We start from the raw sequence: 134,050 nt of genomic DNA, 5'->3' as shown, positions 1-134,050 counted from the left end.
TCATATGTTGAGCAGTTATTAAACTCATTGTTTGTCCACTTTAAAAAAAATATTTTAGATGGGTTAGAGATAAAAGAAAAAAAAAACATACAGGTTAATATATTTGTATACACAAAGCGTCCCCATCTTTAGATATCATTGTAGTCCGATGTCCTGGCAGCTTCAATTGCAGCTTGTTTCCTATGTTGGCACACCATCAGTTCTGGATGTGAAAGGGACTGGATGACTGCCTTACCGTCATATCTCAGCAAGTCCTCTTCTCGATCACAGCCAATGCATAAACAGAAGGGGTCAGGATTAGCTATTGAACTGTAGTAACTTGTGCATATTTATATTTCTAACACATCAAAGATATACACAGTACTTGTGAGTACTGTTACTTTGCAGAACGCTGCAAAGTAAGAATGCTTTGAAATATAGAAGTGTTAATGAACAAAAGAGAAATCTAAATCAAATTAATAATTTGTGTGACCACCCTTTGCTTTCTAAACAGAATCAATTCTTCTAGGTAATCTTGCGCAAAGTCAGGAAGTTTGTAGGATTATTGTCAGGTGTATGAGTAACTAAAGAATTATACCAAACAGGTGTTCATCATTTTCATATCTAGGGTGAAACAGTCATTAACTGAAATAGAAGTTTAGAAAACTTAAAACAGGGTGACGAACAGCCAAACTCTGCTTCAAAGGTAAGGTTGTGGAAGACAGTTTCATGTCACAGGTCATACAGCATGACAAAATTGAGCAGAACAACAAGACACAAGGCAGCTATGCTGTAACAGGAAGATCTCTCCTAGGCTAACATTTCAAAGCAGACTGGGGTTTCAAGATGTGCTGTTCAATCTCTTTTGAAGAAGCACAAAGAAACGGGCAATGTTGAAGACTAAGATTAAGTTTAAGGCTGTTGATTAAAAACACGGGGCCCATATAAAGCATGAACATGCTCAGGAGATTGCCTGTCTGCTGGGTGAGATTGACTGCCTGGAAAGATCACATACATTTTCCCCAACAGATGAGGTCAGAACGTTGTTGTTGGTTAAGCACGAGTCGCATGGATTCCTACTGCTACATAAAGCAAAAGATGTTCTTTCTAAATGTCGTCATCATTATTATGAACATGGTAATTCATTAGCTAGAGTCCATAAGTCATTAGCTAGAGCCCTTCGGGTACAGAGATCTAACAACTATGTTCCTTCTATTATGGATCAGTCGCGTCGACACAAACCTCTTTTATTCGACATAGCCGATAAGTTTTTAAAAGCTTTTACTCCTCCCTGTTTTCTGTGGATTCAGACAATCCGGCAACACAAAAAGAGGACTTCAAGTCCCATATTCAAACATACACAAGAGTCTGGCTTCTCAACTTTGCCCTACTACAAACAGTTTTTGTAATCTCTCATCTAATTTCCAGCTTCAGTGCAATATCCAGTGGTTCCTCTTTCCCAGGAGACTCTTTATGAGCTCAAATATCAGTCATTCATAAGGAAGAAAAAGACCCCTTTCAGTGTGCAAATTATAGTTCCATTTCACTCCTCAATGTGGATATTTAAATTATTTGCGAAAATGCGTGTGATCAGATTGTCCCTGCTTCTATCCACCCAGGCTAGGCTGGTTTCATGAGAGGTAGAGATGCTAGACAATACAACTAAGGCATAGAGCCAAAGTGAATTCTCAACCCCGTAAGCTTCTATCTACTGATGCAGTAAAAGGCCTTTGATAGGGTAAACTGGACCTTCATGAATAAGACAGTCTGTAGTATAGGCCTGAAGTGAAACTTCCTTCGATGGATTTCTGCCCTGTACACAAAGACGACTGCCAGGGTTAAGGTAAATTGGGTTTTGTCGCTGGACTTAGCTATCTGTAATGACACATCAGGGATGCCCACTTTCTCCTTTCATTTTAATACTTACATTAGAGCCATTCCGCAGAAGGATATGATCCAACTTGAATATTATGGGCCCTTGTATTCGCCGATCTCCTTACAAGGTTGCGCCCTATGCGAATAATTTGCTTTTCTTAATTATTAATCTGACTACCTCACTCCCAAACTTGATGGCAGAATCCCGTACATACAATGGGCTATCCAATTTTAAAATGAACTTCTCCAAATCAGACACTCTAAACATTAACACTTCTCCCTCTATTTTAGTACCTCTGAAAATGGCTTTTAGCTTTAAATGGGCTATATCAGCTTTAAAATATTTAGGGATATTATAACCAAAAGACATAAGCTTGACATATTCCCTTAATTTACCTAAACTACTTCAATCGGTACAGAGGGACTGCTCAAGATGGACGAGGAATGCTTTTACATGGTTCGGTAGAAGTGCAGTCTTTAAGATGAATATCCTTCCGAGCAGGACCGTATTAGCTACTAGGCACTGGAGGGCGGGTGCCTAGGGGGCAGGTTGCTAGGGTTGGCACCATCATGAGGGAAAACATTTTTTTTTTTTTTTTTTTTAAAAAACCCTACCCCTTTGCTGGGCCAAGTCTCAAAACTGGCTTTTTTTTTTTTTAAGGGGGAGGAGGAATTCAATATGCAAGCGCGCAGCAGGGGCAGATGAGACTAATCCGATTCCTGCCCAAATGGAAAAAATACATCTGAGTGGTACAGGACCTGCGATGACATCCTGATCATTTGACTCCAGGGGATGAACCACAGAGTTTTGCCAGCTAGAAGCAGCAGCATGTTAAAGGAGGAGATGGGGGCCCTTGTGAGATGTAGTGAGGGAACAGAGGTACATGGAGAGTGCAGGGTGTGTGTGATAGAGGGGTTCAGACTGTGTGGGCTATGGGGATGCAGACTGCAGAGGGCGTGTGACAGTGGGGTGCGAGGGATTGTGACAGAGGGGTGCAGGGTGCGTGAGAGAGGGGTCCGTGGGAGTGCATGGTGTGTGAGATAGAGGGGTGCAGGGTGCGTGACATAGATGGGTACGTGAGGGTGCATGAGAGGGGTGCAGGGTGCGTGACATAGATGGGTACGTGAGGGTGCATGAGAGGGGTGCAGGGTGCGTGACATAGATGGGTACGTGAGGGTGCATGAGAGGGGTGCAGGGTGCGTGACATAGATGGGTACGTGGGGGTGCAGGGTGTGTGACATAGATGGGTACATGGGGGTGCCGGGTGCGTGAGATAGATGGATACAAGGGGGTGCATGAGAGGGGTGTAGGGTGTGTAGGATATGGGAGTGCAGGGTGCGTGAGATAGAGGGGTGCAGGATATGTGAGAGGGGTGCAGGGTGTATGAGATAGAGGGGATGCAGGGTGTGTGGGATATGGGGGTGCAGAGTCATGAGATAAAGGGGTGCGTGAGGGCAGGGTGCGTGAGATAAAGGGTTGTGAGGGAGTGCAGGGTACTTGAGATTCCAGGGTGAGATAGCAGGGTGCAGGATGGGCGAGACAGCCAGGTGTGAGGGAGTGCAGGGTGCGTGAGAGAGAGGGGTGCAGGGTGCTTAAATTAGAGAGCTAGAGGGGTACAGGCTGTGAGAGGGGTGCAAGTTATGTGGGATATAGGGCTGCAGGGTGTGAGAGAGAGGTGCAGACAGAGAGGGTTGCATGGGGTACAGACTATGTGAGATAGTTGCATGGGGGTGCAGGCTGTGTGTGCTAGAGCACCACAAAGGAGGTGAAGACGAGGGAGAAGGTAAGTGATCCATAGTGGAGCTGAAGATAAGAGGACTTTTTACTGTGAACTGTTGGAGGGGGAATAGGGGCGTTCACTCAGTTTACAAAGTGAGGGCTAAGTAATGGGAGGCAGTATGCAAAAGTAAGGACAGTTGGGAAGAGCTAGTATATGAGGGACAGCATGAAGGTACATTATAGAGGCTGTATGGAGAGAGGGCAAAGTGAGGAGCTGCACTGAAGATGTGGTCAGTGTGGAAGCCATAGTTTATATCACAGGTATATTGTGTAATTATCAGAATTACTCTTGTCCTATTACAGTTTGACCACTAGTGACTGCTATTATTTGTAACATCCCTGGCGGCGGGCTTGCATGGCTTACCACCTCTCACCATGCAAGACCGCCATCTTACCTATCAATCCAGGCTGCACACTTTGCTCTAGTACCTGCTGTGTCTCTTGTCTGATTGCTTAGGGCGGCGCCGCCGCGGTGACTGCCTGATTCTTATAGTTACTGTGTGCGCACTCCTAATGCCTCCCCAGCCTATTACTGTGAGTCACTGGATACTTAAACCCCCTCCACCCAGTAGGGGGTGCCTGAGCAACACTTTCTTACAATGTGTTCTGTGCAACTGAGTTGCCAGGTCCTGTCCTGTATCTTTTCTGTTTCCGCCACCCTGGGGGCTGAGTTCCCAGGCTCATTCCTGTATCTTGTTCCTGGTTCAGTTCCTGTCTGAACAGTGTCTTAGCCCGTTACTTGTTTGTCTCTATGTTTGTATCTCTCCTTTTCCTGCAGTGTCTGAACCTGCACCTAACTCCAACTCGTTGTCTCTGTACTTCTGTTTGTGAGTTTAGTGTCCACTCGCTACTTCATTGTAAGTACCTTGTGTGTATCTGCTCTGCTTGTTCACTGCACCTGCGGTTCCGCTCTGCTCTGCTTGTTCACCACACCCGCGGCTCTGTTCCTGTATCCCAGTCTGTACTGGTACCTGCCAGTCTGCATTCCAGCCGTGCCTGTCAGCACCCGCCTGTCTGCATACCAGCCGTACCTGCCAGTACTTGCCTGTCTGCATACCAGCTGTGCCTGCCAGTACCCACCTGTCTGCATACCAGCTGTGCCTGCCCATTCCTGCATTCCCCAGTGTGGGTCAACAGCTGTGACCGGCGTCTGACCTGGAGTAGCACCTGGTCCCTCTGCTCGGTTCCTCCCTGGTTCACGGAGTAGACTGAGCCGCCGTGCAACCTTGGTCGGACAGAGTTGATACTTAGTCACGCCCCTCCAGGCACTCCTCTGTTCATGGTCCAGAGGGATCACTAACCACGCTCACGCCAGTCAGTCCGGGCATGAGTGTAACATTATTCACCTTAATATTTGTGCTGCAATCCCACTCCTTACCACTGGAGACTGCTGTTGTGTTGTACAATTTCCCTTTACTAAGATGGCAAGTTCTGAACCTGTGGGATCCATCATGTTTCCTGTTTGGGTCTATTTAAAGCCACATGGATCTCTCACTCATTGCTTGAGTATTGTGTTTAGCTGTTAGCCTAGTTCCAGTCTCCAGCTCCTGAACATTCTTACCCAGACTGTCCTCACCTATCTACGGATTGTTTCCTACACTTGCTGTTACTGTTCGTGATCCTTCGGCCACTGGTTTCCTGCAGTACTACGCCAGTATCATAACGGGACACTCAAGCCTTCATCATGGATGCCGTCAAGGCAAATTTTGGGGTTCGTGTAAATAAAATGAACTGTTTGCTTACTAACATCTATGCAGATATGCAAACCCTAAAAACCAAATACACAGCATTTGAAACTCAGACATCTCATAACGTTCAAATTTTTGGACAAGCTACATGGGATCTACAGAATATTGTGCAAAATCTAAGCAATAGGATTGCACTGCAGTCTGAACAGATCCTTCAATTACAAAATCAACATATTGCATCGGCCCCTCCACCCACTCTTCCCCTCCCACCTTTCAGATTTGGTGGAGACTGTGACAAATTTAGTGGATTCATCAACCAGTGCAGATTGATTGTACTTTGGTGCACACCCTGCTCACTTCCATACTGACAGATCAAAAGTATTGTTTATCATTATGCTACTGACACACAAAGCTTTGACTTGGGCTAGCCCCTTATTGAAACTCATGATGATTAACTTAATGAACTGGAGGCTTTCCTAGCAGCCATGAGCCAGGTGTTTGATGACCCTAATCATTGAGCAACAGCATCAGCTACACTGATGGAGTTACATCAGGGTAAACGCTCTGTTGCAGAGTACGCCACAGAATTCAGACTGTGGCTGATTGATACCGAATGGAATAATGCTGCAAAATTATCTTTTTTTAAGAACGGACTCTCCAGCGCACTCAAAGATGAACAAGCCCAGGCCGATGCTCCCACAAATTTTGATGACTTCATTCACCATTGTATTCCTATAGACACCCGATTATCAGAGAGAAGATTGGGAAAGTGGAATTCAAACCTGCAACAGTAATTGTTATCCCCCTATTTCATCCACCAGTCCCAGAGACTTTGAGATAAAGAGTCCTCACATATCTGAAGTTGAATCCATGCAGGTCGACAGCCTGTTAAAATGTGAAAATGCTGAGAGAAAATAATGGAGATTTTGGGAAAATCAGTTTTTTATTGTGGCTAGACTGACCACTTTCTCGTCAATTGTCCTTCTTGACTACGTAAAACAGTGGCAGTGGTAGTAGATCCCAACTGTTCGAAGAAGAATCAGTCTTGTCTGAACCAGCGCCTCCAGTGAATGCTGTCATCCATTCAATTTCTTCTATTGCACACACTATTAAAAAGAAAACAAGGACTCTCATTGCTTCATTTCTATTACGTTGATTCTTAATGGATTTCGACATCTGCCATGGTTGATTCAGGAGCAAACGGAAATTTGGAAATTTTATGGACATCTCTTTCGCAAAGGAACATGGGGTAAAAATTCAAAACAGACTTTCATCTATTATCATGGAAACTGTTGACGGATCTCCACTAAATTCGGGACCATTGAATCAAGAGACTGAACCCCTAGATATAGTTATGGAACCTAATCACCATGATGTTTTATCCTTCCTACTAATCTCAACGCATTTTCCAATAATCCTGGGGTTGCCATGGCTACAGACTCAAAGTCCCACAACAATTGGGAAACCGAAGAAGTGTCTTTTCCATCTACTGTACACTTCCTACAGACTTCACCAAATCAAGAGGTTGTAGAGGATCCTGAACAATCTTCTAAACTACCATATGTTTAAGGAATTTAATGATGTATGTGACAAGAAAACGCAAACAAACTCCCTCCTCATCAGCCATATGATTGTCCAATTGATCTATTGCCTGGAGCAGCAGTACCCTTTTGAAGCATTTACCCACTGGCAGAGCAGGAATTAAAAACACTCAAGGAATACATTGATGAAAAGTTGGCTAAAGGGTTTATTCGTCCATCTTCATCACCAGCAGGTGCGCCTATATGTTTTGTTAAAAAGAAAAACTGTTCCTTAAGACCCTCTGTTGATTACAGTAATTTTATTCAATTCTCTGTAAACAATTAGTACCCTCTGCCTTTGCTCCCTGAATTGCTGGACAGAGTTCGTCATGCAAAGTTGTTCACAAAACTGTATCTTAGTGGGGCATACAACTCGGTTCGTGTTAGACCAGGTGATAAATGGAAAGCGGCATTCAGATCACGTTATGGACACTGAGTACTTAGTCATGTCGCTTGAACTGTGCAATGCTCCAGCAACATTTCAGCATTTCGTTAATGACATTTTCAGAGGCTTGCTTGATCAATTTGTAGTCAATTATCTACAGAAGAGCATCAGAATCACGTGAAAACTGTGCTAGAGCGTCTAACGACCCATAAGCTTTATATTAAGCTGGAAAAATGTGAGTTCCATCAAACAGACATCCAGTTCTTGGGCTATATAATCTCTAGCAAGATTGGAGCTATCACTGAGTGGTTAACTCCAAAAAATGGGATAGAAGTCTTTGGGCTTTACGAATTTTTACAGACGTTTTCATTAAGAATTTTTCAGGTACAGTGCCTTGTGAAAGTATTTGCCCCCCTTGAACTTTTCTACCTTTTGCCACATTTCTGGCTTCAAACATAAAGATCTAAAATTCTAATTTTTTGGGGAAGAATCAACAAGTGGGACACAATCGTGAAGTGGAACGAAATTTATTGGATATTTTAAACTTTAAAAAAAAAAAAAAAAATGAAAAGTGGGGCGTGCAATATTATTCGGCCCCCTTGAAATAATACTTTGTAGCACCACCTTTTGCTGCGATTACAGCTGCAAGTCGCTTGGAGTATGTCTCTATCAGTTTTGCACATCGAGAGGCTGAAATTCTTGCCCATTCTTCCTTGCAAAACAGCTCGAGCTCATTGAGGTTGGATGGATGGCGTTTGTGAACAGCAGTTTTCAGCTCTTTCCACAGATTCTCGATTGGATTCAGGTCTGGACTTTGACTTGGCCATTCTAACACCTGGATACGTTTATTTTTGAACTATTTCATTGTAGATTTTGCTTTATGTTTGGGATCATTGTCTTGTTGGAAGATAAATCTCCGTCCCAGTCTCAGGTCTTTTGTAGACTCCAACAGGTTTTCTTCCAGAATGGTCCTGTATTTGGTTCCGTCCATCTTCCCATCAATTTTAACCATCTTACCTGTCCCTGCTGAAGAAAAGCAGGCCCAAACCGTGATGCTGCCACCACCATGTTTGACAGTGGGGATGGTGTTTTGAGGGTGATGAGCTGTGTTGCTTTTACACCAAACATATCATTTTGCATTGTGGCCAAAAAGTTCAATTTTGGTTTCATCTGACCAGATCATGGGCCTTTTGGCTGCATCTCTGATCAGTCTTCTTCTTGTTCGAGATGAAAGTTTAGAGGGACGGCCGGGTCTTGGTAGATTTGCAGTGGTCTGATACTCCTTCCATTTCAATATGATCGCTTGCACAGTGCTCCTTGAGATGTTTAAAACTTGGGAAATCTTTTTGTATCCAAATCCGGCTTTAAACTTCGCCACAACAGTATCTCGGACCTGCCTGGTGTGTTCCTTGGTCTTCAATGATGCTCTCTGCACTTGAAAATGAACCCTGAGACTATCACAGAGCAGGTGCATTTATACGGAGACTTGATTACACACAGGTGGATTCTATTTATCATTACCAGTCACTTAGTACAACATTGGATCATTCAGAGATCCTCACTGAACTTCTGGAGTGAGTTTGCTGCACTGAAAGTAAAGGGGCAGAATAATATTGCACACCCCACTTTTTATTTTTTTTTTAAAGTTTAAACTATCCAATAAATTTCATTTTACTTCTCGATTGTGTCCAACTTGTTGATTCTTCCCAAAAAAATTTGAATTTTATATCTTTATGTTTGAAGCCAGAAATGTGGCAAAAGGTAGAAAAGTTCAAGGGGGCCAAATACTTTCACAATGTATAATTGCACCAATCACCGAATTAACAAAGAAAGGCATATTGTTTGTTTGGTTTCCTCAAGCACAAGATGCTTTTTCTTGATTGAAGACGAAGTTCACCACAGCTCCTATACTAATTCATCCCAATCCTGAACATGCAAGTGTATGCTTCTGACGGTGCAGTTGGGCCAATTCTATCACAAAGAACAGGAACAAAAGGTTTGCTACATCCTTGAGCTTATTTCTTCAGAAGTTTGACTATATCAGAGAAGAATTATGATGTGGGGAAGAAAGAGCTCTTAGCTATCATGCAGACCTTCTCCAAGCTTCCAAGTGGGTGATGAAGTATGGCTTTCCACCAAGAATTTGAAACTCCATATACCCTCACACAAACTGAGTCAAAAATGTATTGGTCCTTTTATAATAATCGGACAAGTTAGCTCAGTAGCTTTTCACCTTCAACTGCCCAGAACAATGACGATACATACAGTTATATGAAAAAGTTTGGGCACCCCTATTAATCTTAAGCTTAATGTTTTATAAAAATTGGTGTTTTTGCAACAGCTATTTCAGTTTGATATATGTAATAACTGTTGGACACAGTAATGTTTCTGCCTTGAAATGAGGTTTATTGTACTAACAGAAAATGTGCAATCTGCATTCAAACAAAATTTGACAGGTGCATAAGTATGGGCACCTCACCAGAAAAGTGACATTAATATTTAGTAGATCCTCCTTTTGCAAAAATAACAGCCTCTAGTCGCTTCCTGTAGCTTTTAATGAGTTCCTGGATCCTGGATGAAGGTATTTTTGACCATTCCTCTTTACAAAACAATTCCAGTTCAGTTAAGTTTGATGGTCGCCGAACATGGACAGCCCTCTTCAAATGATCCCACAGATGTTCAATGATATTCAGGTCTGGGGACTGGGATGGCCATTCCAGAACATTGTAATTGTTCCTCTGCATGAATGCCTGAGCAGATTTGGAGCGGTGTTTTGGATCATTGTCTTGCTGAAAGATTCATCCCCTGCGTAACTTCAACTTTATCACTGATTCTTGAACATTATTGTCAATAATCTGCTGATACTGAGTGGAATCCATGCGTCCCTCAACTTTAACAAGATTTCCGGTGCCGGCATTGGCCACACAGCCCCAAAGCATGATGGAACCTCCACCAAATTTTACTGTGGGTAGCAAGTGTTTTTCTTGGAATGCTGTGTTTTTTTGCCGCCATGCATAATGCCTTTTTGTATGACCAAACAACTCAATCTTGGTTTCATCAGTCCACAGGACCTTCTTCCAAATAGAAATTGGCTTCTCCAAATGTGCTTTTGCATAACTCAGTCGACTCTGTTTGTGGCGTGCTTCCAGAAACGGCTTCTTTCGCATCACTCTCCCATACAGCTTCTCCTTGTGCAAAGTGCGTTGTATAGTTGACCGATGCACAGTGACACCATCTGCAGCAAGTTGATGCTGCAGCTCTCTGGAGGTGGTCTGAGGATTGTCCTTGACTGATCACACCATTCTTCTTCTCTGCCTTTCTGATGTTTTTCTTGGCCTGCCACTTCTGGCCTTAACAAGAACTGTCCCTGTGTTCTTCCATTTCCTTACTATGTTCCTCACAGTGGAAACTGACAGGTTAAATCTCTGAGACAGCTTTTTGTATCCTTCCCCTGAACAACTATGTTGAATAATATTTGTTTTCAGATCATTTGACAGTTGTTTTGAGGAACCCATGATGCCACTCTTCAGAGGAGATTCAAACAGGAGAACAACTTGCAAGTGGCCACTTTAAGTAGCTTTTCTCATGATTGCATACACCTGGCTATGAAGTTCAAAGCTCAATGAGGTTACAAAACCAAAAAAAGTGCTTTAGTAAGTCAGTAAAAAGTAGGTAGGAGTATTTAAAACAAGAAAATGATAAGGGTGCCCATACTTATGCACCTGTCAAATTTTGTTTGAATGCAGATTGCACATTTTCTGTTAGTGCAATAAACCTCATTTCAAGGCAGAAACATTACTGTGTCCAACAGTTATTACATATATCAAACTGAAATAGCTGTTGCAAAAACACCAATTTTTATAAAACATTAAGCTTAAGATTAATAGGGGTGCCCAAACTTTTTCATATAACTGTACATCCAGTGTTCCATGCATGTCTCCTTACTAATGCCATCTGTTCCAAATCCTGTTCCAGGGCGTTGTCTACCTCCTCCTGATCCTATTAAAGTGGATGGGCAAGAACATTACAGTACAGTTAAAAAAAGGTCCTGGATTCCAGAATATTCAAAAACAAGTTGCAGTACTTTAATAAAGTGGCAAGGGTACGGCCCTGAAGATAACTACTGGGAACCTATAGAAAATATGCTCCTCGTCTGCTTAGAGTTTCACCAAAAATACCCACATAAACCAAACCAAGCATTGTCCGGAGGCCTCTGTTGAAAGGGGGAGTAATGTCAGAATTCCTGTTGTCCTTCTACAGTTTGACGACTAGTAGCTGCTATTGTTCACCTTAATAATTGTGCTGCTGTACCACTTAAGGCTGCTGTTGTGTTCTACAATTGTCCTTTACTAAGATGGCAGATTCAGTCTTGTTTCCTGTTTGGACCTATTTAAAGCCACATGGATCTCTCTCATTGCTTGAGTGTTGTCTAGCTCTTAGCCACTTAGTTCTAGGCTCCAGAACATTCTTAAACAGACTGTTCTCACCTATCTACGGATTGTTTCCTACAACTCCTTTCCTAACTCCAAGAGTTTGCTGTTCCTGTTCGTGCTCCTTCGGCCACTGGTTTCCAGCAGTACTACGCCAGTATCGTAACACCGCCTTGGGTCTGGCCTCTTGTCTTTTGCTTTGGGTTGCTCGCCTCGGGTCTGGCCCATGTCTAGTATGTTGGGCCGCCTGTCTCGGGTCCGTCCCATCCCGTGTCTAGTGTGTTGGGCTACCCGCCTCGGGTCTGGCCCCGCGTCTGGTGTGTTGGGCCGCTCGCTTCGGGTCTGGCCCTGTGTCTGGTGTGTTGGGCCACCTGCCTCAGGTGTGGCCTGTGATATGTTGGGCCTCCCATCTCAGGTCTGGCTGGTGTCTGGTGTGCTGGGCCTCTGTGACGGGTGTGTCAGATGTAACAGGCAGTCGCTCTGCAGATCTGGCTTCTGCAGAAGGTCACTGAGTTTGACATTGCAGACGCCTTCTTAATCCTTCTGACTTTTTAGACCCAGCAGCAACGTCCCTCCTGCTCTGATTGACACACCCTAGTCTGGGTGTTTAAACTCTCAATCTGCTTCAGGGAGTCGGTGGTGATATTCTCATTTTCCCTTGTGAAGGCTTGGAGCTATAGCAGTTGGCTAGCTTCTTCTCTGGGTGCCTTGGAGGACGTTTGATGTTTTCCCTCTGCTGCTCCAGTTAAGTTTCCCCCCTTTGTTTGTCTCCCTTGTTGTCTTTAGTTTATAGTGGGGACTGACCAGTTCTCACACCCTCCCTCCCTATCTAGGGCCTAGATCTAGGGAAGGGATATACAGGGCTTAGATTTCCTGCTCGGCGATTGGTACAATAGGATAGGCAGGGTGTTATTAGATCTGTCTAGGGGTCTCCACTCCCCCTTTCCCTAGTGTCTGGGCTTTTCCCCTCATCCTTTTATGTTGTGCACTTAGTCTTTCCCACACTCTGCGGGATAGCCACCTGCCTTAGGTTTGGCTCCATGTCTGGTGTGTTGGCCGTCCACGTCAGGTCTGACCCCATGTCTGGCGTGTTGGCCGTCCACCTCAGGTCTGGCCCCATGTCTTGGGCCGCCCACCTTGCGTCTGGCACGGCCGTGTTTGGTGTGTTGGGCCGCCTTTCTCTGGTCTGGTGTCATATGTGTTGGGCTGCTCACCTCGGGTTTGGCCCTGTGTCTAATGTGTTGGGCCAGAAAAAGACAAAGAAAAATACCAGCTCACCCTCTGTTGCTTGTATTCAGCCCGGGGTCCGTGATCAGCGCTACTGCAGGCGCTCTGGTATTTGCTGAGAAGGAAAAATTGATCCAGCGCCCAGGAAGCCAAGGGTAATTAAAAACATGTGAATACTTTATTTCTTTCATGGTTAAAATCCAAGAGATAAGGTCAACAAAATGACGGAGATATGCTCCACAGTAAAGGGGAACATAGGGAAGCAATTAATATTTGTTACTACCAATGCGTTTCTTAGACTTGGTATGAATGAGCGTTCAACAATGGAGGAAACACCCACAGGTGAGTAAGATTTGCAGAACATAGTTGTGTGAAGCTAAAAGCAAAGAGAGAAGGAAAAAAACAAACAAACAAATAAACCATGCACAAAAACGTTGAAATACCAAGATTAATAATGCAACATAAACTCTCTCCTAAGATTAAGACCCAGGGGAATCCCGGTGTCCAACTCAAATATCCAACAAGCTTCACGATTGAGAAGCATTTCTTGTCTATTACCATGATGGATATGTCGGGATACGTGTTCAATGACATAGGTTGAGAAAGTACTTGTATTTCTATTATGGTGGTTGATAAAATGTTTAGAAGCACTGGAGACACTGCAATTAAAACAGTGAGTTATGTCGTACAAATGTTCTCTCAGTCTTGTTTTAAACTTTCTGGTGGTGGAGCCAATGTATTTTAGTTTACAAGCAGTGCATTCAATCACATAAACCACATGGTCTGAATTGCAAGTTTACAAAACTTTTAATTGAAAATATTTTACAATTGTTATTAGAAAAAATATTTTTTTTTAGAGGCAAATGGACATGTGCTGCACGAAGGCAAGCCACATTTGTGAAAAACACTCATTGATAACCATGTGTTTTTTATAGGAGGACTGGGATTAAAAAGAGTGGGGGACAGTTTATTTCTGATTGTGGGTGCTCAGCGGGGCACCACTCTGATACCTTTTTTCAAAATAGAGTCCATAGTACTGTCCTCTCTCAGGATATCAATATTTCTTTCTACTATATCCGAAATAGCTGGATAATGGGTATTATAAGTGAGGACTAATGTTGGAATCTGTGTATACCAGAATTCAGTTTTTTGGAGATTAAATCTTCTCTATTTTTATTATCCACAATGCTGTATGCACGATTAAGTGTCCAACGTGGATATTTCCTAGCTATCAGCCTTGAATCAATCAGATTAACTTCCTCCTGGAAAGAAACAGGATCACTGCAATTCCTTCTTGCTCTAATTAACTCTCCAACTGGTATTGCCTTCAGAACATGAGGGGGATGAAAACCATCCGCATGTAAAATAGTGTTTCCTGAAGAGTATTTTCTGAAGGTTTTAGTGTGAATAGGAGTGTTGTGTTCCCCATTAACGCCAAATCTAGGAATGTTATTTTAGTTCTGTCCATGGTATAGGTGAACCGCAAATTATAACTTATTTAAAAAACAATGAGCTTAAACTCTGGAATATCATTAGTTTCACCACCCCTGATGATTAATAAATCCTCAATGAATCTGGTGTAGATGATGATGGAAGAACAAAAAGGATTGTGGACACTATATATAAAACACTCCTCCCACCACGCCAAAAAGGACGTTGGATCACTTTTTAAAGGAGTATACACATTAGAATCTAATAACATGTCATTGATGGAAAGAAGATAATCATCAGTGTTTAAAACCACCACGGAGCCCCCCTTATCCGACATCTTTATCACAATATATTATCTGGACAATAAGTTGTTATACAGTGGGGATAAAAAGTATTTAGTCAGCCACCAATTGTGCAAGTTCCTCAACTTAAAAAGATGAGAGAGGCCTGTAATTGACATCATAGGTAGACCTCAACTATGAGAGACAAAATGAGAAAACAAATCCTGAAAATCACATTGTCTGATTTGGAAAGAAATTTTTTTTTTTTACATTTTGGTGGAAAATAAGTATTTGGTCAATTACAAAAGTTAATTTCAATACTTTGTTATATATCCTTTGTTGGCAATGACAGAGGTCAAACGTTTTCTGTATGTCTTCACAAGGTTGGCACACACTGTTGCTGGTATGTTGGCCCATTCCTCCATGCAGATCTTTTCTAGAGCAGTGATGTTTTGGGGCTGTCGCTGGGCAACATGGACTTTCAACTCCCTCCAAAGGTTTTCTATAGGGTTTAGATCTGGAGACTGGTTAGGCCACTCCAGGACCTTGAAATGCTTCTTACGAAGCCACTCCTTCGTTGCCCTGTCGGTGTGCTTGGGATCATTGTCATGCTGAAAGACCCAGCTGCGTTTCATCTTCAATGCCCTTGCTGTTGGAAGGAGGTTTGCACTCAAAATCTCACAATACATGGCACCATTCATTCTTTCATGTACACGGATCAGTCATCCTGGTCTCTTTGCAGAGAAACAGCCCCAAAGCATGATGTTGCCACCCCCATGCTTCACAGTAAGTATGGTGTTCTTTGGATGCAACTCAGCATTCTTTCTCCTCCAAACTCGACGAGTTGAGTTGTGTTTCTACCAAACATTTCTACTTTGGTTTCATCTGACCATATGACATTCTCCCAATACTCTTCTGGATCATCCAAATGCTCTCTAGCAAACTTCAGACGGGTCTGGACATGTAATGGCTTAAGCAGGGGAACACATCTGGCTCACCGTTCTTGAGATCATTTTGACCCCACAGGGTGAGATCTTGTGTGGAGCCCCAGATCGAGGGAGATTATCAGTGGTCTTGTATGTCTTCCATTTTCTTTCTTTCTAAATCGGACAATGTGATTTTCAGGATTTGTTTTCTCATTTTGTCTCTCATAGTTGAGGTCTACCTATGATGTCAATTACAGGCCTCTCCCATATTTTTAAGTGGGAGAACTTGCACAATTGGTGGCTGACTAAATATTTTTTTTCCTCACTGTATGCTATTTGTTCCTTTTTCGGGAGATTGAATTTTTAATTAGGTAGTGATGTGATTTCACATTGGAGAGTTTTAAGATCTCGTTCAATGTTTTCTTGAAATCTATCCATTGCATCAGTTCATGTGTGAACAGGATAGAATTGTGGATTCTTGATAGAAAACAATGATATAGATGATAATTCCTGAGTTGGTGCATTTTCACTATCAAGTTAAGTTCAGTCAGGCACAGCAAACTGATTTGTTCCGAAAAAATCAGGCCGCTGAAAATATTAGATTGTACATCCGGAGGAATATAGTCCAATTGACAATCTTCAGACCAAAAATGTCTATGGTGAGGTCACGAACAAAGTGATTTATGTCCTTCATAATGGAAAAAATGTCCAATTTGTTATTAACTGGTGCAAAGTTCAAGCCTCGTGACAATAAAGTAGTTTGTTACTGTAAAAGGCACAGATGATAGATTTATAACATCTAATATCGGAACCGACTGCGATTCCGGAGCCTGTTCTTGATGATATCAGGATTTCTTGCGGTGCTTTCGGCCCTCTCTTCTGCTCCGCTTTTTGCCAATTTTTTTTTAAAACAATGAAACTGTGATTTCAATGCACTTCTATCACCATCAGAGACATCAGTGGAAATGTCAGATGAATCAACATCTGATGATGAGAAAGTGAACTGGTTATGTGGTGAAGTTCCTGGTTTTGTCTTTTTATATGATTTTAAAATTGACTTAATGGGTGTGTTTGGCCGATCCCAACGACCCCAATTATACACTTGGTCTTTGCTATAATCCAGAATGTCACGATTAAACTTTTTTTGTTTGATAGAAACAATTGATTCTTCAAGAGCTTTTATTTTCTTATTTATCTTTATGAAATATATCAAAATCATCAGTGGTCATAGTAGATTTGATATTGTCCATAAGTTTGGTAATCTCCTTTTGTATTTGTGTCAAATGTTCATTTTGATACTTTATAATGAGTTGAATAAGATGAATTGAATGTGTTGGGCCGCCGGCCTCGGGTCTGGCTTCATGTCTCGTGTGTTGGACTGCCCGCCTTTGGTCTTGCCCGTGTCTCGTGTGTTGGGCCACCCGCCTCAGTTCTAACCTTGTGTCTGGTGTTTTGGAATGCCTGCCTTGGGTCTCGTGTGTAGGGTCGCCTGCCTTGGGTCTGGCCCATTGTCTGGTGCGTTGGACCACCCGCCTTGGGTCTGGCTTTGTGTCTGGTGTGTTGTGCTGCCCGCCCCAAGTCTGGCCCTGTATCTGATGTGTTGGGCTGCCCGCCTCGGGTCTGGCCCCGTCTTTGGTATGTTGGGCCGACCGCCTCAGGATTGGCCCCATGTCTGGTGTGTTGTGCTGCTGGCCTGGGCTGTGGCGCTCACATTAAGTCTAGCTTCATGACTGATGTGTTTTGCCACTTGATTCAGGTCTGGCCTTGTGTCTGGTGTTTTGGGCCGCCCACCTCAGGTCTGGCGTCGTGTCGGGCTGCCCGCTTCAGGTGTAGCTCTGTGTTTGATGTGTTGGGCCGCTTGCCTTGGGTCTGGTGTCATATGTGTTGGGCCGCTTGCCTCTCGTCTGGCCCAGTGTCTCGTGTGTTGGGCCGCTTGCCTCTCGTCTGGCCCTGTGTCTCGTGTGTTGGACCGCATGCCTCTGGTTTGGCACTGTGTCTCGTATGTTGGGCCACTCGACTCGGGTCTGGCCCTGTGTCTGGTGTGTTGGGCTGCCTGCCTCGGGTCTGGCCCCATATCTGATTTGTTGTTGGGTTGCCCACCTTGAGTCAAGCCCCATATCTGGTGTGTTAGGCCGCCAATCTCAGGTCTGGCCCCGTGTCTTGGGCCGCCCACCGCGTTGCGTCTGGCCTGTGTCTGGTGTGTTGGGCCGTCTTCCTCGGGTCTGGTGTCGTGTGTGTTGGGCCGCTTGCCTCGGGTCTGGCCCTGTGTTTGGTATGTTGGGCCAGCCGCCTCAGTATTGACCCATTGTCTGGTGTGTTGTGCTGCTGGCCTGGGCTGTGGCGCTCGCATTACGTCTCGCCTCGTGACTGGTGTGTTATGCCACTTCGTCGGCTGACTGCCAGGCCCTGTGTATAGTGTGTTGGGCCACACGCCTCGAGTCTGGCATCGTGTGGTTAAATACATTGCATACTGCACAGCACAATTACACTTTAGTATATTTGTATCTTGTGTTATGCACACGCCCGGGCTAAGCGGCGTGTGCGTGTGATTGGTAGTGATTCCACTGGACCGTGCCGGAGAGTGAATGCCTGGAGGGGCGTGACTAAGTATTCACCCGATCCGACCAGGGTCGCACGACGGCATACGACGCCAGTGCACCAAGGAGGAACCGAGCAGAGGGACCAGGTGCTACTCCAGGACAGACCCCGGACACGGCTGTTGACCCACACAGGGGAATACAGGAACAGGCTGGTAGGCTGGCACACAGACTGGAGGGTATAGGCAGGCACGACTGGTATGCAGGCAGGCGGGTATGCAGGCAGGGGGGTAAAGGCAAGCACAGCTAGAGTGCAGACAGGGAGGCACTAGCAGGTAGGAACACAGGCGGGATAGGACCCAGTACACACCGGGACTCAGGAACAATACTGGCAGAGGGTTACAGGCAAGCACAGCTAGAGTGCAGACAAGGCTGAGCAGGGAGGACAGGGCTCTGTTCACACGGAACAGACAGGAAGGGAAAGACAGAGCCAGATACTCACACAGTACTTGCAGAGACAACAAGCAGGAGTTAGGTACGAGTTCAGACTCTGCAGAAAAAGGAAGGGAACGGACATAGAGGCAAAACAGGTAAAGGACAGGAGAGAGTTCAGACTGGAACTGAGTGTACGGAGGAGACCGACACTGCAGAGGGATACAGGAGCGGGTCTGGGAATACGGCCCCCAGAGAGGCGGAACGAACAGGCAAGGAGCGTGTTCAGACAGGACAGACCAGACGCAGGAGCGGGTCTAGGAAATCGGCCACTAGAAGGCGGAACGAACAGGCAAGGAGCGTGTTCAGACAGGACAGACCAGACACAGGAGCGGGTCTAGGAAATCGGCCACTAGAAGGCGAGAGGAACAGGCTAGGAGCGTGTTCAGACAGGACAGACAAGAGAACACAGAAAGGAGTCAGTTCAGACACGGGAGCTGATACCGCAAAGCAGGAGACATACAGGACTCAGTTCAGACACGGGAACTGATACAAAAAGCAGGAGACAAGAGACGGGACCTGGCACCTTCAGAGTGCAAGCACACACTGAAGGAAACACTATGCTCAGGCAGAGATAGAAGGGAGCTGCCGAGCTATATACCAAGTGACAGACAGCAATAGGCTGAGGACGCACAAGGGGTGTGACCCACAGCAGGTACAAAAGGCAGGAAGTGATCGGGCGCCGCCCTTAAGCAGCAGAAACAGACACAAACAGACAGCATGGAGGGAAGCCAGAGAGACATTCTGGACAGGAGATCAAGTGCGCCCTCTTGCACAGTGGGAGATGGACCACCATGCAAGGACGCCGCCAGGTATGTTACAGTACCTCCCCCCTTACGCCCCCTCTTCTTCAGGCCTGCCAGAATCTTCCGCAGGGAATTCGAGGACCAGTCGTTCACTGGGTTGGAGGGGGACAGAGACTTAAGGGTAATCTCTGCTTCGAGGTACATCTTGTCAAGCTCACAGGAAGAAATAGACGGGTTATCAGGTACATAATGAGGAAAAGTCACTGTCTCTTTGTTATCTGGTGGTATCCCGGAGGATTCAGGAAACAACTGGAGGTCCTCCGCCGGGTCAGAAGAATGCAGAGGCTCAGAGAAAACAACTGCTTCAGAGTACACTAGGTCGGACTCACTGGAGGAAGCAGGCGAGGTATCGGGTACCGAGTATAGGAAAGTCTCTGTCCATTCACCACCAGGTGGCACCCCGAAGGGTTCTGGAGACAGCTGGCGGTCCTCCGCCTGGTCAGAGGGGTGTAGAGACTCACGGGTAACCTCTGCTTCAGAGTACACTAGGTCGGACTCACTGGACGAAGCAAACGAGGTATCAGATCCAGGATATAGGAAAGTCTCTGTCCATTCACCACCAGGTGGCACCCCGAAGGATTCTGAACACAACTGGAGGTCCTCCGCCTGGTCGGAGGGGTGTAGAGACTCAGGAGTAACCTCTGCTTCAGAGTACACTAGGTCGGACTCACTGGAGGAAGCAGGCGAGGTATCGGGTACCGAGTATAGGAAAGTCTCTGTCCATTCACCACCAGGTGGCACCCCGAAGGGTTCTGGAGACAGCTGGCGGTCCTCCGCCTGGTCAGAGGGGTGTAGAGACTCACGGGTAACCTCTGCTTCAGAGTACACTAGGTCGGACTCACTGGACGAAGCAAGCGAGGTATCAGATCCAGGATATAGGAAAGTCTCTGTCCATTCACCACCAGGTGGCACCCCGAAGGATTCTGAACACAACTGGAGGTCCTCCGCCTGGTCGGAGGGGTGTAGAGACTCAGGAGTAACCTCTGCTTCGGAGTACACTAAGTTGGACTCACTGGACGAAGCGAGCGAGGTATCAGGTACAGAGTATAGGAGAGTCTCTGTCCTTTCGCTACCAGGTAGCACCCCGAAGGGTTCAGGAGACAACTGGAGATCCTCCGCCTGGTCGGAGGGGTGTAGAGACTCGGAGGTAACTACCACTTTGGGGTACCCATTGTCAGGCTCACAGGACGAAGCGGACAAAGTATTGAGTACCGGGTGTAAAGAAGTCTCTCTCCATTTGTCATCGAGTGGTATCCCGGAGGGTTCAGGAGGCAACAGGGGATCCTCCGCCAGGTAGTAGAGGTGCACAGACTCTGAGGTAACCACAGCTTTGGAGCATCCTTGGACATGCACACCGGTTAAAGAGAAAGAAGCATCTGATGCCGGGTGCAGGAAGTTCTCCTGTGTGGAGTCTGGATGGGCAGAAGTCTCTTCGGCCAGGAGAACTGGTGCACTACCCACGCACATTACCCATTATGGTTTCTCCGGGATACAGGGAGATGAAGCTTCAGTAGGGACTTCAAGGTTGGGGTCAGGAGGTCTCAGGGAGGACAGACCCTGGCGTGACGGCTTGCCTCTAAGTCTAGCACGTCTGGGCTGCCTCTTGAGGTTGAGAGAAGTATTCCGGAAAGCGTAGTCACCCTGTGAGGATTCTGGGTGGGCAGTAGTCTCATTGGGCTGGAGGACTATTGCGCTACCCACACACATTACCCGTCGGGGCTGCTCTGGGATATTGGGAAGTGAAGCTTCAGCAGGGGCTTCAGAGTTAGGGTCCTCGAAGACCATACGAAAGGCCACCAGGAAGGCCTGCAGGTCAAGGATGACAGGATCCCATGCTTCCCATAGGGGGGTGACCCATTTCAAGGCATCACCCGCTAGGTAGTCAATCATAAAGGCCACTTTAGCCCAATCGGAAGGAAAATAGAGAGGGTAGGCCTTAAAGTGTAGCATGCATTGCTCCACAAATGCACGACACTGTCTTGGATCCCCATAGTAACGTGGCGGATCCGCAGGAACGAGGGCTGATAGATCCATCTGGACGGGTGCGTAACTCGCCTGGAACTCAGCTAAAGGGGGGAAAAAAATTATTTATTTTATTTTAATGCATGTATTCGCTGGAAAAACTTCTCAAAGAGCGAAGGCCGTGGGGCTCAACGGGAACCATGGCCTGAGCATGCTGTTATGCACACGCCCGGGCTAAGCGGCGTGTGCGTGTGATTGGTAGTGATTCCACTGGACCGTGCCGGAGAGTGAATGCCTGGAGGGGCGTGACTAAGTATTCACCCGATCCGACCAGGGTCGCACGACGGCATACGACGCCAGTGCACCAAGGAGGAACCGAGCAGAGGGACCAGGTGCTACTCCAGGACAGACCCCGGACACGGCTGTTGACCCACACAGGGGAATACAGGAACAGGCTGGTAGGCTGGCACACAGACTGGAGGGTATAGGCAGGCACGACTGGTATGCAGGCAGGCGGGTATGCAGGCAGGGGGGTAAAGGCAAGCACAGCTAGAGTGCAGACAGGGAGGCACTAGCAGGTAGGAACACAGGCGGGATAGGACCCAGTACACACCGGGACTCAGGAACAATACAGGCAGAGGGTTACAGGCAAGCACAGCTAGAGTGCAGACAAGGCTGAGCAGGGAGGACAGGGCTCTGTTCACACGGAACAGACAGGAAGGGAAAGACAGAGCCAGATACTCACACAGTACTTGCAGAGACAACAAGCAGGAGTTAGGTACGAGTTCAGACTCTGCAGAAAAAGGAAGGGAACGGACATAGAGGCAAAACAGGTAAAGGACAGGAGAGAGTTCAGACTGGAACTGAGTGTACGGAGGAGACCGACACTGCAGAGGGATACAGGAGCGGGTCTGGGAATACGGCCCCCAGAGAGGCGGAACGAACAGGCAAGGAGCGTGTTCAGACAGGACAGACCAGACGCAGGAGCGGGTCTAGGAAATCGGCCACTAGAAGGCGGAACGAACAGGCAAGGAGCGTGTTCAGACAGGACAGACCAGACACAGGAGCAGGTCTAGGAAATCGGCCACTAGAAGGCGAGAGGAACAGGCTAGGAGCGTGTTCAGACAGGACAGACAAGAGAACACAGAAAGGAGTCAGTTCAGACACGGGAGCTGATACCGCAAAGCAGGAGACATACAGGACTCAGTTCAGACACGGGAGCTGATACCGCAAAGCAGGAGACATACAGGACACAGTTCAGACACGGGAGCTGATACCGCAAAGCAGGAGACATACAGGACTCAGTTCAGACACGGGAACTGATACAAAAAGCAGGAGACAAGAGACGGGACCTGGCACCTTCAGAGTGCAAGCACACACTGAAGGAAACACTATGCTCAGGCAGGGATAGAAGGGAGCTGCCGAGCTATATACCAAGTGACAGACAGCAATAGGCTGAGGACGCACAAGGGGTGTGACCCACAGCAGGTACAAAAGGCAGGAAGTGATCGGGCGCCGCCCTTAAGCAGCAGAAACAGACACAAACAGACAGCATGGAGGGAAGCCAGAGAGACATTCTGGACAGGAGATCAAGTGCGCCCTCTTGCACAGTGGGAGATGGACCACCATGCAAGGACGCCGCCAGGTATGTTACATCTTGTAGTACACTTGGATTGTTCAGTCACTTTTTTGTATTCCATTTATTATATATTATGTTTTATCTTTTATCATATGTATACATTTTTATATATATTATGTACTCACTCATTATTATTAAATACACATTTGCCCCATGTTACATGGATTCTCAATGGTGCGCCCATGTGATTTGGTTGGCCACATACGCATGCGCTGCCTGCTATCTGCTGACTCTGTCTCTCCATGTGCCGGATGACTCGGGTCACATGTCCTGTTCCTGATATGACCCGGGTGCCCACAGCTTCCGGTCCCTCTTGGTGGTACATGCGTAGTTACCCTGTCTGACCATCTTGCAGTAATTATTGCCAGCGCTAATGTCTGTGTCATCCTATGTATCCGCCCCTTCCGGCCCATACATCGTAAGCTTCCATTTTCAGTTTGGTGGGCGGAACAACACTAATTCTGCTGGTTCTTTTTGATTGCCCATACACCCCTTTTTAAATCCCTCCGGTTCTAAGGAACGCCACCCCCTGACGAAGGACTTCCATCCAAAACTCGCGTCTGGGCTACGCCGCATTCATTCTCAGGACCTTCTGCACAGGTATCCATCCTAACATTTGCCTCCCCATCTCTGATCTGCCCTCCATCACTACATTCGACCACTTGGACCTTATAGTGCATTTCTCCCCCCCCCCCCCGTTTCCTTCTCCCCCTCCCCTTCCTGTCTTTCCTTCATGTGAGGACATTACATATCGGCATTATATCCACCATGTGACCATGTGTATGTATGAGTAATGGCATGTATAAATTACCATTGGTCACAATTATTTGTGTATGGTGCCTGATGATATACCATTTGCACTTGGCAGTTTAGTACTTTTAGGTGATTGATACAATCTTTGTATACATACCTTTTGGTGCACCATACAAGCACTGTATACTACCATCTTTGCAACTGATTATTTACTATCCTCTACATACTGATTTCACATAGTATAACTGTAGCATTGTTTATATGTATTAATTCTTGTGGTCCTTCAATTATTGTTGTTTATATACCATTTCAGGATTTGGATTTATTCCTTAGTGCGGGCATTCTTGTGCTTTTAGTGCCATTATAACCATCACTTTAAAGGTTTTTTATCCATCCCATTTATTGTTATATTGATATTTGGACCTGACATTCGGTGGTTCTCTTGGTCTATCATGTCTAGTGTGTTGGGTTGCTCACCTCGGGTCTGGCCCGTGTCTGGTATGCTGGGCCTCCCATCTCGTGTCTGGCCTTTGTCTGGTGGGTTGGGCTGATGTTTTGGGCCGCCCGCCTCGGGTCTGGCGGTGTGTCTGGCAAGTCAGGCTGCCCGCCTTGAGTCTAGCTCTGTGTTTGGTGTGTTGGGCTGCTCGATTCGGGTCTGGCCCTGTGTCTCGTGTATTGGGCCGCACGCCTCGGGTCAGGCCCTGTGTCTGGTGTCTTGGGCCATCCGCCATGGGTCTGGCCTGGTGTGTTGGGCCGCCTGCCTCAGGTCTGACCCCATGTCTGGTGTGTCTGGCCCCGTGTCTTGGGCCGCCCATCACGTTGCGTCTGGTGTGTTGGGCCGCCTTTCTCGGGTCTAGTGTAGTGTGTTTGGATGCTCGCCTTGGGTCTGTTCTCATGTCTAGTGTGTTGGGTCACCTGCCTTGGGTCTGAACCCGTGTCTGGTGTGTTGAGCCGTTGGCCTCTGATCTGGCCCCATATCTTGTGTGATGGGCCGCACGCCTCGGGTCTGGCCCTGTGTCTCGTGTTTTGGACCGCCGGTCTCGGGTCTGGCTCCGAGTCTCGTGTGTTGGACTGCCTGCCTTTGGTCTTGCCTGTTTCTCGTGTGTTGGGCCGGCCGCCCGCCCGCCTTGGGTCTAACCTTGCGTCTGGTGTGTTGGGCCGCCTTTCTCGGGTCTAGTGTAGTGTGTTTGGATGCTCGCCTTGGGTCTGTTCTCATGTCTAATGTGTTGGGTCACCTGCCTTGGGTCTGAACCCGTGTCTGGTGTGTTGAGCCGTTGGCCTCTGATCTGGCCCCATATCTTGTGTGATGGGCCGCACGCCTCGGGTCTGGCCCTGTGTCTCGTGTTTTGGACCGCCGGTCTCGGGTCTGGCTCCGAGTCTCGTGTGTTGGACTGCCTGCCTTTGGTCTTGCCTGTTTCTCGTGTGTTGGGCCGGCCGCCCGCCCGCCTTGGGTCTAACCTTGTGGCTGGTGTATTGGGACGCCCACCTCGGGTCTGGCCCCGTGTTCAGTGCTTGGGTCTCGTGTGTCGGGCCACCTGCCTTGAGTATGGCCCCTTCACTAATGTGTTGGTCCGCCCACCTCGTATCTGGCCCCGTGTCTGCTGCGTATGACCATCCGCCTCAGGTCTGACTTTGTTTCTAGTGTGTTGGGCTGCCTGCCTTGGATCTGGCCCGATGTCTCGTGTGTTACGCCGCCCGTCTCGGGTCTGACCCCGTGTTTTTGGTGTGTTGGACCGCTCGCCTCGGGTCTGGCCTGGTGTCTGGTGTGTTGGGCCACCTAAGGGTCTGGACCCATGTTTGGTGTGTTGGGCTGTCAACCTCAGGTCTGGCTCTGTGTTTTGTGCCTCCCGCTTCGTGTCTGGCCCCATGTATGGTGTGTTAGGCCGCCTTCCTCGGGTCTGGCCTCGTGTCTAGTGTGTTGGGTCGCCAGCCTCAGGTCTGAACCCATGTCTGGTGTGTTGGGCAACTCATCTCAGGTCTGGCCTTGTGTCTAGTGTGTTGGGTCGCCCGCCTAAGGTGTGAACCCATGTCTGGTGTGTTTTGCCGTCCACCTCGAGTCTGGCCACTTGTCTGATGTGTTCGGCCACCCGCCTCTGATCTGGCCCCGTGTCTGGTGTGTTGGTGTCATGCAGGGTGTGGGAAAGACTTGGTGCAACACAGACGGAAGAGGGAAAGGGAGCCCAGACACTAGGGAAAGGAAGGAGTGGAGACCTCTTAGTCTGGTCTAGTGTCACCCTGTCTCAACTACTGTCACTATATTGACTCTTCACCAATCGCTCTGACTTTCCCTGGCGTATGGCTAAGGCTAGGGAAGAGAGGAGATGAGCACGAGTCGATCTCCACTAAACTCTATAGACAACAAGGGTAGACAAACGGGGGGATTGCTTAGCTTTAGATGACTCCAGACAAAGGTGCACACGGCCTCAACCTCCAGAGAGGACAAAGTACTGCTCTTGCTAAAGCCTCACAAGTAGTAATGAATATCGCTGGCACCTCCCTCTCAGACACACCAGGTATTTATACACTCAGGCCAGGGAGCTAATTAGCCAGAGGGAGGTAGCCGCTGAGTCCTAGAGATAGCCAGTCTCTGTGATGATTTCTGTAATGCCAAACGTAGAGATCTCCTGCAACCAACTGCAGGGTGACTGACTGTCACCTCTGACACATCCGTGACAGTTGGGCTGCCCACCTGCCCAGTGTTTTGTGGCCGCCGTATTCGGCTCTGGTGCTCACCTTAAGTCTAAACTTATGACTAGTGTGTTGTGCCACTCGACTTGGGTCTGGCCTTGTGTCTGGTGTGTTTGTCCAACTGCCTGGCCCCGTGTATGGTGTGTTGGGCTGCCTGCCTCAGGTCTGGCTCTGTCTGGTGTCTTGGGCCACCCGCCTCGGGTCTGGCCCCATATCTACTGTGTTAGGCCGCCTTTCTCGGGCCTTGTGTCGTGTGTGTTGGGCCACTCGCCTCAGGTCTGGCTTGATTTCTAGTGTGTTGGGTCACCCTCCTCTGTTTGGTCCCGTGTCTGGTGTGTTGAGCTGCCCACCTCGGGTCTGGCCCCGTGTCTGTTGTTTAGGACCGCTTGCCTCGGATCTGGCCTTGTGTCCCGTGTGTTGGGCCACAGTATTGTGAATATAATAATGGCTATTTTTGAGTCCAATATGAAATATGCAGAATGTATTCAAACCAGCACTGGATGCTCTGGTTTGATTATATATTTACAGACAGATGAGACCCATAGATACAAGACAATATTAACAGTAAGAACATCTTGAGAACTGCTTATTCATTGTCTAAAACATATACCACAAATAGTCTTCTGTTTATGGAGGGTTATTGTAAAACATGAAGATTTACTTAACCTTTTGTTTTTAATTTACTTACTTGATTTCCCAGAGCTTTTGAATTGTACACCATGTTTGGTAAGATCCTGTATCTGATTTACCTTTGTTTCAACAGCCGGCCACTGTGGGGGCAAGGGTCAATTAGATTTAGTAGTGTACTACTTTCACTATATAAGGCCAGAGAAATAATACTGAGACAGAAGCCATAAGTTGTACCTGCACTGATGTGTAGTGTTGTATGTACCTGCCCATGCAGTGTTGTGAAGACTTCCAGTGGCTCCTCTGTCTTGGTGAAATTGCTTCTCTGATCTTCGACAGATGATGTTTAAAAGCTCCTTGGTGATGAAGTGAGTATATATACAGTACAGACCAAAAGTTTGGACACACCTTCTCATTTAAAGATTTTTCTGTATTTTCATGACTATGAAAATTGTACATTCACACTGAATGCATCAAAACTATGAATTAACACATGTGGAATTATATACTTAACAAAAAAGTGTGAAACAACTGAAAATATGTCTTATATTCTAGGTTCTTCAAAGTAGCCACCTTTTGCTTTGATGACTGCTTTGCACACTCTTGGCATTCTCTTGATGAGCTTCAAGAGGTAGTCACCGGAAATGGTCTTCCAACAATCTTGAAGGAGTTCCCAGAGATGCTTAGCACTTGTTGGTCCCTTTGCCTTCACTCTGCGGTCCAGCTCACCCCAAACCATCTCGATTGGGTTCAGGTCTGGTGACTATGGAGGCCAGGTCATCTGGCGTAGCACCCCATCACTGTCCTTCTTGGTCAAATAGCCCTTACACAGCCTGGAGGTGTGTTTGGGGTCATTGTCCTGTTGAAAAATAAATGATGGTCCAACTAAACGCAAACTGGATGGAATAGCATGCTGCTGCAAGATGCTGTGGTAGCCATGCTGGTTCAGTATGCCTTTTTGAATAAATCCCCAACAGTGTCGCCAGCAAAGCACCCCCACACCATCACACCTCCTCCTCCATGCTTCACGGTGGGACCCAGTCATGTAGAGTCCATCCGTTCACCTTTTCTGCGTCGCACAAAGACACTGTGGTTGGAACCAAAGATCTCAAATTTGGACTCATCAGACCAAAGCACAGATTTCCACTGGTCTAATGTTCATTAGCCAAAACTTGTCTCTCCTGCTTGTTGCCTGTCCTTAGCAGTGGTTTCCTAGCAGCTATTTTACCATGAAGGCCTGCTGCACAAAGTCTCCTCTTAACAGCTGTTGAAGAGATGTGTCTGCTGCTAGAACTTTGTGTGGCATTGACCTGGTCTCTAATCTAAGCTGCTGTTAACCTGCGATTTCTGAGGCTGGTGACAAACTTATCCTCAGAAGCAGAGGTGACTCTTGGTCTTCCTTTCCTGGGGCGGTCCTCATGTGAGCCAGTTTCTTTGTAGCGCTTGATGGTTTTTGCAACTGCACTAGGGGACACATTCAAAGTTTGCCCAATTTTTCGGACTGACTGACCTTCATTTCTTAAAGTAATGATGGCCACTCATTTTTCTTTACTTAGCTGCTTTTTTCTTGCCATAATACAAATTCTAACAGTCTATTCAGTAGGACTATCAGCTGTGTATCCACCTGACTTCTGCAAAACACAACTGATGGTCCCAACCCCATTTATAAGGCAAGAAATCCCACTTATTAAACCTGACAGGGCACACCTGTGAAGTGAAAACCACTTCCGGTGACTACCTCTTGAAGCTCATCAAGAGAATACCAAGAGTGTGCAAAGCAGTCATCAAAGAAAAAGGTGGCTACTTTGAAGAACCTAGAATATAAGACATATTTTCAGTTGTTTCACACATTTTTGTTAAGTATATAATTCCACATGTGTTAATTCATAGTTTTGAAGTTTTGATGCCTTCAGTGTGAATGTACAATTTTCATAGTCATGAAAATACTGAAAAATCTTTAAATGAGAAGGTGTGTCCAAACTTTTGGTCTGCACTGTGTGTATGTGTGTGTGTGCCCCACCACCTCTGGACGTCCACAAAGAGAGACTTGCTTTCAGCCTCCCCCACTGGAATTGGGACTGATCATCCCCCACAAAAAGCCACGGTAAGTGCACCAGTTCTTTACTAGTGATACTGACCGTTTGGCGTGGTTTCCACGTGGTGCGTGGTTGTTTGCAGTGTCTCCAGACGTCTTGGTTGGATATAGTCAAAGGTGAGACTATGAGGGGTGTAGTCCCATTAGGGGTCTGATATTGATAACTTTCAAAGCAGTATCACCTCGGATTGACAAGTTAATATTGTGTGAATCTTCCTTAACTTCTGACAAAGATCCTTAGGGGACTGAACATTGTTAGTTTCAGTCACGGCAGGTGATCGAAGATTGGGTAGGACACGCACACAGATATACATATATCTAGTGTCCAGAGAGCTGTGGACGAGAGTTCTCCTCCTTTCATCTGACCGTTCGAGTCTCCCCCGATGGGAGGGGGTGACTTAAAGTCAGTGGAACAGCTGCGAGGTCCGGCTGGACTCGTGCTGTGCACAAAATTAAGGATCTTTGTTGGTTGAGAGGTGGCAGTAGTGATTAATAAATGTTTCCGTGGAGCAGAAAGAAATAGTCTCCCCTGCAGGAGGGAGAGGATGTGATGAATATCATGGTCGGTCGAGAGGGGAAAAGATCATTTAAGAATGCACCAAAAGTGTTTAAGGTGTTAAATTTTCCTGTGGGAGGGAGACTTCAGCCTGCGTTGTGGGACAAAGGCATCTGGCAGAAAATGGGTAGATTAGTTGACTGTGGATTGCTGGAAGACGCTAAAAAGTTTAGGAAAGTTGCACATGAGATTTGTGATGAAGGGTTTGTTGAAATAGAAGGAAGGAAATATGTAGAGAAAACCAAAAGAGTAATGTCATTGTGTGGGTCGTACCCGGGTGGGTAGATTACAGTACGAGATGTTAAATGCAGCAAGGAAGATAATGGAATGTTGGAAAAGTGAATGCATGTGGGAAAAGGTTGCGCTTAGTTTGTCGACAGAAGGAAAAAAAGTATGTGGAGAAACTTAAACGGTTAACTTAACTAAAATATGCGAGCTACCAGATAAGTGCCAGTTACAGCTGCTAGAATAGCAAACAGCCTTGGCTTGATACGGAACAGCAGAAAATTTGTCAAAAAAAGAAAAGGGTGACTGGAGGAAGAAAATACAGACAATAAGGGAAAGATGCCATGTTATGTGTATTACAAAAATACTGCTCTCCAGCCACCGCCCGATAATGGCAGATGGGGGGAGATGGAACTGTACAAATTCCAGTCAGCAGATTATTGTGTTGCATGTCACGCGCCTCGTCCAGGAGGCCTACCCCTTGCTACTACCCAAGCCACTCATAGTGCCCCATCCTCATCTGTTATACCTATGTTCCAACCTTTCTTGCAGCGGCCATGTTGCTACACCCATTGCATCACCTCCGGCCTCTGACCAGATGTCCCTTTGGTGGTGGCCATCTTGGCGCACCCTTCCTGTAGTGTGTTTCCTTTGGGGGTGGCCATCTTGGCACACCTGGAATACAGGCACCATTACACCCGGAATGTGTATGATGAAGATCATCATGTCAGTTTTTTATACATGCGGTGGGACCAAAATATGATCCCCTGGATGTACCCAGGTCACAACACCTGCTCACAGAAACAATTCAAAACCCCATAACATACGCATCACAGCTTCATGCGGTCCCAACCCTAGCCCTGCCATTTATTTCCACCGGTATCTTTGCCTAATCAGTTTGCAAAGAACATGTCTAGCTGTCTGCTGCCGTGGCAGCTGGACAACTCTGAGGTAGTAGTATTACAATACGTGGATGATCTTCTCTTGTGTGCCCCCACGGAGCAAATGTCCATCAGGGCCAGTATTGGCCTCAAACATCTTGCAAAACTGAATTGTCGAGTCTCAGCCTCGAAACTTCAGTTTTGCCTCAGTCAAGTGGTCTTCTTAGGCCACTGCCTTACTCGTGGTGCCAGACATCTCACAGAAGAAAGGAAGATGGCCATCTACCGGCTACCATTCCCAAAAGATCCCATAAAGCTGCAATGGTTCCTTGGATTATGTACATATTGCAGACAATGGATCCCAGACGCCTCACGTCTGATGCAGCCCCTATATGATGCATTAAAAGAAGATACTCTGGCTGATGTAAACAACAAGGACCACCAAGAACTGCTGCAACAAGCCTTTGAGCAACTAAAGTCAAGGATAGTGACAGCCCCTGCCCTTGGAAACCCGGATTATGCTCAACCTTTCCATTTGTATGTCTCAGAGACAGGAGGGCATGCAGCCGGGGTACTCACACACAGACACTGTACAAAGCAGCGCCCAGTCAGGTATTACTCAGCGCATCTGGACCCAGTAGCCAGGGCTTCCCCCAGCTGTCTACGAGCGGTTCATGCCACACAGCAGTTACTTGAGAAGACGGTGGACATCATCCTTGGACATGAGACTCACATTTATGCTCCACACGATATTGCGGCTGTTCTGGCTTTACAGCAACCTAAACATCTGTCCACACAGAGACACCTGCGGCTGCAGTGTTCGTTGATTTTGCCAGAAAATGTGAATTTACACCAGTGCACCACCATCAACCCGGCCACCCTGCTACCAGCACCTGAAGGAGAGGGGAAAGAGGCTCCACCGCATGATTGTCTGGAACAAATTACTGTGGAGTCAACTCCACTTGTTTTAGTGGCGGAAGTACCCTTGGATGATCCAGAACTTATGTTATATAGGGATGGATCAAGATATGCTGACACCTCTGGCAGGTTTCATACTGGATATGTTGTCACAACTAAAGATACATTGGTAAAGGCTGCAACCTTACCACTGCCAAGAAGCAGGTCTTTGAAGTTGTTTGCCGGTATGGAATCCCAGAAGTTATCAAAAGTGATCAAGGACCAGCCTTTTCCTCATGCGTGTATCAAGTAATATTTACCATGATCGAATCAACAGTGGCGCTGCATACTCGTTACCATCCACAGTCAAGCGGCAAGGTGGAGAGATTGAATGGCACACTGAAAAGGCAATTAACCAAAATGATGCAGGGAGACTACGGCCCAGTGGCCTGAGCTCCTTTCCCATTGCACTATATCACATAAACACCACCCCCATAGGGAAACACAAACTGTCACCCTATGAGATACTATTTGGGTCACAACCAGCTATAGCTAGACTTACCCCACAACAATTATCAGAAGAAACAGATCATGTTGTTCAATATGTGATTCAACTTGCCAAAGCACTAACTAACACCCATGCGTTAGTATCATCTTCTATTCCAGATCCAGCTGATGCAGAAGGTTGTCATACCCTCAAACCTGGAGATTATGTGTATGTGAAGAAGCATGTTCAGAAACATTGACTAGAACCATTGTATGACCGACCATACCAAGTGCTCCTGACAACCCCAACAGCAGTAAAACATGAATTTTCTGAATATAAGCCTATATATATCCAACATGTGGCAAACCGGATGTTGGATATTGTAGCCGCTGGGACAAATGTCTTCATGGTGTATGTTATCAAATAACACCGTTTTTATCGATTTGGTACATAAATCAGTATTACAGCACTCTGCTTTATGGGACCTGCCATCAGCCACATATTGGGTCTGTGGGAATAATGCATATAAATGGCTCCCAGTCGGAGTAGGGGGGACTTGTACATTGGCCCGGCTAACTCCAGCCACTTATCTTATTCCCCATAGTAAAGTAGATTTGAGAGCCATCCTTCTCCATACCATCTATAAACGTGCTAAGGACAACACCCCACGCCCATCAGGAAGACCTAATTTAGTACAAATGAGTATACCCAATAAGATATAATAATGAGGGTGGAGAGGGGGGTGGGGATAGTACAGTTAGATCGTTAGAGAAGAATAGGATGCTAAATAACCCCAAAGTTTTATCTTGCATGCTGACCAACGCAAGAAGCCTGACAAATAAGGCGGATGAGCTGCGGGCGCTTATATCGGAGGAGAGGTATGACATCGTAGGTATAACAGAGACTTGGCTAGACGATAGCTACGACTGGGCGGTAAATTTATTAGACTATAGTTTATTTAGAAGGGACCGGAAACAGGGGAAAGGCGGAGGAGTCTGCTTATATGTAAAGTCATGTCTAAAACCCAGACTAAGGGAAGATATAGGAGAGGGAGAAGAGGGGGTCGAGTCCATGTGGGTAGAGATAGAGGGGGCAAAAAATAATAATAAAATATTACTGGGGGTCTGCTATAAGCCACCAAATATAACAGAGGAGAATGAGAATCTGCTATTAGGACAAATAGACAAAGTAGCAAAACATAATGAAGTGATTGTAATGGGGGATTTCAACTACCCGGATATTGACTGGGAAACAGAAACCTGTAGATCTCAGAAAGGAAAAGGGTTCCTGACAAATATTAAGGATAATTATCTCTCCCAATTAGTGCAGGAACCAACGAGAGGGAAGGCCGTGTTGGACTTAATATTGACTAATAGGCCTGATAGAATAACTGAGGTACAGATAGGGGGGCACCTAGGTAATAGCAATCATAATATTATCAATTTCAAAATGCCCTTCAGTAGGGTTATCAATAAGGGAACAACAAAAAACATTAAACTTTAGGAGGGCGAAGTTTGATCAGCTGATAGAAAACCTTCAACTTATTGACTGGGACAAAGTACTTAATCAAAGGAATACGAATAGTAAATGGGAAACCTTCAAAAGAATTCTGAATACTCAGTGCGAGAGGTATATACCGTATGGGAATAAAAGGGCCAGAAATAAGAGGAAACCAATATGGTTGAACAAGAACGTAAAAGGGGCGTTAAATAGCAAAAAAGAGGCATTCAAGAGATTAAAACAGGAAAACAGTAAGGAGGCACTAATGTGTTACAAGGAAAAAACGAGAACCTGCAAAAAACAAATAAAAATAGCGAAGGAGGAAACAGAGAAACGTATTGCTAGGGAAAGTAGATCAAATCCCAAACTGTTCTTTACGTATATAAATAGTAAAAGGATTAAATCGGATAATATTGGACCGATAAAAAGTGAGGAAGGCAAAATCATAGAGAAAGATGAGGATAAAGCTAATCTATTAAATAATTTTTTTTCGACAACTTTCACAAAGGAAATAGAACTAACAGGAGAAATGAGAAGGGACAAGCTTAATCCTCCACTAAGTATGACAAATCTAACCCAAGCTGGGGTACAGAAACGCCTCAGTAACATTAAAATAAACAAATCACCAGGACCTGATGGCATACACCCACGGGTACTAAGGGAACTAAGTAATGTGATAGACAGACCGTTATATCTTATATTTAAGGACTCTGTTGAGACTGGGTCTGTACCACTTGATTGGCGACAGGCGAATGTAGTGCCAATATTCAAAAAGGGAGCGAAAAGTGACGCCGGAAACTATCGGCCGGTGAGTCTGACGTCCGTTGTGGGCAAAATTTTTGAAAGCTTCATTAAAGAGGCAATTACGGAGCATCTTGATGCTAATAATCTTTTAATCCCGAGCCAACATGGATTCATGAGGAATCGCTCCTGCCAAACAAACCTGATTGACTTCTACGAGGAGGTTAGCTCTCGAGTAGATCAGGGGGAACCAGTGGATGTCGTGTATCTCGACTTCTCAAAAGCGTTCGATAGCGTGCCACATAATAGGTTGGTATACAAAATGAGAATGATGGGGCTGGGGGAAAATGTCTGCAAGTGGGTAGCTAACTGGCTAAAGGATAGAAGGCAGAGGGTAGTTATAAATGGAATATACTCAGATTGGGTAAGCGTCACTAGTGGGGTACCACAGGGGTCTGTACTAGGCCCAATGTTTTTTAATATCTTTATTAACGACATAGTCAACGGGATAAATAGTAAAATATCAATATTTGCAGATGACACAAAGTTATGTAAAACAATTAATACAAAAGAGGACAGTGCAGACCTACAGAGGGATTTGGATAAGCTGGGTAGGTGGAGCATTAAATGGCAAATGAGGTTTAACGAGGAGAAATGTAAGGTCATACATATGGGAAGGAAAAATGGAAGTCACCAGTACTCACTGAATGGGAAATCATTGGGGAATTCAGAGATGGAGAAGGACTTGGGCATCTTGATTGATAGCAAACTAAATTGGAGTGCCCAAAGTCAGGCTGCTGCTGTAAGGGCAAACAGGGTAATGGAATGTATCAGAAGAGGTATAGCTGCAAAGGATGAGAACATTGTTCTTCCACTGTACAAAGCACTGGTCAGACCACACTTGGAATACTGTGCTCAGTTATGGGCCCCAATATATAGAAAGGATATAAATGAGCTTGAAAAGGTACAAAGGAGGGCAACAAAATTAATAAAGGGAATGGAGGGACTGCAATACCCAGAGAGGTTGGCAAAACTAGGACTATTCAGCCTGGAAAAGAGAAGGTTGAGGGGGGACATAATAAATGTGTACAAATATGTTAGGGGACAGTATAGAGATCTTGCCCGGGATTTGTTCAAAAGGAGGGATATTACGGTAACAAGAGGGCATTCGCTAAGACTGGAAGAGAAAAGGTTTCAGCACCAGCAAAGGAAGGGGTTCTTTACGGTAAGAGCAGTGAGAATATGGAATTCACTGAGTGAGGAGACGGTAATGTCAGATTCACTACACCAGTTCAAGCGGGGACTGGATGCATTTCTAGATACGAGGCAGATTTCAGCATATACTTAAAAATAAAATAAAATAGTAGGTTGATACAGGGATTTATTCTGACTGCTGGTTTCAGAGTCGGGAGGGAATTTTTCCTCAGGTGAAGATTGGCTAAATCATTTGGGGTTTTTGCCCTCCTCTGGATCAACTTTAGCAATTACAGAACTAACAGGTCGAACTTGATGGACGCAAGTCTTTATTCGGCTTTACAAACTATAACTATAACTATAGCCAGTACTGTCTTCCTCTACCCTATGGTAACACAAATGTGAGACAAGTTAGTGGAAATCCCTGATTACTTAGATGACCAGATTTGGAATATTTGGAAGTAATTAATACTACTGTTGCAGTGCAGAATCAACTTATCATAGTGGCCAATCAACATACTTTAGTGCTGGACTATTTGACAGCAGCTTAAGGAGGGATGTGTCAGGTATAGGCCCAGCCTGTTGTCCCCGACTCTACCATTCGGTTAAAGACTAAAATGGAAGACATTAGGAAACTCAGGGAGGAATATAACAAACATAATGAATTGACCAAAGACAGTTGGTGGTCTGATACGTTCTACTTTTTTAAATCCTGCTAATTGGTTTAAAGGGATTGCTGGAATATTACAAGGAGTGTTGCATATTGATGCTGGCATCTTGTTAATATATGTTTTACTAAAACTAGTCTTTTATTGTATCCCAATTTGCATGAGGAAAATCTGCCAGTCATCAGAGAGCAAGGAGGACGCTGTCAACCGACATCCAGTGCTACTATACACAGACCTCCCAGATGTAACCAGCATTGAGGACCTGGACGTCAAGGGAATGATGACCTTTACCCGCATGCCCCAACCAACCTCACGTCTGAAGATCAGAGCTTTATGATTATATCAACAAACAAGGGGGGATGGACATGCCGCGACAGCCTCAATTGGTAACAAGGGCACTAATTGAGTGAAGACCAATGTCCCTCAGGCTCAGCTGAAACTCCTAAACCCTTCATCCAATTTTAATGTGGATACCCTCAAATGAAAGCTGAAAGTCTGAACTTCGACTGCATCTGAATTGTTTTGTTTAAAATTCATTGTAGTAATGTCTAGAACCAAAATTAGAAAAATGTTGTCTCTGTCCAAATATATATGGACCTAACTGTACATTCTTTTCTTCTTTTTTCATGCAACTTTCTCACACTAACCTTTTCTCACAAGAACATTTTGTCAGACACCCTGCTTCTGTTATCTAACTAGTCTAGGCCAGGATTGACCTTGTAAATTTCCATCGTGCTTCGAACTAACAATGATAATATGACCATATATGTGTTTCCGTAATAACTGCACTAACATTGGATCAAGCCTGTAGTACTGTAGTATAGCTGTAGGTGATTGCCTATTGATATACTCAAAACAATATAAAATGCTAAGCAAAATAAACGGGATTAGAGATTCTTTGAATCCTCCCATACAGAGCATTGCCTCCGTTTGGTTTTCTGTGGATTGCGCAATCAACATAATAATTTGACACTCACTTGGTCAACCGTGAAGGGCCATTGCCCTCCCTCAACAATGTGTGTGTATGTATGTATGTAAGTATTTGTGTGTATGTGTGTATATGTGTTTCTATGTGCTTCTGTATGTGTGTATGTGCGTATGTGTGTGTATGTGTGTGTATGTGCGTATGTGTGTGTGTGTATATGTATGTTTGTATAAGTGTATATGTAGGCGTGTGTGTGTGTCTGTATATATGTATGCGTGTGTGTATGTGTAAGAAAACCGTTGCAAAGGACAAGCAGATAATATACATTTATATTTATGTATATTCTTACTGATCCAATAGATCAACATAATAGCATAAATGTATATCTGCTACTTAAATTGGTAGACCAATCGGAAGACAATAACAAACCCAATATAGTAATAAATCCGACAAGAGGTCAAAAGTTAAAAACAAAGACCTTTATTACAAAAAATATTTGGGTACATAGTGGCAAGAAAAAAGAGAGGGTACACACGTATATCTTAATTATATCAAATGATAATAGGAGGGTATATGGATAATAGTAATACCAGGGCTGGATAAGACACCAAATCACCTCATGCATATAAATGGTATCCTAGATCAATAGGGATATAATCTTGTGAAAGAGTTAAGCCAAAAAAGGCATCCCCAGGCAATGCATGTGTATGCATGTGTATATCAAAAAGGTATAGAATACCCAAATGGGTTGGTTGACAAATGACAATAATGTTATATTGGATCCATTCATACCTGGTAGTGTAGAGACCTACTCCTCAGTGTGGCGCCCACCCCGACGCGCGTTTCGGTGCGTCCTTCATCAGGGGGTGTGTGTGCATGTATGTGTGTGTATATGTGTGTGTGTATATGTATGTTTGTATAAGTGTATATGTGTGTGTATATGTAGGCGTGTGTGTGTGTATGTGTGTGTGTGTGTCTGTATATATGTATGCGTGTGTGTGTGTATTTGCGTGTGTGTATTTGCATGTGTATGTGTGTGTGTGTTTAAATATGTGTGTGTGTATGTATGTGTATAGTGTGTGTGTGTATATGTATGTGTGTGCATATATATGTATGTGTAGTGTGTGTGTATGTGTGCGTGTATATATGTGTATATGTGTGTGAGTGTGTGTCTGTATGTGTGTGTTTGTGTGTGTGTGTATGTTTGTGTGTGTGTATGTATGTACAGTACAGACCAAAAGTTTGGACACCTTCTCATTTAAAGATTTTTCTGTATTTTCATGACTATGAAAATTGTACATTCACTCTGAAGGCATCAAAACTATGAATTAACACATGTGGAATTACATACTTAACAAAAAAGTGTGAAACAACTGAAAATATGTTTTATATTCTAGGTTCTTCAAAGTAGCCACCTTTTGCTTTGATGACTGCTTTGCACACTCTTGGCATTCTCTTGATGAGCTTCAAGAGGTAGTCACTGGAAATGGTCTTCCAACAATCTTGAAGGAGTTCCCAGAGATGCTTAGCACTTGTTGGCCCTTTTGCCTTCACGCTGCGGTCCAGCTCACCCCAAACCATCTCGATTGGGTTCAGGTCTGGTGACTGTGGAGGCCAGGTCATCTGGCGTAGCACCCCATCACTCTCCTTTTTGGTCAAATAGCCCTTACACAGCCTGGAGGTGTGTTTGGGGTCATTGTCCTGTTGAAAAATAAATGATGGTCCAACTAAAAGCAAACCGGATGGAATAGCATGCCGCTGCAAGATGCTGTGGTAGCCATGCTGGTTCAGTATGCCTTCAATTTTGAATAAATCCCCAACAGTGTCACCAGCAAAGCACCCCCACACCATCACACCTCCTCCTCCATGCTTCACGGTGGGAACCAGGCATGTAGAGTCCATCCGTTCACCTTTTCTGTGTCGCACAAAGACACGGTGGTTGGAACCAAAGATCTCAAATTTGGACTCATCAGACCAAAGCACAGATTTCCACTGGTCTAATGTCCATTCCTTGTGTTCTTTAGCCCAAACAAGTCTCTTTTGCTTGTTGCCTGTCCTTAGCAGTGGTTTCCTAGCAGCTATTTTACCATGAAGGCCTGCTGCACAAAGTCTCCTCTTAACCGTTGTTGTAGAGATATGTCTGCTGCTAGAACTCTGTGTGGCATTGACCTGGTCTCTAATCTGAGCTGCTGTTAACCTGCGATTTCTGAGGCTGGTGACTCGGATAAACTTATCCTCCGAAGCAGAGGTGACTCTTGGTCTTCCTTTCCAGGGGGGGTCCTCATGTGAGCCAGTTTCTTTGCCCAATTTTTCAGACTGACTGACCTTCATTTCTTAAAGTAATGATGGCCACTCGTTTTTCTTTACTTAGCTGCTTTTTTCTTGCCATAATACAAATTCTAACAGTCTATTCAGTAGGACTATGAGCTGTGTATCCACCTGACTTCTGCACAACACAACTGATGGTCCCAACCCCATTTATAAGGCAAGAAATCCCACTTATTAAACCTGACAGGGCACACCTGTGAAGTGAAAACCATTTCCGGTGACTACCTCTTGAAGCTCATCAAGAGAATGCCAAGAGTGTGCAAAGCAGTCATCAAAGCAAAAGGTGGCTACTTTGAAGAACCTAGAATATAAGACATATTTTCAGTTGTTTCACACTTTTTTGTTAAGTATATAATTCCACATGTGTTAATTCATAGTTTTGATGCCTTCAGTGTGAATGTACAATTTTCATAGTCATGAAAATACAGAAAAATCTTTAAATGAGAAGGTGTGTCCAAACTTTTGGTCTGTACTGTATATGTGTGTGTATATATATGTATGTATATGTGTGTATGTATATGTGTGTGTATATATATACAGTGCCTACAAGTAATATTCAACCCCCTGCAGATTTAGCTGGTTTGATAAGATGCAAATAAGTTAGAGCCTTCAAACTGCAAACGAGAAGAGGATTTATGAACAGAAGCATAAATCTTACAAACCAAAAAGTTATGTTGCTCAGTTGAATTTTATTAAATTTTAAACATAAAAGTGTGGGTCAATTATTATACAACCCCTATGTTTAATATTTTGTGGAATAACCCTTGTTTGCAATTACAGCTAATAATCGTCTTTTATAAGACCTGATCAGGCCGGCACAGGTCTGTGGAGTTATCTTGGCCCACTCCTCCATGCAGATCTTCTCCAAGTTATCTAGGTTCTTTGGGTGTCTCATGTGGACTTTATTCTTGAGCTCCTTCCACAAGTTTTCAATTGGGTTAAGGTCAGGAGACTGACTAGGCCACTCCAACACCTTGACTTTTTCCCTCTTGAACCAGGCCTTGGTTTTCTTGGCTGTGTGCTTTGGGTCGTTGTCTTGTTGGAAGATGAAATTACGACCCATCTTAAGATCCTTGATGGAGGAGCGGATGTTCTTGGCCAAAATCTCCAGGTAGGCCGTGCTATCCATCTTCCCATGGATGCGGACCAGATGGCCAGGCCCCTTGGCTGAGAAACAGCCCCACAGCATGATGCTGCCACCACCATGCTTGACTGTAGGGATGGTATTCTTGGGGTCATATGCAGTGCCATCCAGTCTCCAAACGTCACGTGTGTGGTTGGCACCAAAGATCTCGATCTTGGTCTCATCAGACCATAGAACCTTGAACCAGTCTGTCTCAGAGTCCTCCAAGTGATCATGAGCAAACTGTAGACGAGCCTTAACATGACGCTTTGAAAGTAAAGGTACCTTACGGGCTCGTCTGGAACGGAGACCATTGCGGTGGAGTACGTTACTTATGGTATTGTCTGAAACCAATGTCCCCACTGCCATGAGATCTTCCCGGAGCTCCTTCCTTGTTGTCCTTGGGTTAGCCTTGACTCTTCGGACAAGCCTGGCCTCGGCACGGGAGGACACTTTCAAAGGCTGTCCAGGCCGTGGAAGGCTAACAGTAGTTCCATAAGCCTTCCACTTACAGATGATGCTCCCAACAGTGGAGACAGGTAGGCCCAACTCCTTGGAAAGGGTTTTGTACCCCTTGCCAGCCTTGTGACCCTCCACGATCTTGTCTCTGATGGCCTTGGAATGCTCCTTTGTCTTTCCCATGTTGACCATGTCTGAGTGTTGTTCACAAGTTTGGGGAGGGTCTTAAATAGTCAGAAAAGGTTGGCAAAAGAGATCTTTAATCCACACATGTGAAGCTCATTATTCTTGGTGCCTGAACTACTTCTTAATACTTTAGGGGGACCAAACAGAATTCTTGTTGTTTGAGGGGTTGAATAATAAATGACACTCTGAATTAACTTTTAACGTTTTAAAAAACAAACAAACAAACAAAAAAAAACAATATTTGCTGCAGTGCATTTCCCACTTCCAGGCTGATCTACAGTACAAATGTCACAATGCCAAGTTAATTCCGCATGTGTCAACCAGCTAAATCTGCAGGGGGTTGAATACTACTTGTAGGCACTGTATGTGTGTGTGTATATATATATGTATATGTGTGTATGTGTGTGTGCATGTATATGTGTATGTATGTGTGTGTAGTGTGGGTGTGTATGTGTGTGTGTATATGTATGTGTGTATGTGTGTGCATGTATGTGTGTGTGTATGTATGTGTGTGTGTATGTGTGTATATGTATGTATATGTGTGTGTATATGTGTGTGTGCATATATATGTATGTGTAGTGTGTGTATGTGTGTGTCTGTATGTGTGTGCATATGTGTGTGCATATGTGTGTGTTTGTGTGTGTATGTGTGTGCGTATGTTTGTGTATGTGTGTGTATGTATGTGTATATTTGTGTGTGTGCATATATGTATGTGTGTGTGTATGTGTGTGCATGTGTATGTTTGTGTATGTGTGTGTGCCTGTATGTGTGTGTATGTATGTGTGTGTGTATATATATGTGTGTGTATGTGTATGTATATGTATATGTGTGTGTATGTGTGTGTGTGTAGTGTGTGTATTTGTGTGTATGTATGTGTGTGTGCATATATGTATCTGTAATGTGTTTGTAGTGTGGGTGTGTATGTGTGTATATGTATGTGTGTGTGTGCATGTATGTTTGTGTGTATGTGTGTAGTGTGTGTATATGTATGTATATGTGTGTGTATGTGTGTGTGCATATATATGTATGTGTAGTGTGTGTAGTTTGTGTGTATGTGTGTGTATATATGTGTGTGTAGTGTGTATCTGCATGTGTGTGTATGTATGTATGTGTGTGTATCTGTGTGTGTATGTGTGTGTCTGTGTGTGTGTATTTGTGTGTACGTTGGTGTGTGTATGTGTATATGTGTGTGTATATCTGTGTGTGTGCATATATGTATGTAAGTGTGTGTATGCATGTGTATGCATGTATGTGTGCGTGTATGTGTATGTATGTGTGTGCATATATGTGTGTGCATGTATGTGTGTATGTGTGTATGTGTGTGCATATATGTGTGTATGTGTGTGTGTATGTCTGTGTATGTATGTGTGTGTGTATATGTGTGTATATTTCTGTGTGTATGTGTGTATGCATATGTGTGTATTTCTGTGTGTATGTATCTGTGTGTAAGTATGTGTGTGTGTTTGTGTGTATGTATGTGTGTATATGTGTGTGTGTATGTGTGTGTGCATGTATGTATGTGTGTATGTCTGTGTATGTGTGTGTATATGTGTGTGTGTATATGTGTATGTATGTATGTGCATATATATGTGTGTGCATGTGTGTGTGTATATGTGTGTGTGTATATGTGTATGTATGTATGTGTATGTGCATATATGTGTGTGTGCATATATGTATGTGTGTGTGTTTATGTATGTGCATATATGTGTGTGTGTGTATACAGTACAGACCAAAAGTTTGGACACACCTTCTCATTTAAAGATTTTTCTGTATTTTCATGACTATGAAAATTGTACATTCACACTGAAGGCATCAAAACTATGAATTAACACATGTGGAATTATATACTGAACAAAAAAGTGTGAAACAACTGAAAATATGTCTTATATTCTAGGTTCTTCAAAGTAGCCACCTTTTGCTTTGATGACTGCTTTGCCCACTCTTGGCATTCTCTTGATGAGCTTCAAGAGGTAGTCACCGGAAATGGTTTTCACTTCACAGGTGTGCCCTGTCAGGTTTAATAAGTGGGATTTCTTGCCTTATAAATGGGGTTGGGACCATCAGTTGTGTTGTGCAGAAGTCAGATGGATACACAGCTGATAGTCCTACTGAATAGACTGTTAGAATTTGTATTATGGCAAGAAAAAAGCAGCTAAGTAAAAAACGAGTGGCCATCATTACTTTAAGAAATGAAGGTCAGTCAGTCTGAAAAATTGGGCAAAGAAACTGGCTCGCATGAGGACCACCCCAGGAAAGGAAGACCAAGAGTCACCTCTGCTTCGGAGGATAAGTTTATCCGAGTCACCAGCCTCAGAAATCGCAGGTTAACAGCAGCTCAGATTAGAGACCAGGTCAATGCCACACAGAGTTCTAGCAGCAGACACATCTCTTCAACAACTGTTAAGAGGAGACTTTGTGCAGCAGGCCTTCATGGCAAAATAGCTGCTAGGAAACCACTACTAAGGACAGGCAACAAGCAGAAGAGACTTGTTTGGGCTAAAGAACACAAGGAATGAACATTAGACCAGTGGAAATCTGTGCTTTGGTCTGAGGAGTCCAAATTTGAGATCTTTGGTTCCAACCACCGTGTCTTTGTGCGACGCAGAAAGGTGAACGGATGGATTCTACATGCCTGGTTCCCATCGTGAAGCATGGAGGAGGAGGTGTGATGGTGTGGGGGTGCTTTGCTGTTGACACTGTTGGGGATTTATTCAAAATTGAAGATATACTGAACCAGCATGGCTACCACAGCATCTTGCAGCGGCATGCTATTCCATCTGGTTTGCGTTTAGTTGGACCATCATTTATTTTTCAACAGGACAATGACCCCAAACACACCTCCAGGCTGTGTAAGGGCTATTTGACCAAGAAGGAGAGTGATGGGGTGCTATGCCAGATGACCTGGCCTCCACAGTCACCAGACCTGAACCCAATCGAGATGGTTTGGGGTGAGCTGGACCGCAGAGTGAAGGCAAAAGGGCCAACAAGTGCTAAGCATCTCTGGGAACTCCTTCAAGATTGTTGGAAGACCATTTCCGGTGACTACCTCTTGAAGCTCATCAAGAGAATGCCAAGAGTGTGCAAAGCAGTCATCAAAGCAAAAGGTGGCTACTTTGAAGAACCTAGAATATAAGACATATTTTCAGTTGTTTCACACTTTTTTGTTAAGTATATAATTCCACATGTGTTAATTCATAGTTTTGATACCTTCAGTGTGAATGTACAATTTTCATAGTCATGAAAATACGGAAAAATCTTTAAATGAGAAGGTGTGTCCAAACTTTTGGTCTGTACTGTATGTGTATGTATGTATGTGTGTGTGTGCATATATGTGTGTGTGCATATATGTGTGTGTATGTATGTCTGTGTATGTGTGTGTATGTGTGTGTATGTGTGTGTGTGTGTATATGTGTATGTATGTATGTGTGTGTATGTATGTATGTGTGTGTGTGTATGTATGTGTGTGTATGTGTGTGTTTATGTATGTGTGTATGTCTGTGTATGTGCATATATGTGTGTGTGTGCATATATGTGTGTGTATGTATATGTGTGTGTGTGTGTATGTGTGTGTATGTGTATTGTGACGGGGTATGCGGCAGAGCAAGAAGAGACCACCGGACTAAGAACGATCCAACGGGGTTTATTAAGGCGGACAGCATACCAAATCAAAAATCCACGTTATTCCTAAGGTCCATAATAAGTCCACAATCACCAACGGTCGTGAGGTCTTGCCGCAGCTAAGAGCCCCCACACTTCTTCCTCCAGAGATCTCCCAACACAACACTGGTCACGCATAAGTCCATTGTCTTGGGCTACCGGGAACAGCCCAAGGGTAGGGGAGGAGAGGTTTCCCCCCTCCTAGTTGATGGTTTAGTCCATGGCATGGCTCCGATGTGTCTATAAAGATGTGTACTGTGAGTTCTCCCCCTGCTTAAGAGAACAATGGGGAGTCCTCTAGCGGTATTGACACAAGCCCAAGTTAAATTATGGTTGAGGAACAAAGATCTGGGAAAGAGCATGGGTATTTACATCACATCATGACATTTTATACAGAAATGCAGGACAGGGAAAACGATGTACCATGACAATTCCTTCCCCTCCAATTTTGTGTACGTACGAGGGACCTCTACAGGTTGCTTGTTAAGTACACACAGGCAGGGCTGACCGGACTCAGGGCTCCTCCTGCCTGGACAGTCCATCTGCATTTTGGTGTTGGCTGCCTCTTCTATACTGTACTGTAAAGTTATAGGGTTGCAGAGCCAGGCTCCATCGTAGTAAGCGTCCATTGTCCCCAGAGGCTCTGTTCAGCCAAGTGAGGGGATTGTGATCAGTAACCACAGTGAATTCTCGTCCATACAGATACGGCTTTAGTTTCCGGAGGGCCCACACTATAGCCAGACATTCTTTTTCTACAGTTGCATAGGCCACTTCTCGGTCCAGCAGTTTCCTGCTGAGGTAGGCGACGGGGTGCTCGTCCCCCACTGCATTCACCTGGCTGAGTACAGCTCCCAATCCATAAGCAGAGGCGTCAGTCTGCACAATGAATCGCCTCTTGTAGTCCGGAGCAGCCAGAACAGGGTCACAGACCAGGGCGTCCTTCAGCCGGTTAAAAGCCTCCTCACAGGCTGGAGTCCAGAACTACCAGCCTGGGCATCGTTTTCTTGGTCAGGTCGGTAAGAGGCTTGGCCACAGTGCTAAAATGAGAAACAAATTTTCGGTAGTAGCTAGCAGTGCCCAAAAAAGCCATAACTTGTTTCTTAGTTTGGGATACAGGCCAGTCTCTAATAGCCTGGATTTTTGCAGGTTCTGGATGGAGCTTCCCTCCCCCTACTCTATGCCCTAGGTACTGGACTTCACCCATCCCCAATTGACGTTAATCGGGTCGAATGGTTTGGCCGGCTGCAAGAATCAGGTCAAGAATAACGGCTACTTGATTCAGATGTTCCTCCCACGTCTGGCTGAAGACGGCGATATCATCTAAGTAGGCACAAGCAAAGTCCCCACATCCCCGGAGGATCTGATCTACCATTCTCTGGAAGGTTGCCGGGGCATTTTTCATTCCAAAAGGCATGCTTAGAAATTCATACAGACCAAAGGGGGTTATAAAAGCGGACCGTCCTCTCCCTTCCTCCGTCAGAGGAATTTGCTAGTATCCCTTACTGAGATCTAAGGTAGTGACATATTGGGATCCAGCCATTTGGTCTAGAAGTTCATCAATACGGGGCATTGGGTAAGGATCACTGACAGTATGTTCATTAAGTCGTCAGTAGTCCACACAAAATCGAGTACTCCCATCCTTCTTTGGTACTAACACCACAGGAGAGGCACAAGGGCTATGAGAGGCCTGGATTACCCCCAGCTGTAACATCTCCTCTAGTTCGTGCTGCATGGTGTTTCGAACTGATTCAGGTACCCGGTAAGGAGCCTGTTGTATGGGACGGATACCCTGAGGCTCTACATGATGTTGGGTGACGGTGGTTCGACCTGGTTGAGATGAGAAAGCAGCCTGTCTCTGTTGAAGCACTCCCAGTGTTAAAGATAAGATTCTAAAATCTACTAAAAAACATTATATGAAACTCTGATGTATACTAAATATCTATACTTATATTCTGTTATATGTTATGAATCTCGTTTTGCATATATCTGTTATATTGGATATCATTCAGTCATACAGTCATATGAAAAAGTTTGGGCACCCCTATTAATCTTAAGCTTAATGTTCTATAAAAATTGGTGTTTTTGCAACAGCTATTTCAGTTTGATATATGTAATAACTGTTGGATACAGTAATGTTTCTGCCTTGAAATGAGGTTCATTGTACTAACAGAAAATGTGCAATCTGCATTCAAGCAAAATTTGACAGATGCATAAGTATGGGCACCTCACCAGAAAAGTGACATTAATAGTTAGTAGATCCTCCTTTTGCAAAAATAACAGCCTCTAGTCGCTTCCTGTAGCTTTTAATGAGTTCCTGGATCCTGGATGAAGGTATTTTTGACCATTCCTCTTTACAAAACAATTCCAGTTCAGTTAAGTTTGATGGTCGCCGAGCATGGACAGCCCTCTTCAAATGATCCCACAGATGTTCAATGATATTCAGGTCTGGGGACTGGGATGGCCATTCCAGAACATTGTAGTTGTTCCTCTGCATGAATGCCTGAGTAGATTTGGAGCGGTGTTTTGGATCATTGTCTTGCTGAAAGATCCATCCACTTTGTAACTTCATATTTATCACTGATTCTTGAACACTATTGTCAAGAATCTGCTGATACTGAGTGGAATCCATGCGTCCCTCAACTTTAACAAGATTCCCAGTGCCAGCATTGACCACACAGCCCCAAAGCATGATGGAACCTCCACCAAATTTTACTGTGGGTAGCAAGTGTTTTTCTTGGAATGCTGTGTTTTTTTGCCACCATGCATAACGCCTTTTTGTATGACCAAATAACTCAATCTTGATTTCATCAGTCCACACGACCTTCTTCCAAAAAGAAATTGGCTTCTCCAAATGTGCTTTTGCATACCTCAGCCAACTCTGTTTGTGGCGTGCTTGCAGAAACGGCTTCTTTCGCATCACTCTCCCATACAGCTTCTCCTTGTGCAAAGTGCCTTGTATAGTTGACCGATGCACAGTGACACCATCTGCAGCAAGTTGATGCTGCAGCTCTCTGGAGGTGGTCTGAGGATTGTCCTTGACTGATCTCACCATTCTTCTTCTCTGCCTTTCTGATGTTTTTCTTGGCCTGCCACTTCTGGCCTTAACAAGAACTGTCCCTGTGTTCTTCCATTTCCTTACTATGTTCCTCACAGTGGAAACTGACAGGTTAAATCTCTGAGACAGCTTTTTGTATGCTTCCCCTGAACAACTATGTTGAATAATCTTTGTTTTCAGATCATTTGACAGTTGTTTTGAGGAGCACATGATGCCACTCTTCAGAGGAGATTCAAACAGGAGAACAACTTGCAAGTGGCCAATTTAAGTAGCTTTTCTCATGATTGCATACACCTGGCTATAAAGTTCAAAGCTCCATGAGGTTACAAAACCAAAAAAAGTGCTTTAGTAAGTCAGTAAAAAGTAGGTAGGAGTATTTAAAACAAGAAAATGATAAGGGTGCCCATACTTATGCACCTTTCAAATTTTGTTTGAATGCAGATTGCACATTTTCTGTTAGTACAATAAACCTCATTTCAAGGCAGAAACATTACTGTGTCCAACAGTTATTACATATATCAAACTGAAATAGCTGTTGCAAAAACACCAATTTTTATAAAACATTAAGCTTAAGATTAATAGGGGTGCCCAAACTTTTTCATATGACTGTATATACCCTCACTTTAATATATATTATGAAAACCTTGATATATATATATCAGATATCTGTACTCGTGTGTCACTATATAAATATCCTGAAAGGATTAGTTGGAGCTGGTTATAAAAGTGAACTTTCAAATTGTTTACAAGAAGGAGACGAGACAAAGGATTCAACATGACACTTCCCAAGAGAATATCCTGAGGAATGAGGAGAATATCTGGGGAGGAAACATTAACCCCATAGGACAACATAATGAGACTTATCTATACTATGGGCCAGAGACTACTGTGATTGCTCAATTGCCTCAGGGGGACACCCTATTGGGACCTTCCTCCATACTGAACATATATATGTTATGCTGGAATAATAAACACATCTTTCCTGCGCCATTTCTCTTCAAGAGAAGTTCAGTATCTGACTCTGTCTGTCCGATATCAAAGCTTCACGTATACACTTGAATAAGTTAATTTGGCAAGGGATAAGCAAAGGGTTGGGGTCCTTTGAACGTCACTTCCACAATTGGCGCAACCAACATGGGGCACCACACCAGGGCAGACCGAATGAAGGTGTCCATCTGTGGATCGTGGATGACTGGATGGGCCTGATCACCCCGCTTACACGGTAAGTCTAGTTAATTACACTGTAATTACAGACTTGCTTGTGTTTCCAGTCATTCATAGATTAGCAGAGGGCACGAGTCGGTCTGTTGTGGTAATCCTTAAGTGGGGGTAGGTGTGACCCTGCTCGTGTTATCGAAACCCACTCACATTCCAATCCACTGTAACCTTTGCTTATTCTAATTTGTTTGTGTTTGAGACTGACTTAGTGGATGGGCTGTCGTGTGTGACTTGTGAACGGAGTATTCTCCTGGATGTAATCCCACATTGCATCTCCATATACCTCCTGTTCTTGAGAGAACGTAGGGGGGATGATGTGAGGAAGATAAAAAAAAAAAAAAAAAAAAAAAAAAGAAGTTTTGCAGTTCTGTATCGCTCCCTAAAAAAACGTCCTGTTCTTGGAAGATAGAACGTACGAGGGTAGGATACAGAAGCTAGGCTGGCCAGCTAGTATCTGCGGTTATTATAAGGAGATTATTCTGTTTCATTGAGTCATACTGACACAAGAATTCACTTTGTCTGGTCGTCTTTCTGTTTGTATTGTGTCAACGTTCGTCAGCCATGCAGAAATTCTTGAGACTGTTCACAAAGAAAGTTGTTGTCGAATAACAGCTATACGGCTCACACACTGGTGGCCGGCCAACAGGGAAGGGGTTAAGTATGTTGCTAGGGTTAAACAGTTAATGGACATTGTAGGAATGAATAGGAGGGGAAGACGTCAGCAGGGACTGTGGAAAATAGCTTTAAAGAGAAAAAAAAAAAAAAAAAGGGGGTAAACTAGAGGAAACAGGTTTATTATCTGCGGCTATGGCAAATGACATAGCAAAAGAGGGATGGGAAGAGGAAGAGAGAACAGATGATAATGATGATGTATATTACATGTATGTTAAGCGCCATGTTTTTAATGTTGCTTTGAAAACTGTTGAGCCACCACCTTATAATGGCCTCAGGGGGTGGACATGTTCTAGGAGTGATGTGCAAACTTTAGACTGTCCGGACAATGGTTTACATTGTGGAGTTCATAGACCATCCCCCCTCCCCACTGACTTTGTAGCCACAGCGCCTTCTCTTGACTGCTCCCGGACAGACACGCCACTCAGGTGCCCTCCCACCTTTGGAATGCATGACTCAAAGGAAGTCCCACCCAAAGGTACTTCCTGTGGTGGCCATCTTACTCCACCCGGAAGGCCTGATAACAATGAGACGACGGATATTCCAAAGCCTAATGCCCAATTAGTTTCTCCACCAGTTTCTACATATCCGGTTGTGACTATGCAAGGACAATATTACACCCCACCTCAGCAATCTACCTCAGCATCTCCCCCACCTCCGACACCAATGTTCCCAGCTCTTACATCACCTGTCCCTCAGTCAGGTGAAGGGGCTCCATCTGTTGCCCCATCATATCAACATGTGGATAATGGCACCTTTGTGTCAGGCCCCCCAGAGGACGGGGATCCTATTTTTGAGAAAATGATTACCCAGTGTCAGACAGGGGCTGGGGTACTAATCTCTGTGGGTGTAGGGAATATGGTCACTCAGCGGGTGGATGCTATAGTGAATGCTACCAATAGCCACCTGCAGCACAGGGGTGGCCTGGCTAGAGATATTGTCATGGCAGGGGGAGACAGTATTCAAAGGGAAAGTGATAATATTGTATGACGACATGGTCCTTTCCAGCCAGCAATGGTCACAGTTACAGAATCAGGCGATTTACCCTGTAACACTATTATTTATGCAGTGGGGCCCATCTATGACCCTTCCTATCCAGATAATAGCGCACGGATCTTGCGCCAGACTGTACACGCAGCATTAGACATTGCAAACAAGACTGCTGGCATTAAGACTATAGCACTTCCTTTAATTAGCTCCGGTATCTTTGGATACCCAGTCAGAGCATGTGCAAGGGAGCTAGTACAGACAGTGATAGAAGAGGCCTCTAAGCCTTCTTGCCATCTAACCGAGATAATAATAATAATAATAATCTTTTTATTTATATAGCGCCAACATATTCCGCAGCACTTTACAATTCAGACAATTTACAGACATTATGGGCACTGTCCCCATTGGGGCTCACAATCTACATTCCCTATCAGTACGACACCCACTTGGGTCAGACCTTGCAGCTCTCTGGCACCCCCTTATCCTGCTGGTCAAACACGGTATTGACCGAGGATACGCACGGGTGCAGCTGCTCTAATTTATGTCGACTATTGCGGCACGTGATGTGACAGGACGTATATATACCACCAGTTCCTTCCAGGAACGTATATATACCTCCGACCAGCCACCCTCAAACCACAATATCACATAAACACTGGTATACTGCCACCACCGATCGCTTAACAGGTGGATCGGGTACCTGGTAGGTAACGTGAATTAGCGGGTGAGGAACGTGTTTGCTCGACATAGGACAAGAAGGACGAAACTGGTAAATAATTAATGATTTACTCCCAAAGGTGGGCAGTGTTTACAAAATATATACAAGATATTATAAAGGAGACAATTTACATGTATGCATAAACAGTTATTAAAATAAAAGGGATAAGTAATAGCAAAACCTGCTTCACAAGGTGATGGTCTCAGACTCTGTGGGGGGGACGGCTCCCCGGGAATTAGAGGTGATTCTTCTTACGCCGCGTGATGTGCGTGCGTTCGACGTCCCTGAGAAGAGATACATCTAGTCAGTAAACAGACTGACACTACAATGCAATGAAAGATGCTTGTCAAACACATGTGACTCCCATCACACCAGTACCAATTAAAAATGATGTGGATGAAGAAAAGTTGCTGCCAGGCCTACCTAGACCACCATCTAATTTAACCCTTAAGCCTATCAAGCCACCACCTGCTCTTGGCAAACCAGAACCTATCATGTATGTAAAATTCACACCGACTCAGGCCATGACACTCTGCAACCAATTGCCAGACCCAGAGAAACAACTCATGCCTTTCTACTGTGCAGTTTTGGCTATTCAGAAGACATACTCAGCTATGTGGCAAGATTTGTCCTCTCTTGTGTCTATTAAAGCAGAAGAAAGCAGTCACTACCATGTTAACTACAGATGAAGAAGATTATCCCATGATGTCTTAAGAGAAGGTAATCTTATCGCCTATGGTCATAACATACCCAGCCAGATGTATGACTCCTTTGAGAAGCTAAAAGAAGCCATCGTATCTGCCCCAGCCTTGGGCATACCTGTTTATATCAAGCCCTTCTACCTGTTTGTACACGAAGTCAAGGGACATGCCTCTGGAGTTCTCGCCCAGAAACATGGAGGCAGTATGAGACCCGTGGCCTACTACTCAGCAAGGCTTGATCCTGTTGCCAGAACCGCCCCTCATGTCTCAGAGCTGTTCAGTCTGCACACTTGCTTCTTGACAAGACGGCTGATGTGATCCTTGGACATGAAACCCGTGTTATGGCTCCTCACAACCTCAAGGCTATCCTTGCTCAGACACAGCCAAGATTCCTATCTGCGCAAAGACATGTCCGTCTTGAGTGTTCCCTTTTGCTTCCTGAGAACATCACTCTCCACAGATGTACAGTACTCAACCCTGCCAATCTGCTGCCTCTTTCCAGGGGGGATGATGTGGACAATTCTCCTCCCGTTAATCTCAGGCCCCATGATTTTGACCCAGACGGCCCCAACATAGAAGATCTTCTTGAGCATGATTGCATTGAACAGATGATGTCAGAAGCACAACATAATTTGAAGATCCAAGAAGAGCCCCTCCCCAATCCAGACCTCCAGATGTGGACGGATGGCTCTAGGTTTGCTGATAAGCAGGAAGATTCCACACGGGCTGCGCAGTAGTCACAATGGACCAGCCTGTCTCAATAGGCCCATTGCCCCCGTCCATGTCAGCTTAGGAGGTGGAGCTAGTTGCACTCATAGAGGCTTGCAAGGCAGGGGAGGGCAAGAAGATTAATATACGGATTCGAACTATCCTTTGGTGTGGCACATGATTTCTGTTATCTGTGGAAGAACAGAGGATTTCTTACAGCCACCGGAACACCCATCAAACACGCAAGTCTTGTAAAAGACGTTTTGGAGGCATTGAAGTTGCCAGAAGAAGTAGCTGTCATGAAACTCCGAGCACACAGATGCTTGGATACAGAAGAAGCCCTGGGTAATCATTATGAGGATGAAGCAGCCAAGGACGCGGCCCTTCAGTGGTGCCCAGGGAAAGAGACAGCAGAAGTGGCACGGCAGGAACAACAAATCCCAGCCCAAACAATGGTTATGACAAGAAGTCAGAGACAAATCCAAGATCAGAATGAGAATGAACATATAACACCACCATGGACCTTACTATACAAACATCAGGCAGAAGCTGGAGCAGAAGAAAAAGAAGAGTGGAAGAAGTCGGGAGCCAAGCAGGACAAGTATGGCCTATGGATGTTAGGTCCAAGAGTATGCCTTCCACGAACACTATATCCAGCGGCAATCTCATGGGCCCATGGAGCCACACACCTGGGAAAAGATCAAATGTTCCAAAAGATAAACAAATTATACTTGGCACCTGGAATATCAACACCCATTCTGCGATATACAAAGGCCTGCTTGATCTGTGCAACTTGCAATCCAGCAAAAACAGAGAAGACTCCACCAAAACATCTGGCAAAACCACTATACCCATTTCAGAGAATCCAAGTTGACCATATTCAGATGTCCAAAGTAGGGAAATATGAATATGTTCTGGTAATAGTGGATATGTTTTCAGGCTGGCCTGAGGCCTACCCAGTCACTAAAATGACAGCCCGCACCACAGCTAGCTAAGAAACTGATGACAGAGGTTGTATGTAGATCTGGGGTACCAGAAGTAGTAGAAAGTGACCAGGGACCAGTATTCACGGCCCAACTCTACAGGGATCTGTGGAATATGGTAGGAACCTAGCTTAGGTTTTCATACGCCTTACAATCCCAAAAGTAGTGGGAAGGTTGAGACTGAATGGTACTTTAAAGTCCAAATTGTTGAAGATTAATCAGGAGACACAAATTTCCTGGCCAGACGGTCTTCCCATTGCCCTGTACTCAATCAGAAACACCCCGACAGGCCAACACAAACTGACTCCCTATGAGATTTTGTTTGGAGGAGCCCCAAGGTTGGGAGGGTATTTCCCCCAAGAGATGGTTGCAGGTAGTGATACTATTGTTAACTATGTAATACAATTGTCCAAAGAGCTTGCAATAACACACGCTGCAGTTTTGTCTTCTATCCCAGATCCTGACAGTGACGAGCATACTCACTCAATCAAACCTGGAGACTGGGTGGTCGTTAAGAAGCACGTCCGGAAGTCCTGCCTGGATCCCAGATACTAGGGCCCATTCCAAGTGATCTTGGTGACACCTACATCAGTCAAGGTCGAAGGGAAGGCCACTTGGATCCACACTTCACATTGCAAGAGGACCCCAGCACCAGCACAGCCATGAGACTGTATATCCTTTACTGCATTGTTTTTGTGAGCGTTCAGAATCCCGAGTCCCAGGTAGCAATTACTCAGAAGAAGGGGGCGTATGTAAGATGTTCGGGGACTCTTGTTGTACCTATATTCCAGATAATGTAGGCCCTACAGGCAAAGTAACAATTGCTCTAAAGAAACTTACTAGTTTATCAGAAGAATTTAAAGAAAATTCAGGGATGAAGGATCCATGGGACCAGTATTTCTCATGGATGAGTGGCTGGCAGAAATGGTTAGTTCAGGTGGGGATGGCAATTCTTGTAATAATGATTATACTAGCGATGATGGCATATTGTGTTGTTCCTTGTATACGGAAACTAATACAAAAAAACTGTGGATCCTATAATGGTAATGACTGATGAGGAAACGAATAACTGGACAGAAGAATCTTTGACAACAATCCAGATTAAACAGTCAGTCTTAAGTAATAAGTCTAAAAGCCCCGTCACGCAGTAGCGATTTCGCTGGCGATCTTGTTGTGTGTGAAGGGGCCTTAACACTGGATTGTGGCAGCTGTATAGTTCCCTTGTTTGTGGTGGTTTGTGTGTTGGTGTCCATCTGGCAGTGTAGCGGACAGGCTTGTCTGGGGAATCCGGCCTCGGCTGGCTCCTCCCACTAGGGGCGGAGAAGTACGTGGGCGGGTCTGTGTGTTTGCACTTCGGCTGGAGCGTTCACCCACTGCCAAAGGAGAAGGGAGCTGTGAAAGCAGTATTCATTTACTTATATCTAGAATTTATATTATTAAATGTAACCTCTAGATTCTTTTGTGTGAAATTTTTGCTATGTATTTCTATAAGTGCTAAGCAGAGAGGGGGTCTGATGAAGGGTTTCAAAAATGTTTTTAGGGGGGACTGTTAAAGATAAGATTCTAAAATCTACTAAAAAACATTATATGAAACTCTGATGTATACTAAATATCTATACTTATATTCTGTTATATGTTATGAATCTTGTTTTGCATATATCTGTTATATTGGATATCATTTAGTCATATATACCCTCACTTTAATATATATTATGAAAACCTTGAGAGATATATATATATATATATATATATCAGATATCTGTACTCGTGTGTCACTATATAAATATCCTGAAAGGATTAGTTGGAGCTGGTTATAAAAGTGAACTTTCAAATTGTTTACAAGAAGGAGACGAGACAAAGGATTCAACATGACACCTCCCAAGAGAATATCCTGAGGAATGAGGAGAATAAATGGGGAGGAAACATTTAACCCCATAGGACAACATAATGAGACTTATCTATACTATGGGCCAGAGACTACTGTGATTGCTCAATTGCCTCAGGGGGACACCCTATTGGGACCTTCCTCCATACTGAACATATATATGTTATGCTGGAATAATAAACACATCTTTCCTGCGCCATTTCTCTTCAAGAGAAGTTCAGTATCTGACTCTGTCTGTCCGATATCTAAGCTTCACGTATACACTTGAATAAGTTAATTTGGCAAGGGATAAGCAAAGGGTTGGGGTCCTTTGAACCTCACTTCCACACCAGCATCTGGTCTTTCTGTAAGGGGTCCAGGTGATCTCCCAGAGGAACCTGTTCCACAGTGGACGGGGCTCTCGTGGCTTCCACGAGATCCGGTAGGGAGTCCTCTTCCTCGGGACCGTCTTCTGAAGCTAGCCGACAGCTTGCTATCATTGGAAGGTTCCGGTCGTGGTATTCCTTAATCATATTCACATGGACAGTCTTTTGTCTTAGTCCCTGATCATCTAGAGCAAGAAGGTAATTGGTGTCATTTAGTTTCTTGAGAACCCGGAAGGGACCCTCCCACCTGGTCTGCAGTTTATTTTGTGGATGGGGAATAATCATTAAGACCGGTGGTCCTTCTACAAACTCCCAATAGCGTGCTTTACGGTCATACCAGGTCTTCTGTCGGTTTGAGCCATATGCACATGACTCTGGGCGAAACTAGCAAGTTGAGCCAGGGTTTCTCGCAGCTTTAGGACATAAGGGACAACAGGGGCGCCTGTATCTTCAACTTGCTCCGCCCAGTATTCATTGAGCAGAGTTAAGGGTCCTCGGACCTTTCTTCCATAGAGGAGTTCAAAGGGGGAAAACCCGGTGGACTCCTGAGGAACTTCCCGATAGGCAAACAAGAGATGCGGTAGGTATTTCTCCCAGTCTGAATCTCTGTCCGTGAAGGCCCTCAGCATATTCTTCAGAGTGCCGTTAAATCGTTCACAAAGTCCATTTGTTTGTGGATGATACGGTGTCGTTCGAATAGCTCGTACTCCACAGGTGCGCCACAGACACTGGACTAGTTCTGACATGAACTGGGAGCCTTGGTCCGACAAGATCTCACTGGGAAATCCTACTCTGGTGAAAATGGTAACCAGGGCCTTGGCCACCTTGGTTGCAGAAATACTGGACAAGGCCACAGCTTCCGGATATCGGGTGGCGTAGTCCACAACAGTGAGAATGTACTGCTTTCCTGATCTACTTGGCTTAGCTAGGGGCCCAATGATATCAACAGCTACTCTTTGAAATGGCTCTTCTATGATAGGCAGTGGTTGCAGAGGGGCCTTTGGGTGATCTCCTTGTCGCCCTCTACGCTGACATATATCGCAAGTTCGGCAGAAATGTGCCACTGCCTGAGAAATCTCTGGCCAATGGAAGGTTTGAGTCAATCGTCTCTCGGTGCGGGTTTTGCCTTGATGGCCAGCAGTAGGGATATCATGAGCAAGGTGTAGTAGGGGAATCTTGTATTTCTGAGGAACAATCATCTGTTTGTTACAAGTCCAGGGCTTATCTGGGGAGGCAGCATTGGTAACCCTATACAAAAGTCCATTTTCTCGGATAATCCTTTCCCTGTTCTCCCCTAACTGCCCTGTCTCAGCTCGTGCTCTAAAACTAGCTAGGGTGGGGTCAGTATTGACCTCTTGTTGAAACTGAACTCTATCCCAGGTATCACTCACATTGTCCCCACAAGAAGAATCACTCACCGGCGGTGTCGGCGGTTCTGGTGGCCTCATTTCCATGGATGAGTTGTATGCGTCCCCATCTGCTGCTCTCTTGGCTTGACTTCTGGTTACCGCACCGACGAAGTGGCAATGCAGATGTCCCACATCATTTCCTAAAAGAACGTCTGCGGGGAGGCCGCTCATCACACCGACCACGCATTGTTTGGCCCCAAAGCCATAATCCAGGGTCACCCTCACTCTTGGAATATATCTCTGGGTGCCTCCAGCCAATTCAATGGCAATTCCTGGTCCCTTTTGAATTGCCTCTGGCTGAAGTACGCGGGGATCGGCTATGGTGAGAAAAGCCCCAGTGTCACGGAAGCCGACAACCTTTTGGCCATCCAGCACGACCTCCTGTAGATGTTTGTGCTGACGGTCAGAAGAACAGGTGGCTGGGGCTCGCACCCCATAGACTCCTGGTATGGGAGCCAGGGTATCGGAGTCACTTGGCAAGTCGTCAGGGACTGAATCCAGCTCTTCTCCTGGTGAGGGTGTCTGTAGATAATGAACCGGCAAAGGCGGTCTGTAGCTGTCCTGCCTCCGAACACCTGGACATTGGAATTGCAGATGCCCAGGCTGCCCACATCTATAACATCTGCGCTCTGGGACTCTTCCTCCACGTCGTAGTCCCGAAGGCGGAGCAGGAGTAATGCGAGGCACAGTCACACGAAAGTCACCATGAGTGGATGGTCTATTGGGATGGTGAGTATGGGAGGCCGAAGGACCAGGAGCCGCCATCGTCAGGGGGATGGTAGTTCTTTTCTCACTGAGTAGTAATTTTTTCCATTGAGGCTTGATAGTGAGAGCCTCATCCGCTAGAGCTGCAGCTTCCTCCACCGTGGCTGGTCTCCTTTCACGCACCCATTCACGGATCTCAGCGGGACACGAAGTAAAACTGCTCTTTCAAGATGACCTGGAGGAAGGCCCCCCAAGTTAAGGCCTCCTCTCCCTCCAGCCAGCGATGACATATTTGTTTGAGTCTGTGGGCATACATCTTGAAGGACACCTCCTCATCACAGGCCAAAGTACGAAACTGGGTCCTATAAGTGTCTGGGGTCACAGCGTAGTGTTCCAGAATAGTCCGTTTAATGTCTGCATACTCACTGTCCCCCCGAGGGTCCATAGCTCTATAGGCTGCGGCAGCTCCACCCTCTAAGAGCCCCACCAGATGTCGGACTCGCTCCCTTTCTGGGACTTCCATTAATCGACACTGATGCTCAAAGTCCTGGAAGAAGCCCTCAATGTCACCTGCAGCCTCCTGGAACGGCTTGAAATCTTTGCGGGACACAGTGGGGAGTTCCCTCATGGTGGGTGCTGGGGTTACAGTCTGTCTGGCGCTTCTAGCTGCTTCCAAAGCTATCTGCCTCTCCAGCAATGCCATCTCCTTAGCTCCTCCCATGACCTCCATCTTATAGTCTATGGAGACCTCCTCTCCCATCATTGCCATCTCCTCCTCGTACCACACAGCCCACTGACTTTTTTGGGTATTTACCTCTGCCTGTCGCCTTTCCTCCATTGGCCGCGGAGGTGCTTCCTCAGCGTCCTCTTGCAGGCGAACTCCTTCCAAAGCCTCAGTTAGCTGCTCCTTTGAGAGTCCCTTGTAGCTGACCCCCAGTTCACAGGCCTTTGTTTGTAAGCTCACCACAGTCCAGTTCTTGTACTCTGAGGCTCTGGTTCCAGCAGTTGATGGGCCGTTGTCCTCCATTCCTTCTGCTCTGATCCCACGCCTCCAGAGAGACTGGAGCCTAAATCCAGTGTGGTGTTGACACAAGCCCAAGTTAAATTATGGTTGAGGAACAAAGATCTGGGAAAGAGCATGGGTATTTACATCACATCATGACATTTTATACAGAAATGCAGGACAGGGAAAACGATGTACCATGACATGTATGTATGTGTGTGTGTGCATATATGTGTGTGTGTGTATGTGTGTGCGTGTGTATGTATGTGTGTGTTTATGTATGTGTGTGTTTATGTATGTGTGTATGTTCATATATGTGTGTGTGTGCATGTGTGCATATATGTGTGTGTGTGTGTATGTATATGTGTGTGTGTGTATGTATGTGTGTGTGTGTATATGTGTGTGTGTGTATATGTGTGTGTGTATGTGTATGTATGTATGTGTATGTATGTGCGTGTATGAGTGTATGTGTGTGTGTATGCGTGTGTGCATATATGTGTGTGTATGTGTGTGTGTGTATATGTGTATGTATGTGTGTGTATGCATATATGTGTGTGTGTGCATACAGTACAGACCAAAAGTTTGGACACACCTTCTCATTTAAAGATTTTTCTGTATTTTCATGACTATGAAAATTGTACATTCACACTGAAGGCATCAAAACTATGAATTAACACATGTGGAATTATATACTTAACAAAAAAGTGCGAAACAACTGAAAATATGTCTTATATTCTAGGTTCTTCAAAGTAGCCACCTTTTGCTTTGATAACTGCTTTGCACACTCTTGGCATTCTCTTGATGAGCTTCAAGAGGTAATCACTGGAAATGGTTTTCACTTCACAGGTGTGCCCTGTCAGGTTTAATAAGTGGGATTTCTTGCCTTATAAATGGGGTTGGGACCATCAGTTGTGTTGTGCAGAAGTCAGTTGGATACACAGCTGATAGTCCTACTGAATAGACTGTTAGAATTTGTATTATGGCAAGAAAAAAGCAGCTAAGTAAAGAAAAACAAGTGGCCATCATTACTTTAAGAAATGAAGGTCAGTCAGTGCGAAAAATTGGGAAAACTTTGAAAGTGTCCCCAAGTGCAGTTGCAAAAACCATCAAGTGCTACAAAGAAACTGGCTCACATGAGGACCGCCCCAGGAAAGGAAGACCAAGAGTCACCTCTGCTTCTGAGGATAAGTTTATTCGAGTCACCAGCCTCAGAAATTGCAGGTTAACAGCAGCTCAGATTAGAGACCAGGTCAATGCCACACAGAGTTCAAGCAGCAGACACATCTCTACAACACCTGTTAAGAGGAGACTTTGTGCAGCAGGCCTTTATGGTAAAATAGCTGCTAGGAAACCACTGCTAAGGACAGGCAACAAGCAGAAGAGACTTGTTTGGGCTAAAGAACACAAGGAATGGACATTAGACCAGTGGAAATCTGTGCTTTGGTCTGATGAGTCCAAAGTTGAGATCTTTGGTTCCAACCACAGTCTCTTTGTGCGACGCAGAAAAGGTGAACGGATGGACTCTACATGCCTGGTTCCCACTGTGAAGCATGGAGGAGGAGGTGTGATGGTGTGGGGGTGCTTTGCTGGTGATTTATTCAAAATTGAAGGCATACTCAACCAGCATGGCTACCACAGCATCTTGCAGCGGCATGCTATTCCATCCGGTTTGCGTTTAGTTGGACCATCATTTATTTTTCAACAGGACAATGACCCCAAACACACCTCCAGGCTGTGTAAGGGCTATTTGACCAAGAAGGAGAGTGTTGGGGTGCTACGCCAGACGACCTGGCCTCCACAGTCACCAGACCTGAACCCAATCGAGATGTTTTGGGGTGAGCTGGACCGCAGAGTGAAGGCAAAAGGCCCAACAAGTGCTAAGCATCTCTGGGAACTCCTTCAAGATTGTTGGAAGACCATTTCCGGTGACTACCTCTTGAAGCTCATCAAGAGAATGCCAAGAGTGTGCAAAGCAGTCATCAAACCAAAAGGTGGCTACTTTTAAGAACCTAGAATATAAGACATATTTTCAGTTGTTTCACACTTTTTGTTAAGTATATAATTCCACATGTGTTAATTCATAGTTTTGATGCCTTCAGTGTGAATGTACAACTTTCATAGTCATGAAAATACATAAAAATCTTTAAATGAGAAGGTGTGTCCAAACTTTTGGTCTGTACTGTATGTGTATGTGTGTATGTATGTGTATGTGTGTGTGTGTATATATGTATGTGTGTGTGTATATGTATGTGTGTGTGTATATGTATGTGTGTGTGTATATGTATGTGTATATGTATCTGTGTGTGTGTATATGTATGTGTATATGTATGTGTGTGTGTATATGTATGTGTGTGTGTGTGTATGTGTATGTCAGAGAGGGAGCCAGATCCGAGGCGGGTGACCCAAAACACGAGACACAGGGCCAGATCCAAAGGTGGACGGCCCAACACACAAGACCAAAACCGAGGCGGGCGGCCTAACATACGACACACGGGGTCAGACTCGAGTCTGGAGGCCAATAAATGAGATACAGGGCCACCAATAGAAAAGACACGGGGCCAGACCAGAGACAAATAGCCCAACACACCAGACACAGGGCCAGAACAGAGGCAGGCGGCCCAACACACCAGACAAGGCCAGACCAGAGGCGGGTGGACCAACACACCAGACACGAGGCCAGACCCGAGCCTTGCAGCCCAACACACCAGACATGGGGCCAGACCAGAGGCAAATGGCCCAACACACCAGACACGGGGCCAGAACCGAGGCAGGCGGCCCAAAACACCAGACACAAGGCCAGACCAGAGGCGGGCCAACACACCAGACAGGAGGCTAGACCCAAGCCTTGCAGCCCAACACAACACACGGGGCCAAACCTGAGGCGGGAGGACTAACACACCAGACACGGGTCCAGACCCAAGGCGGTTGGACCAACACACCAGACACGAGGAGGTTGGCCCTTCACAAAATCCAAGGGCCAGACATTGATACGAACGGCCCAAAACACCAGACATGAGGCCAGACCCGAGGCAGGAGGCCCAACACCAGACATTGGGCCAAACCTGAGGCAGGTGGCTCAACACACCAGACACTTGGTCAGATCTGAGGCAGGCGGGCCCAACAGAAAAGACACGAGGCCAGACCGAAAGCAAGCGGCCCAACACACCAGACACCAGGCCAGAACCGATGCGAGTACAGACCTGAGGCGGGTGGTCCAACACACAAGACACGGGGCCAGACCTGAGGCGGGCAAGCCAATACACGAGACACGGGTGTGACAAGATGCCAAACCTGAGGCGAGCGGCCCAACACACGAGACACGGGCCAAATCCGAGGCAGGCGGCCAAACACATGAAACAAGGGGCCAGACCTGAAGCGGACGGCCCAACACACGAGACATGGGCCAGATCCTAGTCGGGCGGCTCAACACGAGACACAAGGCCAAACCTGAGGCGGGCCATCCAACACACCAGACATGGGTCCAGACGCGAGGCGGGTGGCCCAACACACTAGATACAGGGCCAGATCAGAGGCGGGTGGCTCAACATACCAGAAACAGGCAAGACACGAGATGGGCAGCCCAACAGACAAGACACCGGGCCAGGCCAGAGGCCGGCCAACATACGAGACACAAGACAGAAGGCAGACCAGAGGTGAGCGGCCTTACACACAAGACACGGGGTCGAACTCTAGGCGGGCGGCCCAACACACCAGACACGGGCAAACCTGAGGCGGCCGACCAAGCATACCAGACACAGGGCCAGAACCGAGGCGGGTGGCCCAACACAATAGACACAGGGCCAGATCTGAAGCAGGAGGCTCAACAGCTTGTAGGATTGCCTCTCTAAAGCAGCTCACTGAAATTTTGCTTGGTCTTCCAGACCTTATCTTGACCTCCACTGTTCCTGCTAACTGCCATTTCTTAATTACATTTCGAACTGAGGAAAGAGCAACTTGAAAACGGTGTGCTATCTCCTTATAGCCTTCTGCTGCTTTGTGAGCCTCCACCATTTTCATTTTCAGAGTGCTAGGCAGCTGCTTAGAAGAACCCATGGCTGCAGTGTTTTGGCACAGGGTTAGAGGAGGCTAGGTTTTTATAAAGCTGTGAAATTTGCATCACCTGGCCTTTCCTAATGATGATATTGAACAAGCCAAAGCCCTAACAGGCTAATTAATGTCTGAAACCTTGGTTAAAGTTATCTGAGCACACAAATCACCAAGGGTGCCCAAACTTTTGCATCGGGACATTTTCCATTTTGTAATTTTTAAAATGAAAAAAATTGCAATAGATACCGTATGTTTCGGACCATAAGACGCACCGGACCATAAGACGCATCTAGGTTTTAGAGAACGAAATAGAAAAAAAAATGTAAGCAAAAAATGTGGTCATGATGCACTAAGGGGAAGGGGGTCTTCTGCTGACACTGTTATATGGGTAATGTCCCCCAATTATGTTAATATCCTCCATCCTAGTATATATAGCCCTCTCCTTGTAATACGTAGCCCTCATCCCCATCCTGATATGCATGGCACCCCAATCCCCCATCCTGGTATGTATGGCCCCCCTCATCCCTCTTCCTTGTATGTATTGCACCCTTCATCCTGGTATGTATGGCCCCCCTCATCCCCATCCTGGTATGTATGGCACTTTCATACCTCTTCCAGGAAGAGGGATGGGTTGGCCATACATACAGGGATGAAGGGTGCCATACTTACCAGGAGCCGCGCTGCAGGCACAGTGTGCCGGCTATTAAGGAAAATGAATATTCACTGCTCCCCACACCCATAGTAGTGGGCACAGTGTAGGCTGCAGCAGGCGACTGCTGCCTCCTGTGCACAGCTACTCCGCTGCTGTCGCTCCCCCACATCCCCAACCACTCACATCCACTGTATTTATGTATATCGGTCTATAAGACACCCCCCCACACACTTTACTCCAAAATTTTGGAGGAAAAAAGTGCGTCTTATAGTCCAAAAAATATTGTAATTAAATAGCCTCTGTTGACTGAATAGATGCTTATTACAGAAATAAGATATACGGTACTTTAGTAACACCATCTCGGTTTCTGGAATCACTTGGTTGAGCCTAATACTAATACATCATTTACCTGTTGCAGACAAATACTACATCCAGGATGGTATACATGTCCTATAAAATAGTTTTCTCATTGTGGTGCATTTGATTATTGGTACAAATTTATTTAAAAGGGTGGTCCGGCAAAAATAAGTTACCTATCCAAAGTAGGTCTGACCACTGGGGATTTTTTTTTTATATACAAGATATCCCATTGCGCTATGATGCTACAGTAATATGTACCTATAGGGCATAGCCCACGGGGTCGTCAACAAGACAAAAAGTATTTATTGAAAAGTGAAACAAAAATTCTAATTGCGGTGGTCCCCTTAGGGCTTGTCCCAAAACACCTATATACAACCAAACTAAAAAGCTGAGAAACAGCTGTTCAATGGCTGAGTACACAGAGCCTGTAAAGGTCTACTACCAGACTGGCTGTGCTAAATAAATTAGTGCATATAGTATATGTAACAGAAAAAAAATTAATATAACTAACCAACCAGTATGGTGTTAGCTGAGACGGAAGGAGAAGGACTCCAAACACCCACTGCGCCAAAGGTTAGTCCGGATCTGCCGTGATTGTAAGAACTGCAGTCCGGAGGTGCAGTGAGGAGTAAGTCCGATTATACACTGTTCAAAAAAATAAAGGGAACACTTAAACAACAGACTATAAACTCCAAGTAAATCAAACTTCTGTGAATTCAAACTGTCCACTTAGGAAGCAACACTGATTGACAATCAATTTCACATGCTGTTGTGCAAATGCAATAGACAATAGATAGAAATTATTGGCAATTATCAAGACACCCTCAACAAAGGAGTGGTTCTGCAGGTGGGGACCACAGACCACATCTCAGTACCAATGCTTTCTGGCTGATGTTTTGGTCACTTTTGAATGTTGGTTGTGCTTTCACACTCGTGGTAGCATGAGACGGACTCTACAACCCACAGAAGTTGCTCAGGTAGTGCAGCTCATCAAGGATGGCACATCAATGCGAGCTGTGGCAAGAAGGTTTGCTGTGTGTCAGGGTAGTGTCCAGAGGAGCTACCAGGAGACAGGCCAGTACACCAGGAGACGTGGAGGGGGCCGTAGGAGGGCAACAACCCAGCAGCAGGACCGCTATCTCCGCCTTTGTGAAAGGAGGAACAGGAGGAGCACTGCCAGAGCCCTGCAAAATGACTTCCAACAGACCACAAATGTGCATGTGTGTGCATAAACGGTTAAAAACCGACTCCATGAGGGTGGTATGAGGGCCCGACGTCCACAGATAGTGGGTGTGCTCACAGCCCAATACCGTGCAGGACGATTGGCATTTGCCACAGAACACCAGGATTGGCAAAGTCGCCACTGGCGCCCTGTGCTTTTCACAGATGAAAGCAGGTTCACACTGAGCACATGACAGACGTGACAAGAGTCTGGAAATGCTGTGGAGAGCGATCTGCTGCCGGCAACATCCTTCAGCATGACCAGTTTGGCAGTGGGTCAGTAATGGTGTGCGGTGGCATTTCTTTGGAGGGCCACACAGCCCTCCATGTGCTCACCAGAGGTAGCCTGACTGCCATTAGGTACCGAGATGAGATCCTCAGACCCCTTGTGAGACCATATGCTGGTGTGGTTGGCCCTGGGTTCCTCCTAATGCAGGACAATGCCAGACCTCATGTGGCTGGAGTGTGTCAGCAGTCCCGGCAAGATGAAGGCATTAAAGCTATGGACTGACCTGCCCGTTCCCTAGACCTGAATCCGATTGAGCACATCTGGGACATCATGTCTCGCTCCATCCACCAACGTCACGTTGCACCACAGACTGTCCAGGAGTTGGCGGAAGCTTTAGTCCAGGTCTGGGAGGAGATCCCACAGGAGACCATCCGCAACCTCATCAGGATCATGCCCAGGCATTGTAGGGAGGTCATACAGGCACGTGGAGGCCACACACAATACTGAGCCTCATTTTGACTTGTTTTAAGGACATTACAACCCCTGGCAAAAATTATGGAATCACCGGGCTCGGAGGATTTTCATTCAGTTGTTTAATGTTGTTTAAAAAAAGCAGATCACAGACATGGCACAAAACTAAAGTCATTTTAAATGGCAACTCTATGGCTTTAAGAAACACTAAAAGAAATCAAGATTAAAAATGAGGTAATCAGTAAGGGTAATTTTTTTCAGACCAAGCAGAGGGAAAAAATTATGGAATCACCCTGTAAATTTTCATTTCCAAAACTAACACCTGCATCAAATTAGATCTGCTCGTTAGTCTGCATCTCAAAAGGAGTGATCACACCTTGGAGAGCTGTTGCACCAAGTGGACTGACATGAATCATGGCTCCAACATGAGAGATGTCAATTGAAACAAAGGAGAGGATTATCAAAAGGTAAATCATCACGCAATGTTGCAAAAGATGTTGGTTGTTCACAGTAAGCTGTGTCTAAAATCTGGACCAAATACAAACCACATGGGAAGGTTGTTAAAGGCAAACATACTGGTAGACCAAGGAAGACATCAAAGCGTCAAGACCGGAAACAAAGCAATATGTCTCCAAAACAGGAAATGCACAACAAAACAAATGAGGAACGAATGGGAGGAAACTGGAGTCAATGTCTGTGACCGAACTGTAAGAAACCGCCTAAAGGAAATGGGATTTACATACAGAAAAGCTAAACATAAGCCATCATTAACACCTAAACAGAAAAAAACAAGGTTACAATGGGCTAAGGAAAAGCAATCGTGGACTGTGGATGACAGGATGAAAGTCATATTCAGTGATGAATCGCGAATCTGCATTGGGCAAGGTGAAGATGCTGGAACTTTTGTTTGGTACCGTTCCAATGAGATTTATAAAGATGACTGCATGAAGAGAACATGCAAATTTCCACAGTCATTGATGATATGGGGCAGCATGTCAGGTAAAGGCACTGGGGAGATGGTTGTCATTACATCTTCAATAAATGCCGAAGTTTACATTGATATTTTGGACAGTTTTCTTATCCCATCAATTGAAAGGATGTTTGGGGATGATGACATCATTTTTCTAGATGATAATGCATCCTGCCATAGAGCAAAAACTGTGAAAACATTCCTTGAAAGAAGACACATAAGGTCAATGTCATGGCCTGCAAATAATCCGGATCTCAATCCAACTGAAAATCTTTGGTGGAAGTTGAAGAAAATGGTCCATGACAAGGCTCCAACCTGCAAAGCTGATCTGGCAACAGCAATCAGAGAAAGTTGGAGCCAGATTGATGAAGAGTACTGTTTGTCACTCATTAAGTCCATGTCTCAGAGACAGCAAGCTGTTATTAAAGTCATAGGTGGTGCAACAAAATACTAGTGATGTATTGGAGTGTTCTTTTGTGTTTGTTTTTCATGATTCCATAATTTTTTCCTCAGAATTGAGTGATTCCATAATTTTTTCCCTTTGCTTGGTCTGAAAAAAATTACCCTTACTGAGTACCACATTTTTTATCTTGATTTCTTTTAGTGTTTCTTAAAGCCCTAAAGTTGCCATTTGAAATGACTTTAGTTTTGTGCCATGTCTGTGATCTGCTTTTTTTAAACAACATTAAACAACTGAATGAACATCCCCCGAGCCCAGTGATTCCATAATTTCTGCCAGGGGTTGTACATCAAAGTTGGATCAGCCTGTAGTGTGTTTTCCACTTTAATTTTGGGGGTGACTCCAAATCCAGGCCTCCATTGATTAATAAATTTGATTTCCATTGATGACTTTTGTGTGATTTTGTTGTCAGCACATTCATCTTTGTACAGAACAAAGTATTCAATGAGAATATTTCATTCATTCAGATCTAGGATGTGTTATTTGAGTGTTCCCTTTATTTTTTTGAGCAGTGTAATTAGCGATGAGTGTTTGGAGTCCTGCTCCTCCCGTCTCAGATAATATTTATGCTGTTTTATTGGGACTTTGCATAGGAGAACTTTTTGGACTGAATAGCTAGCCTATGTATTTGCACTGTGGCGTAGCGGTCATTATTGTCTGTGTTTTTCCTTCAGTTTAGCAACAGTATTAGTGCCTTATGTACACCATACTGGTTGGTTAGTTATATTTATTTTTTTCCGTTACATATACTATATGCACCAATTTATTGATAACAGCACAACCAGTCTGGTAGTAGACCTTTACAGGTTCTGTGCACTCAGCCTATGGTATACATTGTACAGCAGTTTCTCAGCTTTTTAGTTTGGTTGTATATAGGTGTTTTGGGACAAGCCCTAAGGGGACCACTGCAGTAGAATTTTTGTTTCACTTTTCAATACTTTTTGTCTAGTTGTGGACCCCGTGGGCTACGCCTTATAGGTAAATATTACCGTAGCATCATCGCGCAATGGGATATCGTGTATAGGCTTATATCTAGTTCTTATTTCACCATACCAGGGGTTTTGTTGCCATTTGCTGCTTTGATGCCTTTTTTTGGGGTTTTGACACTAGCTAGTGCAGGTGTTTTTTGTTTTAATAGGATTTTTTTTTATGTTCATTAGAATGGATCATCATTGTGCATGCTCGACCACCAGTTCGTTCATTCATCCCCATAGAAAATGAATGGAGCGCTGGTCGATCGTCCGACCTCTGGCTCCAACTTTTAAAAGTGGCATTCCTTTAATAAAAAAAATGCTGATCAGTGAGGGACACCCATCAATCAGGAATTTTTCACCTATGTTGTTATGTGATGAGTTTTACTGGACAATTCTTTTATTATGGCATTGATTAGAAAGACTCTAGAGTATGGGAAAAGCATGTGTACATTTTACTTAGCCACAGCATCTAGACGAAGAATGGAGAGGAGGCCAATTATTATTATATTATTAACGGTCTTTGGCTCGGCCTCGAGCCATGGCGACTTGATGGATGAATGCTCTGTAGGAAGATCGATGTTATGCAAGTCTAGAAAGGTCCACCAGCAGACCCGTATTTACCACTAGGCACCGGAGGTCCTGTGCCTAGGGCGGCGCCAAGACGAGGTGCAAAATAAATATTTTTTTTTCCCAAGACCTTTCCTCCCCTCCGCCAGACTAAGTCTTTGCGAGGGTGGGGAGCCTCTATTAATTTGTATTCTCGTCTTTAATTTATGTACAGAAAATAGCCACAACTTGTACATGAAATTTGTAAAATCTCATCGACTTTGTTTCTGTATTACACTGCAGAATTGCCCCTAAACTGCAGGTACTGCCGTTATGGAGAGATTTTTTTTTCCCCTCAACCACAATTAAATCATGGATGATTTAATATAATCTGACACATTTATATTTTGTATATATATTTTATACATTTTTACATCTGAGGATATGACATTTACAATACACATTTGATGTACAAAAAGTGCACATTTACACATATACACGCTCATATCCTTCTCATGTCACTCATATAAATTTGCAAAATCCTTCATCTTAATATACAATAAGAAGTTACTATTACTCTCCTGCATATTCATCACAGTAATGTATAAGTCTTGCTGTAGTGAAACCCTGGCTGCTCGCTAAAACCGCTGGATCCTGAGAGACTACTTTGTTAGATCTATTATCCTTTATGCTAGATTGCACACAGTGTAATAAAGTTCATTTACATCTGATGGCTTTCAGTTCCTCATCAGTGGCTCCTTGCGAGATATCCAGATTTGTTCCTTTTCCTTGTATTTGCTGCCATACTTATAAGAAAATATTTGGGATCGGTCATGAGTGCTGTTCTTAGTGCTGTGCATTGTCTGTGTCCAGTCTCTACAGGTTACCATTGTGGGTAGTTAGCTATCCAAGCGACGGATTAGACATTTTCTGGATCTTGTCGGGACATCATTTCATGACTGAGTCTGCTGCAGAATTAACTGAAAGGTTGTCGTTGCTTGCTTTAGACGTTTCTTTACAGAAGTAAAAAAAAATAAAAAAATTATTTGTAATTTTACAAGACATCACACACAAGGCACACTTGGCAAATCATAGCATGCAGCACTGAAAAATAAGGTGGGTGCGAAATAAAGAGGTTACAGATTATAGGGAAGTCAGTATGGCATACACTTATTTTTCTCAGTGATTGTTCTCACATATTATTTTGAGTTCTGCTGCATTAGACAGTTTGCTAGAAGAGGAATAAATTGCTATGAATTTTTTTTTCAGTTGTTGGCCTGGGCCCTTAGTTCTCATAAAGATAAATCTTAATTAGTGTTGAGCGAGTATGTTCTGTTCCGAGTATGCTCGGCTGAGCTCCGAGTATTTATAGCTGCTCGGTGTTATGGTTGAATCGCTCCCGTGTGCATGATTTGCAACTGTTTGACAGCTTTATTACATGTGAGGAATGTCTATTTCTTACACATTCCTCCCATGTAATAAAGCTGTCAAACAGTTGCAAATCATGCACACGGGAGTGATTCAACCTGATCACCGAGCAGCTGTAAATACTCAGAGCTCGGCCCGAGCATACTCGGAACAGAACATACTCGCTCAACACTAATCTTAATGTTTCCACATACCAATACATTTTGCATAATTGTATGCATCCAACTTTGTGGGAAAAGTTTGGGAAAGGGTTGACTATGCCCCATTGCACAAGATTCATAAAGACATGGCTGCGTGAATTTGGTATGGAGGAACTTGAGTGGTCTGCACTGAGCCCTGAACTCAACCTCATCAAAAACCTTTGTGATAAACAAGAACAGAGATGGCAAGCAAGTCCCTCTCATCCAATGTCAATGTCTAACCCGATTAATGCTTTTCATAATGACCGAGGAAAAATTCCTACAGACAGTCCAGAATATTGTTAAAGAAAACCTTCCAAGAAGAGTGCAAGCTGTTTTAGCTGTAAAGGGAGACCAACTCCATATGAATGCCTATGGATTTAGACTGGAAAATCATGAAAGCTCCTGTAGGGGTACTGTGTAAAGGTCCTAATATTTTTTACATACAGTGTACTGTATATGGGTGTATATGTATAGCTACGCTTTCAATGGGAGGTCAGAGGTAGTGTTAAATACACCTCTTGTCTCATCACAGGCTTCATCTTCATAGCTTCGACTCTACCTGCCCTACCTGTTCAGAATAAAGGCTCTGATTACAAGCAGGGGAGGGGAGTAAGAGCAGCGCTGTGTGTCTTTAAATATATCTCAGCATCTGCAGCTCTATTCTAGCAACACAGTGTGTGTGTGTGTGTGTGTGTGTGTGTGTGTGTGTGTGTGTGTGTGTGTGTGTGTGTGTGTGTGTGTGTGTTAAGAGCTGTCAGTGTGGGTTGAAGAACTAACAGTGCCGAGGGATGAGAGCTGCAGACGCAGAAGTCTCTAATGACACACAGCTCTGCTTTGATCTACTCTCCCACACAGTGGATGCTGGCAGTGCTATCACAGAGGGGAACATGGCTGTGTGCCTCATATAAAGAAAGCAAAGCCAATATCTCTGCAACAGAGATGAGAAATTAAAAATAAAAACTACATTCTACCTAGCTTTGCAGTCATTATATGGCCAGTTTAACATTTTGAACTGGTGAAAGGTGCTGTTTAAGTGGACAAACACTCGTTTGCAGACAGCTCTATCTCCACTCATGCTTGGTCAAGTGTGTGTATTTATTTCAAAGCAGAGCCAAAGACACGAGAGGAGGATAAAATGGGATGTATAACAGTTGCTATAGATTGTGCCTAGATTATTAAATAAGTTAGGGTATGTGCACACTATCAGTGTTCGCTGCGGATTGGACGCAGAGCAGGTGCGCTGTGTGCAATCCGCAGCGGCCAGATGTTACAGCATGGAGGATGGGATTTATACAAATCCCATGTCCACTATGCGTCTGCGGCTCACCCGCAGAAACAGACATGCGGCGCGTCTTTCCAGACCGCAGCATGCCTATTTCTCCTGCGGGTCCGCATGCGGGCTTTCCCCATAGACCTAACCTCTATGGGGTAAGCCCGCCTGTGAGAAAAAAAAAAAAAGAGGCCGGCACTCATTTGCATAATGAGCGGAAACCGGAGGCGGCTTCTCCGCAGCCGGCTCCAGATGGTCTGCACATACCCTTATTGTGTTATACTGACCTTCCTTTTCCTTCTTCTCCAAGTTTTCTTCTGCGGCAGTTTTGTCAGCTCTAAAGAAAATTCTTGCGCTGCTCAGTGAGAAGTAAAGGAACTCAAATTCCTAAACAGAAAGCAAAGATACAATTAGGTGTCATTATTTGTACGAGCAATAAAACAAAGAAAGTAAGAAACACACAATCCAAGAAAGGGCTCAAGTACATGGGTGTATTTTGGGCCAGTTTTGTGCAGAAAAACGATAGGGCTGCCAAAAAGTGGCACGAGTTTTTTACTGCATACGTCTGATATTATCCAGAGACGGACAGCATGCCACAAATCTTCTTCTGGTTCATCCTTCAGATTTATAAAAGACTTTATGTTGGATTCTGCATTGCTTCTAAGAGAATTGATATGGCATCAGACTGAGCCTACTTGGCAGCATGTAGCAGCTATAAAGTCCTGAAGTAAGAAGCCACCAAGGATACATGCACACTCTTTACTGCAACCCCTAACATCTAGTATTTTACCTATTCCACCATTTTAATGTCTTTAGTCATTTATTAGATCATAAAATATTACAGGCATTGGAGGCTAAATTGTATATGCTGATAAAATTGGACAGGTTCAAGCCATGGTTCAGCCAATGCCATTAATCTTCTAGGGTAAGATGAGCCTGACAACGAAGTGCTATGCCTTGCTTTGAGAAACGTTCATTGGGCTCCTACTATCAGAGATGAAAAGCTTATTGTTTATAAACCCTAACAAATTTCTGAAAAAGCCCTTGCGCTGAACAATCTAGTTTTTCCATTAGTTTCAGGAAAAAAATATATAAAAACCAAAAAAAGCTTCTTCACCTGCAGATAGATCTCTAGTCTTTTCTGAGTGAGGTTCATTGTCTGAAGCAGCTTCTCATCCTGATTATTAGACTGCACGTTCTGCTGCTTCGACACTGCCCTTTTCTCCTTCATGTACTTTTCTCTTACAGACTGGAACCAGTGTAACGAGTCAAATTCTTGGTACTGATCCAGTAACTTCAGAATATAGGCAACACCTGCAAGTAAAAGCAAGGGGCAAATGTAAAAAATATTAACAAAAGGGTTGTCTCAAGAGGAGAAGCTGAAGTGAGCCGACAATCTGCTGTTATCACTAGGGTAAGCAATAGTGGGCTATATATTTTCCTCGTAGGGAATACAAAGGGGGCTCTCAGTTTTAGCTCACAAACAGGTACAAGTGCTGGCCTGTCCTCTACGACATTTACATTTATGCCCTACCCAAGGATAGTAAATATTCCCTTTCCAAACTAAATACCGGGTTGATTAGTAGGGGGCCCATCATACATTGAACAATGTGTAAAACCAGGCAATAGCACAAACCGTGGGAACATTTCAGGCACATCAGAACAACAATAAGTAACTTACCCATAGCAAACCCATCGTCCGTAAAAGCAGCACCAACTTTATTTTTCTTGTTTAGCTTCTCCTTGCAGTTTATAGAATGCTCAACAAAGTTAAGCGTCTGTAGAGGAAAAGGAAGAATCTGGTTAGAAAGTTGCAAACTTCATTTTTCAGATTTTGCACTAATCATACATTTCTTTTCTATATTCCAATATCCTAATATGCAAAGATGTAGCAGACAGCATCCAAATCAGGTGATGAGAAAACAATACCTCCTTTATTCTGTCATATACAGGATACAACATTTCTTGAAAAAGACCTGCTAGGGGTCGAAAAATTGTATCCTTTCAGTATACAGAGAAGGAAATAATTATTTGATCCCTTGCTGTTTTTGTAAGTTTGCCCACTGACAAAGACATGAACAGTCTATAATTTTAAGGGTAGGTTAATTTTAACAATGAGAGATAAGAATATCCAAAAGAAAATCACATTGTATAAATTCGATAAATTTATTTGCATTTTGCAGTGAGAAATAAGTATTTGATCCCTCTGGCAAACAACACTTAATATTTGGTGGCAAAACGCTTGTTGGCAAGCACAGCAGTCAGACGTTTTTTGTAGTTGATGAGGGTTGCGCACATGTCAGGAGGAATTTTGGTCCACTCCGCTTTGCAGATCATCTCTAAATCATTCAGATTTTGAGGCGGTCACTTAGCAACTCGGAGCTTCAACTCCCTCCATAAGTTTTCTATGGGATTAAGGTCTGGAGACTGGCTAGGCCACTCCATGACCTTAATGAGCTTCTTTTTGAGCCATTCCTTTGTTGCCTTGGCTGTATGTTTTGGGTCATTGTCTTGCTGGAAGACCCAGCCACGACCCATTTTTAATGTCCTGGCGGAGGGAAGGAGGTTGTTACTCTGGATTTTACGGTACATGGCCCCATCCATTCTCCCATTGATGCGGTGAAGTAGTCATGTGCCCTCAGCAGAGAAACACCCCCAAAACATGTTTCCACCTGCATGCTTGACAGTGGGGATGGTGATCTTTGGGTCATAGGCAGCATTCCTCTTCCTCCAAACACGAGTTAAGTTACTGCCAAAGAGCTCAAATTTTGTCTCATGTGACCACAGGACCTTCTCCCAATAACTCACAGAATCATCCAGGTGTTCATTGGCAAACTTCAGAAGGGTCTGCACATGTGACTTCTTGAGCAGGGGGACCTTGCGGCCACTGCTGCAGGATTTTAAACCTTTAAGGCATAATGTGTTACCAATGGTTTTCTTGGTGACTGTGGTCCCAGCTGCCTTGAGATCATTAACAAGTTCCCCCCGTGTAGTTTTAGGCTGATCTCTCACCTTCATCATAATCAAGGTTACCCCACAAGGTGAGATTTTGCATGGTGACTCAGATCGATGTCAATTGACAGCCATTTTGTATTTCTTCCATTTTCTTACTATTGCACAGTTGTCTCTTTCTCACCCAGCGTCTTACTTATGGTTTTGTAGCCCATTCCAGCTTTGTGCAGGTCTATGATCTTGTCCCTGACATCCTTAGAAAGCTCTTTGGTTGTAGAGGTTAGAGTCTGAATGATTAATTGAGTCTGTGGACAGGAGTCTTTTATACAGGTGACTATATAAGACAGCTGTCTTTAATGCAGGTAAAGAGTTGATTAGGAGCGCCTAACTGGTCTGTAGGAGCCAGAACTCAATGGTTTGTAGGGGATCAAATACTTATTTCTCACTGCAACATGCAAAAAAAATTATCTACTTTATACAATGTGATTTTCTTGATTTTTGTTTGGATATTCTATCTCTCAATGTTAAAATTAACCTACCCTTAAAATTATAGACTATTTATGTCTTTGTCAGTGGGCAAACTTGCAAAAACAGCAAGAGATCAAATAATTATTTCCTCCACTGTACATATTTTCCGTCGAGCTGGATTCAGCCTTTTTGCTCAGAATAAAGGATGTCTTGTTTTCTCATCACCTGATTTGACACTGTCTGCTATATCTTAGCTTATGTTGCTTCCTTGGTCCTTTGGACTGTGCGTCCCTACATAAGCGAGAGCTTTGAGCTGCATTTCTTTCACAAAAGGAGAGTGCTGTGAGCTATTTTTTGGATGTCTGATATCCTAACAGTCAGAAAGGCAGGAACAGAAAACCAAAAACTAGTGCTGCTAAGTCCACCAAAAGTAGAAATTGTTCTTTTTACCAAATATTTCCAGTTTGGCTAATTGGAGGGGGTCTCAAGTTGCGACATCCCCTTTTTATGATGACACCCTGTTATAACAGTCCATGCAATCCAATCACAAACAGCACAATATTTCCCTGCTGTGGGGGACAATTTGAATGCGCTTTTCTTTATTCCACTTTTCGATTGTTTCAGCACCGTAAGGAACAATTTTGATTAAAGAATAATATTAGCGAAGTGCTGATACAGTATATGTGGCAGGGGTTCACCAACAGTGAATCTAAGCTTTAAATGGGGTATGTAAGCAAACTTCTCACATCGCTAGATAGACAGCAAGAAAGCAAGTTTAAACATACCAAAGCAATTAGATAATGGCAAATATAAGTGTAATACTGTCTCAGTAAATGGCTGCTGGCATTGGCTTAAGTAAGGAAGGGGGTCCTGAAGTTTAGTCACTAAACCTTCCACCTCTGGTCCTGATTGACATTTTTAGATGTCAGCACTCAGTGTTTGTGGATGTATAATGTATATATATATATATATATATATATATATATATATATATATATATATACACATACACATATATATATATATATATATATATATATATATATAGTATGTCACTGAAGTGGATATTCACAGAAGAGAAAGGCACTGTACACGTTCTAGCCCCCCACTAAACGACCCAGGGGAAGCTGTCAATTAAGTCTTAAGTGGGGTCATTTGACAAGGCTTACTGATCAAATTATAGGACAACTCCTGGTTTCAACAATGCCTAGGGGACACGGAAATGGGAAAAAAAAGCTTTGTCTGTCAACATTGGTAAGTTTAGATTTGCTTTCATACAACTGGAAATAAAAAAAGCAGAAATTGATATGCTCCCTTTATGTATAGTGGAAAGAGAAAATATTATGAGGGTCTTTGCATAATGACAGCTACAACCTCCATTTATCTATACATAAAGATAGAAGAAGTTAAGCAGGTACAGCAATGGTTGTTAGAATCAGAGCCGCACACACCAAAGGTGGGACGATAATGTAGAAGTTCCGGAGGTGAATATTCTTTGCACTGCGAAATTCAGGAGAAAATACATCCACCAACATTTTGAAGTATTCGGTTCCCTCTGCTGAATTTCTGGTTAGGTCACCGAGCACAAAATCTAGCTGCCTGGAAAGAGAAGGTTTACTAATTAATATTCAGCTTTTACTCCAATAATAAGACTGAATGTAAAGAGAATTTATACCGTCAGGGTAAGGATTACAGGTATTTTACTAACATGAATGATAAGATGTTTACAAGTCACCTTGCAGCTTTCTGAGTTTCTTCTGATAAAGCCTCCTCTTTCACCAGTTCTTCAAAATTCACTATGTCTTCTAAGTCTGGTACAAATCTAGGTTAAAAATGAATAAATGGAACAGATGCAGACAAGAAAAATAAATAAAAAATAAAAAACCTACTCTCCATAGCAAGTCCCAAGAGGCTGCTAAAGGATAGACATGGCTGTACATTCTAACTGGCCATAGAGTCCTCTAGAGCAGAAACCACTATGGGTAATAGATAAAGTCCCAAGCCGGGGATTATACTCTATGATATCCATGTTCCCAAGCAAGGCATCTGGACAGGGCTAGCAATACTAGGACAAGCCCCACTCAACACAATAACAATAACAGATCATGTAATAACCAAAAGTATTTTTAGAAGCCGTTTGCAGGTCGCTATCAGACCATATAGTGAGTTTATAAAATAAAAAAGTTATTATTGAAAAGTTTAAAAACTAATTTTAAATCTGTCACAAGATTTTTGCCCCCTAATTTGACAACAGCATAATGTAGAGACAGATACCCTGATTCCAGGGATGTGTCACTTACTGGGCTGCTTAGTGTTAGTTTTGATAAAATCACAGTTTTCTGAGCAGGAGATTATCTTTTGAGGACTAGTAAACCTGCTGCCAAGTAGTCCTCCATATTTATGAGCTCTATATAACCTCCCCCCACCACTGATTGGCAGCTTTCTGTGCACACTGTACATGGGCAAGTACAGCATTCAGAGAACTGCTATATCTGCAACAGCTAAAAAAAGTGATTTTATGAAAATGACAGCATGTAAACCAGTAAGTGACACATTGCTGGAATCAGGGTCTCTGCACCAATATCATGCTGATCTCAGATAGGTAACAAAATCTGGTGACAGATTCCCTTTAATTTGCTCTATTTAATTTAAAAAAAAAAATGAAGCAACTTTGCAAACAGTCCTACTAGGTTGTGACTGCAGAGTCTTTGTAGAACTTTGAGTCTCCATGGTAAGATGCTACAATCAAAGCTCCATTTTGCCGGATTTGTCAGCCATACTCCCTTCTGTTCACTATTTCTTGATGATATACACTTGGTAGATCAAACAAAAAGAACATGGATGGTAGGGAGTGTATAACTGCAAAATCAGACAGGACGGGTTTGCTTGCAGCCTACTACCACGATGATTTATAAATCGACATTACCACTGCAGTCACAAAACGATGCAACATTTTTGATTAAAGAAATATTTCTTTCATTTTATTTATTTTAGATACATAGGAGCAATAAAAAATGGTTGCAAACATCTACAGACCATTGACCCTTTTGTGTTCTGTACAGATCTATAGGTTTATGTCTAGTACAACTGAACACTGATCAGAAAGTATTACTATTAAATGCTCTTATCCATGAATTTGAAAATTAATATATATACCTGATTGCATTACTGCAGCAGTGAAGACCACCAGACCGGATCATCCTGACGTAACCCATTGCATTCCCTGCAAGAAAGGTACTGATTAGTGATGAGCGCAAGGGCTCGTTACTCAAGTTAGCTTGGGGTGCTCAGGTATGCACCAAGTATAGCGGGTGCTCAAGTGACATGCTTAAATCCACGCGGCTGTTAGACAGCCACAAAACATGTGTCAGGCAATCCACGCATGTTTTGTGGCAGTTTAACAGCTGTGAAACATGAGGGCGGGGACTCGAACATGTCACTCGGGCACCCGCGATACTTGGTGCATACCTGAAGCAACGAGCACTTGCGCTTATCATTAGTACTGATCAATATTAAAAAAAATTTCTTATTATTTAAATTTTGTAAAAAATAAAATAAATAAATAACACGACAGAGATTTTATTTTTATTAAACATTGAGTCTCACCAATCTGGCTGATGAGTTGCCTGAACTGGTCCAGGTAGCTCTGTCCATCAGGGGTGAGGCCGAGCTTCCGGATTCCACGGTTAAACTTTTCTGCTCTCTCAAAAGGGTACTGGAAGAAAAAAAAAACGCAGGAAATCATCTGCCAAAAAACTAAAATACAATAAGTAATTTATTATCTGAATTTATGGAAAAGTGAGAAAACACATCTCTACATCTTAATTTACCTTCTGATCATTTTGGTCCTTAAATTCTCTGAAATAGCGAATATCTTTGATCAATCTGGACTTTATGTGTTCATCGTACATAAATTGGCTAAATATATAAAACTTCTTCCGTAGAAACTGGTATGTGAAGTTTACCTGAGGACAGATGGGGAAAAAAAAGAGGAGCTGATACTGGGTAAAACTGATACTGATTTATGACCTAAGAAGCAGTAAATGACACAAGGATCTTCTCTTTGGTGTTGTACTGCCTCCACAGGCCACACTAGGTATAACACAATGAATACATTTTGCCTGAAAGGGTGTTTGGATGGAATGACCAAAGATATTTAACACAACCTAAGTTTTCATTCAGCACATTAGAAAATAACCATCCCTAACTTATACCTGCAAGCTGATGTGGAAATGTATGTACTATCGTAGTCATAACAGAATAAACTCACAGTGATCAAAAACAATTCACAACAAAGTGACGAGTCGAAATTTAAATAGCATGGAGCAAATAAACTCCGAAAGTTAGCAAGGGGTGCTGAATAGTAGAGTCAGAAGCCCTATAATAATACAGATAAATGACAGTAATACAAAATTAGTCTACAGTAATCTACAGAAAAAAAAAGAAGCCTACTGTTGTACTCATGATCCCAGTACCATGTGTTCGGATAGAGTTAGCAATGTGTCGGATATTAATGGTGTTCAGATGTTTATTGTTACTGGTCCTCTCTACGAAGATCTGCAGAGAAAGAGGTACAGCAAGAATAGAAATATTAGCGACCTGGCAACGGACAACTTGCACATTTATACTTGGATGTTCCCATTAGATTATCATTTTAGCTGTCATAAAATGAAGTCTAAATAAAAATTTTGGAACTTGATAATCACAATGTTTAGCTCATTATTTAATGGGTATTCTCACGTTTGAATGTTATACCTTATATACTTGATAGGATAACTTTCTGAACACTGAGGGTCCAATCAGCGATCCCAAGTTCTGTAGAGCCCCGGCCGAATGGAGTCTTGGTCAATCACATTCACTGTTGCTTAATTCACTCTTAATGGGAGCAGCAGAGATTGCCAAGCGCTGCACTCGGCTGATCTTCAGCACTGCCATTAGAATGGATGGAGCGGCAGTGTGCATGATCGCCCTATGCTCCATTCACACAGGGCTTGGCTTTAGGGATCACTGGGGGCCATGGAAGTTGGACCAACAGTGATCAGAAAATTATCCCAGATCATATGTATAGGAAATAACTTTCAAACTTGAGAATACCCTTTTAACATGTTTTGAGTTAAAGAGGTTGTCCACTACTTTATCACCGATGACCGATCCTTAGGATAGATCATCAATGTCTGATCAGTTGGAGTCCGACACCGGGCACCCCTGCCGAAGAGCTGTTCTCGGTGTCGGCAGCAGCCGGCCGAAAATGCTCAATTGAGGAGCTGCTCAGTCTTCTGATAATGGCCGAGGCTGGGTATTGCACATCCCCCTCCTATTCAAATCAATAGGATAGGTTATCAATGATAAAGTAGTGGATGACCTCTTTAAAGCTTGTATTGTAACCAGGTACTGCATTCACTATTCTGCTGACTGTCATTTCAGACAAATGCCTAATAGCATTGCCAGAGCCCTTATAATGCAGTGGGGGAGCTCTGCACGATGTCTGATGCAAATACTGCATTTTCATGCTTGCAGACATTAAACCAGCAAGGAATATTTGGAAATTTCAGCTTTGAAGCAAGCAGGATTGTTACCGCAGTTCTCTTGAAATAATAAAAGCCATAATCCACAACATAAAATGATGTTGTGGAAAACAAATGAGCAATCTCATACCTGGTTATTGAGGTTGTACAGGTAGCGGGATACAAACACATGAATGTTCCTCATGATCTCCAGAACATCCAAACCCTACAATTTGGAACAAGATCATTCATAGTGATTAGCAATTTTCTAGGGTTATTTTGCTACACAGGCTACAACCATCTTTGTAGAGCAGGGACCCACATATTTGAGATAGAAATAGTATTTTGGAATATTTGTCCAAAATCTTGATGTCAAAGAAAAAGTCTCATCAAAGTTAGAATGGATTACGGATTTTAGAGGAGGACCATAGCAGATATGGAAACAGGGGAAGTCGGTGATCAGTGAGCATTTTAATACATTTACACTACATTACATAATTAGTGAGAATTACACAATAAAAATTTTTATGAGACTTCTTTAAAAATGCAACTGTTGGGTAATTTATGTCAAATACCCTGAAAACTGGGTCAGAGTTGGCGCGTGCCCGGAGGTGCATCTCACATACTTACCTGCTCTAACGTCTGGCTTGGTAAATGAGGCTCAGTCATTGTTAGGCCGTAGCGCTGGGTGGCCAAATTCCTCATCTCACTATATGTGGCCCAGTCATGGAGTGCTACAGTTGTCAAATTATAGAAAGTTTTATCCAGATAATGAGTCACATAGGCTGCAAAACAAAGGACAACCAGTCGTTAGTCTGCAATGCCGCATGTATCAGGTGGTGCACAGAAGACAAGAACTTAATACAGTTAGTCACTTTTTAGTTACATGGGGTCTCATACTTTTGTTTTTTCCACATCTTCTTTATAAGAACTATGACATTTTTTATTTTTCTATCCACATAGCCGTGTGGTGACTTGTTTTTTTTTTTCCCGTGGGAAAGTTGTAGTTTTGAATGACGCCATTCACTTTACCGTACAATGTACTGGTAAAACGGAAAAAAAGGTGTGGTAAAATTGTGAAAAAAAAATACAATTTTAGCATGGTTTTTGTCTCAAAAGTACAGGTGCAACTCACTAAATTAGAATATCATCAAAAAGTTAATTTATTTCAGTTCTTCATTACAAAAAGTGAAACTCATATTATATAGAGTCATTACAAACAGAGTGATCTATTTCAAGTGTTTATTTCTGTTAATGTTAATGACTATGGCTTACAGCCAATGAAAAGTCATTATCTCAGTAAATTAGAATACTTTATAACACCAGCTTGAAAAATGTTTCTAAAATCCGAAATGTTGGTCTACTGAAATGTATGTTCAGTAAATGCCCTCAATACTTGGCCGGGGCTCCTTTTGCATCAATTACTGCATCAATGCGGCGTGGCATGGAGGCGATCAGCCTGTGGCGCAGCTGAGGTGTTATGGAAGCCCAGGTTGCTTTGATAGCAGCCTTCAGCTCGTCTGCATTGTTGGGTCTGGTGTCTCATCTTCCTCTTGACAATACCCCATAGATTCTCTATGGAGTTAAGGTCAGGCGAGTTTGCTGGCCAATCAAGCAGAGTGATACTGTTGTTTTTAAACCAGGTATTGGTACTTTTGGAAGTGGATAGGTGCCAAGTCCTGCTGGAGAATGAAATTTCTATCTCCAAAAAGCATGAAGTGCTCTAAAATTTCCTGGTAGACGGTTGCGCTGACTTTGGTCTTGATAAAACACAATGGACCTACACCAGCAGATGACATGACTCCCCAAACCATCACTGATTGTGGAAACTTCACACTAGACCTCAAGCAGCTTGGATTGTGGCCTCTCCACTCTTCCTCCAGACTCTGGGACCTTGATTTCCAAATTAAAATTGGAACTCTGGGACCTTGTGGAGTGCGTCAATGACTGCCTTCTGGACATCTGTCAAGTCAGCAGTCTTTCTCATGATTGTGGAGCCTACTGAAACAGACTAAGGAACCTTTTTAAACGTTTAGGAAGCCTTTGCAGGTGTTTTTGGCCAAGCTTCACAGGAGAAGAAAATTGCATGGAGGAGGGGTTTCAGAAGGTATGTGAAAGCACTGGTATGTGTTCCATTTAAATGTCACTGTCACAGATTGTCAGTGGCATTTAAGTGGTTAATAGCATCAATCGGAGCTCAGATGCAGGTTATGTCATATAGCCGTCATCAGCAGCATGTGGAGGAAGCTCAGCTCCTGAGCCCTCTCCATACATGGGCACCCCCATGTACTTGATATTGCATTAAAGAGTTAATGTCACACTCACGAATCAGAGTTTACTGGTATGTATTAAGTGTTGATGAGCCTATTTATAAGGGTCTGCAAAAAGACATTTGCCGCTTGTATGATGTAGACTGTCCACACGCTGGTAAGTAGGCATCAGGCATCTCTCATAATAATTAAAATATGAAGCATGCAGAATATCTGCCGGACTGGCTTACATTAGAGGAGACACATGTAAAGGGACGTCTTCACCAGCAGAATATGTAACAAGATGACGTAGGAGTTCTACATATGGAGTTTACTTAACATTACCTTTTATGTCAATGAAGCGGTCAAAGAAACGGATGGGTGTCAGGGAGAAGAAATGCGCCAAGTCCTTCATACCAGTTTTGAACGGATTTCTTTCATCCAATTGTAGGTGAGTGTGGACAGACAGACGGAGGTCCTTCTCAATTTCCTTACAGAGTTTGTCCAACAAATGCTAAACATGTAAATGGGAAATCAATAAAGGCAAAGGAAAGAGCAAACACATCCAAAATATACTCTGCTTTGCCAGTTTTTGTGTCAAGCTGCTTACTACAAAAAGGGAGCACAGAATTTACACCCTTACTAGCTTTGCAACTGCAACTTAATTGTATCTGTTCAGATGGTACCACGTACTATCTCCATGTCAGTAATCTGCGGTCGCTGGTCAGGAGCCCTGCGAACCGCTTCCTACCGGACATCATGCGTGGCTCTTCTTTTGATTAGTCAGCCTGGCACGATGTCAGTGTTACGGTGTGATGCACATGTGACATCACGCCAGGCTTGCTAATCAAAAGAAGAGGTTACGAATATGGCTCCTAGACCTGCAAATCGATTTGCATCATCACTAGTATTTACACAACTTGACTTTCTCCAATTCTCATCTTATACACATTTCTCTATTAAAGGGTTAATGTCGAACTCATGAATGAAAGTTTACTGGTATGTATTAAGTGCTGATGAGCCTATTTACAAGGTCTGCAAAAAGACAAACTGCTGCTTGTATGATGTAGACTGTCCACACACTAGTAGGCAGGCATCAGGCACCTGTCCTATTAATCCCTTCACCCCCCAAGCCTGTTTTCACCTTCGTGACTGGGCCAAATTTTACAATTCTGACCACTGTCACTTTATGATGTAATAACTCTGGAACACTTCAACGGATCCCGCTGATTCTGAGATTGTTTTTTCGTGACATATTGTACTTCATGATAGTGGTAACATTTATTCCATTTGACTTGCGTTTATTTGTGAAAAAAATGGAAATTTGGCAAAAATGTTGAAAAATTGGACCCCAAAATTTGTTGTGCAATGTCTCCTGAGCATGCAGATACCCCATATGTGGAGAAAAAACACTGTTTGGGTGCACAGGAGGGCTTGGAAAGGAAGGCGCTCCATTTGACTTTTTAAATATCAAATTTGCTGGAATAATTAGCGGATGCCATGTTGCGTTTGGAGAGCCCCTGATGTGCTTAAACAATGGAAACCCCTCACAAGTGAAACCATTTTGGAAACTAGACCCCTCAAGGAATTTATCTAGACATGTGGTGAGCACCTTGAACCTCAGATGCGTCACAGAATTTCACAACTTTGATCTGTGAAAATAAAAAAATTATATTTTTCCCCAAAAAAATGTTGTTTTAGCCCCAAATTTTTTCATTTTCACAAGGATAGCAGGAGAAAATTGACCCCACAATTTGTTGTGCAATTTCTCCTGAGTACACCAATGCACCATATGTGGTCAAAAACTACTTTTGAGGCACAGTGTAAAGCTCAGAAGGGAAGAAGCGTCATATTGGAATTCAGATTTTACTGGAAAGGTTTGAGGGTGCCATGTCACATTGGCAGGGCCCCTGAGGTGCCAGAACAGAAACCCCCATACGTGATCTCATTTTACAAACTACACCCCCCCACCCCGATGAATTCATCTAGGGGTGCAGTGATCATATTGATGCCATAGGTGTGTCACAGAATTTTATACCATTGGGCAGTGAAGAAAAAACAATTACATTTTTACCTCCAAAATTTTGTTTTAGCCTCAGATTTTACCTTTTCACACTAGAAACTGGGTAAAAATGGCACCAAAATTTGGCCCACAATTTCTGCTGAATGTAGAAATACCCCATATGTGGCTGTACAGTACTGCTTAGCCATACGGCGAGACTCTAGGGGGATGAAGCGCTATTTGCCCCCCTGGAGTGCAGATTTTCCTAGAATAGTTTGCAGACTCCATATACAGAACCCCTAAGTGCTAGAAGACCAGAATCCCCCCTCAAGTGACCCTATTTTGGAAATTATACCCCTTTATCAAGTGACCCTATTTTGGAAATTATACCCCTTTATGAATTTATCTACAGGTGTAGTGACGATTTTGACTCCATGGGTGTTTTCCACAAGCTAGCAGCAATGGATGTTGCTTAGAGAAAATTGCAAACTGCCGTTGTAGTGACCAATACATTGTAGTGACCAGTACATTGTAGTGACCATATCATGCTTCTGCAGACATGCATCTGTAAATTAAGCGACCTGTCATCGCTACAAAAATGCCAAACATGTGGACGCTAATTGTGGTTTAGGCACACTGGGGCTCAGAAGATAGGGGGGCATTTATATTTGGGAGTGTAGAATTTGCTGAATTTATTTTGGGGGCAAGGAGCCTTTTCGCTTTTCCAGAGCCTTTGTATTACCAGTAACGTGGAAGCCCCCTATATATCCATTGACAGATGATGGACCTGAGCGGGGACTTGTGTTTTTGTGGATTGTGTTGAAAACATTCTACATAACATTTTGGATCACATTTATCATGCACTTTACGCTGAGCACTTACATGGGGGTTTCCATCTAAATCTCCGAATGACGCGATTCAGATGAAACTACGCCCGGGGGATCCATTCGCTATACTGCGACAGCAGAGTTACTCTGGACTCCATGTGGCCTTTGTTCAGCGGTGTTCTTCTTTTCAGAACTGCACAAAACTGTGGCCGACGGCACATTTATGCACGCCTAAAAAGACGAGCACTGCCGGATCATAGGCCAGATAGCGTCCACAGTGTCTACATCTTCCTCTGGGGGTTCCATCTGAATTACATATTTCAGAGATTTACAGGGAAACCCCGGTGTAAGCGCTCAGTGCAGAATAAATGTGAGCCGAGCCATACTGCGATCTTTGGGAGGCAGAATGAATAAAATCAATAGCAGGTGAAGAATTGGTTTTATTTTTTACGCTGTTCCTAGTGCAGTATAAGTGATTAGACTACTCTATTCTTCGGGTCAGTGCGATTACCAACCTCTGGGACCCCCATCCCCTAGCCGCACCCCCCATGTAAAACTGTAAGTTCGCATTATAAGACGCACATCCTTTTTCCTCCCAAATTTGGGGGGAAAAAAGTGCGCCTTATAATCCGTAAAATACGGTAATTATTTTTGCATCGCTTTATTCTGAGAGCTATAACTTTTTTATTTATCCGCTGATGGAGCAATATAGCGTTTTGTTTTTTTGACGCTTTCAGCGATACCATTTTTATTTACATTCGTCTTTTTGATCACATTTAATTCCACTTTTTGTTTGGTTGTATGATGAAAAAGCATAGTTTTTTGCTCCTTTTTTTTACGGTGTTCACTGAAGGGGTTAACTAGTGTTACAGTTTTATGTATTACAATATTCCAAGAACAGAGGGGCTTCTATCCCTCTGCCTGCCAGCTAGATATTGCGATCACAGCATTTAGGGGGTTAAAGTGCCGGGAGCGGTGCGGGAACAACTCCTGGCACTTATTGCCGGGTGTCAGCTGTCAGAATCAGCTGATACCCGGCGGCGATCACGCGTACACAGTCTCTGTGCGCGCAAACTCGCCTGGACGTACTCAGAACGTCCAAGGTCGGTAAGTGCTTACCAACCAGGACATACTGAGTGCTTCCAAGGTCAGGAAGGGGTATTCCCATCTCCAAGATCCTATCCCAATATGTAGTAGGTGTAGTAATAATAATATTGGAAAATACCTCCAATTAGAAATTTAGCATAGTTTTTCAGATTCGCTATGTCACTTACCTGATGTACGGCATTGCAATAGCTTAGGTATCCATGGTTACGACCACTCATATATTGACAGTTAATAAGACAGCTCTTAGTGCTTGTAACCATGGATACCTAACCTACTGCAATGCCCTACATCAGGTAAGCCCATGTGCAGAGCATTCCAGTAGCTTAGGTATCTATGGTTACGACCACTCATCTAGCGACAGTCAGATAGCTCTTAGTGGTCGTAACCATGGATATATAAAACTGCTGCAATGCCCTGCACATGAGGTAAGCGACACAGCTAATCAGAAGAACCAGACTACATTTCTAATTGGAGGCATTTGCTAATATTATTTTTACATCTACTACATATTAGGATCTTGGAGATGGGAATATACCCCTTTAACTTTATTCTGTGGGTCAATACGATTACAGTGATATTCAGGAGTTGTACGTTTTTCTACTTTTGCAAAAGAAAACAATTTATTTTTTTGGTTGTTATATTCTGAGAGCCAGCCCTTGAAGAAACCAGATTTTCTGTTTACAGAGCTTTGTGAAATGTTGTTTTAGCATAACGATTTGTCATTTTTACTTGTACCATTTTGGGATAAATTTGACTTATTGATAACTTATTTCATTTTTTCAAAGGCAAGATGAATGAAAAACAACAACTCTAGTTTTTAATATTTATTCTATTTTCAACAGCATTCACCGTGCAAGATAAATAATTACTTGTATAGTTCAGATCACAGTGATACCAAAATGTGTGTCTTTTTTGCCGTGCGTTTTTTTGGGTTTGTTTTCTTTTTATTGTTAAAACTGGGATTTTATTGATATATATTTTAAACTGCTTATTTGGCTTACAATCTATTGCATGGATATACAATGAAGTGCAGTGCATTATCCAGCCTGTCAGTATTCTGCTGACAGGTTGCCTATTAGACCAGTCTGTGGCAGGATCTAATAGGCCTTTGAGCAGGGTTAGGATGCAAATGCAATTTTTAAGTGCCAATGGGCACACAAAGGGAACTTCACCCTCTATCAAACTATTCAGATGCAATGGTGTCTTTAAACCTCAGCATCTCAGGACCTGTCACCAGGTCAAAAGTCTGTGGTTATTGCGCTTATTTCCCCTGCTCCTGAGTATTTCTATTTTATCTTTTTTTAAGATATGCTATACAGGTCCCGAAATATGGACCTTTTTATTTAGTATTAATTTTTATGGTCTTTACTAAGGGAGTGTGTCTTAAAGGGCATGTATTTAGGCTGTTCTACATAATTACCCTGTGTAACACACCCTCTTGGTAAAGACCATGAAAATCAGAACTAAATAAAAAGGATCATAGCTCTAGAATCATATGGAGGATTTAAAAAAAAAATCTGAATAATCAGGGAAGCAACAGTAATAAAATAAGATCAAAAGCTGGCACGTTTGATCTGTTAACAGGTACTCTTTAAACTGCTGGGATCAGATCTAGCTCTGATCTCAGCAGAAGTGGGAGCTCAGAAGGCCATGTACGTACTTCTGGAGAAAGAGGGTTTTCAGCATTTTACATTAGAAATAGTCTTGTAATATAACTTCTAATCAAACTGAATAATAAAGGACTGTCATTTTTAAACATTTTCTAGAAACATTCACAATGGGTGTCCAAATCCATCGGAGAAATATTTTAAGAATTGCAAGAACACAATACATTCCAGAACAGATGCCCATATGAAAATTGATGATTCTATAATATTACATCAAAGAAAAACCGAAAAACAAAACCATATAGGCTGTAAATACCTCTGTCAAGACTTCCATTATTTCCTTCTCATAGCACTTTAATAATATATCATAAGACTCCAAGTGCCTAGCATGCATCATTGCAGGAACACAGCTCCACAATGCACTGAACATATACTGAAACAAAATAAGAGTGAAAACATTATTTGCTCTTTAAAGGGGTGGTCCAAAACACAAAATTATTTTCATCCTAAATGCCTATCTATTTAATGCCATAATCTAATCTATTTTCTAATATACTTTAATTAAAAATTCCCTATCCTTCCCTAACTACAGTAACTGTTTTTATTTCTACTTCCTTTTGATGACGCTTCGTTTGAATTTCCCAGCATGCACTGGGATTTTCAAAGTGTCATCAGGAGGTAGAGGCTGCAGTCACTGCCACACTGGCTGCAGTCACTGGACCTTCCCAGACTGATAATATCAGTTCTCAGCTGTCTGCTTTACCTTTGCTGGTTTCATAAAATAGGAGGGACCCCACGTCATTTTTTATTTGGTTAAACAAGCATAAAAAGCCGTAGCATAAACTCCACATTAAAGGCACCAAAGGGTGCCATTTTATAATATATAGGGGGGCTGTGAAATTACATATCTGCAGGATCTCTCTCTAATATCTATCTACAAATGTATTATCTTTCTATTATCTATATCTTTATATAAGATTTTTTTTCTTGGTTGCCAGGAGGGCTCTGACTGTGAATTTACCGTACTTGGCTTTTGCAATTTCCTGGTTCCTTTGTGTGCGAAAAATATAAGGATGATCCGTGTGCCGTCCGTTTTTTTCTCACACCTACTGACGAGTCTCGTCCAATATACACGTCCATATGCAGCATGCTGCGATTTTTTCCTCACACTGAATACAGGTGAGAAAAAAAAATAGCAGATCTGCACTGTTTCTTTGAAAAACATTGGTGCGAGTGCAATGCCATTTTTAATCACATTTCTCTCGGCGTATTTATGCGCAGATGTGAGCAAACTCAAAGACGAATACTCGGCTTGCAAAGACAAGCGCCAGCTCCACACGTGACCTGACCGCTGCAGCGGACCTGTGGCTGGTTCAAGGGTGCAGCCATCACTTCCGATGCAGACCACGGAGCTACCGGTTCTGAAACCAGGAGGATGACCGCATAAGAGTATGAAATATTTTTAGTTATTTTTATTTTTTACAGAATCCAACCCCCAAGTAATGAACACCTTATGACATTCCCTTTAAATTAAAAAAAAAAGTCAAACTTAATTTTAGACTATTGTGATAGAACACAAACTAAGAAAATATGCATTTATTACAGCGTGCCAATTTAGTTTTTATCACAAAACTCTGGGTAACCATAATGTAATGATTCTCCTATAGACGTCACGGACAGTCTACAGCAATTATTAAGTATTACTCACATGTAACCTGGACGCATCAACCGCATTTTCATACACATCATCTAGATAAATTGGAAACACGGCTCTATGCCAATACAGGAAGCAGCAGTCACATTGTGCCCGGATTCTAAAAGAAGGAAGAATGTGCATCAGATGGCGGTATTTCCCATCTTCAGTACTGGGAATGATGAGGCATACAGATACAGAATACGCATAGCAATGGGATATACTTTTCTCTCAGCTCACTGATGAGGTCCAGCTTCTTCATTACAATCTGCATTGGTAAAAGCTCCTCGTCCTTGAAGGTTTTCTAGGACACAAGACAAGTAAACAGCTTTATTAGATGAGACAACCTTAATCAAGGAGTGAATCTACTATTAAAAGTACAGAATTCTTACCATTTGCGTCCCCACACTCAACGCTAGGGCAACCACAAGCCTCCTCTGTCTCGTGCTTGGACCATTCAAGGTGTTCTCAGCCAAGACCAGGGCAGAGAGCACATCCAGACGTTGTTCACTGTATTTCTTGTCAGAAATTACTCTTTTCTGCATTAAAACAGAAATATAGATACAGAATAGGAAGAGAGTACACAGATTAAATTATTAAGGTAAATACAAAGAAATCCTTCCCCTTAGGTCAAACGTGTCAAACTCCGGCACTATGTGGGGCCCATTATTCTCTACGGAGCACAGTGTGAGGCCCATAATTCTCTACGGAGAACTGTGTGGGGCCCATTATTCTGTACGGAGGACTGTGTGAGGCCCATTATTCTTTACGGAGGACTGTGTGAGGCCCATTATTCTGTACGGAGGACTGTGTGGGGCCCATTATTCTGTACGGAGGACTGTGTGGGGCCCATTATTCTGTACGGAGGACTGTGTGGGGCCCATTATTCTGTACGGAGGACTGTGTGGGGCCCATTATTCTGTACGGAGGACTGTGTGAGGCCCATTATTCTGTACGGAGGACTGTGTGAGGCCCATTATTCTGTACGGAGGACTGTGTGAGGCCCATTATTCTGTACGGAGGACTGTGTGAGGCCCATTATTCTGTACGGAGGACTGTGTGAGGCCCATTATTCTGTACGGAGGACTGTGTGAGGCCCATTATTCTGTACGGAGGACTATGTGAGGCCCATTATTCTGTACGGAGGACTATGTGAGGCCCATTATTCTGTACGGAGGACTATGTGAGGCCCATTATTCTGTACGGAGGACTATGTGAGGCCCATTATTCTCTACGGAGCACAGTGTGAGGCCCATAATTCTCTACGGAGAACTGTGTGGGGCCCATTATTCTGTACGGAGGACTGTGTGAGGCCCATTATTCTGTACGGAGGACTGTGTGAGGCCCATTATTCTGTACGGAGGACTGTGTGGGGCCCATTATTCTGTACGGAGGACTGTGTGGGGCCCATTATTCTGTACGGAGGACTGTGTGGGGCCCATTATTCTGTACGGAGGACTGTGTGAGGCCCATTATTCTGTACGGAGGACTGTGTGAGGCCCATTATTCTGTACGGAGGACTGTGTGAGGCCCATTATTCTGTACGGAGGACTGTGTGAGGCCAATTATTCTGTACGGAGGACTGTGTGAGGCCCATTATTCTGTACGGAGGACTGTGTGAGGCCCATTATTCTGTACGGAGGACTATGTGAGGCCCATTATTCTGTACGGAGGACTATGTGAGGCCCATTATTCTGTACGGAGGACTATGTGAGGCCCATTATTCTGTACGGAGGACTATGTGAGGCCCATTATTCAGTACGGAGGACTATGTGAGGCCCACTATTCTGTACGGAGGACTATGTGAGGCCCACTATTCTGTACGGAGGACTATGTGAGGCCCATTATTCTGTACGGAGGACTATGTGGGGCCCATTATTCTGTAAGGAGGACTATGTGGGGCCCATTATTCTGTACGGAGGACTATGTGAGGCCCATTATTCAGTACGGAGGACTATGTGAGGCCCATTATTCTGTACGGAGGACTATGTGAGGCCCATTATTCTGTACGGAGGACTATGTGGGGCCCATTATTCTGTACGGAGGACTATGTGGGGCCCATTATTCTGTATGGAGGACTAAGTGAGGCCCATTATTCTGTATGGAGGACTCTATGGAGCCCATTATACTATATACTGGATTGCCCGTGACTTTGCCAAATTTTTTCATTTTGGCCCTCTGTGTGTTTAAGTTTGACATCCATGCCTTAGGCCTTAAGAACGGAAACAGAATAAAGACTCCACATTGGGCAAAGTGTACAGAAAGGATCTGCAGAACCATTGGTATATTGGAACAACTGGGGAAAGTGGGTGACATAACTGTATATATTCTATTTCCAACACTACAGTATATGCCGGTGCTATAGAAATATCAACAAAGATAAAAGAATATTAACCCCTTCCTGAAATCCACCATACATGTACGGCTCAATCAAGAGGGATTGTTTGGAGCGTATTCACAGGCTGAGCCCGCCACATTCTGGGCAAATAATGGCTGTGAAACACAGCCAGGATCTGTTTAGAACAGCAGAAAGTGGAGCCAGCTCTCAAACGCGACTGTTAATCTCTGACTGGCGTGCTGATCCACATGCACATAGACCTTTCCCAGCGACACAAAGGGGTTTTCTATACAGCCAGGGGTCTGCTGAGGATCCCCTTGTGTCCATCATTATGGTGCTCCAGTGAAATCAAGCCTCCGGCTGGGTCTTCATAGGAGACCAAGAATATTAAGTGATCAGAAAAGGTTTAAGTTCCCTAAAGACTTAAAGTATATACATATATAAAAAAATAAATAAATAAACAGACTCTTTTCCGCCAATAAAAATAAATAGATAAAACATTTGGCATCACTGCCTCCGTAAAAGTATGGTCTATAAAAGTCGAAAAATTAATTAACCCGGTAAAAAATTATGTGTGACAGAATTTATTTTGTCGGCAGTACTGCAAAAAAACGCAAGGAGACGCTCTAAAAACACCGCATTTACTATAAACTGGTATCAATAAAAAACATCAGCTTGCCATACAAAAACCAAGTCCTCACACAGTTCCATCGACGTAAAAATAAAAAAAGTTACAGGTCTCGGAGAATGGGAATACATGCAAATTTATTATTTTTTTTACAATTTTTTTTTACCATTAAAACAAACTGGATGAGTTTTGTATTACCGTAATTCTATTGATGTGATGAATCATGATACCAGGTCATTTTTACAACACAATAAAAGCCATAAAAACAAAGCCCAAAAACCGTCGCAATTTTTTCCAGTTTTTCAAAACATTGTGAAGGTAAGGTGAATGGCGTCATTGAAAACTACAACTTGTCCTCCAAATAACAAACCCTCATATGGCTATGTGGATGGAAAAATAACAAAAAGTTACGGCCTTTGGAAGAAGGGGGGGAAGCAAACGCAAAAATGAAAATTGGCTGTGTCGGGAGGGGATGACGCTTGGGTATAATTTTGTCACTCTAAATGTAAGAGTAAGTGTTAGAAATGGATTCACTCATCTCTATTTGCAGAATCCTGGTCCAGCGGGCAGATCAATAGTTCATGGCCGCTGGATAGGAGCACTGCGAATGGCATCTTAAGTTACGGCAACCATAGCTCCTCTTTTGATCATCCAGCTGACGTACATTGTTCATCATGCCAGACAAGCTAATCAAAAGAAGAAAATAGAAGAAAAAAAAGCAGTTTGCAGGTCTCCCGTCCAATGACCATGGGCATCTATTGATGTGATGTCACTGTCACCATTCATCTCCCGATGCAGAAGTGACCAGTGCCAATATAACTCTTTAATAATGGGGAACTGGAGAATATTAAAGCTTTTTACCTTTGCAACAGCGATGGCAGTAAGTGCTTGATACTGAAGGTGCTGAGCAATGTGGGATACAGAATCAGCAACAACCATGCTTCTTCTATGGAAAGTGTGCTCTATAGCCTGGATAAAAGACATCTGTGTTATTTGTAGTGCAGCTGGGACTCATGAAAAGAAAATATTAAAAATGAATCATACAATGCAAATAATAAGACAATAATAATGTGGAAGTCACACTATAAGCCAAGAAGGGTCCGACCAAAGAAACAATGAGTAAATAACTTGAAGAGGTTGTTCACCTTTGGGGACATTTTTTCCCCCTTAAATGAATGTAATCAGAGCTAAAATTATTTCTGTAATTGGGTTTCATTAAAAATTTTGCACTGTTTGCCTTCCGTAGCCTCTGTGTTGCACAGTCTATTGATGTCTATTTATCAGAGAAATCGGCTTCTTACTCCTCCTGCACTGATCTTTCATTCTCAATTCATAGGTAAAATTTGTAAAATCTGTATTCTGTAATGACAGATTTTCCCATTAATTTAGATGACAGTTGGTGCTTTAAAAATTCTATGGAAAAGCAAAGAGCTAAAGGCAGACATTCTGTTGTAAGTTCTTCTGAAACCATAGTTACAGCTCGCCATAGAATTTTATGAGCACCAACTGTCATCTCCCATCTCACTAATTGGAAAGCCTATATTCACTGAAGACAGATTTCACCCAATAATTGAGAAATTTGAGAATAAAATCAATTCTGTAGGAGAAAGAAGCATATTTTTCCGATAAGATATATTATTACGCTTATTTTCATGTGTATTAAGGGGAAAAAATGACTCCTTAATTTCCTCTTTGTTGGCATTACAGGATAACTGGACATTTGATGCCAGAATCCTTGCAAATTACAGCGGATCGCTCAGGATTCCTAACAGCAAAGATTCTGTGGCCAGTATATTTTCAGGGAACCCTTTTAACAGAAAAGGATAGTTAAAAATGCAGAGGCACATACAAGACAGAAAAGAGCATCCATATAAACTGCAAAATGACATAAAAAATGTCCAACCTTGAGAAGCTCCACCAGTCTGCACAACGCTTTCACAGATGTCTTGGTCATAGGCTTCTGCATAGACATATACAAGTTCATGGTGGTCTTGATGATGTTACTAAGGCCACAGGCGTAAAGAAATCCCTGAAAAGCACAAGCAGATGAATGATAGGGGGATGGTATGTGCTACTTTCCTTCTTGGTGATGACAGTAATACATGGAAGCTACGTTTCAGCCAATACATAGAAAAGCTTATACATGTTTCTTAGTACTCAAGTAGCAAATACCTGCACAAATATATTACATCTGTTGGTCAGATCATCAGCAAATTTTTCTGTCTTTTGCTCTTTAGACAATATGGATTCCATTTTCATCATCCAGGAACTCACGAGAACATAGTATGACTGGACGTCTCTAAAGAGAACAGATATTTCCATATTAGTATTTAAAAGCAAGACAACAAAGCTGAACTAGTTTCCCCTCTTAAATGGGATGTCCACTTTCAGAAAAGTGCTCCCCAAAGTGTGCAAAGTACAATAAACTCGCCCTCCCTGGGTAAAGCGCCGGCTTCCTGATCCAGTTGCGTTCCCAGTGATGACTACCGTGATAACGTCATTTCAACAATGCGTGTCACCGTTCTAGCTGGTCAATGAGCTCAGGTTTCCATGTCATCAAAAGCTTGGCGCTGGATCCAGGGAGGGCGAGTACCTGATGAGTTTGTTATCTTACGTACTTTACGGGGGACCACTTAACAGAAAGTGGACATCCCCATTAACCAAAAATTTATTCAAGGACCTATGAAGCATGTAAGAGAAATGGCTCATGGAGAGGAAGCCTCTGCTAGACATAGTCCTGAAGTTATGTTCCCTGCATTCATTAACGTCTTAAAGATGATTCCATAACGAAGCACAGTTTAATTATCAAGCAATAGCTATATAGTTATCCTATCTTCGTGGAATCAAATATTAGCTTTACACCCAATAACTTTTTTTTACAGCGGATTTCCAGCCATTTATTTTATCTGGTAGAAATGTGTTTACTGTTGGATGCTTATATGGAAGCGGTGACATGAGAGGCATATTGTACTTTATATGGTACATTCTGCTACAAGTTGAGTAATACAAGTATTCTCACCAAATGGAGAATAACATCTACAAAAAGGATCACAGGCTGATCTTACTTAAAGAGATTGTCCACATTTACGCACAGGTTAGGCAACAGCTTATTGTTTGGTGGGGGTCTAGCTTCTAGGACCTGCACAGATCAGCAGAACGGGTCACTTTTGTCCCTGCTAGAATGGAGCAGCAATGCAAATGTTTGACCTTAACTCCATTCATTCCCTATGGGAGCCCCATAAAAAAAATGGAGCAGTGGTCAAGCATGCACATTGCAGCACCATTCTAGCGGGGATAAAGGTGCACCATTCTGGCTCTCTGTGCAGGTCCTATAATAATCATACTTTCAGTACACTTTTTATTGCTATAGTCATTGAAAACTCATTTTATTCCATATGCATATACGGCGGCTTTGGTGCACACTTGGCGAGGCCAGGGGATCAGTATACTATTACTCCCCCCTCAATTTGCATTATTAGCAGTTCCCCTGATCTGATTAACAGTGCTTGCAGAACAGCCCTGCATGTGTACATAGACTCTGAAGGAGTCAGCAGTATACATTGATTACGGGGGCAGGCTCCCCTTATGAAAGCCATCTGTCCGCAGCCACCGCTCGCTACACTGATACATCCGGCAGTGTAGTGAGCGGCTTCAGAGAGGAGGAGTTGATCAGTAACATGCTCCTCTCGTCCTCACTGCATCACAGTATCAGCACAGACATTGACCTATTCTGTGATGTACTGAAGGCAGGAGGAGCACGTGATTGATTCTCTCCACCCTCTACTCCTTACTAGTGTTGAGCATTCCGATACTGAAATATCGGGTATCGGCCGATATTCACTGTATCGGAATTCCGATACTTAATTCCGATACTTTTATAATATCGAATACCGGAATCGGAAGTTCCCATAATGCCTGCGCTCTGCAGTGTCTCTGAAGGATGACAAGCTGGATGGCAGCGCTCAGCTGCGATCCTGCTTGTCATCAGAATGCCATCCCAGCGTGGGAGAATTCTCCTGATTGTTTAAAAGCCGGCGCGCGGTAAAAAGCCGCCGGCTTTTAAACAATCACGCAGCCCCATACTGCTTCCCCGCAGCCTCCCACCCCGATCCTCCGCTCCCCTCGCCACCTCCCATCCCGATCGTAAATTAGGACCGGGCGGGGAGCGCAGCACCAAGGAGCGAAGGACCCGGGCGGGGAAGCCGGCAGTGAAAAGACTTCACCGCCGGCTTTCCCGTTCTGTGCTGCGCTTTCCCGCCGGTTATTTCAAATGAACAGCTGAGGTATCAGGTGATGCCGATCAGCTGTTCATTTGAAGTAGCCGCGGTGCCCTCAGAGGGTTCATGTGAGTTCATGCTTGACTGCATGAACTCACATCAACTTTCCCACGGCCGCACAGGTCAGCCTCACCTCCCGGACCCGTCATGATTAGTGTGTGCGGGGTGTGTGTGCGATGTGTGCGGGGTGTGTGTGTGTGCGGGGTGTGTGTGCGGGTGTGTGTGCGGGGTGTGTGTGTGCGGGGTGTGTGTGTGCGGGTGTGTGTGTGCGGGTGTGTGTGTGCGGGGTGTGTGTGTGCGGGGTGTGTGTGCGGGGTGTGTGTGTGCGGGTGTGTGTGCGGGCAGACATAGGCCGATGTGACACTACTACTCCCATCGGCCTATGTCTGTCCCCCGTCCACTCCTGCCAGCAGGATCAGCTCGATGGGAGCAGTAGTTCCCATCAGCCTGATCCTGCTATTTAAATTGCCCTACTGTGTCCCCAATAAATGTTAAATACATGTCATTGGTGGCCAGTGGTTACCTAAAAGAAATTAGTTCATACATTACCTGTCCCCGCCGATCGCCACCTAAAATAAAGTAAAAAATAAAAAACTACACCTATACTCACCTAGACACCTAATTCCCCGAAGCCATCGATCTCCTGTAATAAAATATAAAATAATAAACCACAACCTTATCCTTACCCCTCCGTAGTAGTCCACGAGTGTCCCACGAAGATCTCCAGTTCAGAGCAGCCACATAGAATGTGACCGCTCTGAACCGCTGCCGCCGCTAGAATGACGGGGCCGTAAGGGTTCACCGGAGTTCAAGCAGCGCTGCTCCGGTTAGCTCCTTTACGGCACTGCTGTATCGTGAGAAATTCCCACGGTACAGCACTGCCGTAAAGGAGGTCTCCGGAGCTGCGCTGCCTGAATGCACTCCGGTGACCTCAGTCAGTGGCTCCCGCTGCCGGGAGCGGACGTGTTCCCGGCAGCGTGAGCTTACAGCAGCCATGCACAGCTGTCACCATCTCCAGATGTGACAGCTGTGCATGGGAGATCAGCGCAGGAACGTGGACAGGTAACTATTATTTTTTTAGTAAACTAAGAATTAAATAAAATGGTGTTTTATTTCAAATAAATTATTTTTTTCTGGGTGTAGTGTGTTTTTTCTTTTTAACACTTTGTAGGTTAGTAATGGGGGTGTCATATAGACGGCCATCATTACTAACCTGGGCTTCATGGCAGCTGGCGCTGACATGAACCCCACCACTATTACCCCCTGCCACCGCACCAGGGCAGCGTGGAAGAGCGAGGCTAAGTGCCAGAATTGGCGCATCCTATGGATGCGCCATTTCTGGGGCGGCTGACGGCTGGTGTTTCTAGCCTGGGAGGGGGCCAATATTCATGGCACCCTTCCTGAGCTATTAATATCAGCCCCCAGCTGTCTGCCTAGCCTTTGCTAGCTATTAAAATAGAGGGGACCCCACGTCATTTTTTTTTGGGGGGTCCCCCATTTTAATAGCTAGTAAAGGCTAGGTATTCAGCTGGGGGCTGATATTAGTAGCCTGGGAAGCTCCGTGGGTTTTACCCCCTTCCCAGGCTTCAAACATCTGCCCCAGCCGTCTGCTTAACCTCCGCTAGAGACTAAAATTATGGGGGATCCCACGCCATTTTTTTTTTAAATAAATCCTTTATTTTAACACTAAATGACATTTGAGGACTTAATAAAGATGCAGTCCCTAAATTATTATTTATTTTTTAATAAATTTTTCCCAAAACTTTTGACGTGGGCTTCGCCATATTTTTGTATGCCAGCCAGATACAGCATCCAGCTTCTATGAACGCGCCATTTTCCGGGGCGGCCGCGGACTGCAATTTTCAGCGGGGGGGGGGGGGGAGGGCAAAAAGCTTGGGCCTCCCTGCGCTGCAGATTCCATCCCCCAGCTGCCTAGTTGTACCTGGCTGGACACAAAAATAGGGAGAAGCTCCACGTTTTTTTTTTTTTAATTATTTCATGAAATTCATGGAATAATTAAGAAAAAAAGGGCTTCCCTATATTGTTGTGTCCGGCTAGGTACAAATAGGCAGCTGGTGGTTGGGGGCAGCCCGTTCCTGCCTGCTGTACCTGGCTGGACACAAATATAGTGTGAAGCCCCACGTCAATTTTTTTTTAATTATTTCAGGAAATTCATGAAATAATTAAAAAAAAATTATGTGGGGCTTCGCCCTATAATTGTGTCCAGCCAGGTACAGCAGGCAGGAACGGGCTGCCCCCAACCACCAGCTGCCTATTTGTACCTAGCCGGACACAACAATATAGGGAAGCCCTTTTTTTCTTAATTATTCCATGAATTTCATGAAATAATTAAAAAAAAAAATGTGTGGCGCTTCGCCCTATTTTTGTGTCCAGCCAGGTACAACTAGGCAGCTGGGGGCTGGAATCTGCAGCGCAGGGAGACCCAAGCTTTCTGGGTCCCACCCGCTGCAAATTGCAGTCCGCAGCCGCCCCGGAAAATGGCGCGTTCATAGAAGCGCCATCTTCTGGCGCTGTACCCAACTCATCCAGGGCCCTGGTGCGGTGGCTCACTGGGTAATAAAGGGGTTAAGGCCAGCTTGGCATTATCAGCTGGCCCTAAGCCCGAAATTCATGGGGTCACGCCAATATTAGACATGACCGCCATGAATTTCTAGTAAAGTATTTAAAAAAAACACAAACACCCAGAAAAAAGTCCTTTAATTGAAATAAAGACACAATTCTTTATTGTTCTAAATTAAACCATACTTACCGCCACACCCATTCCAGCTGAAGCCAACGATCTCCTGCAATAAAAGGAAAATAATAAAGCAACCTCATCCTTACCTTTCCATGGTTCCCAGGACAGCTTCAGCTCTGCTACATCGAGATGACAGGCTGGACCGCAGCAGAACGCTGCCATCCAGCCTGTCATCCCGCGGACACTGAGAAGCGCAGGCATGCTTGCGCTCCTCAGTGTCTTTCTGTGACGTCATCCAGATGAGCCGAGGTCATGTCCAATGAACTCAGCTCACCTCATGCACGTCACTGACAGCGTGGGAAAATTCTCCTGCACTCAGCGCTTCAGCGTGAGAATTCTCCCACGCTGTCAGTGACGTGCATGAGGTGCGCCGAGTTCATGGGACATGACCTCACCTCATGCACGTCACTGACAGCGTGGGAAAATTCTCACGCTGAAGCGCTGAGTGCAGGAGAATTCTCCCACGCTGTCAGTGACGTACATGAGGTGAGCCGAGTTCATTGTCGGCTCATCTGGATGCCGTCACAGCCAGACACTGAGGAGTGGAAGTATGCCTGCGCTTCTCAGTGTCTGCGGGATGACAGGCTGGATGGCAGCGTTCTGCTGCGGTCCAGCCTGTCATCTCGATGTAGCAGAGCTGGAGCCGTCGTGGGAGCCATGGAAAGGTAAGGATGAGGTTGCTTTATTATTTTTCTTTTATTGCAGGAGATCGTTGGCTTCAGCTGGAATGGGCGTGATGGTAAGTATGGTTTAATTTAGAACAATAAAGAATTGTGTGTTTATTTCAATTAAAGGACTTTTTTCTGGGTGTTTGTGTTTTTTTTAAATACTTTACTAGAAATTCATGGTGGTCATGTCTAATATTGGCGTGACCCCATGAATTTCGGGCTTAGGGCCAGCTGATAATGCCAAGCTGGCCTTAACCCCTTTATTACCCAGTGAGCCACCGCATCAGGGCCCTGGATGAGTTGGGTACAGCGCCAGAAGATGGCGCTTCTATGAACGCGCCATTTTCCGGGGCGGCTGCGGACTGCAATTTGCAGCGGGTGGGGCCCAGAAAGCTTGGGCCTCCCTGCGCTGCAGATTCCAGCCCCCAGCTGCCTAGTTGTACCTGGCTGGACACAAAAATAGGGCGAAGCTCCACGTTTTTTTTTTTTTAAATTCATGAAATTCATGGAATAATTCAGAAAAAAAGGGCTTCCCTATATTGTTGTGTCCAACCAGGTACAAATAGGCAGCTGGTGGTTGGGGGCAGCCCGTTCCTGCCTGCTGTACCTGACTGGACACAAATATAGGGCGAAGCCCCACATCAATTTTTTTAAATTATTTCATGAATTTCCTGAAATGATTTAAAAAAAATTGACGTGGGGCTTCGCACTATATTTGTGTCCAGCCAGGTACAGCAGGCAGGAACGGGCTGCCCCCAACCACCAGCTGCCTATTTGTACCTGGTTGGACACAACAATATAGGGAAGCCCTTTTTTTCTTAATTATTTCATGAATTTCATGAAATAATTAAAAAAAAAAAATACGTGAAGCTTCTCCCTATTTTTGTGTCCAGCCAGGTACAACTAGGCAGCTGGGGGATGGAATCTGCAGCGCAGGGAGGCCCAAGCTTTCTGCCCCCCCCCCCCCCGCTGAAAATTGCAGTGCGCAGCCACCCCGGAAAATGGCGCGTTCATAGAAGCTGGATGCTGTACCTGGCTGGCATACAAAAATATGGCGAAGCCCACGTCAAAAGTTTTGGGAAAAATTAATTAAAAAATAAATAATAATTTAGGGACTGCATCTTTATTAACTCCTCAAATGTCATTTAGTGTTAAAATAAAGGACTTATTTTAAAAAAAATTGACGTGGGGCTTCGCACTATATTTGTGTCCAGCCAGGTACAGCAGGCAGGAATGGGCTGCCCCCAACCACCAGCTGCCTATTTGTACCTGGTTGGACACAACAATATAGGGAAGCCCTTTTTTTCTTAATTATTCCATGAATTTCATGAAATAATTTTAAAAAAAAATGCGTGGGGCTTCGCCCTATTTTTGTGCCCAGCCAGATACAACTAGGCAGCTGGGGGCTGGAATCCGCAGCGCAGGGAGACCCAAGCTTTCTGGGCCACCCCCGCTGCAAATTGCAGTCCGCAGCCGCCCCAGAAAATGGCGCGTTCATAGAAGCGCCATCTTCTGGCGCTGTACCCAACTCATCCAGGGCCCTGGTGCGGTGGCTCACTGGGTAATAAAGGGGTTAAGGCCAGCTTGGCATTATCAGCTGGCCCTAAGCCCAAAATTCATGGGGTCACGCCAATATTAGACATGACCACCATGAATTTCTAGTAAAGTATTTAAAAAAACACAACACCCAGAAAAAAGTCCTTTAATTGAAATAAACACACAATTCTTTATTGTTCTAAATTAAACCATACTTACCACCACGCCCATTCCAGCTGAAGCCAACGATCTCCTGCAATAAAAGTAAAATAATAAAGCAACCTCATCCTTACCTTTCCATGGCTCCCACGACAGCTTCAGCTCTGCTACATCGAGATGACAGGCTGGACCGCAGCAGAACGCTGCCATCCATCCTGTCATCCCGCAGACACTGAGAAGCGCAGGCATACTTCCACTCCTCAGTGTCTGGCTGTGACGGCATCCAGATGAGCCGAGGTCATGTCCAATGAACTCCGCTCACTTCATGTACGTCACTGACAGCGTGGGAAAATTCTCCTGCACTCAGCACTTCAGCGTGAGAATTTTCCCACGCTGTCAGTGACGTGCATGAGGTGAGCTGAGTTCATTGGACATGACCTCACCTCATGTATGTCACTGACAGCGTGGGAGAATTCTCACGCTGAAGCGCTGAGTGCAGGAGAATTTTCCCACGCTGTCAGTGACGTGCATGAGGTGAGCTGAGTTCATTGGACATGAACTCGGCTCATCTGGATGACGTCACAGAGAGACACTGAGGAGCGCAAGCATGCCTGCGCTTCTCAGTGTCCGCGGGATGACAGGCTGGATGGCAGCTTTCTGCTGCGGTCCAGCCTGTCATCTCGATGTAGCAGAGCTGGAGCTGTCCTGGGAACCATCGAAAGGTAAGGATGAGGTTGCTTTATTATTTTTCTTTTATTGCAGGAGATCGTTGGCTTCAGCTGGAATGGGCGTGATGGTAAGTATGGTTTAATTTAGAACAATAAAGAATTGTGTCTTTATTTCAATTAAAGGACTTTACTCTGGGTGTTTGTGTTTTCTTTTAACTTTGACTATGGGGTTAGTAATGGGGGTGTCTTATAGACGCCTCTCCATTACTAACCTGGGCTTGATGTCAGCTGGCATTATAAGCTGACATCAACCCCAACCCTATTACCCCCTGCCACCGCACCAGGGCAGCGTGGAAGAGCGAGGCTAAGTGCCAGAATTGGCGCATCCTATGGATGCGCCATTTCTGGGGCGGCTGACGGCTGGTGTTTCTAGCCTGGGAGGGGGCCAATATTCATGGCACCCTTCCTGGGCTATTAATATCAGCCCCCAGCTGTCTGCCTAGCCTGTGCTAGCTATTAAATTAGGGGGGACCCCACGTCATTTTTTTGGGGGGGTCCCCCATTTTAATAGCTAGTAAAGGCTAGGTATTCAGCTGGGGGCTGATATTAGTAGCCTGGGAAGCTCCGTGGGTATTACCCCCTTCCCAGGCTTCAAACATTTGCCCCAGCTGTCTGCTTAACCTCCGCTAGAGCCTAAAATTAAGGGGAACCCCACGCCAATTTTTTTTTAAATAAATCCTTTATTTTAACACTAAATGACAAGTACAGTAATCAACACTGTCACTGTACTTCATATATATGTGACTGACATGTTTCTATCTATCTAATCTATGTGTGAAGCTCTATTCTGTCTGTTATAAATTGTCGGGTACAGATGCTGAGTTGCCGGCCGGCTTTCTTAAAGAGACGGTGCATGAAAACACTATTATTTTTTTAAATAAATCCTTTACACTAAATGACAAGTTCTGTAAGCAACACTGTCACTGTACTTCTTATATATGTGACTGACATGTTTCTATCTATCTAATCTATGTGTGAAGCTCTATTCTGTCTGTTATAAATTGTTGGGTACAGATGCTGAATTGCCGGCCGGCTTTTTTAAAGAGACGGTGCACGAAAACACTAATATTTTTTTTAATAAATCCTTTACACTAAATGACAAGTACAGTAAGCAACACTGTCACTGTACTTCATATATATGTGACTGACATGTTTCTATCTATCTAATCTATGTGTGAAGCTCTATTCTTTCTGTTGTAAATTGTCGGGTACCGGTGAATGCCGCTGATGAATTGCCGGCTTTTCATGTCATTCTACATTATTCTTAGTTGTTTTACTTCATGTAGAATTAACCTACAAGGAAAGAAAGGGTTTATTTTCATTCCGATATTTGTGTCCCATTGACTTGCATTGGTTTCCGGTATCGGAATCGGCGATATCCGATACTTTTTGGGTATCGGCCCGATCCAATCCGATACGATATTTCCTGATATCGGAAGGTATCGCTCAACACTACTCCTTACTTAAGCCATTCGCTACACTTTCAGATATATCAGTGTAGCAAGTAACAGCTGGGGACAGGAGGTAATGAGGAAAGGGAGGCCTGCACCCATATTGTGTGAGAGGCGTTAACTCCTATTTTAGAGTCAGTGTGCATGCAAAGTCAATAAGAATCAACTGCTCATAATGCAAATTGAAGGGGCGTAACAGTGAACTGAGCCCTTGGTCAAATCAAGGGTGCACTGAAGACCCCTCAAATGCATATGGGATAAAAAGAATTTTCAATGTAACTTATAAGAGTGAGATATGTACTGCAAGTATGATTTTTATAATTGCTAAGTGCAGTGTAATTAGTTTAATTTGCATTTTGGGGGTGACAGACACCCTTTAAACCTTTATCCCTCCATAAGCTTAGAGACATAAAATAAACTGAGCTTTTACTCACCCCCTCTCTGGGTCCAGTGCTTATTCTCTGGGGATTGCCTGGTCTTTGTTGATCGGCTGCAGCATTCATGTCTTGTCTACCTTACTCGTGTCTGCTGCAGCCTATCACTGAGCTCAGCGGCTCATGGTGTTCACATAGGTCGAGCAGCGGAGCCCAGTGATTGGCTGCAGCAATCACCAGTGCTCTTGACAAGATGTCAACACTACAGCCAACCAACAAAGACAGGAACATCGACAAAGAGGAAGCGCTCAACCCAAGGGTAAATAAAGCCTAGTTTACCATTTTATATACCCTTGAGCTTATGGAGGAAAAAAAGTTAAAACAAGACAATCCCTTTATTAGGATTAATAGAAACAGCACTATTGTCCATGGACTGTGTCTGGGATAGCAGCTTAATACCATTCAAGTCAACAACCCATGGACAAGAATAGCGCTACTCCATATAAACAATTTAAAGGGGTTATATCGAGTTTTAAAATTACCCCTATCGGCAGGATAGGGGATAATTTCCCATTAGCTGGGGGTCCAACTACTGGGGTTCCAGGAATTCCCAGAACTGGGGCTCTGAAGAGCCCTATGTGAGTGGAGTGGTGGTCAAACATGTGCACTGCCGCTGCACTCATTCTTAATGGCAATGCTGAAGATCAGTCAAAAACAGAACTTTGCTATTCTCAGTGTTCCCATAAATAATGAATGGACTGAAGATGATAAACTACCACTCAAATCACACAGGGTTCTGAAGAACCCTGGTCCTCGGGATTGGTAGGGGTCTCGGTGGTCAGACCCCAGCAATCAGGAAATTTTCTCCTAACCTTAGTAAAACTCCTTTAAGGTTCAGGTCACATCTGCTTTGCAGGCTCCGTAGCAGACTCCATGACATTGATGAAAAACTTTGTATAGGGCAGACAGCATGTTCTAACATCTGAGTGTATTAACAAGCCAGACCTACTTGGTTAGAGACTGGGCCTTGGTTTGAAGGTAGCTGTCTCTCTGACTTTTAATGGAAAGTATACTCTTCCGGTCAATTAATTTGGCAGCAGCAGGAACCTTTTGGATTAGAAAATTATCGGCATACCAAATTACATTGGCTGTTAATGTGATTGCTGGTACCTAGAAGACATAAAAAAACATATAGAAACAGAAATGTAGTAGTCTGATAACAGATCTATATTCATTTCAATTAATGTGCTAATTCATTTATTGGGATTTTTATGCATACAATAATAACATGTAATAAATTCCTCACATCTGTACTTTAACAGATAACTTGTCTCTTATTCAAAAAATTTACTTCAATACCTTTTAAAAATCCCTGAGCTCCCCTAATTCTAACTTTCTCCCATTTTGCAATGCATTACTCCATTTCAGAGAGTGTCAGATTTGTTTTTTTTGGAGTGTAGTATGTGAAATCTCTGTTAGCAGACAACAGGGAGTTCCTTCAGAGTCTTCCTTGGGGGCTTTAACCCCTCCCTCCCAGAGGTTGCCAATCACAGCGCCTGGGAGGAAGGGGTGAAAGCAAATGCCCTCAGAGAAGACTCTGAAGAAATGTTCAGTAGCACTACAAGAAGAAATTTCACATACTGCACTCAAAAAGCAACAAATTTGAATATCTCTGCAATGGTGTGAAGCAACGCAAAACGGAAAAGAGAAGAAGAATCAGGGGACCTCAGGGACTTTTATGAAGATTTAATTCCATTTTTTTAAGCAAGTGACAGGTCATCCTTAATATGCAGTAGCCATATGTATGCATGCCCACAAATCAATGAATAAAAAGTGACCTCGACTGAGTATTATGCAGTAATATAGTGTATACCTTCTTACACACTTCTAGAAGAGATTTATAAAATTTCTTATCCACTGTCCGAAAGATGTGGAAGTAAAGAACAAACAGTCCACATAGTGCCACATATCTCTCCCGCTGATCGATTTCAGAGGATTCTCCTAGAGACCAGAGAACAGTCATCAGTCAGTGCCTACACAAGAAGCTGACAGACTATATTAATACTACAAAATGGACGTACCAAGTTTTACTTCTACGTTAGAAAATATTGTGCGAATATTATGTGCAAACTCTTCTGCAAAAGTTCCATTTTTTGAGACGGACACTCCACCATTGGTAGAGTCAAACTGCTGCTCAACACAACCCTGAAAAGCAAAAAGAAAGATTGCAACTGCAAGGCAAATACAAAACATTATAAAAGTGATCCATGGAAACAAATACAAAGCACGTCACCACAGTACCATTATAAGGGAACCCTTAAAGGGGTTGTCCACTTTATCTCTATTGTAACAAGTGTGTTGAGGACATGATTTTATCACACTTACTAAGTATTACAGATTCTCATTCTTTACTAGTTAGAACAGCCTTCATCGCAGACTGCACAGCTCTCCTGTTCTTCAAAATGGCTGCTGGTGGTAAAGCATGTGACCAAACCTGTCCATCAGCCTCCTCCAATTATAAAACAGCTTTCCTATGTGAGATGTTTTACCATTAGAGAAGGCTGATGGACAGGTCTGGTTAAAATAAAGTGTACAACCCCTTTAATGTAATACATACATAAAAAAAACAACTCAGGTTTCTTGTTTCATAACAGTACCTGGAACAACATGCCGTCAAGCAACTGGCCTTCTAGTTTTAAGAGTAGCTTCTCAAAGGGTTTCAGCTTGTCTTCTTGAATCCCAAACTTCCCTGGGTTATGATGTACTGACTTTAATAACCTGCAGGGTAAATTGATGCATTTTCTAAAAAAAAGTGTTGCACTAACAGAATAAAGCTAACATTTTACTCAAAGAAATGTAAATAGGTTATGAATATATGATTGGTAAGGGTCCGACCAGTGGGACCCCTACCATTGTCCAGAACAGTGGTTCCAAAGTCTTGGGTGAACAGAACGTATGTGTGTCCACCACTCCCATGGGATAGTGAAGGTAGAGCTGGTCATATGTGTGCACCATTCACAAGGTGGACGAAGGACACCTCTTCTCATTATCAATGTGGGTCATAGCTGGAGAACGCCCACCGATCATACATTAATCACCACCAATCTTGTGCTAAATATACTTCATTGTTATATTTAGAGAACATAAATCTGAACTCTGAAAAATGTAAAAAAGGAGGCAGTCCACTGTCACGTATATAATGCAGAAATGTTACAAGAATGCGAACCAACCAGTCAGACCACTACAGAAGCTTCCTGGTGTGCTTCTGAAAAGGTTATTAGGAATTAAAAGAAAAAAAAAAAGCAGACCATATTTTCTAATTAACAGCGCTTTAATGGTCCATGGCCTTCACCTGCATAGGTCTGCAATACTAGATACAGCCCAAAGACAAGAGATGCGCCATTTATGGAAAAAGTCCAGATAGACATAAATAAATACAAAGACACAGTGAATTTCAAGGTCCACTGACTATGATGTTCTTGGTATTTATTCAGCCATAATATACTGCAAAAACCAGGAAGCCAAGCAAGTACAGAAACATGATGGACTCTCTGGTATCAGGATACAGAAGGTCTATTATTATTCTCTTAGGACAAAAAACAGGTTGCATGTGTCCAGCTCTAGAATATCTCCATATTCATACTACCTTTTATACATAGTCCAGTGATCCTTCAGAGTGGCATGGTTTTCAACGATTTCATCCAAGGTCATCAGTACCGTAAGCAGCTCGCCCAGGTGCTCAAACATAGTCTACAGAAAGGGACCACAGATGTTACATTGGTGAAGAACTCATGGTCTGCCTCAGATCACATTTTTTGCCACACGTCAGCTCCAACATGGGTTTTATGTGAAACCCTAAAAATGTGATTCAGGAGTATCCGCCAACGGTGACATTGACTTTAATGAAGCAGGAGGAGTCACTTTGTGCTCTGCCTGACCTCGTTTTTGGCAGTGTCTGCTTATTTGGGAAGGCACAAAATGTTGTTGACTACATTTTTGTGCCTGCCTTAAAAAGGACAGACACTGCTGAAAATGAGGTTAAACAGAATACAAAGTGACTCCTCCTGCTTCATTAAAGTCAATGGCCCCGTCGGCGGATACGTCTGAATCACGCTTTTCAGCACTTGAGATGGAGCCACTGATATGCGTCTAAAGAGTGATCAGAACGTGGTCTTACATTTACGGTTATCTGCATTAACCCATACAAAACCTGAAACACAAAGTAATCAATAAAAACGGACAAGTCTCTCACCAGGAAGTGAACCCCAGAAGTCTCAATGATCTTGGATTCATTCCTGTAATATAATAATAATAGTAAATTAGACAGCTTTCATTTGAAAGATGAAACTAAATATGAGGCTACGTTCAGATGTAGAGGAATTTTGGAGCATAAATCCACAAGCGTAATACATGTGCATGAGACTTCGAACATTATTGTTATATGGCAGATTTTAGATGGCCTATAAGACTATATGTATGCCCTATATTCACCGTTGATATTGTTAATTGCATTGCAAAGAGTAAAATCCGCATGTAAAACAGATACAAATTTTACCTGTTGCTAGTGTACAAAGACGCCAACTGATGGACAACATTCATCACCACCTCATAGCACCTTGTAACAAAACAGGATAGTTCCTAGACAGAAAACAAGAGAAAACAATGTACATGGAGGAAAGTATAAAAAATACACAATCATTTACATGATATATGTAGAAATAGAGACAAGTTCAACAAGACCTTGTAGGCATCAGATTATTGAATATTCTACATAAGAGGCCAGTTCCACAAAAGGCAGAAAACCTCTGTAACGGAAATAGTCCAAAGCTCATATAAAATCATAGCTATGAAGTGGCGAGACATAGACTTTCCGACTCAACATTTAGAAATCCTTCCTTTTTAGGTTTCCAAAATAAACTGAGTGTAGACGAAAGTAAATGACATAATGACTTCTAACTTAGACTAGACAGTCTTAAATACATCAGATTTATCAAACACCATGAACCACTGTATAGAAATGTTCTTTTTCATCACAATTAATACTATCCCTAAATGAGCTATTTTCACAGATCATCATGGGTATCCAACCACTGAGACCAACACAATCCCAAGAAAAAGCAGGTCCTAGCTACCATGCTCAGCGATCAACCTCAATGATTAGATCACCAGTGTTCTCATTAATGCCATAAATGACCCTTAAATGCTATGAGCACAGGTTTTTTTGTTCTTTTTCTTTCTGAAAACTAAGTTAAGCAACTTTCTAAACAGCCATTTTACTAATGTAGTGTCTTTAAATCCTTCATGTAGTTGAATGCTCTAAACAAATGTTACAAATCCATAAGAGTTCCAGCTCAGGTCTGCTAGCTCTCTCTGTGTTAAAGATAACAGCACAGAGGAGGTTGTACACAGATCTGCAGTGAAGAGGTGGGAATGTATGTCTGGAGTGGAGAGCTCAAGCTGTCAATAATCACACATATCTGTTGTGTTTTGGCAACTTGTACTCCCTCTGCAGTGAGATCAGAGCAGGGAGTCATTATATCTTACACATGAATATTGCAGAACAGACAGGTGACTTGTAACATCTGACCCAATGACAGCCCTTATCGCACTACAGAGAGATTACAAGTTGCCTGAGCACAGCAGACAAAAGTGTGATTACTCACACAGCTCCAAAAGGCAGTATGGGGGAAGGAGCAATACAGCAGAGGTGACACTGCTAGAAGAGGATGAAAGCTGATAGAAGGGTTTGTAATGTGACACAGCTAAACTCAGCTGCACTGCTCCTCCCTCACTCTGACTCATGCAGGAGGTTAGACCAGAATATCAGGCTGTCTGGTATTATACATCTCATACACTGAAAAACCTGCTCTGAGCTATTTTGGGGCACGTTCTTCTAAGTATTGGGCAACGTCATACAGGGGGGAGAAATGCATGCCCCCATTGAAATCTCTGATAACACCCACATAGCCTTAACAAAAATTAATTCTTAAGAGGCTATATACTTTAATTGCAACAATCTCTACAACGGAGAGGCAATATTAAAAAAAGAAAAATTATAGAACTCTGCAGCCACTATTACATCGAGTGTCCAGTTCAAAATAAAAATTTGGTGAAAGGTCTTTAACCCCAATTCCTGACCAGACATATGTTTGGGTTAATTTGTACATGCAATTTAAAGAGATGTAAAAACATTTCTCACATGTATATGACTGGAAAAAATTACTTGTATAGCCGAGGCTTTATTTTTAGATCACTGTTATACCCTCTTTTTTATGGATACAGGGCGATATCATTGGGAAAATAAGGGAAATAACTGTCTGTTTTTCCAATTTATTTTATTTTATTTTTTTATGACCACAAAAGGACTACTAAAATACATGTAAAAATTTGTTCCCCATTCTGTAACAATTATTTTTATACAACCGCTGGCAAAAATTATGGAATCACCGGGCTTGGAGGATGTTCATTCAGTTGTTTAATGTTGTTGAAAAAAAGCAGATCACAGACATGGCACAAAACTAAAGTCATTTCAAATGGCAACTTTAGGGCTTTAAGAAACACTAAAATAAATCAAGATTAAAAATGTGGTACTCAGTAAGGGTAATTTTTTTCAGACCAAGCAGAGGGAAAAAATTATGGAATCACTCAATTCTGAGGAAAAAATTATGGAATCATGAAAAACAAACACACAAAAGAACACTCCAATACATCACTAGTATTTTGTTGCACCACCTCTGGCTTTAATAACAGCTTGCAGTCTCTGAGGCATGTACTTAATGAGTGACAAACAGGACTCTTCATCAATCTGGCTCCAACTTTCTCTGATTGCTGTTGCCAGATTAGCTTTGCAGGTTGGAGCCTTGTCATGGACCATTTTCTTCAACTTCCACCAAAGATTTTCAATTGGATTGAGATCCGGACTATTTGCAGGCCATGACATTGACCTTATGTGTCTTCTTTCAAGGAATGTTTTCACAGTTTTTGCTCTATGGCAGGATGCATTATCATCTTGAAAAATGATGTCATCATCCCCAAACATCCTTTCAATTGATGGGATAAGAAAACTGTCCAAAATATCAACGTAAACTTAAATCCAGTCATCCACAGTCCACGATTGCTTTTTCTTAGCCCATCGTAACCTTGGTTTTTTTAAGTTTAGTTGTTAATGATGGCTTATGTTTAGCTTTTCTGTATGTAAATCCCATTTCCTTTAGGCGGTTTCTTACAGTTTGGTCACAGACATTGACTCCAGTTTCCTCCCATTCGTTCCTCATTTGTTTTGTTGTGCATTTCCTGTTTTGGAGACCTATTGCTTTAAGTTTCCGGTCTTGACGCTTTGATGTCTTCCTTGGTCTACCAGTATGTTTGCCTTTAACAACGTCCCTTGTTGTTTGCATTTGGTCCAGATTTTAGACACAGCTGACTGTGAACAACCAACATCTTTTGCAACATTGCGTGATGATTTACCTTTTTTTAAGAGTTTGATAATCCTCTCCTTTGTTTCAATTCACATCTCTCATGTTGGAGCCATGATTCATGTCAGTCCACTTGGTGCAACAGCTCTCCAAGGTGTGATCACTCCTTTTTAGATGCAGACTAACGAGCAGATCTAATTTGATGCAGGTGTTAGTTTTGGAAATGAAAATTTACAGGGTGATTCCATAATTTTTTTCCTCAGAATTGAGTGATTCCATAATTTTTTCCCTCTGCTTTGTCTGAAAAAAAATTACCTTTACTGAGTACCACATTTTTAATCTTGATTTCTTTTAGTGTTTCTTAAAGCCATAAAGTTGCCATTTGAAATGACTTTAGTTTTGTGCCATGTCTGTGATCTGCTTTTTTTCAACAACATTAAACAACTGAATGAACATCCTCCGAGCCCGGTGATTCCATAATTTTTGCCAGGGGTTGTATATTGAACACTTTGGTTTTTAAGGGGAAGGGGCTAGTAACAGCGGTTTGGATTGACAGAGGTATTTTTATTTATGTATTTTATCTGATATTTTATTTATTCATTTTATTCATATAGTTTACACATTTATGACCTTATGAGGAATACAAATACATTGGAAGGGGAGGGGGGGGAAGCATTTTAATATTTAAATCGTTTTATTTTCATCTTATATCCCTCGTAACTGGGGCTGGTATACTAGTCCTAGTTACAAGGAAAATTATTTCAACCATTGAAAAACATCAATGTTTCATCCATAGATCTATAGTATTCATAACCAGACCATAATAATAGATTTTTAAAGAAACCCAGACCGCTGTGGAACTTGGAGCTCAAAGAATGAATTATCACACCACGGTGTGCTGGCGAGATCACACAGGAGATACGTCGCTACTACAGTTACCTAAAAGTGCCTTACTTCCCTCCCCCCATACACACAACACATGCATGTTCGGGTGAATAAAGTGGGCATGAGTATGGTCGATTTCGAGACAAAAATTTTGAGGCCCTAGATCTTCAGTTTCCTGTCTTTGTTATAAAACAGTCTTTTACGTTGAAAAAAAAAATTTCAAATGCAACAAAAACAGCACTGTATACGTGCTGCATTGGTTCAACCATAATTTCCTGTAGGACGCTGTCATTTATTTCCATCAAGTACATGTGAAATATATTAAAGGGAATCTGTCACCAGATTTTTCCACCTAATCTGAGAGAAGCATAATGTAGAGACAAAGACCCTGAATCCAGCGATTTGTCACTAGCCGTGCACATAAGACGGCTGCATGCTGAACAACGCTTTGGCCGATTGCTGTAAGACAGCCATCTTCGCTGACACTCCCATACACGAGTACTCGCTCTGCCAAGCACTCCTCTGTTCTTTGTGAGAATGTCAGCTGGCGCCCCAATATATGTTAGACAGTTAGTCAGCCAAACCAGTCAATACCGGCGGGTTCAGCCAACAATAGTCTAATGTGTATGGGGGCCTTTATTGGGCTGATGGCTATAGTTTGATAAAATCTCTGTCCAGGCTAGTAAGCCTGCTGCCATGTAGTCCTCCATTTTCAAGAGCTCGGTATAACCCCACCTGATTGCCATCTTTCTGCCTATGCACAGTGTACACAGTAAGCTGTCAATCAGTGGTGTGGGCAGGGTTATAGAGCTCAGCATTCAGAGACCTGGTAGATCTGTAGCAGAAAAAACAGTGATTTTATAAAAATAACAGCAAGCAGCCTAGTAAGTGATAAGTCACTGGAATCATCACACTATAACAACACATTGCAGAGTGCCCTGGATGAAGCAGCACCTGCTACACGCAGAATGACCCGGCATAGACGGTAGCCCTGGCATAAGATGCAAACACGTTTTCTCCAACGCTGCTCAAGGTGTGCTGAGCGTCTGTGGAAAAAAATCACTTTCAGCAGAAGACTTCATCCACTATAAGTTCATGCTCAACACTTATAACTCTGCTCTCCATCTGGCTAAACAAGTCTACTTTACCACTCTCATTACATCTCTAGCCATTGGCTAGTAGCCAACAATCCTAAACGACTCTTTGAAACCTTCCACTCCCTCCTGAGCCCTAAAGTACAGACCCCAGTCACCAACCTAAGTGCTGACGATCTGGCCACTTATTTCCTACAAAAAAATCAATCATATACGTCAGAACATTCTTGCACAATCCCCTCAGAGTCCGGTTCCCCTTCCCTCCCACACCTCAAGTTCACTTTCCATCTTCGAGCCGGCCACAGAAGAAGTGACCAGACTCCTCGCTTCTTCTCGCCCTACAACCAGCAACAGTGACCCTATTCCCTCACATCTCCTTCAGTCCCTTTCCCCAGCTGTCACTACCCACCTAACTAAAATATTTAACCTCTCTCTCTTCGGGTATCTTTCCCTCATCATTCAAACATGCCATCATAACCTCTTTACTTAAAAAGCCATCCCTGGATGAGAACTGCACTGCTAACTACAGACCGGTCTCTAATCTTCCCTTCATCTCTAAACTCCAGGAACGCATGGTCCACTCCCGTCTAATCCACTATCTCTCAACCCTTTACAATCCGGTTTCCGCTCCTCACACTCTACTGAAACTGCCCTCACTAAAGTCTCTAATGATCTACTAACAGTTAAATCTAATGGTCACTTCCCCCGGCTGTTTCTCCTGGATCTCTCTGCCGCTTTTGACACACTGGATCACCATCATCACTCCTCACTATGCTCCGCTCTATAGGCCTCAAGGACACCTCTCTCTCCTGGTTCTCCTCCTATCTCTCTGACCGCTCCTTCACGGTATCTTTTGCCGGCTCTTCTTCCTCTAATCTTCCCCTTACTACCTTACTATTGGGGTTCCACAAGGATCAGTCCTAGGTCCCCTCCTCTTCTCCTTGTATACTGCCCCTATTGGACAAACCATCAGCAGATTTGGTTCCAATATCCTCTCTATGCTGATGACACCCAACTACACACCTCATCACCTGACATCAGCCCCACTCTAATACAAAATACCAGTGATTGTGTGCTCTCTGTCTCTAACATCATGTCCTCCCTCTATCTGAAACGGAATCTATCCAAAACTGAGCTCCTTGTTTTCCTCCCTCTACTAACCTACCTATACCTGACTTTTCAATTTCCTTGGGTGGTGAAGCCATAACTCCCAAGCAGCAAGCTCGCTGTCTTGGGAGTCATATTTGACACATAATTTTCCTTTATTCCCCATATACAATCACTTACTTGCTCTTGTCACCTGCATCTTATAAACATCTCCAGAATCTGACCTTTTCTCACCTTTGACACTGCAAAAACTCTTACTGTGGCTCTTATTCACTCTTGTCTGGACTACTGCAATTGTCTTCTAATTGGTCTCCCTTTAAACAAACTCTCTCCTCTCCAGTCCATTCTGAATGCAGCACCCAAGGTCATATTTCTATCAGGCCACTTCACCGGTGCCTCTACCCTGTGCCAGTCATTGCACTGGTTACCCAATCACCACAGAATACAATACAAACTTATCTCTCTCACCCACAAAGCTCTCCACACTTCTGTACTGCCCTATATCTCATCCCTCATTTCTGTCTATCGCCCCTCCCATGCCCTCCATTCTGTAACTGATCTAAGACTGACATCCTCCTTAATCTGAATCTCACACCTCTGTCTCCAAGACTTCTCTCGTGCCATGCCAGTTTTCTGGGATGCACTACCCCAAACGATCCGACTGATATCTAGCCCCCATGTCTTAAAATGTGCTTTAAAAACACATCTGTTTAGACAAGCCTATCACTTCAACTCACCAACCTAACTCTCCCTTGTACCCTCCTAAATGTTAATCTTAATCTGCCCCTGCATATTCATCTTTCTCCACATCCTCCATGCACCAAAAACCACTCGGTAACTGCCCTTAGACAGACAGATACTGGCTAATGACCATGTTCTACCTAGTGTGTCCCCCCTTTTCCATATAGATTGTAAGTGTTAGGGGGAGCGGTTGCAGACAACTTTATTTAATGGAACGCAACCGACCCCGGGGTCCGCGATGCAGCCTAGAGGACTGCTGCCGAACACTTCCCGGGTGGAAAGGCAAACGACAACTAAAAGATAAACCCTTCAGTGTTAACTACACACCGGACAGGGTATAGCGGTACGGTCTATCCCCGTTTACTGCACGGAGGAGAGAGAGACCGGCGACGCACCTAACAAATATCTTAGCCCTTCGTGTTAACGCACACGGAAGGGTAAGACGGTACGCACAATCTCCAAGAACCGCAGGGAGACGTGCGTCCGTGGGAACAGCAGTAGCCCTGTCTTTGATACAGGCGCTACGCTATGGGGATTGGCGCTAAAGCGGTTCACACAATCTCCAAGAACCGCAGGGAGACGTGTGACCGGACTATGAGCAGTAGTCCTGTCTTCGGTACAGGCGCTACGCTATAGGAGACGGCGCTAGCGTGCGGGTGATTCCCGCCGGGTAATCGAGCACTCAGCCGGCGTGCTACCGGACTGAGCAAACCCGCTCTATTTAGCTCACAGGCTGCTCGGGGTGTAAGGCGAACCCCCTGGTTAGAGCCAGTCAGCGAGGCGAAGCTACCTACCTACTAAAGCTATGGCTCTTTGAGCCCGGCCTGCCTAACTAAAGCTATGGCTCTTTGAGCCCAGAGTAAGCGTGCACACCAAACAGCTAGCTCAAATGATCTGAGCGCGCCGCCATGTTTGTGGGCAGGCCTTTTAAAGACTAAGCCCTGCCCGTGAACCAATCAGGGAGTGCCAGGTCACCGAGTCAGGTGGGTGCCAACCCACCAATCATGATCCGCCAGGTCACGGACATGCTCAGTGCGGCGAATCCTGGACTTAGACTCCACGAGCCCTGTCTCCCTCTGCAGCCTATGCTTAACACTGCTGGGCACAAATGCCTGGGAGACAATCTGCAGGGCTCGTGGAACAGCTAGGCGTTGGGACTGACAACAATGCTGAGCAGTATCAGCCCTGGCTGGCCTGGAATGGGAGACCACAGAAGGTCCTGGACCCATTTCGAATCCAGCCCCAGACCGACGCCTAACAGTAAGCTTGCGAGCAGGGCCCTCACTCCTCATGTAACTATTGAAATGTGATACATTGTATTGTTTATATTGTCTGTAGATGTCCCTACTTAATTGTAAGGTGCTGCAGAATATGTTGGCGCTATATAAATAAAAAATAATATTATTATTAATCATGGTCTCTGCCCCTATATCATGCTGCTCTCAGATGGGATTAGGAAAAATTTGTTGACAGATTCGCTTTAAAAGGAGAAATACAATCTAATAAGTCATCTAATCACTGATAACAATATGAACCCACTTCTGTCTGGAGGAAAATTTACCTGCAGGAATGAGACAAACCTTCCCATTTGTATCTGGGAATCTCCCTCCACAATACTGGATTCTGGAGCTGTAAGGGAATCAAAAATATAATAATAACTAGATCTGACAATGATACATTGTTTCTTTACTGCTCAAATTGCCTTTAAGAAAAGTGAACTAGGAAAAACATTAGTATATTCCCATTTCCAACAAATATTCAGATTGTCCACTAAATGAGGGAAGGCTAAAATCTAAGTTTCACAGCATCTGCATTCAAGTCACCGCGATCTGTTCCTTATTCTTCCTACAGTAATGATTCTTCCATCTTTGAAACATTTATAACCTTAAATGCTGATAGCATAAAGACAGGACCATGTTACAGCATAGCCCTCACATACATGTAAGTGTATGGGGGTTAGGCTTTCAGAACCCTAGTGATATTCTTCATGTTAAAGGAAATGCCAATCCTCCACCGATCCCTGAATACGCCTACAGTCTCTTACATGCAGTAGAAGAGCTTATGTAGATGGCTTACCTCCTTCTCCGTAGAATAAAAGTCCATTATAGAATTTGGTTTCTGCCTGTTACAATGGGGAATTAAAAAGCAGAATCACACAAAGCCACAACATGATAATAATAGTCTGAATTAACACAATACAGAAGCCCTAGCTTCGGATTAGTGGATATTTTCTCAATATTAGTAAGTAAGTGGATACTCCGAAACAAACTTTGGTAAAAAATAACTTAGAAGATAAGACAGTAATAGCTGTACTGAATCTGTCATCTGGAACAGTATAGTGAGATAGAGCAACAGGCTATAGTAATGTGATTTTCTAGCAGCTGGCGATAATCTATGGTCATCGGTTCCCCTTCCCCCCTTGGGGCACAAATAGTTCTAGGCTGGGGCTCATTGGAGAATTCGGAATATAGACTTTGGGGTGGAAAAGATAGGACTATGCCACTGCTTACGACCAGCAAATTGCCATGACTGTGATGAGCAAGTAGACGAAAAAACAAAAAGCGGGTTTAGATTTTTTGTGGCTTGTGTGTCATCATGGAAACCTGCTGGTGACAATATGCCATAGCAGTGGCACAGCATGACCTTTAGCAACACAACGGCATCGGTACACACTGAGGGTAAGGTCACTGTGTAGCCCCAAAGAGTCGGTGCGAATGGATCTGCAAGACCTGGTCCATCGGCCAAGTCAGTAATCTATGGCTGTTTAACGGAAGCCCTGAGAACCACCTTCGACCTCTCAGCATCCGTTGCTCTTCTTTGGATGTGACGAACACGTGAAGTCATTCCGGGACGGAAGTCAAAAGAAAAACCAAGAATGATGTAGGTATGGGGTGATTATCAGGGCTCCCATCCAGCAGACACATACTCCTGACGTGGACGCTGGACCAGGTCCTGTGAATCATTCTCACCAAGTGTACTTATGTTCTATGGTAGTTCTGCGATAACCAAAGCCTTGCAGCTGTACGGCCAGTGGCAGTAAATGACATTTTGGTCATTTCCTCAGAAAAAAAAGTTTGGAGTGTTTAAGATTCTGCAGCTTTCAGTGACGCCCTCATCTCAGGAAGATCAAGTTACTGTAGCCTGAATAGGAGGAGGCAAAAAGTTTCTTGGCAGAACACTAACCACATTTGACCAGTAAAGACAAGGATTTGTCATAGCAGGAAAATAACTTACCTCATACTTCAGTTTCTTAATCTCACAGCACAAGGCGGCGTACACAGTGATGACTTTATTTAAAACCTAAGAGGACAAAATACACAAAAACAGGTCAGGAAAAACAAAAAATTCTAAAGGAAAAAACATTAAAAAAATAGAATACAAACAACAGAAATGTATTGACCTTTTTCAGTTATACTATTGCTCCTCATCCAAGCAGTTCATAAGAAGATATATAAAAGGACAGGCAGGCAGACGGGAAGGCAGGCGGGAAGGCAGGAGGGAAGGCAGGCGGGAAGGCAGGAGGGAAGGCAGGCGGGAAGGCAGGAGGGAAGGCAGGAGGGAAGGCAGGAGGGAAGGCAGGAGGGAAGGCAGGAGGGAAGGCAGGAGGGAAGGCAGGAGGGAAGGCAGGTTACATCTCACTATGAGGACAGTATTTATTAATGTTTTTTCTAGCTCTGGATGAACACAATGGGAAAGAGTTCAACCACATGGATCCCTCAGAGAGGAAACAGTTTTCTTATTTTTCTAACGCGTCCAATTTTAAATTATTTGGTTACGTATAGTCAATGTAAAACGATTTTCTTTATTCTGAATGGATCATAACTTTCTTTAAATTCCAGCATAACATTAACCATATAACTAGGAGAACTGACCTTCAGCAGTGTGTTTTATTACCTTATTTTCTGTTCTGATGAGTTCCAAAAGGGAAGACTGTTCATAGGGCACAAGCTGAAGTAGGGAATAGACTATTAGTTTAAACTGGTTTGTTAAAACATAGAAACAAAAGTCAAAGATGAAATAAAATGATACAATTAAACAGTAAACACTACATGAAACACTCCCAAATATTACACTCAGGGTTCTCGCCTTTTTGTAGAAATAAAACTCAAATAAGAGAACAGGAAATCTCTTAATCCACTAACAGGATAGGATTCTAGTGTACAAGTCATGCAATAGTGAGCAGTAATGTCACCTAGCACGACAGGAAGCTGATCATTTATCATGCAGATCCTGGGCCTCAGAATTTCTTACTTATAATAAACAAAAACACAAAGTTCGAAGGAAGGTCATGGAAGTGTATTGAAGGCTGTACAAAAAAAAAAAAGGAAAATTATAATAATATCCCCAAATTTATAGCTTGTCGATCATTCACAGGAGGCTGGGCTCAACAGCTCTCTGAGCAGGGTGCACTGAACGGACATGCTCCTCACAAGTTGTGAGTGACTGAGGATGTGTACAGGGAGGGAGAACAGAAAGAAGCAGTGCAGGCTCCACAGATAATCAGCAAGTGACTTTGGCCATCGGGGAATGAAGCTGGCCTTCCAGAGTCCTATATTACATTGTAATAAGGGAATGCTAGATATGAATCATTGCTCCTGTGTGATGCCAAAGTCAGCATCTCTAATATTATTGTCTGCAGGAGAGTCTCAGAAGAGAACATAAGTCTGGAAATTGTTGGGAGGGAGAAACAATGTGTCCAGTGATTTATCCATCCTGAGACTGTATAGGAGTCTCTGGATGGTGCTTTTTAGCTGGAGTGGGCGTGCATTAAGGTGGCAGTGAAGGAGTTGTGGGGCATTTATATCTCTGGCAGAGAAGCCAGAGCACACTGCCTACTATATTCTAGAGCATACATGTTAAACTCTGGCCCGTGAAAACAGAACCATCACCCCTATGTGGGGCCCAGTATTCTGCACGGAGCACTATGTGGGGCCCAGTATTCTGCACGGAGCACTATGTGGGGCCCAGTATTCTGCACGGAGAACTATGTGGGGCCCAGTATTCTGCACGGAGAACTATGTGGGGCCCAGTATTCTGCACGGAGAACTATGTGGGGCCCAGTATTCTGCACGGAGAACTATGTGGGGCCCAGTATTCTGCACGGAGAACTATGTGGGGCCCAGTATTCTGCACGGAGAACTATGTGGGGCCCAGTATTCTGCTCGGAGAACTATGTGGGGCCCAGTATTCTGCTCGGAGAACTATGTGGGGCCCAGTATTCTGCTCGGAGAACTATGTGGGGCCCAGTATTCTGCACGGAGAACTATGTGGGGCCCAGTATTCTGCACGGAGAACTATGTGGGGCCCAGTATTCTGCTCGGAGAACTATGTGGGGCCCAGTATTCTGCTCGGAGAACTATGTGGGGCCCAGTATTCTGCACGGAGGACTATGTGGGGCCCAGTATTCTGCACGGAGGACTATGTGGGGCCCAGTATTCTGCACGGAGGACTATGTGGGGCCCAGTATTCTGCACGGAGGACTATGTGGGGCCCATTATACTGCATATCGGACTACGTGGGGCACATTATACTGTATACTGGTTGGCCCGCAACTTTGTCCAAGCTTTTAATTTTGGCCCTCTATGTGTTTGAGTTTGACATCCCTGGTCTAGAGTCACAGAGGGAGTGCTCAGAATGTAAACAATAATAGACTACAGAATGGCTTCAGGGTACTGGAGCGGGGCTTAAAAATGTATTAGATGATGAATTACAGGAAGACTGCAAAATTGGGCTGAAGTGCAAAATATGTTCATGGGCCTTTGGTCTTCATTCATCAATACTGGAATTAAGTGCCGATTAATTGTTCAGGGTAATATGATATCAACTAAAATGCTCATCTGCTGCCACAAGTGGGTCTGTGAAGGAAATAACTGAGAATCATAACTCCTTGCTGCTTTATGCCATCATGTGTCAGTTTGCACAAAAAAGTCTGCAAAGTTCTAAGGAAAGAACGTAATTTGCTTAAACATATGGTGTTCTTTACAAACACCAATTTTTACAGCTAAATCACAACCGTGAATAAGACTTCAAAATCTTACAGGACTGTTCAAGTAGAAAAAAGTAGAAAAGTGTATTTGTGCTGAAGTCCATGGCAGAAATTTGAAGTTGACCCTCGAGTTTTTGCTAATGATTTTCAAAACCACAGTAAAAAAAAAAAACAAAAAAGAACTGAACAGCAATGTGGATTTTCCAATAAAGTAAAAACAATGAACCTGATTAATCAAGCAGTTTTCACCAGAATTTGGAAATGAAATCTGTTGAAATGTTGCTGCTCGAAATCGTGCAAAAATTCTGCGGCTTTGTGTATTTACGCTAGTCCTGGCCAGCTCCGCCAGTTTTTGCTAAAATTGAATGGTCTTAAAATAAGTGGTTATTCAAATAAAGGGCAGAAACAGTGTGACAGTCCCATATACGACTGTGAACTGAAGAGCTAACAAACCTTTAGCACCACTGGATCCAGACTGAAGTCCCATACATCCCCGATAGAATCATCCAGGGCATTTTCTATTCTTCGGAGCTGGGACGTGTATTCCTCCAAAAACTTCCCATAGTTTTTAAGTTGTACTTCTGCATGAATTTCTGGAAACGAACAAAAGACAAAGTCAATGAACAGTCAGGCAGAATTCCTCATCATTAGATCCCTTTGTCCCGTCCCAAGTCACCAGGTCCAGATATTATTGACTTGATTGTTTTACAGCCACAATTAAAGTCAATGAATCTTTCTGTTAAGAGAACAGGAATCGGACAGGTTATCTTTTTTTTTTTTTTTTTTTTTTACTTCTTCAGGACTTCCCTTTACCGAAAAAAAAATATATATACTGTACAGACCAAAAGTTTGGACACACCTTCTCATTTAAAGATTTTTCTGTATTTTCATGACTTTGAAAATTGTACATTCACACTGAAGGCATCAAAACTATGAATTAACACATGTGGAATTATATACTTAACAAAAAAGTGTGAAACAACTGAAAATATGTCTTATATTCTAGGTTCTTCAAAGTAGCCACCTTTTGCTTTGATGACTGCTTTGCACACTCTTGGCATTCTCTTGATGAGCTTCAAGAGGTAATCACCGGAAATGGTCTTCCAACAATCTTGAAGGAGTTCCCAGAGATGCTTAGCACTTGTTGGCCCTTTTGCCTTCACTCTGCGGTCCAGCTCACCCCAAACCATCTCGATTGGGTTCAGGTCTGGTGACTGTGGAGGCCAGGTCATCTGGCGTAGCACCCCATCACTCTCCTTCTTGGTCAAATAGCCCTTACACAGTCTGGAGGTGTGTTTGGGGTCATTGTCCTGTTGAAAAATAAATGATGGTCCAACTAAACGCAAACCAGATGGAATAGCATGCCGCTGCAAGATGCTGTGGTAGCCATGCTGGTTCAGTATGCCTCCAATTTTGAATAAATCCCAACAGTGTCATCAGCATAGCACCCCCACACCATCACACCTCCTCCTCCATGCTTCACGGTGGGAGCCAGGTATGTAGAGTCCATCCGTTCACCTTTTCTGCGTCGCACAAAGACACGGTGGTTGGAACCAAAGATCTCAAATTTGGACTCATCAGACCAAAGCACAGATTTCCACTGGTCTAATGTCCATTCCTTGTGTTCTTTAGCCCAAACAAGTCTCTTCTGCTTGTTGCCTGTCCTTAGCAATGGTTTCCTAGCAGCTATTTTACCATGAAGGCCTGCTGCACAAAGTCTCCTCTTAACAGTTGTTGTAGAGATGTGTCTGCTGCTAGAACTCTGTATGGCATTGACCTGGTCTCTAATCTGAGCTGCTGTTAACCTTTCTGAGGCTGGTGACTCGGATAAACTTATCCTCAGAAGCAGAGGTGACTCTTGGTCTTCCTTTCCTGGGGAGGTCCTCATGTGAGCCAGTTTCTTTGTTGCGCTTGATGGTTTTTGCAACTGCACTTGGGGACACTTTCAAAGTTTGCCCAATTTTTCAGACTGACTGACCTTCATTTCTTAAAGTAATGATGGCCACTTGTTTTTCTTTACTTAGCTGCTTTTTTCTTGCCATAATACAAATTCTAACAGTCTATTCAGTAGGACTATCAGCTGTGTATCTGTGTATCCACCAGACTTCTGCACAACACAACTGATGGTCCCAACCCCATTTATAAGGCAAGAAATCCCACTTATTAAACCTGACAGGGCACACCTGTGAAGTGAAAACCATTTCCGGTGATTACCTCTTGAAGCTCATCAAGAGAATGCCAAGAGTGTGCAAAGCAGTCATCAAAGCAAAAGGTGGCTACTTTGAAGAACCTAGAATATAAGACATATTTTCAGTTGTTTCACACTTTTTTGTTAAGTATATAATTCCACATGTGTTAATTCATAGTTTTGATGCCTTCAGTGTGAATGTACAATTTTCATAGTCATGAAAATACAGAAAAATCTTTAAATGACAAGGTGTGTCCAAACTTTTGGTCTGTACTGTATATATAACATACATAGAAATCTCTTGCTTCTTTGGTTGGCTGTTAAGACCTCATTCGGGTGTCTTTTTTTTTCTGCAGATCTATTTTGGACATCTGAATGAGGCTTAATAAAAACAACATGCTATAGAAATAACCCATTTAGATAAACGGAACTGATTTTCAGACATTTCTACAACAAATCTGCATTATGTTAATTCACTGTAAAAGGTCATTTACACCAAGTCATAATCTGATTGATAAGGATTGGGAGAATTTATAATAAAATGAATTGCTCCAACATACAATATAGCCAAACTTGTCAAAACTGTTGACACTAATTATATTATTAATATATATATTATTTTTTTTATGACTTGAGGATCACGTTAAACTGAGAAATGAGACAGTGGAGCAGTTTTATCAATACGGTCTATTTCTAGATAGTCTTAAAATGTGGCAGATTCAACGCAGTGATTGATAAATCTGATGGACTTCTACACCACCTATTAGTAGGGTTACTTGTGCCAGAGATGTGTGCTATAATTCTGGTGCATGGCTTGAGCACAATGGGTCAGTCCCCTTAAAACACATAATAAATATGGAGCAAGTCATGAAAGACAGTTTTTTTTTTTTAAGTACAAATTCAGATAGAATTTTGACACATTTAGGGTACCGTTAGACGGCTGTAGATTATCTCATCCAAGAAAATCTGATCGATTTGATCAGCGTTTCAGCTCGGTGTGCTCCAATTCTCCATTCTGTGAGTCCATGGAAAATCGGACTGCACTCAGATGTCATCCGAGTACAGTCCAATGTTTTCCACGCACAAGACAAATGGCTGAGTGCAATATGATTTCAAAGTGATTCTGTCAGTGAAAAAAAAAAAACGGTCATCAGCACTGCCCCATTGAAAAATATTAGTCCGAGTGCAATCTGGGAAAACATCGGATAGCACTGGTAAGACGTATACGTGGGTGTGAGCGAGCCCTTAGCTTGATAAATCTCCCCCATTCATGCTGCCTGAACCACAGACAGCATGAATCAGATCCTGGCTGCACAATTGCTGCCAGGTATGTTTTAATTCTTGTTTCAAAGAAAATACAGTTTGAGAAGCCTGAGTAGGGAATATAGAGAGACTTGACTAGTCCAATCATGCTCCACAATGAGTGTACACAAGGAGAGACCTGCCAGTCAATGTGATTGGGGCAGGGGGGAGCAGGCTGGGGGCCGCACTGGACTGCTCATGTCTCTCCCTATTCATCAGGCATGCACCTCTTCATAAATCAGGAGGTCTGAATTCACCATTCCTCCTCATCAAGACTAGCGGGAAAATCGTTGATCTTGATGAATCAGGTCCTTATTTTGGAAAGCCTGCTGGGGACTATAGGGACATTATAAGTCTCACTCCATTGCTGCAGGGACTGGAGTGAGATTTTTGGCGAATGCCTCCAATCATTATCAATTAGACAAGGTGTGGAGTCACGCCTCTGCCGGGAGCTTCGCCCATTGTGATGGAGCTGGGAGAAACAAGTATTAAAACTCCAAAAGTTGCAAAATTTTTGCGCAACTTGTGACAAAACTTTGCATCTTACCAAAGCTTTTATGCCACTTCTTGGGTGTAAAAGCTTTGATGAATCGGGGCCTATGTTTTCTCTGAAATGCCGCAGTGCTTCAGGGAAAGACATACCTGGCTGTGATCGCACAACCAGACTCTAATTCATGAGGCCTGTGGTTTGGGCAGCATGAATCTGATGTAAGGTGCCCTTTAGGCCACGTTCACACGTTCAGTATTTTACCTCAGTATTTGTAAGATAAATCCAGAAGTGGAACAATCAGAGGAGACATATAATAGAAACACGTCACCACTTCTGTATTTATCACCCACTCCTGGTTTTGGCTTACAAATACTGAGGCAAGAACCTCACAAAATACTGAGCATGTGAACATGGCCTTAGAGATGAGCGAATAAGTGACCATTTGGTTCGGTATCGGGCAGATTTCTGCTTGCTGCCTCTGTTGTCCACCATGTGGCACACACTTGTATACAATCCAGGATTTATCTGTTTCATCTGCGAAACTCAGCTTGAGGGTTTCATTGTATTTTAATATTATTGAGAATGAAGATGTCAGCTTCGGCTTCCTGTCTATATGTCACGTCACAGAATTGTAGGGTTTTCTGTGAATAAATCATCATTGGTCTCTCGGGACTCCCACAATTGGCATAATATGGCGCCTGTCCCTACATCATTTACACACCCAGAGCAGCTCGTCCGTACGGGCAACTCTGCCAATATCGCCCACTTAAAAGGGGCAAACTGCAGTATTAGGCACATGGATGGACAAGGGCAGCTCAGCCAGGGCAGTGATGATTTACCCTGTGGACGGATTTTCACAAGTTCCCCATTTAGGCTATGTTCACACGTTGCATTTTAGCTGCAGCTTTTTTTTGCATATTAAAAGCTGCTTTTTATAGTACCAGTAAAAGCTGAGAGTTCAGAAATCTCGCGCTTGTGTTCTTTTTTCCTGACTAAATTGGACAACTGCTGCGTTTTTTAAAATCTGCAGCGTGTCAATTCTCTCAGCATTTTTCACCCATAGAAGTGTGAAAACGCTGCAAAAACGCAACCCAAGTATTTTTGGTGAATAAAACTATCAAACATGTATTGTAAACAAATCACACAATTAATCCACATTAAAAAAAACTCCACAAAAACACTGAAAAATAGGTATTTTGAGCGCAACGTGTGAACATAGCCTAAAATTATACATAAAAAAGCAGGAAAGTACAGCCATCATACCTGAAAATGTCATGCAGGTTTCTGAAGGTGACATGGCGACATGATTAGAAGAACACGTGACTGTCACCCAGCACAGACTGAACATTTCTATTGCAGTGAAATGAGGATAGGAGGGGAATGGTGTCATCAGGTCAGCACAGCGACTGCCATACAGAGGTTCCTGTTATGAGATTCTGCATCACAGCTAAGATCAGATTCTCTGCATCCTGCAGATTTTATAGAAAAGTCACAGTGAACTCTGCATGTATTTATTGTACTCACTTATATAGCGCCATTAATTCCGCAGCGCTTCACAGACATCATCACTGTCCCCATCGGGGCTCACAATCTACATTCCCTATCAGTATGTTGTTGGAGGAAACCCACACTAACACAGGGAGAACATACAAGCTCCTGTATGTAATGTATAAAGGAGAAAGGATCAGCTGCCGATTTGATAATCTGATGACTTTCCTCCGCAGCGCATCTATGGCGGTTTCTCACTAAGGGGTGGGGGTACAAGACACAAGTAACTAAGTTTGAACTTTGTAAAACCAAGCAATAAGCAGCACGTTATCTACCCTGCTCTCACAGGCGCGCTCAGCACAAAGACGTCCCTTTGAAGGCCCCACTGATTGCTACCATGTCCATCCATTCATTAATTCAATTCTCCCCTCTAAATCCATTCAATGTGACTCCTATTGAAAGGGAAGAGCAGCTGCGATAGAGGAAGCGCACACAGCATGGGAACGCTCAGGATCCCACTCATGTGATCTCAGGCGTGCAGCTCTCTGCTATGGAAGGAATATGGAAGGTAGTGGGAACACTGTGTATACACATCCAACCATGGCATGGAGAGCGACAGCTCTGGATCAGGTACATAAAGTCACAGTATCCACTCCACCGGAGCCAGCATAGGAGAGGTCAATGACACCATGTTATTACACTCCAGGTGGTCACATGACACCCCACATTATTACACTCCGGGTGATCACATGACGCCCCACATTATTTCCCTGCAGGTGATCACATGACGCCCCACATTATTTCCCTGCAGGTGATCACATGACGCCCCACATTATTTCCCTGCAGGTGATCACATGACGCCCCACATTATTACACTCCAGGTGATCACATGACGCCCCACATTATTACACTCCAGGAGATCACATGAAGCCCCACATTATTACACTCCAGGAGATCACATGACGCCCCACATTATTACACTCCAGGAGATCACATGACGCCACACATTACTACACTCCAGGAGATCACATGACGCCACACATTACTACACTCCAGATGATCACATGACGCCACACATTATTACACTCCAGGTGATCACATGACGCCACACATTATTACACTCCAGGAGATCACATGACGCCACACATTATTACACTCCAGGAGATCACATGACGCCACACATTACTACAAGCCAGGTGATCACATGACGCCACACATTACTACACTCCAGGAGATCACATGACGCCACACATTATTACACTCCAGGTGATCACATGACGCCACACATTATTACACTCCAGGTGATCACATGACGCCACACATTATTACACTCCAGGTGATCACATGACGCCACACATTATTACACTCCAGGTGATCACATGACGCCACACATTATTACACTCCAGGTGATCACATGACGCCACACATTACTACACTCCAGGTGATCACATGACGCCACACATTATTACAAGCCAGGTGATCACATGACACCACTATATTACACACCAGGTGATCACATGACACCCCTATATTACACACCAGGTGATCACATGACACCCCACATTACTACACTCCAGGAGATCACATGACACCACCTGACATAACAGCAGAGGACACTAGTTCTCTATGTGCAGTCATTAGCACAAGGTACAGATAAACCAAGGAGGCCATAGCGAAGTGGAAGCTCCGCGACTCGATGCAGAAAGCAGCTGGTGACATGGAGAGCAGCAGGCACAGAAGTGACAGCAGTCATCACAGCCTGCATGGCTCTGTGTACACCCCCACCATAAGGTCATGCCCGGCTGCCCACCCTGGGCACATGCTTACTCTGAGAACCGTCATCAAAGCGATCAAACTCCCAGTCCGGGGAAATGGTTTCGGTAGTAGTCGCCATCACAGCAACCGATGGATGACCACTGACCCCGCCCGCCTGCTTCCCCCGTGACACTCGGTGGCACGTGACTTCCTGCCGCGACACGCCCCCTACCAGAAGAGGCGGAGGATGCGCAGAAGCTTGAAGTGCCGCCCTCGCTGCCATCTTTTCTGCTGGACCTTGCCAGTTTGCTTGACGAGCTGTGCGATGACTATAAAATCACATTTGGGGAGATTCATGATAGTAAATACTAGGAAAGGAGGAGGCGCTGATAGGAAGTTGGAAGCTTACAGCTGTCAGTAGTGTGGACGTTTTGGGAAAGTGAAAGCAGTAATGTGATTGGTTGCTAGGGACTACACTGTTGCCTTGTAATTCTGACAGGCCCTTTCCCAATGTTACACGCACGCTGCTAGGTTCAGATAGGGCAAGAGGGGTTTCATGAATTCTTTGGAATCCTGGGGGAACCGTTACTCAGGGCAACCATAGACCATGTGCTGCAGCTTCTCTCAGGCACACGATAGATTCAATTGCTGACCAGACACATCTGACAAGAGTCTTTTTCAACAGTTTAACAGTGGAATTTAATCTGAAGCACGGCCAGTGCAATTCAGGAATATTACAGCAACAATCTTCATTACAGTACAGTCTGAGTTCTTGAGCAACCGGCTCCAGTAACAATACAGTAGTTTCTTCACAAGGCACAGTATTACAATCTCGTCAGAAGCATAATTCAGCATAGATTAGATCTCTTAGCAGCACACTTCTATGCATACACAACCACAGGCTTTTCCTTCACAAGGACACAATAGTGCACAGCATTCTTTATCCTGCATGGAGATGGAGGGGGAAGGGTTTGATGAGGGAGAAGATCCCTATGACACGATTCCTTCCAGTCCTTATCTTTATGCTCGATAATATTCCACACTGTTAGCTCAGGGAGTCTATCTGACCTGTGTTTAAATTCCCTCCTGACCTGAATTCTGTTCTCTTGCCTTCTGTGAGATACAGATCACACACCACCTTTCTCTTCGGCTCCAGCCAGACAGTAAACAGCTTCCCCACAATCCCCCTGTGGCTCTGCTAAAACACTCCCTGTCTCCTGTGACTGTGTTAACCCCTCTAGTTGCTGGATGCTTCTGGAGCACAACACTTCCTGTCTCCTGTGCTTGTGTTACTTCTAATAGTTGCTGGATGCTTTTGAAGCAACAGCACTACTTCTGCATGTCACACCAATGTTATAGCTCTATGTTTTACTCTTCTATCCACATAGACGTCTGAGGGCTTGTTTACTGTGGGACAAGTTGTGGTTTTCAATGACATCATTCACTTTACACTATAATATACCTCCCAAGTTTTCAAGACGTTATTGTAGGTGTCGGCCATAACCTCACACCTTACCACACACTTTTACCATTGTCATCTTACCTAGCCACATAAAGAAAGTGAGAACTACTGTAAAAACGAAACCCCCAAAACGTGTCACAATTACCCTATTTTCAGCATTTCATCTGTTGAATTTATTGCTGTATATAGAACAAACCAATAACCAATTGCAGGTTCAAGTCCCTAAAAAGGACAAACAAATGCATTGAAAATTAAGAAAAAAGTAAAAAAAAAAAATAAACAGTGATAAAATATAAAGTTTGAATCTCCCTCTTTTCCCATTAAGCCCTTAACGACCTCAGATACGCCTTTTCACTGCGGCAGTTAAGGGTACTTATTCTTCAGCGCTGCTCTTTCACGGCGCTGAGGTATAAGGCTGTAGCGCCTCCCAGCATCGGAAGTTATCCAGGGTCTCGGCTACTGATCGGGGCCGTTTTTTCCGGTCCCCGATCACATGATCGCCGCTATTCAGTGAATAACGGTGATCACGAAAATAAAATAGGGTGCCAGCGGTTACAATGATTTCTCTCCTGACATGTACAGTACAGACCAAAAGTTTGGACACACCTTCTCATTTAAAGATTTTTCTGTATTTTCTTGACTATGAAAATTATACATTCACACTGAAGGCATCAAAACTATGAATTAACACATGTGGAATTATATACTTAACAAAAAAGTGTGTAACAACTGAAAATATGTCTTATATTCTAGGTTCTTCAAAGTAGCCACCTATTGCTTTGATGACTGCTTTGCACACTCTTGGCATTCTCTTGATGAGCTTCAAGAGGTAGTCACCGGAAATGGTCTTCCAACAATCTTGAAGGAGTTCCCACAGATGCTTAGCACTTGTTGGCCCTTTTGCCTTCACTCTGCGGTCCAGCTCACCCCAAACCATCTCTATTGGGTTCAGCTCTGGTGACTGTGGAGGCCAGGTTATCTGGCGTAGCACCACATCACTCTCCTTCTTGGTCAAATAGCCCTTACACAGCCTGGAGGCGTGTTTGGGGTCATTGTCCTGTTGAAAAATAAATGATGGTCCAACTAAACGCAAACCGGATGGAATAGCATGCCGCTGCAAGATACTGTGGTAGCCATGCTGGTTCAGTATGCCTTCAATTTTGAATAAATCCCCAACAGTGTCACCAGCAAAGCATCCCCACACCATCACACCTCCTCCTCCATGTTTCACGGTGGGAACCAGGCATGTAGAGTCCATCCGTTCACCTTTTCTGCGTCGCACAAAGACACGGTGGTTGGAACCAAAGATCTAAAATTTGGACTCATCAGACCTAAAGCAGACCTAAAGTCTCCTCTTAACAGTTGTTGAAGAGATGTGTCTGCTGCTAGAACTCTGTGTGGCATTGACCTGGTCTCTAATCTGAGCTGCTGATAACCTGCGATTTCTGAGGCTGGTGACTCGGATAAACTTATCCTCAGAAGCAGAGGTGACTCTTGGTCTTCCTTTCCTGGGGCGGTCCTCATGTGAGCCAGTTTCTTTGTAGCGCTTGATGGTTTTTGCAACTGCACTTGGGGACACTTTCAAAGTTTTCCCAATTTTTCGCACTGACTGATCTTCATTTCTTAAAGTAATGATGGCCACTCGTTTTTCTTTACTTAGCTGCTTTTTTCTTGCCATAATACAAATTCTAACAGTCTATTCAGTAGGACTATCAGCTGTGTATCCACCAGACTTCTGCACAACACAACTGATGGTCCCAACCCCATTTATAAGGCAAGAAATCCCACTTATTAAACCTGACAGGGCACACCTGTGAAGTGAAAACCATGCCAAGAGTGTGCAAAGCAGTCATCAAAGCAAAAGGTGGCTACTTTGAAGAACCTAGAATATAAGACATATTTTCAGTTGTTTCACACTTTTTTGTTAAGTATATAATTCCACATGTGTTAATTCATAGTTTTGATGCCTTCAGTGTGAATGTACAATTCTCATAGTCATGAAAATACAGAAAAATCTTTAAATGAGAAAGTGTGTCCAAACTTTTGGTCTGTACTGTATATGTAAATGAAGATCCCCGAGCCCTCCCGGTACCTCTACCATCCCCCAGATCTCCTGATCCAGCCCCCTGTCATCTTTCGGTAAAAAAAAAAAAGGCGGGCGCATGCACAGTGCGCACGCCGAGATCTGCTGTCCGGTACCCGGCAACAATAGGGAATTTTCCCTATTGGTTCCTTTTGATCAGTGTTACAAACACTATCACAGTGATCAAAAGAAAAAAATATAATAATGCAAAACCCCCTTTGTCACTCCCTTAGCTACATGAAAATTATAAAATAAAAAAAATATATTTTTTCCATTCTTTGCAGTTACGATTAGGGGTAGGGTTAGGATTAGGATTGGGGATATGGGTAGGGTTGTGTTGTGGTTAGGAATGGGGGTAGGATTAGGTCTAGGGTTAGGATTAGGGGTAAGATTAGGGATAGAGTTGTTTGGGGTTAGGATTAGGGTTGTGTTGGGGTTAGGGTTGGGGTTATGGTTATGTTGGCATTAGGGTTAGGATTAGGGTTGTGTTAGGATTGT

At 43.8% G+C, this 134,050-nt stretch overlaps 1 protein-coding gene across 1 annotated transcript; it reads right to left on the bottom strand.

The window, feature by feature from the left end:
- Nucleotides 1–69,798: 69,798 nt before the first annotated feature.
- Nucleotides 69,799–130,231, bottom strand: WASHC4 (WASH complex subunit 4). Its single transcript, XM_073651558.1, has 33 exons — nucleotides 130,080–130,231; nucleotides 123,238–123,377; nucleotides 120,693–120,746; nucleotides 120,033–120,098; nucleotides 118,875–118,920; nucleotides 118,360–118,427; nucleotides 110,112–110,194; nucleotides 109,809–109,851; nucleotides 109,203–109,306; nucleotides 108,214–108,334; nucleotides 107,638–107,761; nucleotides 107,430–107,557; nucleotides 106,566–106,726; nucleotides 95,778–95,904; nucleotides 95,509–95,634; nucleotides 94,467–94,574; nucleotides 91,032–91,178; nucleotides 90,864–90,943; nucleotides 90,655–90,760; nucleotides 89,263–89,379; nucleotides 83,749–83,917; nucleotides 81,785–81,939; nucleotides 81,306–81,380; nucleotides 80,103–80,207; nucleotides 79,481–79,615; nucleotides 79,257–79,365; nucleotides 78,807–78,873; nucleotides 77,386–77,472; nucleotides 77,102–77,249; nucleotides 73,912–74,008; nucleotides 73,348–73,544; nucleotides 72,518–72,617; nucleotides 69,799–70,363 (listed from the first exon to the last, which is right to left on the bottom strand). The coding sequence occupies exons 1-33, from the start codon at nucleotides 130,144–130,146 to the stop codon at nucleotides 70,299–70,301; spliced, it is 3,525 nt and encodes a 1,174-aa protein (XP_073507659.1). The 5' UTR covers nucleotides 130,147–130,231; the 3' UTR covers nucleotides 69,799–70,298.
- Nucleotides 130,232–134,050: the final 3,819 nt, after the last annotated feature.

The sequence above is a fragment of the Phyllobates terribilis genome, unplaced genomic scaffold (assembly GCF_046119375.1).
Source record: "Phyllobates terribilis strain yellow unplaced genomic scaffold, ASM4611937v1 Scaffold_11__3_contigs__length_659146591, whole genome shotgun sequence".
NCBI lineage: Eukaryota > Metazoa > Chordata > Amphibia > Anura > Dendrobatidae > Phyllobates > Phyllobates terribilis.
Note: the sequence above shows the minus strand (reverse complement) of the source record. Positions and strands in the feature narration are given on the sequence as shown.

Coding starts and splice junctions, on each gene's coding strand:
- WASHC4 (XM_073651558.1), bottom strand. CDS start 130,146: ATGGCGACTACTACCGAAACCATTTCCCCGGACTGGGAGTTTGATCGC. Junction 118,428..118,874: donor TTTATTCTACGGAGAAGGAG/GTAAGCCATCTA, acceptor ATTCCCTTACAG/CTCCAGAATCCAGTATTGTG. Junction 107,558..107,637: donor TAACGTAGAAGTAAAACTTG/GTACGTCCATTT, acceptor TCTGGTCTCTAG/GAGAATCCTCTGAAATCGAT.